Source organism: Coregonus lavaretus (assembly GCF_964263955.1).
Source record: "Coregonus lavaretus genome assembly, chromosome: 16".
In the NCBI taxonomy this organism is placed as follows: domain Eukaryota; kingdom Metazoa; phylum Chordata; class Actinopteri; order Salmoniformes; family Salmonidae; genus Coregonus; species Coregonus lavaretus.
This window is the reverse complement of record NC_140003.1, coordinates 23,827,061-23,955,412: the sequence shown is the minus strand read 5'-3', so window position 1 is coordinate 23,955,412 and position 128,352 is coordinate 23,827,061. Positions and strand designations below refer to the sequence as shown.

At 43.8% G+C, this 128,352-nt stretch overlaps 2 protein-coding genes across 2 annotated transcripts in view; one reads left to right on the top strand and one right to left on the bottom strand.

Moving 5' to 3' along the window:
* The first annotated feature begins 8,444 nt into the window (after positions 1–8,444).
* LOC311144067 (solute carrier family 49 member 4-like) lies at positions 8,445–69,896 on the top strand. Its single transcript, XM_084180019.1, has 9 exons — positions 8,445–8,864; positions 17,268–17,361; positions 31,404–31,687; positions 33,877–34,006; positions 41,991–42,099; positions 49,722–49,789; positions 56,712–56,839; positions 58,791–58,973; positions 67,198–69,896. The coding sequence occupies exons 1-9, from the start codon at positions 8,570–8,572 to the stop codon at positions 67,311–67,313; spliced, it is 1,407 nt and encodes a 468-aa protein (XP_084036145.1). The 5' UTR covers positions 8,445–8,569; the 3' UTR covers positions 67,314–69,896.
* Positions 69,897–92,703: 22,807 nt separating this feature from the next.
* The window catches only part of sema5ba (sema domain, seven thrombospondin repeats (type 1 and type 1-like), transmembrane domain (TM) and short cytoplasmic domain, (semaphorin) 5Ba), a 120,735-nt gene continuing 85,086 nt past the window's right edge, over positions 92,704–128,352 (bottom strand). Inside the window, exons 11-21 of the mRNA XM_084179907.1 lie at positions 117,952–118,069; positions 117,374–117,555; positions 116,309–116,452; positions 115,762–115,909; positions 106,097–106,322; positions 103,529–103,741; positions 102,059–102,229; positions 99,873–100,010; positions 98,741–98,785; positions 94,680–94,885; positions 92,704–92,966 (exon numbers count right to left, since the gene is read on the bottom strand). Coding sequence (XP_084036033.1) covers positions 92,796–92,966; positions 94,680–94,885; positions 98,741–98,785; positions 99,873–100,010; positions 102,059–102,229; positions 103,529–103,741; positions 106,097–106,322; positions 115,762–115,909; positions 116,309–116,452; positions 117,374–117,555; positions 117,952–118,069 — 1,762 coding nt within the window. The 3' untranslated portion in view covers positions 92,704–92,795. The remainder of the gene's footprint in view (positions 92,967–94,679; positions 94,886–98,740; positions 98,786–99,872; positions 100,011–102,058; positions 102,230–103,528; positions 103,742–106,096; positions 106,323–115,761; positions 115,910–116,308; positions 116,453–117,373; positions 117,556–117,951; positions 118,070–128,352) is intronic.

Below are 128,352 nucleotides of genomic sequence, written 5' to 3'. Positions count from 1 at the left end.
ACTACAACTCCCTACTACATCACATAGTTCAGGCTTAATCTGATTTGTCTCTACAGAAACTGCACATCCAGTTTACAGAAAAAAAATTTAATTCAAATAATTGAACCAAATTTAGGTTCATCTTTCAGCACCAAGCTACATGTACAGTGGGGAAAAAAAGTATTTAGTCAGCCACCAATTGTGCAAGTTCTCCCACTTAAAAAGATGAGAGAGGCCTGTAATTTTCATCATAGGTACACGTCAACTATGACAGACAAATTGAGAAAAAAAAATCCAGAAAATCCCATTGTAGGATTTTTTATGAATTTATTTGCAAATTATGGTGGAAAATAAGTATTTGGTCACCTACAAACAAGCAAGATTTCTGGCTCTCACAGACCTGTAACTTCTTCTTTAAGAGGCTCCTCTGTCCTCCACTCGTTACCTGTATTAATGGCACCTGTTTGAACTTGTTATCAGTATAAAAGACACCTGTCCACAACCTCAAACAGTCACGCTCCAAACTTCACAATGGCCAAGACCAAAGAGCTGTCAAAGGACACCAAAAACAAAATTGTAGACCTGCACCAGGCTGGGAAGACTGAATCTGCAATAGGTAAGCAGCTTGGTTTGAAGAAATCAACTGTGGGAGCAATTATTAGGAAATGGAAGACATACAAGACCACTGATAATCTCCCTCGATCTGGGGCTCCACGCAAGATCTCACCCCGTGGGGTCAAAATGATCACAAGAACAGTGAGCAAAAATCCCAGAACCACACGGGGGGACCTAGTGAATGACCTGCAGAGAGCTGGGACCAAAGTAACAAAGCCAACCATCAGTAACACACTACGCCGCCAGGGACTCAAATCCTGCAGTGCGAGACGTGTCCCCCTGCTTAAGCCAGTACATGTCCAGGCCCGTCTGAAGTACATTTGGATGATCCAGAAGAGGATTGGGAGAATGTCATATGGTCAGATGAAACCAAAATATAACTTTTTGGTAAAAACTCAACTCGTCAAGTTTGGAGGACAAAGAATGCTGAGTTGCATCCAAAGAACACCATACCTACTGTGAAGCATGGGGTTGGAAACATCATGCTTTGGGGCTGTTTTTCTGCAAAGGGACCAGGACGACTGATCCGTGTAAAGGAAAGAATGAATGGGGCCATGTATCGTGAGATTTTGAGTGAAACCCTCCTTCCATCAGCAAGGGCATTGAAGATGAAACGTGGCTGGGTCTTTCAGCATTACAATGATCCCAAACACACCGCCCGGGCAACGAAGGAGTGGCTTCGTAAGAAGCATTTCAAGGTCCTGGAGTGGCCTAGCCAGTCTCCAGATCTCAACCCCATAGAAAATCTTTGGAGGGAGTTGAAAGTCTGTGTTGCCCAGCGACAGCCCCAAAACATCACTGCTCTAGAGGAGATCTGCATGGAGGAATGGGCCAAAATACCAGCAACAGTGTGTGAAAACCTTGTGAAGACTTACAGAAAACGTTTGACCTGTGTCATTGCCAACAAAGGGTATATAACAAAGTATTGAGAAACTTTTGTTATTGACCAAATACTTATTTTCCACCATCATATGCCAATAAATTCATTAAAAATCCTACAATGTGATTTTCTGGATTTTGTTTTCTAATTTTGTCTGTCATAGTTGACGTGTACCTATGATGAAAATTACAGGCCTCTCTCATCTTTTTAAGTGGGAGAACTTGCACAATTGGTGGCTGACTAAATACTTTTTTTCCCCACTGTATATACTGGGAGTACTAGTACCAGATCAATGTGCAGAGGTACGAGGTATTTAATGTAGATATGAACATGAAGGTAGGGTATAATAATAAGAGTAAAATAAAGAACAGAGTAGCAGCAAATTATGAGTGTAAAAGTGTGTGTGCGTGTGTGTAATATGTGTGTTTGTGTTGTGTCTGTAGGCGTGGGTGGAAAAGGCTCAGCATGGTCAATCTGACGCCAGCCTCCGCAGATGTCAGGGCTTAAATACTTGCGCTTAGCAGAGCAGAGCTATTGTGAAGGAGGTTGTCAAGGAAGTGAGTTTGTGTTTATACAGGATGTACCGCCCCCACCTGCATATGTAGTGTGTGCGTCTGTAGTGTATGAATGAAAGGCAACATGAGGTAAGTATTGATTGTTTGTCATCTGCATCATAAGATCAAATGATCTAATAGGCAATCACAGAAACAGACAGTCAAACAAACACACACAGTACACCTCAATCGTGCTGACAACTGCATAGAAGACTATTGACAGTAAAATAATAAGGACACAACTCTAAACTCTTACTTCACGAAGAGTAGGTAGTTTGGCAAGAACAGCAATAATTTGGGTCTCACCTTTCTTTACACGTGCATGAACAAATCAGAGGAAATAAACAAAGCTCAAGTGCGGCGCCATTTCCCCCCCGCTGTGAAGCAGGCAAGAATAATTAATACCTTCTGTGTGTCATGAATCTTTGGAATCCTTCAGAATAAGTGTCCTGTCCTGTATACTTTGTAAATTAATAATTAGGGTGAAAATGTGCACAATTATCAATATATTTTACGTTGTGTCACAGTAAAAGGGTGGTAAATCTACTCTGTTAGATACCTGCAAGGACTGGGAAGGGATAAGAGAGTCGGGTGGTTGTGGGTGATTGGTGTAGGCATATGTGCTATATAGGTCCCGTGTAGCTCAGTTGGTAGAGCATGGCGCTTGCAACGCCAGGGTTGTGGGTTCGTTTCCCACAGGGGGGCCAATATGAAGAAAAAAAATGTATGCACTCACTAACTGTAAGTCGCTCTGGATAAGAGCGTCTGCTAAATGACTCAAATGTAAATGTCAATATAGCCTAGTTCAGAGTTGAATCTATTTGGTAAATGTTGATTGTTTTATTCTACATACTTTTTAGCTCGGCTACTTTGGGTTGTTTCCAATTATAAATAAAACGGTGCTTCCACACAACACTTTAACGTGTTTCTGACTTGCATTATGGTGCCTAATTCCAACCATCAACAAGATTATGCGTAACGACCAACCTTATTGAGATGCAAACTAACAGAAATATGGTTTGGTATTTGATGAAGAACTTAATTAAGCCTTGTTCACATTTGCAGCATATCCAACTCGAATCTGTTATTTTTCCTGTAGTCTGAACAGCCAAAAAGCACATGGAATCGGATATTTCAAGCAACATACAAATCTTATTCCTGGCCATGCAACGTGTGTCTGAACGATCAAATTTGATTGATTTGCCCTCAAGTGGTTTTTAGACTGTTATTTGGCATATCTTGTTGCTTGCTACAGTAGCTACTCTGTTGACAGTTTAACAAGAACATGTGGTAGCCAACTAGCTTGTTAATGGTTTACAAGCAAATGAGTGAATGTGCTATAAAGCTAAACAGTTACCTAGCTAGCTAGTTGACTTCTGTGGCTAGCCAAAAAGGACTTGTTTTCAAAGTTGGATCATTTTATCCTTTGAGGCTTTGAAAGTGTTCCTTTACTATGATTTTGAACATTCAAAGCAACTGGGAAGCATCCATGGTAGGCATTGTTGTCACTTTAGCTGGCTACATAACTTCTGAGTGATAGGAAGCATGAGCCCCAACACCAATCAGCCTATACCAATGCACACACATCTGTCGTTTCTATGATCACTGGAGTAGTAATGTCAGCAAATGAATGCTGTCTGATCACACACAAATCCGATTTGGTCACTTATAACTTGCGGTTTGGACAGTCAATATTCCAAAACCGATTTCAAAAACAAAACTGATTTGAGCATTAAGCCCTGCAGTGTGAACAAGGCTTTACATACACAAGGTGCAATTTCGAAATGTTGTGCATCAGCAGTTTTTTCTTTTGTTACAGTATGTCAGCCACTGATAGTCAGTCAATTAGCCCAAGTCAGCTAAAATGTTTTAGATTGCTAAGTTAGTTTAGCGGCCAGCTATATTAAACTTGTTATCCTGGTCGAATTACCAGCCGGGGTGCTCCCATTGATTTTGTTAGTCATCTCACTCAGATATCATATTAAAAACGGCAAACATTTCTCTCCACCCTATGGCAAAATGTGTAGAATTGCAGGAAATTAGTTATAATATTGCAAAATCTTCTCTCCGCCCAATGGCAAAATGTGTAGAATTGCAGTAAACTTGCTTTAAAACTGCAACATTTTCTCTACACCCCATGGCAAAATGTGTAGAAATGCACAAAATTTACTCTAAAATGTAAAAGAAATGCTCTCCGCTGTCAATAGTGGCACAGCGGCTCCTGAGTTGCGCAGCGGTCTAAGGCACTGCATCTCAGTGCTAGAGGTGTCACTACAGACCCTGGTTCGATTCCAGGCTGTATCATAATCCGGCCGTGATTGGGAGTCACATAGGGCGGTGCCCAATTGGCCCAGCGTCGTCTGGGTTTGGCCGGTGTAGGCCGTCATTGTAAATAAGAATTTGTTCTTAACTGACTTGCCTAGTTAAATAAAATAAAAATAGGGGGTCCACTAAAATGTTTTGCTCGCAATGTGGTGGGGTATTCTTTAAGGCCTGCAAAATGAGCAGCGACGCTGCAAACAACAGTACTTTGTCCCTATTTTCAACGCTTTTGTGTCAACCTTTTTTATCAAGACAAATTAAAAGTGATGGGGCATATGCCAGCTTGCCACACGTTTGCCGGTGGTGCTGCTGTGCTGATTTCTGCAACATGGATAGATGGAAATTGCCACACAATGCTACAAATGAAGAAACATATCCTATATGTATGAGGGGTTGGAACTGGTTCAGGGAACAGAACCAAAAACCAGAAAATAATGACATTTTTCGAGGAACAGAACCAGAACTGAGAACAAAAGTGATCTATACTGTTCTGGAACAGAAAAGTTATTTTAAAAGCATGGGAACCGGTTACATTCTTTTACACAAAGCGCCTATGCAAAGCCCTGACTGTCACTCAGAAACTTCTTCCACTGTCTGCCTGCTTGCCAGCTGAAAGGGAGAGAGAATTTTAATTAGAGAACAATGGATTCACTTTTGCAATGCTAGTTAAGGATACTATAGTGATCACGTTTCAGATTGGATTTATTAACTAGGTGGCATTATGTGTAATGTAATGGAACTAAGAGTCATGATCAAGGGCTAGCTCAGGTCCAACATTATTTAAGCCAAGTCTCTGAAGTTCAAAGACATTCAAAGTTCCTTCATAGAAGCCGCTCCTCCGTAGGTATAATTCTGTGAGCCTAGCTAATTCAGATAATGCATGTCATAACAACAAGATGCCCAGCGCTTCATTCCCAGTGCTCTCCTCACCCGCAAAATTTCAGGCACATGTCGCACCCTACACTACACTTGTTTGTCCAATGCATAGCTTTCCTGCTCCATAGAAAGCTTCTGTATCCATTGGTGAAGTAAGTGAATTTCGAGCTAAATGTTTAAAAAAATATATAGATTCCAGATGGTTAAAAAAGGAACAGAAAGGAACTATATACAGTGAGCTCCATAATTCATTGGACAGTGACAATTTTTTTGTTATTTTGGTTCTGTACTCTAGCACTGAGTTTGAAAGGATACAATGACAATGAGGGTGAAGTGCAGACTGTCAGCTTTAATTTGAGGGTATTTTCATACATATCGGATGAACCGTTTACGAATTATAGAAGCTTTTGTACATGGTCCCCCCCATTTTCGGGCATCAAAAATCATTGGACAGTTTAACATAATGTAGAATAAAGTAATCATTGTTAATATTTGGTCGCATATCCTTTGCATGCAATGACTGCTTGAAGTCTGCGATGCATTGACATCACCAGACGCTGGGTATCTTCCCTGGTGATGCTCTGCCAGGCCTGTACTGCAGCCATCTTCAGTTCCTGCTTATTTTGGGGACTTATTGCCTTCAGTCTCCTCTTCAGCATGTAAAATGCATGTTCAATTGGATTCAGATCCGGTGATTGACTCGGCCAGTCAAGGATTTTCCACTTTTTGGCCATCAAAAACCCCTTTGTTGCTCTAGCAGTATGTTTAGGGTCATTGTCTTGTTGCATGATGAAGTGCCGTCCAATGAGTTTGGAGGCATTTGGTTTTATCTGAGCAGATAAAATATTTCTATAGACTTCAGAATTCATTGTTCTACTTCTGTCTGCAGTCACATCATCGATGAAGACAAGTGAGCCTGTTCCACTGGCAGCCATACAGGCCCAAGCCATAACACCCCCTCCACCATGTTTCACGGATGAGGTGGTATGCTTTGGATCATGGGCATTTCTTTTTTTTCTCCACACTTTCCTCTTTCCATCACTCTGGTACATGTTAATCTTCGTCTCATCTGTCCACAATACTTTTTTCCAGAACTCTTGGGGCTCTTTTAGGTGCTTTTTAGCAAACTGTAATCTCGCCTTTCTGTTCTTCAGGCTTATCAGTGGTTTGCATCTTGTAGTGTACCCTCTGTAGTCCTGCTGGTGTAGTCTTCTACGTATGGTAGACTTTGACACATCTACACCTGCATCCAGGAGAGTGTTTTTGATCTGTTGGGCTGTTGTCAGGGGGGTTTTCTTCACCATAGAGAGTATTCTCCGGTCATCCACTACAGTGGTCTTCCTCGGTCTACCGGGTCTTTTGACATAATTGAGTTCACCGGTTGTTTTTTTCTTGTTAATGATGAACCAAACTGTTGACTTGGGCATGGCCAGGGTTTTTGCAATGTTCCTGATTGATTGATTTTCATTTCTGAGCCTTATGACGGCCAGCTTCATTTGCATCGACACTGCTGTCTTCCTCATGTTGTCACACCACAACAACAACCTCCAAAGGCAATAGCAAAGTCTAGAATCAATGCTATTCATCAACAGCTCTCCTGCATTCACTAACGACACAAATGAATACACCTGCCTAACAACACACATCTGTGAAGCCAATTTAACAAATACTTGTAGTACCTTAAAATGGGGGGACCATGTATAAAAGGTGCTATCATTTCTAAACAGTTCATCCGATATATATGAAAATACCCTCAAATTAAAGCTGACAGTCTGCACTTCACCCTCATTGTCATTGTATCCTTTCAAACTCAAAGTGCTAGAGTACAGAACCAAAATAACAAAAATATTGTCACTGTCCAATGAATTATGGAGCTCACTGTAAATCGTTATTTTTTTGGTTCGAACCAGTTCAGAACTTTATTTTGCTGGTCAGAACAGTGGAACAGGACCCCCCCCCAAAAAAATGGTTCTGTTCAGAACGAAACGATTGGATTTTTTTTTTGGTTCCAATCCCTGTCTAAACAATTAGTATCTCAACATTTTTAGATAGGCAAGTCAAAGTGTCTAAATACTATCTCGAAATTTCAAGGTAGTATCAACATTCTTATATTTTTTCGTGGCGGAAATGGGCTTCCATAATCAACTGTTTTCATTTTTTCATACTTTTAAAAAACAGTACGTCTGCTAACATGTCCTCCAAAAAAAAGAAGGAATTTCAACCATTGTTATTATTATTTTTAAACATCTTTATTGCGGGACTTTTATTTTGAAGGGAAATCGCGTAGGTCACAGCCTTATTCTCGCTAGGTCTTCCTTATTCTTGCTGGCTTCTCAGAGGTTATTTTTTCCCATTGAGAATGATAGAGGTCTCTAGTGGCAAAAAGGCTATTTTAGCGAGGGCAGCGCCATTGAGTGCTTCCACCATTTTAATGTCGTCAACTGAGTGGGACTTCCAACTTCATTGGCTGATCCCTCCTTGTGGCCCTGTCCAACAGGCCGATCAGCCAATCATGAAGAAGAAAATGGACTACTTCAAGATGGAGATTGCTTCAATGGCGCTGGCCATGCTGTCACGTGCGCCATAATGGCACTCATAAAAACATGAGTCCTTTATCTATCTCTATGCTTTTCTTTTTTTTCATGGATAAGGTAATGTTGAACTAAGGGGCCATTCCGACTCAACAAGGGATGAAAATCCAGTTAACATCTATTGAGTTAACATCTATTGAGGAAGGGACCAACATGGATGAGAACGGGGTTGTAGTCCCCTGTAGCTCAGTTGGTAGAGCATGGCGCTGACAACGCCAGGGTTTTGGGTTCGGGGGGCCAGTATGAAAATGTATGCACTCACTAATTGTAAATCGCTCTGGATAAGAGCGTCTGCTAAATGACGTAAATGTATTCATTAGTCGGATTCTGCTGGAAAACGTTTCATCTGTTGCAAAACGTTTTGCAACGGAAATCGTTTACCGTTTACTTTAGGAACCGAACAGAAGCAAAAATAGCAAAAGAAACCAAACGGGGAGGGACCTACATTTTTTTGTCGTTGCAAAAAGTTTTACGTTGGTGAAGTAACAGACGAAACGTTTTTTAACGTAATCCAAATAATAGTAATGCATACACCCCAGGTTTCGGTTTCAAAATTGTGACCATATCCGTGACTGTCCAGGCATGCGCAGTGAAGTTTGAATTGAAGCAATGACATCGATTGTTATTGTGTCTCTGGGCAACTGATATTGAAGTTAGATACCGGTACATTTGTTGCCATTATGTAATCGAAGATTGGACATCTCGCGCGGACTAAATCACTTCTGAACGAACGCTACATTGTATCAAATGCGATGGGTGCTGCATCGAGCACCGAGGGCGAAAGGGAACCTCTACTTGTTCATCCTAACCGCGAGACGAGCATTCAGCCAGTTTACAGCCAAGTCTACGGGAGAAGATGGCTGGTTCTGACTCTGTTTTCCTTGTTGGCGTTCATGCAAGGGATAGTATGGAACACTTGGGGCCCAATTCAGAACTCTGCCATGCACGCGTACGATTTTGCCAAATCTGATATCGCCGTTCTGGTTCTATGGGGGCCAGTGGGGTTCGCACCTTGGCTGCTATTTATGTGGCTAATGGACAAAAAGGGTGAGTTGTTTTGTTCCAAATGGCAGTTGACAATAATGTACTGGAACACAATGTACTTTCCTTCATGTATATTTTTACAATTGCATGTCTCCATTCCAAAATTATATTTCCCCAGAATTGTTTTATTGCAAAGTGCAGGAAGTTGTGGATTGTTGACACATAAATCCCAATAACATTTTCAAGAGAAGATATTGATGAGAAATCAAAGATCAAAGTTGATCAGCTAAGCCCCCCTCCCCCCCCAACCAAATCAACCACAAGAAAGGGAAACAAACAAACATTTAAATGTTTTCCCTCAGACATACCAAGTTTCCCTCAGACTGACCTAGTTTCAATGTTGTTGTTGGGCCAATAACTAGATAAGAATAGTTAAAATACCCTCGCTTTATCACCATTTCCTACTCAGTAGAATATCAGGACCCCAGACTACTGTAAATGATTAAACCATGAGAAAGTCATCATAGAGACACGTGTCACACCTACACGTAAGACAATGATGCTTGGCCCACAAAGGGTCTGAACAACAAGTAAACCATCACAATTATTCCCTATGTTTACATCTGTCATCATATAGGTTGGCCTCACAGTTTCTCTGACACACAGAAAGAACATAATGTTTCTGTCTTTTCAGTATGTTCTCTTCACCAAGTCTTTTGAGTAATCATTACAATCCAGCCACCATAGAATAACATGTACCTGTAATAAATGGTAACTGACTTACTGCCTCTGTGGAATTTTGGCTAGGGGCCACTTATGTCTTAGTCTGTGAAATCTGTTTCACCAAGCTCTCAAACAACACAGTCCAGTCAAAAGTGTCATTTACTGGCAGTTAAAGTAACACTTAGAAGGAGCCACGCATAAGTGTCTTGACGAGTGCTGCCATACCAAGTTTAACTGCCAGTCACCTTTTATTTATTTATTTCACCTTTATTTAACCAGGTAAGCCAGTTGAGAACAAGTTCTCATTTACAACTGCGACCTGGCCAAGATAAAGCAAAGCACTGCGATAAAAACAAAAACAACACAGAGTTACACATGGGATAAACAAAACGTACAGTCAAAAACACAATAGAAAATGAATGTATATACAGTGTGTGCAAATGTAGTAAGTAAGGCAATAAATAGGCCATAGTGCAAAATAATTACAATTTAGTATTAACACTGGAGTGATAGATGTGCAGAAGACGATGTGCAAATAGAGATACTGGGGTGCAAATGAGCAATATACAGTGGGGGAAAAAAGTATTTAGTCAGCCACCAATTGTGCAAGTTCTCCCACTTAAAAAGATGAGAGAGGCCTGTAATTTTCATCATAGGTACACGTCAACTATGACAGACAAAATGAGGAAAAAAAATCCAGAAAATCACATTGTAGGATTTTTAATGAATTTATTTGCAAATTATGGTGGAAAATAAGTATTTGGTCACCTACAAACAAGCAAGATTTCTGGCTCTCACAGACCTGTAACTTCTTCTTTAAGAGGCTCCTCTGTCCTCCACTCGTTACCTGTATTAATGGCACCTGTTTGAACTTGTTATCAGTTTAAAAGACACCTGTCCACAACCTCAAACAGTCACACTCCAAACACCACTATGGACAAGACCAAAGAGCTGTCAAAGGACACCAGAAACAAAATTGTAGACCTGCACCAGGCTGGGAAGACTGAATCTGCAATAGGTAAGCAGCTTGGTTTGAAGAAATCAACTGTGGGAGCAATTATTAGGAAATGGAAGACATACAAGACCACTGATAATCTCCCTCGATCTGGGGCTCCACGCAAGATCTCACCCCGTGGGGTCAAAATGATCACAAGAACAGTGAGCAAAAATCCCAGAACCACACGGGGGGACCTAGTGAATGACCTGCAGAGAGCTGGGACCAAAGTAACAAAGCCTACCATCAGTAACACACTACGCCGCCAGGGACTCAAATCCTGCAGTGCCAGACGTGTCCCCCTGCTTAAGCCAGTACATGTCCAGGACCGTCTGAAGTTTGCTAGAGTGCATTTGGATGATCCAGAAGAGGATTGGGAGAATGTCATATGGTCAGATGAAACCAAAATAGAACTTTTTGGTAAAAACTCAACTCGTCGTGTTTGGAGGACAAAGAATGCTGAGTTGCATCCAAAGAACACCATACCTACTGTGAAGCATGGGGGTGGAAACATCATGCTTTGGGGCTGTTTTTCTGCAAAGGGACCAGGACGACTGATCTGTGTAAAGGAAAGAATGAATGGGGCCATGTATCGTGAGATTTTGAGTGAAAACCTCCTTCCATCAGCAAGGGCATTGAAGATGAAACGTGGCTGGGTCTTTCAGCATGACAATGATCCCAAACACACCGCCCGGGCAACGAAGGAGTGGCTTCGTAAGAAGCATTTCAAGGTCCTGGAGTGGCCTAGCCAGTCTCCAGATCTCAACCTCATAGAAAATCTTTGGAGGGAGTTGAAAGTCTGTGTTGCCCAGCGATAGCCCAAAAACATCACTGCTCTAGAGGAGATCTGCATGGAGGAATGGGCCAAAGTACCAGCAACAGTGTGTGAAAACCTTGTGAAGACTTACAGAAAATGTTTGACCTGTGTCATTGCCAACAAAGGGTATATAACAAAGTATTGAGAAACTTTTGTTATTGACCAAATACTTATTTTCCACCATAATTTGCAAATAAATTCATAAAAAATCCTACAATGTGATTTTCTGGATTTTTATTTCTCAATTTGTCTATCATAGTTGACGTGTACCTATGATGAAAATTACAGGCCTCTCTCATCTTTTTAAGTGGGAGAACTTTCACAATTGGTGGCTGACTAAATACTTTTTTCCCCCACTGTAAATAGCAATATGGGGATGAGGTAGTTGGGTGGGCTAATTACAGATGGGCTGTGTACAGGTGCAGTGATCTGTAAGCTGCTCTGACAACTGATGCTTAAAGTTAGTGAGGGAGATAAGAGTCTCCAGCTTCAGAGATTCTTGCAGTTCGTTCCAGTCATTAGCAGCAGAGAACTGGAAGGAATGGCGGCCAAAGGAGGTGTTGGCTTTGGGGATGACCAGTGAGATATACCTGCTGGAGTGCATACTACGGGTGGGTGTTGCTATGGTGACCAATGAGCTAAGATAAGGTGGGGATTTGCCTAGCAGTGATTTATAGATGACCTGGTGCCAGTGGGTTTGGCGACGAATATGTAGTGAGGGCCAGCCAATGAGAGCGTACAGGTCACAATGGTGGGTAGTATATGGGGCTTTTGGTGACAAAACGGATGGCACTGTGATAGACTACATCCAATTTGCTGAGTAGAGTGTTGGAGGCTATTTTGTAAATGACATCGCCGAAGTCAAGGATTGGCAGGATAGTCAGTTTTAGGAGGGCATGTTTGGCAGCATGAATGAAGGAGGCTTTGTTGCGAAATAGGAAGCCGATTCTAGATTTAACTTTGGATTGGAGATGCTTAATGTGAGTCTTGAAGGAGAGTTTACGGTCTAACCAGACACCTAGGTATTTGTAGTTGTCCACATATTCTAAGTCAGACCCGCCGAGAGTAGTGATTCTAGTCGGGCAGGCGGGTGCAAGCAACGTTCGATTGAAGAGCATGCATTTAGTTTTACTAGCGTTTAAGAGCAGTTGGAGTCTACGGAAGGAGTGTTGTATGGCATTGAAGCTCATTTGGAGGTTTGTTAACACAGTGTCCAATGAAGGGCCAGATGTATACAAAATGGTGTCGTCTGCGTAGAGGTGGATCTGAGAGTCACCAGCAGCAAGAGCGACATCATTGATATACACAGAGAATAGAGTCGGCCCGAGAATTGAACCCTGTGGCACCCCCATAGAGACTGCCATAGGTCCAGACAACAGGCCCTCCGATTTGACACATTGAACTCTATCTGAGAAGTAGTTGGTGAACCAGGCGAGGCAGTCATTTGAGAAACCAAGGCTATTTAGTCTGCCAATAAGAATGCAGTGATTGACAGAGTTGAAAGCCTTGGCCAGGTCGATGAAGACGGCTGCACAGTACTGTCTTTTATCGATCGCTGTTATAATATCGTTTAGGAAACCAGATTGCATAGCGGAGAAGGTGGTCCTCTGTGGTCCTCTGTAGCTCAGCTGGTAGAGCACGGCGCTTGTAACGCCAGGGTAGTGGGTTCGATCCCCGGGACCACCCATACACAAAAATGTATGCACACATGACTGTAAGTCGCTTTGGATAAAAGCGTCTGCTAAATGGCATATTATTATTATTATTATAAGGTACGGTGGGATTCGAAATGGATGGTGATCTGTTTGTTAACTTGGCTTTCAAATACTTTCGAAAGGCAGGGCAGGATGGATATAGGTCTGTAACAGTTTGGATCTAGAGTTACACCCCCTTTGAAGAGGGGATGACCGCGGCAGCTTTCCAATCTCTGGGGTTCTCAGATGATACGAAAGAGAGGTTGAACAGGCTAGTAATAGGGGTTGGTACAATTTCTGTGGCTAATTTTAGAAAGAAAGGGTCCAGATTGTCTAGCCCAGCTGATTTGTAGAGGTCCAGATTTTGCAGCTCTTTCAGAACATCAGCTATCTGAATTTGGGTGAAGGAGAAGCGGGGGGGGCATAGGCAAGTTGTAGCGGGGGGGCAGAGCTGGTGGCCAGGGTAGGGGTAGCCAGGTGGAAAGCATGGCCAGCCGTAGCAAAATGCTTATTGAAATTCTCGATTATTGTTGATTTATCGGTGGTGACAGTATTTCCTAGCCTCAGTGCAGTGGGCAGCTGGGAGGAGGTGCTCTTATTCTCCATGGACTTTACAGTGTCCCAAAACTTTTTGGAGTTAATGCTACAGGATGCACATTTCTGTTCGAAAAAGCTAGCCTTTGCTTTCCTAAATGATTGTGTATATTGGTTCCTGACCTCCCTGAAAAGTTGCATATCGCAGGGGCTGTTCGGTGCTAATGCAGTACGCCATCTGATTTAAAATAGTTAGCTAACACCCAGAACACACTATCAGGTGACAAAAAGAGTTGGAAACATAAAAGCAAACAACATATAAAGCATATTAAAGCAAAGGGCATCTGTCATAAGTTTGTCAAGTGGTTAGTTAGTCATCTAGGAACATCCCATGACTGTCTCTCTAAAACAAACGTGACGTGGCTACGGGTGTTACATAATCAAAACACTTCATAACAGTGTAATACAACATTTAGAATGTCAGTGAAATCATGGCTGTAGTTTCCCAGAGCTGACTGTTAAATATGGCCCTAAAGAGGAAAGTGTTTGTAAAGTTTCCCCTCTGAGTCAGGGGTTTCTAGAATTCGAGAAGTACATAAACGGAGATCACTCCGTATGAGTTTTTGTTAGAGTTGTGTGCAGCGGTCCATCTGATTTCAACATTTTAAAGCACTAAAATTTTTAGAGACCCCTCAGGGATGTGCATGCAGGCAGGGGTTGTTACATGTTGCTGTTATTCCAAAGATGGTGTGCCTGACTCTCAAATGAAGGAGATTATTTCCTAATCGAGTTATAATCTGACATGACAAGTCACACTTCTCCTATTTCTACCTAGTACACTCTTATATCAAAGTTAGAAGTTTACGATTTTTTGCTACTGTAGTATTTAGGCCAAACCCGATGAAATGCAGCTCCAACGACTGCCTGGTATAGATTAGATTTTTGATGTATTTTGTACACAAAGGATCCACATACCAGGTGTTGCTATGGTGACCAATGAGCTAAGATAAGGTGGGAATTTGCCTAGCAGTGATTTATAGATGACCTGGTGCCAGTGGGTTTGGCGACGAATATGTAGTGAGGGCCAGCCAATGAGAGCGTACAGGTCACAATGGTGGGTAGTATATGGGGCTTTGGTGACAAAACGGATGGCACTGTGATAGACTACATCCAATTTGCTGAGTAGAGTGTTGGAGGCTATTTTGTAAATGACATCGCCGAAGTCAAGGATTGGTAGGATAGTCAGTGTTACGAGGGCATGTTTGGCAGCATGAATGAAGGAGGCTTTGTTGTGAAATAGGAAGCCGATTCTAGATTTAACTTTGGATTGGAGATGCTTAATGTGAGTCTTGAAGGAGAGTTTACGATCTAACCAGACACCTAGGTATTTGTCCACATATTCTAAGTCAGACCCGCCGAGAGTAGTGATTCTAGTCGGGCAGGCGGGTGCAAGCAGCGTTCGATTGAAGAGCATGCATTTAGTTTTACTAGCGTTTAAGAGCAGTTGGAGTCTACGGAAGGAGTGTTGTATGGCATTGAAGCTCGTTTGGAGGTTTGTTAACACAGTGTCCAATGAAGGGCCAGATGTATACAAAATGGTGTCGTCTGCGTAGAGGTGGATCTGAGAGTCACCAGCAGCAAGAGCGACATCATTGATATACACAGGGAATAGAGTCGGCCCGAGAATTGAACCCTGTGGCACCCCCATAGAGACTGCCAGAGGTCCAGACAACAGGCCCTCCGATTTGACACATTGAACTCTATCTGAGAAGTAGGAACCACAAAGGAACCACATACCAGCATCTGCCATTATTTAGTTGTGCCATCTTTAGTACATGGAGATCTAACAGACAGGAACAGAGAGTTCCTAAAGGGAACCCACAGAAACATTTGAAGATACAGAATGTAGGTTTCCCCAACATTTCTCAAAATGTCATATCTGATCAAAATAAGATTTTAGTTTATCTGATGATCGGATTAGGCCTATTTCTACTGTCAATTTGTCACCAATTGTGTACTTTCTCAGCTAGTGACTCACTCATCACTACCAAGAGGAAATTGGGAAACAGATGATGACTGTAGGGGAACAGAAGTTCTCTTAAATTATGGTCATGTGGTGGAACTGAAAATGTAGACTTAAGTCAGACAGGAAGCTGCATTTCTCTGGGTTTGTAAATGAGGAAGAGAACTGGGATGTTGTGGTTTGGGGGAAGTTGACTGGACACTAGTGATTCATATTTGGGATAATGTTTAGAATGAGGTCTCAAAAATTCTACAAAATACACTACATGACCAAAAGTATGTGGACACCTGCTTGTTGAACATCTCTCATTCCAAAATCATGGCCATTACCATGGAGTTGGTCCCCCTTTGCAGCTATAACAGCCTCCACTCTTTTGGGAAGGCTTGTTGGAACATTGCTGCGGGGACTTGCTTCCATTCAGCCACAAGAGCATTAGTGAGGTCGGGCACTGATGTTGGGCGATTAGGCCTGGCTCGCAGTCGGCTTTCTCATTCATCCCAAAGTGTTTGATGGGATTGAGGTCAGCACTCTGTGCAGGCCAGTCAAGTTCTTCCACACCGATCTCGACAAACCATTTCTGTATGGACCTCGCTTTGTGCACGGGGGCATTGTCATGCTGAAACAGAAAAGGGCCTTCCCCAAACTGTTGCCGCAAAGTTGTAAGCACAGAATCATCTTGAATGTCGTTGAATGCTGTAGCATTAACAATTCCCTTCATTGGAACTAACGGGCCTAACCCGAACCATGAAAAACAGCCCCAGACGATTATTCCTCCTCCGCCAAACTTTACAGTTGGCACTATGCATTCGGGCAGGTAGCGTTCTCCTGGCATCCGCCAAACCCAGATTCGTCCGTCGGACTGACAGATGTTGAAGCATAATTCATCACTCCAAAGAACACGTTTTCACTGCTCCAGAGTCCAATGGCGGCGAGCTTTACACCACTCCAGCTGACGCTTGGCATTGCGCATGGTGATCATAGGCTTGTGTGCGGCTGCTCGGCCATGGAAATTCATTTAATGAAGCTCCCGATGACAGTTCTTGTGCTGACGTTGCTTCCAGAGGCAGTTTGGAACTCGGTATTGAGTGTTGCAACCGAGGACAGACGATTTTTACGTGCTACGCTCTTCAGCACTCGGCGCTCCTGTTCTGTGAGCTTGTGTGGCCTACCACTTCGCGGCTGAGCCGTTGTTGCTACTAGGAGTTTCCACTTCAAAATAACAGCACTTACAGTTGACCGGGGCAGCTTTGGCAGGGCTGAAATCTGACAAACTGACTTGTTGGGAAGGTGGCATCCTATGACGGTGCCAAGTTGAAAGTCACTGAGCTCTTCAGTAAGGCCAAATTGTATGGCTGTTTGCTCGATTTTATACACCTGTCAGTAATGGGTGTGGCTGAAATAGCTGAATCCACTAATTTGAAGGGGTGTCCACATACTTTTGTATATATAGTATAGTCGTACTGTAACCTTTGGAAGAATAATACAGAATACAAAATAACCTCAAATGTTTCTCTCTCTACTCCCCAACCTAACCTACCTCAACTCCACCTCTCCCTATCTCTCTCTCCCCTCTTCTATTTCCTCTCTCTCCATCTCACCCCTCTTTCTCCACCTCTCCCCTCTCTCTCCATCTCTCCCCTCTTTTTCCACCTCTCTCCATCTCTCCCCTCCTGTGCTGCAGGTCTGCGCGCATCTCTTCTACTGTCAGCCTTCTTCATGGTGATTGGGGCAGCGCTGCGAAGTGTCCCTGTACCAGAACAACAACTAAGGCGATGGTAACAACACACACTCCCTCACACCCAGAGCCATGCTATATACTTTATATATAGTCCATACCAGCGGTCTCCAACCTTTTCTAGCATGAGAGCTACTCATCTTTTGAAAACTTTCAAATAGGAACATTCTTCTCTTCTCCTCTTGCCTGCAACTATTCCCCTGGTCCTTAGTGTACAAGAGAATGTAGTGCACTATGTTTTCTGTCAATATACCTGGTAAAATAATGGTTAATAAGCAACTCTTAAGGAGGGTCCTAAAAAATCAGTGATTTTTGTCTCCAAATTCTGTTAGATATTTTCCCAAATGATGTATCCTCAGTTAGATTTTTCCTTGTTTTAGATTATTTTAGTTTTTCACTCTCAAAATTACAATTGTTTATAGAGAAACAACGAAATTGGATGTTCAGAGTCCATGTCAATGCTTAAATCGCATCAGAATACCATTTTTGTGGGAGGTCTGGAAGAGAACAAACATAGATTTTGTTGTTTTTTTGTACGCATCTAGCGAGTGAGGAATGTGCCGTCTAATGTGCCTGTTTAGTGATGGTTCTGTACTGCTGCTGCTCATTTCATGGCAAAGTTAGCAAATAACAAATATTAGATACAAATGATACTGTACACTTCCTCATAATATACATCTACCAGGTAAGCCTACTTTGTAATTAACATTTAATTGAGAAGGTTTTGTTGAAAGTATTTCTGTCAACCCACCACGGTTATCACATCAACTGGCTTCACACGGAGTGATAGACAAACACGTGCACCACACAGACAGACAGCGGCAATATTGCTGGAAATTAATTGGCAGATATTGTCTTAGGTTTGGCTTTTTAAGCCAATACTGGCGGACCAGGGGTGAGATAATGTCAATGTTGTGTTGATTAGATAGTCGCTGGGAGGTTGTGGTGTTTGATACTTGTGAGGTGGAAGACATGAAAATTGCATGTATGTTCAGAATTGTTTGGCAAGCTACTCATAGGTGGCCTGCGAGCTACTGGTAGCTTGTTATCTACCTGTTGGAGACACCTGGTCCATACTGTATAATCAGGGGTGGGCAAATTACGGCCCGAGCCCATTCAATCTGGCCCACGGGAGGTTTGTTGTATGTAGAAATTATAATGGACCTATACACTACCAGTCAAAACTCTGAACACACCTACACATTCAAGTTTTATTTATTTTTTTGAAATATTTTTTACATTGTAGAATAATAGTGAAGACATCAAAACTATGAAATAACACATATGGAATTATGTAGTAACCAAAAAAGTGTTAAACAAATCAAAATATATTTTATATTTGAGATTCTTCAAATAGCCACCCTTTGCCTTGATGACAGCTTTGCACACTAATGGCATTCTCTCAACCAGCTTCATGAGGTAGTCACCTGGAATGCATTTCAATTAACAGGTGTGCCTTTTGTGGAATTTCTTTCCTTAATGAGTTTGAGCCAATCAGTTGTGTTGTGACAAGGTAGGGGTGGTATATAGAAGATAGCCCTATTTGGTAAAAGACCAAATGCATATTATGGCAAGAACAGCTCAAATAAGCAAAGAGAAATGACTCCATCATTACTTTAAGACATGAAGGTCAGTCAATCCGGAACATTTCAAGAACTTTGAAAGTGCTGTCGCAAAAACCATCAAGCGCTGGCTCTCATGAGGACTGCCACAGGAACGGAAGAACCAGAGTTACATCTACTGCGGAGGATAAGTTCAGTAGAGTTAACTGCACCTCAGATTGCAGCCCAAATAAATGCTTCACAGAGTTCAAGTAACAGACACATCTCAACATCAACTGTTCAGAGGAGACTGCGTGAATCAGGCCTTCATGGTCGAATTGCTGCAAAGAAACCACTACTAAAGGACACCAAGAAACACGAGCAATGGACATAGACCGGTGGAAATCTGTCCTTTGGTCTGATGAGTCCAAATCTATTTAGAATTCAAGGCACACTTAACCAGCATGGCTACCACAGCATTCTGCAGCCATACGCCATCCAATCTGGTTTGCGCTTATTGGGACTATAATTTGTTTTTCAACAGGACAATGACCCAAAACAAACCTCCAGGCTGTGTAAGGGCTATTTTATCAAGAAGGAGATTGATGGAGTGCTGCATCAGATGACCTGGCCTCCACAATCACCCGACCTCAACCCAATTGAAATGGTTTGGGATGAGTTGGACCGCAGAGTGAAGGAAAAGCAGCCAACAAGTGCTCAGCATATGTGGGAACTCCTTCAAGACTGTTGGAAAAGCATGCCTCATGAAGCTGGTTGAGAGAATGCCAAGAGTGTGCAAAGCTGTCATCAAGGCGAAGGGTGGCTAATTTGAAGAATTTAAAATCTAAAATTCTGATTTGTTTAACACTTTTGCTTACTACATGATTCCTTATGTGTTATTTCATAGTTTTGATGTCTTCACTATTATTCTACAATGTAGAAAATAGTAAGAAATAAAGAAAAACCCTTGAATGAGTACATGTCTAAACTTTTGACTGGTACTGTAGGTGTCAAAATTATTGGCACCCCTGTTTTCAAAAATGTTTTATGAGATTGGAGAACACATTGGGAGGGATCTTAGACCATTCCTCCATACATAATCTTTACAGATCCTTGATATCCTTCGGTCTGCACTTAAGGACTGCCCTCTTCAATTCAAACCACAGATTTACAATGAGGTTCAAGTCCGCAGACAAAGTTGGCCATTGCAAAATGTTGATTTTTGTTGTCAATGAACCATTTCTTTGTGGATGTTGTTGTGTGCTTGGGATTTTTGTCTTGTTGGAAGATCCACTTGCGGCCAAGTTTCAGTTTCCTGGCAGAGGCAACCAGGTTTTTGGCTAAAATGTCCTAGTACTTGATAAAATGTATAATCCTGTTGACCTTAACAAGGGCACCAGGACCAGTGGAAGCAAAACAGCCCCATAACATGAAATAGACACAACCATTCAGTAGGTATGAGGTTCCTTTCTGCATATGCATCCTTCTTTCGATGCCAAACCCACCACTGGTCTGCGTGGCCAAAGAGCTCTATTTTCGTGTCATCTGACCATAGCACCGGTTCCAATCCAAGAGCTAATGCCGTTTTAGCAAATTCCAGGCGTTTACATTTGTTGGTTGCTCTCAATGAAGGCTTCTTTTCTGGCAACCCTTCGAAAGAGCCTGTTGGCATGGAGGTGGTGTCTAATTGTAGATTTGGAGACTTGGTGACCCAAAGACGCGACCAAGTTCTATAATTCTCCAACTTTGGACCTTGTATTTTTCTTTGCCTCTCGAACCATCCTCCTCACTGAGCTTAGTACACCTGTGTCCAATACTGTTCCAGTGGTTTAAACTTCTTTAATTGTTGCCCTAACAGTGGTAAGTGATATACAGTTGAAGTCGGAAGTTTACATACACCTTAACCAAATACATTTAAACTCAGTTTTTCACAATTCCTGACATTTAAACCTAGTAAAAGTTCCCTGTCTTAGGTCAGTAAGGATCACCACTTTATTTTAAGAATGTGAAATGTCAGAATAATAGTAGAGAGAATTATTTATTTCAGCTTTTATTTCTTTCATCACATTCCCAGTGGGTCAGAAGTTTACATACACTCAATTAGTATTTGGTAGCTTTGGCTTTAAATTGTTTAACTTGGGTCAAACGTTTCAGGTAGCCTTCCACAAGCTTCCCACAATAAGTTGGGTGAATTTTGGCCCATTCCTCCTGACAGAGCTGGTGTAACTGAGTCCATTCCTCCTGACAGAGCTGGTGTAACTGAGTCAGGTTTGTAGGCCTCCTTGCTCGCACACACCTTTTCAGTTTTGCCCACACATTTTCTATAGGATTGAGGTCAGGGCTTTGTGATGGCCACTCCAATACCTTGACTTTGTTGTCCTTAAGCCATTTTGCCACAACTTTGGAAGTATGCTTGGGGTCATTGTCCATTTGGAAGACCCATTTGCGACCAAGCTTTAACTTCCTGACTGATGTCTTGAGATGTTGCTTCAATATATCCACATAATTTTCCTTCCTCATGATGCCATCTATGTTGTGAAGTGCACCAGTCCGTCCTGCAGCAAAGCACCCCTACAGCATGATGCTGCCACCCCCGTGCTTCACGGTTGGGATGGTGTTCTTCGGCTTGCAATCCTCCCCCTTTTCCTCCAAATATAACGATGGTCATTATGGCCAAACAGTTCTATTTTTGTTTCATCAGACCAGAGGACATTTCTCCAAAAAGTACGATATTTGTCCCCATGTGCAGTTGCAATCCGTAGTCTGGCTTTTTAATGGCGGTTTTGGAGCAGTGGCTTCTTCCTTGCTGAGATGCCTTTCAGATTATGTCGATATAGGACTTGTTTTACTGTGGATATAGATACTTTTGTACCTGTTTCCTCCAGCATCTTCACAAGGTCCTTTGCTGTTGTTCTGGGATTGAGTTGCACTTTTCGCACTAAAGTACGTTAATCTCTAAGAGAGAACGCGTCTCCTTCCTGAGCGGTATGACGGCTCGTGGTCCCATGGTGTTTATACTTACGTACTATTGTTTGTACAGATGAACGTGGTACCTTCAGGTGTTTGGAAATTGCTCCCAAGGATGAACCAGACTTGTGGAGGTCTACAATTGTTTTTCTGAGGTCTTGGCTGATTTCTTTTGATTTTTCCATGATGTCAAGCAAAGAGGCACTGTAGGCCTTGAAATGCATCCACAGGTACACCTCCAATTGACACAAATGATGTCAATTAGCCTATCAGAAGCTTCTAAAGCCATGACATCATTTTCTGGAATTTTCCAAGCTGTTTAAAGGCACAGTCAACTTAGTGTATGTAAACTTCTGACCCACTGGAATTGTAATACAGTGAATTATAAGTGAAATAATCTGTCTGTAAACAATTGTTTGAAAAATTACTTGTGTCATGCACAAAGTAGATGTCCTAACCGACTTGCCAAAACTATAGTTTGTTAACAAGAAATTTGTGGAGTGGTTGAAAAACAAGTTTTAATGACTCCAACCTAAGTGTATGTAAACTTCCGACTTCAACTGTATATATATAGAATGTTAATGCAGATTTAATTTAGTTAGAATGTTTCGGGTACCAATAATTTCGACAATTTATATAATTATATTGCTTGTTAAACAAAATCTCTTTCTCTGAGCAATTATATTAGAATAAAATAATATAATTATCCAATTTCTTTGAGCATACAATATAGCTCACTATTAGAATTATTTATACAGTCTTTTTTGCTCATCTTTATCAAAGGTGCCAATAATGTTGAACCTGACTGTATGCTCCACGCTGTATGATTCTGCTCAGACCTGGTCTACAGTGCATTCGGAAAGTTTTCAGACCTCTTTACTTTTTCCACATTTTGTTACGTTACAGCCTTATTCTAAAATTGATTAAAAAATGTTTTCCCCCTCATCAATCTACACACAATACCCCCTAATGATGAAGCAAAAACAGTTTTTAATTTTCTTTTGTGCAAATGTATTCAAAATAAAACACTGAAATATCACATTTACATAAGTACTCAGTACTTTGTTGAAGCACCTTAGGCAGCGATTACAGCCTCGAGTCTTCTTGGGTATGACGCTACAAGCTTGGCACACCTGTATTTGGGGAGTTTCTCCCATTCTTCTCTGCAGATCCTTTCAAACTCTGTCAGGTTGAATGGGGAGTGTTGTTGCACAGCTATTTTCAGGTCTCTCCAGAGATGTTCGATCGGGTTCAAGTCCGGGCTCTGGCTGGGTCACTCAAGGATATTCAGAGACTTGTCCCAAAGACACTCCTGCGTTGTCTTGGCTGTGTGCTTAGGGCCGTTGTCCTGTTGGTAGGTGAACCTTAACCCCACTCTGAGGTCCTGAGTGCACTGGAGCAGGTTTTCATCAAGGATCTCTTTTGTACTTTGCGCCGTTCATCTTTCCCTCAATCCTGGCTAGTCTCCCAGTCCCTGCCGCTGAAAAACATCCCCACAGCATGATGCTGCCACCACCATGCTTCACTGTAGGTTTGATGCGAGGTTTCCTCCTTGGCATTCAGGCCAAAGAGTTCAATCTTGGTTTCATCAGACCAGAGAATCTAGTTTCTCATGGTCTGAGAGTCCTTTAGGTGCCTTTTGGCAAACTCCTAGCAGGCTGTCATGTGTCTTTTACTGAGGAGTGGCTTCCGTCTGGCCACTCTACCATAAAGGCCTGATTGGTGGTGCTGCAGAGATTGTTGTTCTTCTGGAAGGTTCTCCCATCTCCACAGAGGAACTCTGGAGCTCTGTCAGAGTGACCATCTGGTCATCCCTGACCAAGGCCCTTCTCCCCCGATTGCTCAGTTTGGCTGAGTCTTGGTGGTTCCAAACTTCTTCCATTTAAGAACAATGGAGGCCACTGTGTTCTTGGGGATCTTCAATGCTGCAGAAATTTTTTAGTACCCTTCCCCAGATCTGTGTCTCGACACAATCCTGTCTCGGAGCTCAAAGGACAATTCCTTCGACCTCATGGCTTGCTTTTTGCTCTGACATGCACTGTCAACTGTGGGACCTTATATAGACAGGTGTGTGCCTTTCCAAATCATGTCCAATCAATTGAATTTACCACAGGTGGACTCCAATCAAGTTGTAGAAACATCTCAAGGATGATCAATGGAAACAAGATACACCTTAGCTCAATTTTGAGTCTCATAGCAAAGGGTCTGAATACCTATGTAAATAAGGTATTTCTGTTTTCTATTTGAAATACATTTGCAAAAAATTCTAAAACCTGTTTTCGCTTTGTCATTATGGGGTATTGTGTGTAGATTAAGGATTTTAAAAAAATATTCCCTTTTAGAATAAGGCTGTAACGTAACAAAATGTGGGAAAAGTCAAGGGGTCTGAATACTTTCCGACTGCATTGTACTCTGGCATGAGTTTCCATACAAGATCATTTCTCTAGAAAACTCAGATCAAAAGTAGGCTACACAGAATTGTATATTTATTACATTTACCAATAATTTGAATAGCTATGGTAATTTGCTGGTTTCAGGGTGCCTGGTTTCTGCTTTTAAATTGCGGATTTAGGGAGGAAAGAAATTACCCATCCAGTTGAACATAGATTTGATGAATGAAGGAATTCATGAATCGCTAGTTTTCCAGTCGTATTGATGTGTTGCAGTATTGAACTGTCGCATTGAAATAGTTCCTGCTCGTTTTGAAGGCCTCATAATAGCAGAGACCTGGAATGGGATTGAGACGCACCATTTCCTCCAAGAGATTAGTATTCTATTTTAATAGTTGAATTGTGTGGAGGCTTATTTTCTGTTCTTATTGACTACGGCTTTCATTCACATTCATTCATTTCTGTCATCCTTATTTCCACCAGCAGAATATATGTAGTCAATATTTCCTCCACTTTCTAAAAAAAGCACCTGTGCGTTTAAAGGAGTCCCAGGCAAAGTTATCTGGATTACTTTAGGTATAAAGGTACTTTTATTATCCTACCTTAATCTGCCACATATTTCTAATTAGGCTCCACGTTGAGTTCCATTCAGATGATACATTAAGGGTATTTCAATTGAGGAAGGAAATTGTATTCCCTTAATGAGGTGTATAGCACTTTCACCAACTTAATTTATTATGTTAGGTTTGTTAATTTCAGTCCCAAAGGGAAGGTAAAAAACGAATTGTATTCTAACTGCACATTTTCTCGGAGTCTGATTGGTTCTGTAAAATGAGACCATTAGTTCAGTTTATTGCAATATTAAAATACAGACTAAACATAAATTGGAAAGATTGGCTCTTGTTTTAGGAGGGATACTTAGGAAATGAGACTCATGATTGATTCCTTCGTTGTAGAAAATTAAAGGTGTTTGAAGAAAGTATAAACTTTTATATTACGCTTGCCCCAGGCTTTGTTAGTCTGGTCCCAAATCTGTTTGTGGTGCCAAACAGATCTGGGACCAGGCTAAGGCTATGTGCCTTTACTGCACTTAACTGACAACAACCTCTTCATGCCCCGTTAGTCTTCATTCTCCCTGTCACCTCTATGCTTCAGAGGGCAGCTGAGTATGGAACAACAGAATACATGTGTGTGTGTGAGTGAGTGTGTGTATGTATGTGTGTGTGCGTACTAGACTAGAGACCTGCATAAAGCTGACTTGACAGTATACATGTCCTTGACCTAGGGTCATCCATAAGCATGACATAATATATATGGCATTGGTGTGGACGTTTTTACAGTGACTAGGCCTGTATGGCTGGAGAGAGCATATGCTCTTGTACTCTGTCATGTGAGAAATACAGGGTCACATGATGAGGCATACGCCATCAAACAAGAGGAGGCGGTTCTAGTGGAGGAGCGTTACATTGCAGGCAGTAAGGATGCCAACACAACAGCACTCCGCAGAGTATTTCCTCTGTTGATGTAATAATATTACATCAACAGATTACATCAACAGAGGAAATACTCTGCGGAGTGCTGTTGTGAGATCTTATATTATAAGATCTCAGCATCCAACTGAGACCCAGACAGTGTTGCTATCGAGGTGATAGTGCCAATACGTAAAGGATTTACACCCATACTATGTAAAGCACTATCCCTGAGAAGGCTGCTCTGCTCTCACAGTTCCTGGGATTACATTATTAAACATCTAGCCTATTCGGGACAAACAATTGAAGACATGCTTACCAATCCTAACTCCTGTACTAATTCCTGTCAACCTACGTTTATAGTTGTAGTATTTAAGAGTAACTAACAGTTGTAATGCCAGTAAGTGATGATTTTATGATCAACTTTGTGCCTTTTATGAAAATGCATTAGTGATGTCAAAATGTACTCTTAGAGGGAAGATAGATCCTTATGCCATGCGAGTGGAATACCTCCCTCATACCATGGCAACCGTACTGTTCTGTGAGTTGTACAGTTCCTGAGCAAGCAGCTTCTGTGCGTTTAAACCATAAAGTGGATTTATGACATTTTTCAGAGGGCTTAAAATTGGTCTGACCTTTGGAAATCAGAATAGATAACCTGAGGTAACCTCTGACCCTTTCCCTCAGCCGTATATGATTCCTTAATATTTCCACTGAACAGTAAAGCCTTATTGAGCTGTGTATCTAACAGCCTATGATCCATCCATTAACAGTTCCCTAAATCACCAGCAGGTGTCAATCATTGCATTGTATGTGCTGCTGTTGCACATAGGTCTATGGCTACACAGTGAGCAGCACAGTTTGAGTTCTGAGACATGGGGTTTGTGTTATTTTTTATCCATGCTGCTGCCATATACTTGTCTCACACACACACATAAATATGCCATTTACATCTCTCTTGAAATATTAAGAGTGTGGATGCTTCTGGGGCTACGATGGTGATACGACCAATGGTAAGAGGCACTGCTGATCTGTTGAGGAGAGGACAGTGGGAATAAGAGGAGATGAAAGGGGAGTGGAGAAGACAGGATAGAAGAGAAGAGGGGAGAGGACAAGAAGGGAAAGAGGAGCGGTTAGGATAGGAGATGAGAGAGGAAAGGAAAGGAGGAGAAGAGGAGAAGAGGAGCAGAGCGAAGGGGAGAGGATGGAAGCTGATAGGAGAAGAGAGGAGGAGAACAGGTGAGGATAGAAAAGGAGAGAATCTGAAAGGAGCTGAGTGAGTTCAAGGGCATCGCAGGCAGCGATCAAATAGAGCCTTTGATTTTCACCACCTCCTAAAGCTTGATTTAGAAACAGCAGGGCTCCCCTGACAGCACACACTAGATCATTTTTTTAAAGAGGGAAAACAATCGTTTCATGTTCGATGGGCATATTTTCTTCACCATATGCTCTGGAGGGTAAACTTTGTTCAGTTCGGAGCTCATTTATTAGAATCAAAGGGAGTGGGTTGTGAGATTGAAACACCTTCCTGTTGTCAGAGCTGTGCTCTAGTGTAGTTCAAGTAAGGAAACGTACCTGAAGGCGATCTGTGTGTGAGTCAGAATATCTGAAAAGAGGCCATGGCAGGGGAGGAGGATAAAAGACAAGACACCATTATAATGGTCACTAATTTAACGAAGGTCAGAGCAGAGCAATACTATGATAACTCTTGAATTAAAGTAGGCAATGCTCAAATGTATGCAAATACAGAGAACACTGATGCAAAGGTCCCTCTCTCTTAGTAATATCTTCATGTCTCATTGATTGGCTACGCGCGCACACACACACACACACACACACACACACACACACACACACACACACACACACACACACACACACACACACACACACACACACACACACACACACACACACACACACACACACACACACACACACACACACACACACACACACACACACACACACACACACACACACACACACACAGCCATGTCGTGTCCCTGTACCAACTGCCAACTTTGCCACTGTGCCAATGATACTGCCATTGCCTCTCTGATTCGACCACCCTCTGATACATTAGATTGGAGCGGGTATCTGGAAGTGGCAGTGTTATCATTTCTGTCGCAATATGCCAGGTTCGAGACACGAGCATACCATATATCTAACTGACTGACTCTTTCGCATGCTGGGCTGACTTGGTCTCAGAGCAATGAGATTTTCTCTGACAGGGTTCATCAATATACATTAAGTGAATAATCTCACGCAGTACGACTGCCCTCCCTCATGTCCTCCCCTCTTCCACTCCTTCCTCTCCTTCCTCCACTCTTCCACACCCAGGGTTGGAGAGTAACTGATTACATGTAATCAGAACAACCCACTCCCTTACATGTAATCAGAACAACCCACTCCCTTACATGTAATCAGATCAACCCACTCCCTTACATGTAATCAGAACAACCCACTCCCTTACATGTAATCAGTTACATGTAATCTGATTACAAAAAAACTAACTTCAATCAGTTACGTTACCAGCAGATTACAGATACTTTTGAAAAACTAAATTACTTTTTGGATTACTTTTAAATTCAGAAAATATGTTTGTGAAAAAAATACTTTATGACACCTTTCTGTTTTCTCAATGACATTCAATTCAGCATTGAAAAAAGCCGCAAGTGTATTAAATCTGAAATCATATCTAATAAAAATTGAATGAGGATTTTGAATTATCCACAGGTCACTTTTAGGATGTGATGTCATCAAGTGTAGCAGGTGGAAGATAGATTTGTGGACAAGCGGGCGCCATAAATCATAAATTTCATTCTGTTTGACTTGAATAGAATGAGTGATCACAGCGTGAGAGGGAGAGAGAGGAGAGAAGTGAGGTATAGTTTTGTAGGAGATGGAGGGAGGGGGGAGTTAACCATCGTTTGAGAAGATCTCAGGAGGAGATATGGGATAGTGACACTTCCATCGATCTGTCTTGCCAGTGTTGACAGCTCTTTGTCTTATGCTATGAGCTTATCTGGTTTGAACTCAAGGCAGACAGCAGCGTTCGACTGGTTTACGAGTGCCAGGACTGTAGCAGAATGTCTGTCAATATTAGTGCTGTGTTCTTTTCCTCGAGATAAGACACAGGAAAGAGGATGCACAGGTTCTTAATAGTTATTTTTAGTCTCACCTTTGTTGCCTACCTTGTAATCTTTTAGAGTTGTAAGAGTTATAGTACATTTACCAAGCTGATTTGAATAAAATAAGCTTCTATCTGGAAAGATAACCATTTTATCATAAATCATACCCACATTAATGCTAATAATAAGAATCGTTAAAGGATTTACACCAGAGGTGGGCAATAATTTTGGCTCGAGGGCCACATCGGGCTTCAAAATTCTGCGGAGGGTCACGTAATCTTTTTGGGGGGACCGCTTTTTGTTGTTCTCAAAAGCAATTTGCTGGCCAGAAAAAGGGCAGTTATTTGAAAATATATAGGTCCACTATAATTTCTACATACTTTCTATCTAGTTTTACATGTTCAAGAGTGGCCTGGAGTGTTTTTTCTTAACCAAAATAATATATATTTTAAATATATATATTTTTAAAGTCAAACCTACCTCGGTTCCGATTGAATGGGTTCACGGGCCAGATCCGTAGTTTGCCATCCCCTTTTTAGACGATGTTCTCTATTGCCACTCAGACACACTGGGTTGGGAAGGGCTGGCTGGGCACAGGGGACGACTCAGATCTCACACTGCACCAACAGGACTCAGACTTTATGAGAGAATCCTGACTCAGACAGGAGTATATTATAGAAAGAAGAAGAAATATGGTCATAAGTAACCATACCCATAGAGATATATTTAATATATTGTTATAATGACATTTATTCATTTTTAAGCTCTCCTTTTCCCTATAGGTTAACACTGGAATTAAAATGACAGTGAGTTTCTCACATACAGTTGAAGTCGGAAGTTTACATACACTTAGGTTGGAGTCATTAAAACTCGTTTTTCAACCACTCCACAAATTTCTTGTTAACAAAATATAGTTTTGGCAAGTCGGTTAGGACATCTACTTTGTGCATGACAGAAGTAATTTTTCCAACAATTGTTTACAGACAGATTATTTCACTTATAATTCACTGTATCACAATTCCAGTGGGTCAGAAGTTTACATACACTAAGTTGACTGTGCCTTTAAACAGCTTGGAAAATTCCAGAAAATGATGTCATGGCTTTAGAAGCTCCATTGGAGTCAATTGGAGGTGTACCTGTGGATGTATTTCAAGGCCTACCCTCAAACTCAGTGCCTCTTTGCTTGACATCATGGGAAAATCTAAAGAAATCAGACAAGACCTCAGAAAACAAATTGTAGACCTCCACAAGTCTGGTTCATCCTTGGGAGCAATTTCCAAACGCCTGAAGGTACCACGTTCATCTGTACAAACAATAGTACGCAAGTATAAACACCATGGGACCACGCAGCCGTCATACCGCTCAGGAAGGAGACTCGTTCTGTCTCCTAGAGATGAACGTACTTTGTTGCGAAAAGTACAAATCAATCCCAGAACAACAGCAAAGGACCTTGTGAAGATGCTGGAGGAAACCGGTACAACAGTATCTATATCCACAGTAAAACGAGTCCTATATCGACATAACCTGAAAGGCCGCTCAGCAAGGAAGAAGCCACTGCTCCAAAACCACCATAAAAAAGCCAGACTACGGTTTGCAACTGCACATGGGGACAAAGATTGTACTTTTTGGAGAAATGTCCTCTGGTCTGATGAAACAAAAATAGAACTGTTTGGCCATAATGACCATTGTTATGTTTGGAAGAAAAGGGGGTAACTTGCAAGCCGAAGAACACCATCCCAACCGTGAAGCACTGGGGTGGCAGCATCATGCTGTGGGGGTGCTTTGCTGCAGGAGGGACTGGTGCACTTCACAAAATAGATGGTATCATGAGGAAGGAAAATTATGTGGACATATTGAAGCAACATCTCAAGACATCAGTCAGGAAGTTAAAGCTTGGTCGCAAATGGGTCTTCCAAATGGACAAAGACCCCAAGCATACTTCTAAAGTTGTGGCAAAATGGCTTAAGGACAACAAAGTCAAGGTATTGGAGTGGCCATCACAAAGCCCTGACCTCAATCATATAGAAAATCTGTGGGCAGAACTGAAAAAGCTTGTGTGAGCAAGGAGGCCTACAAACCTGACTCAGTTACACCAGCTCTGTCAGGAGGAATGGGACAAAATTCACCCAACTTATTGTGGGAAGCTTGTGGAAGGCTACGCTAAACGTTTGACCCAAGTTAAACAATTTAAAGGCAATGCTACCAAATAATAATTTAGTGTATGTAAACTTCTGACCCACTGGGAATGTGATGAAAGAAATAAAAGCTAAAATATATAATTCTCTCTACTATTATTCTGACATTTCACATTCTTAAAATAAAGTGGTGATCCTAACTGATCTAAGACAGGGAATTTGTACTAGGATTAAATGTCAGGAATTGTGAAGAACTGAGTTTAAATGTATTTGGCTAAGGTGTATGTAAACTTCCGGCTTCAACTGTAGGTTACATGCTGAGGGAAATGCATTATTTCTTGTTAATGGCATCTCTCTGGTTACACTGTCTGGCTACATTGCATCTGTTGTCTATATGCATAATGTGATATTAATGTTTAATGTTTCCCTCCCTATCCTCTCTGCAGGTTAATACACGGGGGTCAGCTGCTGAATGGTTTGGCTGGTCCAACCATAATGAGTGCCGGCCCCCTCCTCTCCACCACATGGTTCGCTCCGGACCAACGAGCCACAGCCACCGCTGTCGCCTCATTGATGAGCTACCTGGGGGCGGCGTGCTCCTTCATTGTCGGCCCGCTGCTTGTGCCCGCCCCCAACGACACCACCCATGCTATGGTGAACCGAGCGGTCGACTCAACAGAAATCCAGATAAACCACATACGAGACAGAATCCAACTGGTTTTGTATGCAGGTACTGATGTTATAATGTCTTATGTAGCTGTCAAGTATCCATTCATAAAGCTTTTATAAGGGGGCATACTGTAAAGTGTTATCCAGATACATAAGAGACAGGATCCAAGTGGTTATGTATGCAAGCAGGTACTGAGAAAAATAAATGCTGTCGCTACCTCACTTTGAAATACTGGAGTATACTGAAGATGAGAAGATATTCAGCAACTCTATAGCACAATTGTCCTACCAAGAGTTGCTGAATATCTTCTCATGTTATGTATGCAGGTAGGTACTGACAGCACCACAGGAATCAATAGCAGATCATCTCTGGATCATGTCTGCCCTTAGTCTAGGGAGAGAAATACAATCAGCTGAAGGTGATCTGACTGTCTCTGTCTCATCACTAAAATATCAGACTCAAACGTCTCAACAATGTTCTGCTTAACGGATTCAGAAAATCAGAAAATAAAAAAACATTATCCACAACAATAGTAGATTTGTGTTAACTATTAGTATTACATTTCAAAGGACAAAACAGACACATTTTCTGAACTGAGAGCTTTAGAGGTCATTAAGCATTTAGATGGAATTAAATTCATTGATGTTTTCCTCCTGTTCTTCTGAGGAAAATAAATTATACACTTCCACAGTCACACCTTCACTACAGAACAGCAGCAATCAACAGTTGTTTTGGTTTGAAAAATCAATGTGAGCTGGCATGCACCCTGTGCTGCGCCAGCCAGAGAGTAAAAATGAAGCTACTGTCCAATCAAACTTCACATTATGATAGGAAAAAGCATGATTTATGATTCTGGTGGTACTTTTTGGGAAATGGACAGACCAAAAATGCTGTGGCTTTTCAAAGAGAAATGGGTCCTGTTCTGTTGCCTATGCCAAGCCATGCCAGGCCATGCCAGGCCAGGCCAAGCCCAGTGAAAGGGGTTGGGGGATTTAGTAGCTTGTTTGGAAGGAAGGGCTGTTAGGGCACGCTGACAGAGAGAGTATCAGAGATCTCTGTGCCAGCTGATTGATGTAGTCCTAGGCCCAGCTCTCTGATAAGCCGCTGGGCTCTTAATTGACTAATCTGGGCATCTGCAACAGAGCAGGCGTGGAACTCTACAGTGCCTTCAGGAAGAATTCATACTCCTTGTCTTATTCCACATTTTGTTGTTACAGCCTGAATTCAAAATGGATTCAATATATTTTTCCCCCGAATATCTACACACAATACCCCATAATGACAAAGTGAAAACATGTTTTTAGAAATGTTTGCAAATTTATTGAAAATAAGATACTGAAATATTACTTTTACATAAGTATTCACACCCCTGAGTCAATACTTTGTAGAAGCACCTTTTAGCAGCGATTACAGCTGTGTGTCTTTCTGGGTAAGTCTGTAAGAGCTTTCCACACCTGGATTGTGCAACATTTGCCCATTATTATTTTCAAAATTCTTCAAGCTCTGTCAAATTGGTTGTTGATCATTGCTAGACAACCATTTTCAAGTATTGCCATAGATTTTCAAGTACATTTAAGTCAAAACTGTAACTCGGCCACTCAGGAACATTCACTATCTTCTTGGTAAGCAACTCAAGTGTAGATTTGGCCTTGTGTTATTATCCTGCTGAAAGGTCAGTTTGTTTCCCAGTGGTGGAAAGCAGACTGAACAAGGTTTTCCTCTAGGAATTTGCCTGTGCTTAGCTCCATTCCGTTTCTTTTTGATACTGAAAACTCCCCAGTCCTTAATGATTACAAGCATACACATAACATGATGCAGCCACCACTATGCTTGAAAATATGGAGAGTGGTACTCCGTAATGTGTTGTGTTGGATTTGCCCCAAGCATAACACACAGTTTTACTTTAGTGCCTTATTGCCAACAGGATGCATATTTTGGTATGTTTTTATTCTGTACAGGCTTCCTTATTTTCACTCTGTCATTTAGGTTAGTATTGTGGAGTAACTACAATGTTGTTGATCCATCCTCAGTTTTCTCCTATCACAGCCATTAAACTCTGTAACACCCTCTCAAAGTAGGGTGGAATCAGAAACATGTGACTCTGGGTGGAATGGTTTTGTTAGTGATACATTGACTGAGTTCAGGTAGGTTGTAAACTAATAATAATCCTTCTATTTGACTGTGTTAATAAGCTACTGATCTGTCTTTTCTGTCTTTTCCTGTGTCTCTGTGTCCCTCCTGACATATAGAGTTTGGTGTGGTGGCGGTGCTGTTTGCTGCGGTGGTGCTCTACTTCCCCTCCCGACCCCCCATGCCTCCCAGTGTGGCTGCTGCCAGCCAGAGACTCAGCTACAGGAACAGCATCTGCAAACTACTCAGGTATGTACTGTCTGGTCCTTTGCCATCATCACACACTTTAAGTGGTCATTTTTGATTAGACCTTAAAATGATTAGGCCTTTATCACAACAGTCACGAAAGGGCCTGGGGTGTCCTCTCTGTTGCCTCTCAACATGCCTTTTTTTTTTACTTTGAGATGAGGAGGGAATGAATGGGTCTGTTTGAGTAGTGGGGATAGAGAAACTTAATGAAAGGGTCTTGTTGCTCTGCCACTCACCGTCTGTTGGGGCTGCTAGTTAATGTGCATCAAAGACATATCCTCTCTCCCCCTAGATTAATTACACAGCCATAAGATGGCACTGGCATTTCCCTGGCCCTGCTTAATAAATAGATAATCATCCTCTTCTCCTCATCCACACATAGCCAGGGTTCTCTGGAGTCCATGGTCATGTAACATGCTCATACAGCCTGGGTTCTCTGGAGTCCATGGTCATGTAACATGCTCATACAGCCTGCATTCAGAATGCACTGTCCTCCAAGCAATGCATTGCATCGACACGCACGGACGCAGGCACACAAAAACTGACCGTTGGGGGCAATGGTGCTGTTTGTGGATGGGAGCTAGAGTGTTCATTGCGGTTCATCCACGGATTCCGTGCCCGCGGTGCATATCCTGTCTGGTTGTGGTGGAATGGGCCAAGGGCTGAGGGCTGTGGGCCGGGGATCAAGCGCTGGGCTGTGGACAGACAGCCAGTGAACAGGCGGGTTGAACTCCCTACAGTCAGCCCCTCGAGCCAGACCGAGCTCTCTCTCTCTCTTTCTTTCTCTCTCTCTTTCTCTCTCTCTCTCTCATTCTTTCTCTCATTCTTTCTCTCTCTCTCTCTCACTTGCTCCCTCTCTCTCTTTCTCTCTCCCTAGTTCTCACTGACTCTCTCTGATAAACAATAACAAACTCCCTGCAAAGCACACAGCTTCAAGAGAGGGATAATACCAGTCAAGCTGACATAAACCCAATGTCCATACTGTCTGACGCACGCATGCATACACGCACACATCTGGAGTCCCACTGATAGGCAGCCTTCCAGTGGCCAGTCTGAACTATATCACACTCAAGCAGCATCAGTAGCTGTCTGGCTGAGGATTGTGCAGAAGGATTGTAGGTGGGCCTTATGTGTGTAAGTTCCACTCTTCAAAGAAAGATAGACTTGGGTTAGCAGCAAAATTCTGTTTTCTAAAGTTAGGTCTGTTGTTGTGCCAGTGTTTCCCAGAGTTAGATAGGTCTTGAGCCATATCCTAAGCCACCACTTTTGCCCTTTCTTCCACTGCTATTGTTGAGAGAGTTTGAACCATAGTAAATGATCTGGAGCTTGATAAGTTACCCTATCTGTTCAGGTCTGATGCAGAGCCTCATCACAACACAGAGTAGTGTTGTGTTCCAAATGGCACCTTATTCCCTTTATAGTGCACTACTTTTGACCAGGGTCTAAATTTATTTTATTTATTTTTTATTTCACCTTTATTTAACCAGGTAAGCCAGTTGAGAACAAGTTCTCATTTACAACCCGCGACCTGGCCAAGATAAAGCAAAGCAGTGCGATAAAAACAACAACAGAGTTACATATGGGGTAAAAAAAACATAAAGTCAAAAAATACAACAGAAAATATATATACAGTGTGTGCAAATGTAGCAAGTTATGGAGGTAAGGCAATAAATAGGCTATAGTGCAAAATAATTACAATTAGTATTAACACTGGAATGCTAGATGTGCAAGAGATTATGTGCAAATAGAGATACTGGGGTGCAAAAGAGCAAAATAAATAACAATATAGGGATGAGGTAGTTGGGTGGGCTAATTTCAGATGGGCTGTGTACAGGTGCAGTGATCGGTAAGGTGCTCTGACAACTGATGCTACATTTTACATTTACATTTTAGTCATTTAGCAGACGCTCTTATCCAGAGCGACTTACAGTTAGTGAGTGCATACATTTATTTTTTTATTTTTTTCACACTGGCCCCCCGTGGGAATTGAACCCACAACCCTGGCGTTACAAATGCCATGCTCTACCAACTGAGCTACATCCCTGCCGGCCATTCCCTCCCCACACCCTGGACGACACTGGGCCAATTGTGCGCCGCCCCATTCTAGACCTCTGGTCAAAAGTAATACACTACATAGGGAACACAGTGCCGTTTGGACAGGTTGACGTTTATTGTCATGAGTCTTGGGATTTACGCACCTGCCAAGCTTCTGGGAGAGCGCAATGGTTCTCTTTTGATTTGTCATGAATCTTGCCCTGGAGGCAGAACTGAGCGATTTCTGCTAGATAAGCCAGCTGCAAAATCTAAATTGGTTATATTGTAAAAATTCATGAAAACAAAAATGAGCTTTTTGGTCTTCATTTAAGGGGAGAGTTAGGCATTAGGGATAGCAGTGTGGTTAGGTTTAGGGTTAGGCATTAGGGATAGCAGTGTGGTTAAGGTTAGGGTTAGGCATTAGGGTTAGCAGTGTGGTTAGGGTTAGGCATTAGGGTTAGCAGTGTGGTTAGGGTTAGGCATTAGGGTTAGGGTTAGGCATTAGGGTTAGCAGTGTGGTTAGGGTTAGGCATTAGGGTTAGCAGTGTGGTTAGGGTTAGGCATTAGGGTTAGCAGTGTGGTTAGGGTTAGGCATTAGGGTTAGCAGTGTGGTTAGGGTTAGGCATTAGGGTTAGCAGTGTGGTTAGGGTTAGGGTTAGGCATTAGGGTTAGCAGTGTGGTTAGGGTTAGGCATTAGGGTTAGCAGTGTGGTTAGGGTTAGGCATTAGGGTTAGCAGTGTGGTTAGGGTTAGGCATTAGGGTTAGCATTGGGGTTAGGGTTAGGCATTAGGGTTAGCAGTGTGGTTAGGGTTAGGCATTAGGGTTAGCAGTGTGGTTAGGGTTAGGCATTAGGGTTAGCAGTGTGGTTAGGGTTAGGCATTAGGGTTAGCAGTGTGGTTAGGGTTAGGCATTAGGGTTAGCAGTGGGGTTAGGGTTAGGCATTAGGGTTAGGCATTAGGGTTAGCAGTGTGGTTAGGGTTAGGGTTAGGCATTAGGGTTAGCAGTGTGGTTAGGGTTAGGCATTAGGGTTAGCAGTGTGGTTAGGGTTAGGGTTAGGCATTAGGGTTAGCAGTGTGGTTAGGCATTAGGGTTAGCAGTGTGGTTAGGGTTAGGCATTAGGGTTAGCAGTATGGTTAGGGTTAGGCATTAGGGTTAGCAGTGGGGTTAGGGTTAGGCATTAGGGTTAGCAGTGGGGTTAGGGTTAGGGTTAGGCATTAGGGTTAGCAGTGTGGTTAGGGTTAGCAGTGGGGTTAGGGTTAGGCATTAGGGTTAGCAGTGTGGTTAAGGTTAGGGTTAGCTGTGGGGTTAGGGTTAGGCATTAGGGTTAGCAGTGTGGTTAGGGTTAGGGTTAGGCATTAGGGTTAGCAGTGTGGTTAGGGTTAGGCATTAGGGTTAGCAGTGTGGTTAAGGTTAGGGTTAGGGTTAGCAGTGGGGTTAGGGTTAGGCATTATGGTTAGCAGTGTGGTTAGGCATTAGGGTTAGCAGTGGGGTTAAGGTTAGGCATTAGGGTTAGCAGTGTGGTTAGGGTTAGGGTTAGGCATTAGGGTTAGCAGTGTGGTTAAGGTTAAGGTTAGGGTTAGGGTTAGGTTTAAAATCAGATGTTATGACTTTGTGGCAGCTAGTGACCACTGCAGAGCTGCCTCTAATACATGAGTCATGACAATAAATGCCAACCTTCGTCATTTGGTATGCAGCGCAGCTCTCCACACATGTAGAAAGGTTATCAGTACAACCTGACCACTGCTCTGGGAATAGTAATGATGTTAGCTAGCAGCATTAGTATCGATGAAGGTCCCACTATCATTATTTTTTAAATGAGTTATTTACACAAGAAAATACAAAACAATATGATGAAGGTTTAAAAGGTAAACTTAAAGAATATGTGCAGGAGAGGTAAGAAACCCAGAGGGGCTTGTAGGCGCCTCCCCCTTTCAATGTTTATAAAACAAAACCATACAAAAATAAGTAGCAAAACAGATGGCGGATAAAGAAGAAAATATCTAATTAAAGTACAGTGCACAATCAAAATAAAAGGCTAATAGGCAGAGAAGTTATTGGGATGAGGCGTCAGTGGAATGTCCAGTAGATCATTTTTTGTTTTGAATTTGAAGGAGTTGAAGGTGTTGCAGTGCTTGAGGTGTTCTGGGAAACTGTTCCAAAAAACTGACCTCTGTAGGAGATGGAAAATTGGCCTAGTCTTGTACGGGAAAAAGGGGTGTGGAGATCGGTGATAGTTCTTGTGGAGTAGTGGTGGACCTGAGTATTAAATGTGAATAGCGATTTGAAAAGAAACAGGGAGTAGATTCGTTTTTAATTGAAATACAAACAGACAGACTTGAAGTTGGTTGATTTTGAAGGTGATGGAAAGGAACTGGCACGACTGTCTGAATGACTTATAAGAGTAATTTTGCCTAGGAAGGTTCTGTCCTGCTCATTCTGATGCATTGAACTCCAGCCAAGACCTGCCAAGGACAAATGGCACTTAGCTGATGATGCCGCTGGCTTCGTGGCTCCCCAAAATATTTAATCCTCCGCCGGGTGGCCCTGTGCTGTGCTTACTTAGTGTAAGTCCCAAATAGCACCATATTCCCTATATAGTGCACTACTTTTGACCAGGCCCTATGGGCTATAGTGTACTACATAGGGAATAGGGTGCCATTTTGGACAAATCCTTACTATACGGTGATCTAAATAAGCTGTGGGCCGGAAAAAGGTGTAAGCATATTGATTTCCCGCCGGCCGCCATCACAGCAAGGTTAATGAAACAGTAGTAGCTGGTAGCTGGAGAGAGAGAGAAAGAGGGTGAGTCACTTTTATGAGTCTATAACTCTCTCGCTCTCTCGCTCTCTCGCTCTCTCGCTCTCTCTCTTGCTCTCGCTCCCTGGAGTCTAGACTCCTCCAAGGCCAAGTACCACAGGTACTGGGGTACACACTCTTACAGTGGATAGGAGTAGGAGTGCCGATCTATTATCAGTTTTGCCTCATTGATTATAATGAATGGACAGGGGCGACCTGATCCTCAGAACTCCTACAGTTAATACATACATCCCCTAGTCTGCTTTCCTGTCTGTCTGTCTGTCTGTCTGTCTCCTTAGAGGTTGTTTATCCCAGTTTAATCTCAGCACAGACTAAGAGGTAATCAGCTGAGAGAAGGAAGAGTGGTGCCAGCCCATCATGCTTTATTAGAATTTATACGAGTGTCTCGCCAATCATCAGGCCAGTGCAGCCAGGAGTGTGTGTGTGTCTGTGTGTGTATCACCGAGAGAAGTCTCCCCCTAACAGAGGAGCCCCTCCGCCCCCCCCCCCCCCCCAGCCCTCCGTCTCAACTAGTCGCTGACACTGTCTGTCTGGCACCCATCCAATCACCCTCTGCCCAATTACAATCATCCATAACACCTTGTTCTCATCACTGCCGCCTCCGCCCCAAACCCTGTCCCTGCCATGTCGCTTATTTAATTTGAGGACCATCACTTCACCCCTCTCTAACAGCAGCATTAAATCTCCAGGCGTCTGGTCTGACAGTGACAGCAGCCGTCATAGAAGGGGAAAGCTCTTCTCTTCTCTTCTCTTCTCTCTCTCTCTCTCTCTCTCTCTCTCTCTCTCTCTCTCTCTCTCTCTCTCTTTCTCTCTCTTTCTCTCTCTCTATCCTCTCTCTCTCTCTCTCTCTCTCTCTCTCTCTCTCTCTCTCTCTCTCTCTCTCTCTCTCTCTCTCTCTCTCTCTCTATCCTCTCACTCTCTCTCTCTATCCTCTCACTCTCTCTCTATCCTCTCTCTCTCTCTCTCTCTCTCTCTCTCTCTCTCTCTCTCTCTCTCTCTCTCAGGACTGTTTTTGTTTTCCTAGCTTCCCTTCAGGATGGACGGCTGGCGTTTACTCATGCATTTGTTTGTTCATGACATCCATTGATATGCCGGCGGCGTCCTGAATGTATCTCGGAGGGACATCTGGCGAATGCTTAACACGTTCATCATCCTCAGGGAGGGAGGGGGGATCAAAAGCAACTCTGAGGAAAATCTAGTTCACAGCTACATAGACAGACTCAGACTTGAAAGTCTATTGTTTTGTTTCAAACTAAGTTGAGGAGGAAACTTGTCCCAAATTGCTGCATAGCACTATACAACGTCAATGTATTCCTCTGGCACTTTAGACAGCAATGTTGCAGTTTTATTCTCCTTGAAGAGAACCTCCACAGAGATACAGATTCATGGAGCACCCACCCAGGGCCTGTCATATGATACTTAGTATTCTCCCAAAGCTGCACCTGAAGTGCACACTTGCACACTCCTCAGGTGGGACATTTTCCTGGCTACTAACCATGGCCTGTTTTGATGGACAAACAACCAGCATCGTGGTCATGATTGTGATTAGCATCTTGTAAAATTAATGCTTGAGAATAACCCACCTCTTAGTGATTTGTCAGTGTTTACAAAGACTGACAGACCTGGCCAAAGTCACATTGATATGACAACTCTTCACAACAATTTATATTAGATTTACCCCTAATCTCTGTCTCTCATTTTAGACTGTTAGTTGGGCAGAGACCACACAATATTAGGTTCTGTTTCCATATTGTGGGTATCTCACTTAGTTCCCTTGTTTGAACAATGCCTTGGTTCTAACTGATACACTCTCATAATGTCTCAATGGCAGAGCATAAACCTAGAACGTTCTCACAACCATCAACACACTGTTTATAGCAGGTGGTAAATGTGTTGTTTGTAGACTCACAGAGAGGAATCAGGGCTGGGGAATTGATTTAAATGGGATTGGCTTAATCTACTTGAAAGCGATAATGCCACTATCTGGTCTGGGAAAGTATGGCTGTGGGGGACGTTAGATGTGGCATTAGATGGAGCTAAATAGTTTCTGACTTTGGAATGACCTTCCTTCCAGGGATCTTTGATTCACAGAACAATCAGAGGAAATCATTGTCTTGGATCATCATCTCAGATGTGGGAAATACATTACTTTGTTTGTTGACATGCTACTATTGCCAAACCCATTAATATAAATAAATAAATAAATGATTAAGTAGATCAGTTAATCCTATTGTTCTGAGTCTCGGCTCATTCATCAGTTTAGTGTGTCTGTGTGTGGTTGGTGTCCCCTCATCAAAGGATCCTGGTTCTTCATCTCAATCCCATTTCATAGCTGTTGTTCTCCCCTGTATTCAATCCTCATCATGGTGTCACCTCCGGCCTAGCACTGCCAGCCTGCCAGGCAGCTCTTCTCTTCCTGGTTCCTGACCAGGTGTTTATCTCTCTGTCACCACACTGTGAGGTGGGATCGATCCTCCCTGACAGTAAGAGATGTGGTGTGAGCTGACAGGATAGGAAAGCAAGAAGCTGTCTGGTGGCAGGTCTCCAGACACTGTCAACCAGAGAGAAGGACGTTTGCTAGGTAGGGATACTGTAGGACTTTGCTAGGTTGGGATACTGTAGGACTTTGCTAGGTGGGGATACTGTAGGACTTTGCTAGGTAGGGATACTGTAGGACTTTGCTAGGTGGGGATACTGTAGGACTTTGCTAGGTTGGGATACTGTAGGACTTTGCTAGGTAGGGATACTGTAGGACTTTGCTAGGTTGGGATACTGTAGGACTTTGCTAGGTTGGGATACTGTAGGACTTTGCTAGGTGGGGTACTGTAGGACTTTGCTAGGTTGGGATACTGTAGGACTTTGCTAGGTGGGGATACTGTAGGACTTTGCTAGGTGGGGATACTGTAGGACTTTGCTAGGTTGGGATACTGTAGGACTTTGCTAGGTGGGGATACTGTAGGACTTTGCTAGGTGGGGATACTGTAGGACTTTGCTAGGTCGGGATACTGTAGGACTTTGCTAGGTCGGGATACTGTAGGACTTTGCTAGGTGGGGATACTGTAGGACTTTGCTAGGTAGGGATACTGTAGGACTTGCTGCTAAAAAGCCTTTGTTTCTCTCTCTTTCCCTCCAGTAACTTCCGGTTCCTGATGATAGCATTGGCCTATGCGGTGCCTACAGGGGTGGTGGCAGGCTGGTCAGGAGTTCTGGACATGATCCTCACCCCTGCTAGAGTCAGCCAGGTAAGGAACACACACCTGACCCAAAACCCACAACATGTCTGCTGAGTTTAGAACAAACCAAAGATACAGATTGTCTGCAAAGTTGAGGAGTCTTTTCCCATTTATCCTAGCATTACTCACTTTATTCACTCTGAATGGTAGTACAGTAATAGCAGTTCTGGAAGACAATTTAGACATGTTCAAACTGATCGTTTCAAAGGGCACTTATTACAACAGTGTATTTACAACATCTGCTGCCAATTTCCCCCAAATGATCTGCGCTGGTACAACACACAATGAAAAACTCTGTGTTGGTGCTCACCTACTGAAGCACTGAAACGGGCCGGCTAGCCTTCCTGAAAACCATCATTCTAAGAGGGCCTGTGATGTGGCTCATTTTGTCGGAGGCTAGCACACAGAGTGTAATTTCCCTTGCTGAAATGAAAGTGTACATGCCACCATATTCCCTACATAGTGCACTATGGGCCCTGGTCAAAAGTAGTGCACTATCTAGGGAGTAGGGTGCCATTTGGGAATTAGACAATGTAATTTCCCAGACAGAAATGGATGTTGACTCATAATTAACCCAAGTGGCCAATGCCATACAGTATTGACATAACTTCAAGCCCAGCATGGCAACTCATATCTTCTTCACAAATTATTTTTTACTTTCCCATCCTGGACTCATTAAAAAGCAGCAGGCCCTTGTGAATACCACTTTGAACTTCAAAACCCACCCTCAAAAAAGACCTAATTACACGATTTTGAAACTCCTCCATTCCACACAGTCTTGTTTGGTTGGTTGGTCCATCCTCTTCTCTCTCCTATCGGTCCATCTACTTCTCTAAGTGTAGCTAACTTTTTAAGGGTCTAATCAAACGTGTGGAATCCACAGCACATTATTTGCATACGGGAAAATGTGGAGCATGTCAAGAAAGCGAGGCACTTAAAACTTGAGATTCTTAGCTTAATTAGACCGGCATCGTCTCAGACCCTTCAACGGTCCTGGATTAGCATCAGAGATCCAGGATGAGAGAGAACGAGAGGAGAGATGTTGGGACACAGAGCAGAGCACCCTCTACTTTTAGCACGATAGTAGTGGCTCAAAGGAGACAAAAGAGGCTTCTTTTCAAGGTTATCATCAGACAGGTATTTGAGAAGAAATCACTGAGCTGTGGGTTCACACACACGCATTCACTATCTTTCCTTTCTGTCAGAACCCACAGGGAGTATCATCAATTCTTTATAGTCTTTATGTCTTACGGTTTATTTTGTCGTCAAAAGGAAATGTTAAGGAACTTTTCTCCTCCAAGTTGCCTTTATCTGGCTGTCTAAAGATGGTGTCACAAATATGTTGCCTTAGCTAAACTCTGTACAGAGTTTTCCCCAGGCTCAAAACTTAGAAACAGAGTTGTTACAATACATCACTATGGCAGCATTCACTCCTCACAATGTAAGGAGTGTAAGTTTGACTTTCAGTATGTGTTATGTTTGCTCTTGATTTCAGAGTTTCACATTGCAAAACCACACACTACTACTGTAAAACACATTAGCCTACCTAACTTTCGATCCCATACAGCCTGAAAGGTGCCTTGGCACCAACAAACCATGACCATATTCTGATAAGACGCTATCAGCAGCAACATCCATTGAGGAATACAATGAGGGTAGATATGAGGTATGAAATGATAGCTCTATAGGTGACTGTCTGACACACATACTAAACCTATTTAGGGCAGGGATCCAGAGGAAAACAGTGCTGACAAAGTGGGTGATGTGATACACACACACACACACACTCTATCTCCCTCCTATGAATGCTGTAATCGCCAGTCTCCTCTAAACGCTGTGTGGTCCCACTGTCATCACAGACAGAGCTCTCTCTCTCTCTCTCTGCAGCGAGGCGATCAATACAGAGGCGCTGCTTTAGCCCGGGCCCTCGTCCCCCTTTGCTGCCTTCCAATCACCTCCCAGCTGCGCTCCACTTCTCCACTCAAATGCCACTTGCCAATCTTACTGTTGCCGTGTCACTCCAGCCATTGCAGGGGCTGTGCTGTTCTCTACGTTCCCATTAACAGGCTCTGTTCTGTAGATGTCAAACACTGGTTTCAGTCTGCCACCATGTAGCACATCCACCCACAGGGGAGGGGTGGTGTGTGTGTGTGTGTGTGTGTGTGTGTGTGTGTGTGTGTGTGTGTGTGTGTGTGTGTGTGTGCAGACAAAGCAGTCAGCATTTTTAGTTTTTCTAAATACATTTCTGTGAAGGTGACCACATTGTTTTTCACCTCTGCGTCATCCTGTCTTTCCCAGAACACACAAACCCCCACCTCCACCGTCCCCACCTTCCTGCCAGCCTTCTGAGATTGTTTCTGTTCATTTTGTTTTGTAGCTGTTCTACCTAAGGTGGTTCACCCACCAGTGGCAATAACAGTGTCAACCTCCACGCTCCCTAGCTGATGAGGAGTGGCCATTTGCAGTGTCTCTAAGGTGACCCTTTCTTCCTGCTGACAGAATGCATACTGTGACGTCCCATAGCGTCCCTCTCCACACGGTGTGTGCATCCCAAATGGCACCCTATTCCCTACATAGTGCACTACTTATAACCAGGGACCATAGGCCTCTGGTAAAAAAAAAGTAGTGCACTATGTACGGAATAGGGTGCTATTTGGGACACAACCGGTGTCTCCTCTCCACACGGAGGTCAGGGAATTGATCCTTTAAATAATACAATTTTGCAGAGACAAGTATGGGGCAGCAGCTGGTGATCTGTCATGAGAGAGTAGTATGCTAGGGCTGGGAACAGGTGGAGGGGATGGGAATGGGGCTTTGAATGGGGATGGGATGGTTGAAGGGGCTGGAGCTTGGGTCGTGAATGTGGATGGGTGGAGGAGATGAGGCTGAGGCTGAGATAAGCTTGGAGATGGGTGGACTATTGTCTGAACTCTGCAGGAGCCCTCCCTCCCTCCAGACACCCAGCCCAGTGCTAGACAAGACTGTGTCCTGAGCAGTGGCGGCTCCTGAAAAAATTCTCAGGGGGGGGCAATTTTTCTGATGATTTAGGTGACCTACACACATTTAAAAAAAGATATGTCCAGCAACAACATGAAGACAGGGGCAGCATATAAGTCAATACCAGAAGCATTTATTGACTGATCTCAAAAGTGTTGGCTTACCAGGGTTGGTGGAGCCCTCAGTTTCATCTTTGCCTCGCAAAGCTAACTCAAACACTCCGCAAAACTTCACACACTGGATTAGCCGGCTGAGGATGTGGCGGTTCTTGCTAATGTCGTAGTAAATATATTTGTTATAGTGAATATGGAATATGATATGTTGAGTAAAATGTTGTGCTAAGATCTATTTAGGTCAGGAGCTGGTTATAAGTTCTGTTCCTATCCAATAACAATGGACAAAAGGGTCCTATCTTGTCAGCCTTGTCAGCAGGTGGCCAAGGACAACACCCACGCCATAGGCCTCTCAGTTCTTCCAACTCACGAGTTCTTGCTCTGAGGACACACACACACACACACACAAACACACACACACATCATCACTGTTAAACACACACACACACACACACACACACACACACACACACACACACACACACACATCATCACTGTTAAACACACACACACACACACACACACACAAAAATCCCCTCTCTTAGGCTGAACATTTGAAGACAGAGAACCCGACTCAGAGCCATTGCAACAGTGACAGTAGCCTGGAGGGGACCTCGCCCAACTCATCAGGACCAATCAGAAGATCAGAACTACTAGATTCAACCTACTTCATTTATTGCATAAAATGTCTGCACACAATGTTTCGGGGCTCTCTTCAGATAATAATAATAATAATAATAATATGCCATTTAGCAGACGCTTTTATCCAAAGCGACTTACAGTCATGCGTGCATACATTTTTGTGTATGGGTGGTCCCGGGGATCGAACCCACTACCTTGGCGTTACAAGCGCCATGCTCTACCAGCTGAGCTACAGAAAGTGGATACTCATGGATGCGCATCGCAATTGTAAAATGTCAACACAATTGGAGACACCACGTCATTTTTGGAGACATGTTATTGACAGTAAACTATTGTAGATGCGACTGCTAACTAAATAAAACATTTTAGCTGGCTAGCTAATCATCTTAGCTAAATGTGGGGCAAACAATTCAGTTATTTACCGTTAATTTGAGGGATTGGGGTGAAAGAAATCGAGTTACATAGTGATACTTTACGATATACTGTATTGACAATATCGCAATATTTTAGCGCTAGTTGGCTGTACCTGCACCAAAACACCATTATTGTTCCTTCATAGCTTGTTCTCAATCTTTTCACATTGGGAGCCAATTTGTTTTCAGCACTTTTATTTCCATGACTGATCAAAACTCGTTCTCATGGCTTTCTGATCCCTCTGCAACAGACATATGGTGCGCAATAAAATCACAGTATCGAATCGCAATACGTATAGAATCATGAGACTCGCAATGCTGATGCATATATCTTATCGTGAGGTTCCTGGCAATTCCCAGCCCAAGTTCATTTGCCACAACAAATCTCTTCGCTAGCAAACGCGATGTCTTCTCCAAAACGGCAATGTGTCTCCAGCAATGTTTACTTTTTTGACGTTCTATGGCATCTCCACTTTCCAAGCATATATGACCACATGTAATATTTTGGTAAGTGATGCAAATAGTGAACTATGTAGGGCCAGGATGTAAAATATATGTAGCTGCAGCAATTTCTCTTATCTGATATGGTAAGTAATGGGGCTTAATTTATAGCTCCCTAAGAGTTTGACGAACGGGTCCGTGCACGCGATTCCAGATATCTTTACCTCTGAATAAACTGCCTTTATTATACCATATCCACCCTGTCCAAAGTCTCTACTTGGTCTCAGTTCTCCAGTAAACTTGTGATTATCAACACTAACCTCATCGTTGTGGCGGCGGACAGCTAGCCTGTATCCCTCATCAAGTTGAGTGGCAATGTTATTTTTCCGTTCGTACCAATTTTTGGAAAATCCTCGGGTGTAGGACTTTCCGCCTTTAGTAGAAACCTGTTGAATTATTAAATTTGGTCTGGGAGGTCCTAATTGTTTCGTTGCCAATTTATCTTCATTTGTTCGCCGACAAAAGGGAACTTCTTTCAAAGACACAATCCGCTCTTTTCTCAGTTACGTTCATGGTTACGTTACGTTACGTATGACGAAAGCGCGTAAGTGCAAGCCCTCAGACACCCATAGAGATTGTATTGAAGGCTCTGAAATTTGAAAAAAATAGATTTTACATTAGAGGCTATGAGAGACTTCTGGCCGATTTTCAACCTGACTGAAATCGCCCCAAAAGGGGGGGGAGCCATTTGAAGCACGACTTTAGCCTGATTCGACATTTAGTGGCAGTGTGGCACTGTGGCAGATCAGACGTATAGATTACAACACTGATAACTACTGTTGCCGTGATATAATTGATTAGAAAAAAATCCCTTCCTTTTCCCGTTTGGCAGTGCGTCGCCCATATCGCCCTATTGAACAGGCCGCCCCTGGTCCTGAGGCACATAGCTCTGTGTCGCTGTACGTAATTAGCATCGTTTTAAGAACAAGGTCCCACACTGCGTTAATCACTCATATGTAATTGCTCCGTTAATGGAGAGTGGCCATTAAGTCGCTATGCAGAAAAAACCCAAGGAAAGATGTTACTTCACCTGAAAGCACAGCAGCGGCTTCAGCTTTCTGATTACAGAGAGGCTTTTTTCACTGAGAAAGTCACTGTTGTGAACTCCTGGTACTTTTCCTGATCTAGAGTTATATCTAGCTGTGGTGGTTAATTCTGCTGCCTCCAGACAGACGGTGTACTGTAACCTTTGTGCATCACAGAGTAGGAGTGCTAAGCTAGGATTGATTTTCACTTTTAAATAATAATGTATAAGAGAGGAAACCTGATCCTAGATTAGCACTCCTACTCTTAAATGCTTTGTGGTGGTGGTTGGTTATGCCTCCAGACAGACAGACAGGCAGGCAGACAGTGTACCAACTAACTTCCATGGTGTCTTTTGATGCTATCTGTGGTTACCGCTGAATGAATTAGCATGGCAATGCCATCATGTCATGCTACACCCACGGGTAAGTGCTATGACTACTGGCTTAAAAGGCTCAGAAACAAGAGAAATTAAAGAAAAGCAAATAAATGAATGTGCCAGCAGCCTGAAGCCCTGGCTTCCACACCATACGTAACGTCAGCACGGAAACCATTTCCTGGTTATTGACACAGTAGTAACAACGTGCATGATTATTAAGCTGAGCATGGACAAATCAGGCCTGTACGGCTGCAGCTAGCACTGAGCATATTGCAGTTAATTAACCACACACACACACACAATAAATGCTATGATCTTTTCCCTGACACTCAAATAGCATGCAGAACGATTTGCATTCAGCTTCACAAGTTGATATGAACATCAACATGAAATTAAGAACCTGTGTACCTTTTCAAGAAAGTTTCAGAAATGGCCTCTAGACCACAGATCTCTTCTGTGCATGATGCTTTATTTACATTCTGGTCTTGTCTTGTTTATACTCACATCTGGCCTCTCTCAACGTGGCTCTTCTTTTTTTCTACCGGAGTTATAGCGTAAGGTAGATTGATGTGAACCGCACTCAGTCGTCTTCACCTGGGTGTCAGATGCTGATTTAGAGCCTACTTTATTTACCTGCTGCCTGCTTCCCCAGAGAGGTGTGTGTGTGTGTGTGTGTGTGTGTGTGGATGACACTCCGTCTGTGATGCAGTCAGGCTCTCATGTTGATGCTGCAGCAGTAGACCCTGGTTTTATTTATTTATTTATTTATTTATTTTTGTGATTTAGCAGACGCTCTTATCCAGAGCGACTTACAGTTAGTGAGTGCATACAAACCCACAACCCTGGCGTTGCAAGCGCCATGCTCTACCAACTGAGCTACATCCCTGCCGGCCATTCCCTCCCCTACCCTGGACGACGCTGGGCCAATTGTGCGCCGCCCCATGGGTCTCCCAGTCGCGGCCAGCTACGACAGAGCCTGGATTCGAACCAGGACCTCTAGTGGCACAGCTAGCACTGCGATGCAGTGCCTTAGACCACTGCGCCACTCGGGACTGCGCCACACTGGTTCTAGTTCACTAGGGAACACTGTAGCAAAACCTTTTGCAACACAAATCTAACATCTCTCTTCCTATTGGGCAAGTTGTGGTAGTCTCCCTGTCTTACTCTGTTTTCTCCCTGCTGAACACGACCATGGTCATAATGTCTGTCTTCTCTTCTCCGTCTCCATCTGTCAGAGCAGGCATTTGTCTGTGATTAATCATCACATTGACACCACCAGCCGTTTCCATTGACTCCCACCACTGTCAGAATACAGGGTTGCAATTTACCCTGGGCTTGATTGACAGGTTTCCCCAGTCTTCAGACACTGCCTACTCTCTGTCTAGCCTCGGCCCCCTGAGCCGTGTATGGCATGCTGAACATGGAATAATGCTCCTCTCTTTCTGTCTCTCGCTCTCACTACCACGCTCTCTTCCTTGCTCTCTCGTTCTCTGTCAATACCCTCATTCTCTCTCGATCGCCTTTTATTTATCTCTCTCTCTCTGTCTGTCTCTCCCTCTCAAGGTGGATGCTGGCTGGATCGGGTTCTGGTCCATCATGGGCGGCTGTGTGTTTGGAGTGGCCATGGCCAGGTAAGCAACAGCAACAGCAAGTCATTTCCATGTGGTTTAGCATTGTAGCGTGACTTGACCTGAATGTGCCCACAGGTCCCGTGTAGCTCAGTTGGTAGAGCATGGCGCTTGCAACGCCAGGGTTGTGGGTTCGATTCCCACGGGGGGCCAGTATGAAAAATGTATGCACTCACTAACTGTAAGTCGCTCTGGATAAGAGCATTTGCTAAATGACTAAAATGTAAATGTAATAACCCCTGATGGGGTGCCAGATATTTTATGTCCTAAAAGGCCCAGGACAGTTTTCTGACTTAAGATATGTGGGCTTAACTCAGATTTTCTCCTATTGACATCACTGAATTAATTATGTGAACGTCTGGGTTGAGTGTGCTTATCTCAACTGTGAATCCAGCCCCTAGTTAGAGGTTGTCTGGAGTAGGCCCAGTACAGTCTGAAGTTGGGCTTGGACTGAGCCTGAATACCAACAGCTAGCTGTGTCCAGCGATGTGTGAGGCCTGTCTCATAATTTCAGCCCTAAACCATCTTCTTGGACCAGGTGAGCGGTCAAATTAGAGGGTAAGCATTTATCGTGAACGCCATACACTCACTTAGTATCTTCAGATTAAGTATGCATGAAAATATACGGCCCATGTTTGGTCGTAATAGCTTTGGCTCTGCCTCCAAGGCCTGTCAACAAGATTAGCAACTAGAAACCCATTGCTAAGCATGTTCACAGGAATAAATGGGTCTATTACTCTCTGTCTGCTTGTGCTGCATTCCAGTCTGGTTCTCTCACTTTCTTGAAACATTACTGTGTTTAGTGATATTGGAGGGGGTAGGAGTCTCAGGCTGTGTCCTAAATGTCTATGCGCTCTGGTCAAAAGTTGTCCACTACTTAGTGAAAAGGGTGCAATTTGGGATGTACCCGCCATCTCAAACCCCTTAGCTCACCTCATCCACTCCATCTCTCTTAGTGTATTAAATCCATGGTTGTTGTGATAGACTGAGGTGAGTAAGTGAATGCTAATGCAATGGGCCATGTGTCTCTAGCTGATGTATAGACTGACGCACCGTAGGCCCCAAACTGTGTACTCTGCAAAAGGAAGGGATCCGTCGTCCAGCTGACATATATATGTTAATCGCCCGGCCCAATCAGCACTTCCAGGCAGGGCCAAAGTCTCACAATGCTGTAATTAGGAAAACTAGTCCATAACTCTAGCCTTGATTCATGGAACTGTTCTGTTCTTGGTATATGCTGGAGTGGACTGGAGGCATCTAGGCTGACAAACAAACTATTGTGTGTGTTTGTTTGTTAAGTTAAGTATAGATCCAGAGTTAATATGGGTGGGTAAGGTTTGCTTATGTTTGTAACCTCAGTAGATGTTGATGTCATGGCAGAGAAACAGAAACTAACTCATTAAAGAGTGTCAGTCCCCCAGTTGATTGGCTTCCTTCTCACGTCTGACTTAATTGGGTGTCTGTTGGCGGTTAGCTTGGGGAGCTGATCTGAGCAGAGCGGTGCTTCGGGTGGGGTTGCGTTCCGTGTGTGTGTTTGTTTGGGTTTTGCTGTGATTGGTGATGTGTGTGTTGTGTTTGGGAAGCGCAGTAGCAGATGTTTACCTCTCTATAGTACTGGGTCCTTTGTGGCACCATTAATGATAATTTGCCTGGCGGTTTAGTGTTGATGGAGCTGCTGAGTTACAGTACAGAGCGCACACACACACCCTCCCGTGCCTGAACCTGAGTTATTACACACCCCTGTCTCACCTTACGCCACACAAACATCAGAGAGCAGCTTGCCATGGCAGCAGAAAAATAGCCCCATTAAAATGTTTTGCTGCAGGTGTTATGGTTGCAAATACTAAGTGGTTTGCTTCCCGGGAAGGCTTTGTGATAGCCAAACAAACACTCACTCTGCAACACACACAAACATGCTCCCTAATATTTTTTCTCCCCGAGATGCGCCCACTACTAGATGGATGGCAGTATTTGTCACTGTTGGGGCATTTGGCGATGGGTGCTCAGAGGTGTGTGTGTGTGTGTGTGTCAGAGACACGTTTGACAAATATTTATTTGTCGGCCAGCAGCTTGTGGTCAGGGTGAAACTGCTGCTTTAAGACCAGACCTGGAACAGAACAGAGCTGGTGGAAATTAATTATAATAATAACCACCTCCCATTATCCTTCATCAACCATTATCCCCACCATTATAAGCCAAGTCCCATTATCAACCTGAGGAGAGGTTGGGGGGAAGGGAAGGACGGAGAGGGAGGGTGAGCGAGGGGGGAGGGAGGGAGAGAGAGAGAGGGGGAGGGAGTTAGAGAGAAAGATGGAAGAGTTTTTAACCACACTAACTGCCACTAGAGACCTGAGAGATGATCAGGTATTTATCTTTAGATAAATGAGAGATAAACAATTAATTTAAAATGAGAAATGGAAATAACTGAATTTGTTTTGACAGGGATGGCCGTTGTTTCTCAGTAATATCATTACAGCCATCTATCAGACCAGTTTGTTCATTCAGTACATGCCCTTGTCTTGGTACAGAATGGAGACAAATAGACCCAGTAGTGATAATATCAAATGGAATCAGAATTGAATTAATCCTGCAGTTAGCCAGAGGAGAATGCGCAAAATGAAATCTGATGCCAGAGAAGAGTTAAGCGTCACTATCTTCTAGACAATAAATCTGACACAACTGTTATTGATGTGCTTTTAATTTAGACATTACCTCACAACAAGCTAGGCCTACAGTATGCTCCAGTCTTGTCAGCTGACATTGTAGGGCATAAAGGAGTCTTGAAATATGCTACTTAGAGGCATGCTGCATTTATTGCAGGTTTCAGTAAACAAATTAGATGTGAGAGGGGTGATAATAATTATGATACTGGTGGTGGTGGTGGTGTAGGGTAGTCGTTCTCAAACTTCTCCTCGGGGACCCCAGACATTTCACAATTTTGTTGTAGCCCTGAACTAACTCACCTGGCTTACCTATTCAAGGGCTTGATGATGGTTGACAAGTTGAATCAGGTGTGCTAGCTCTGGAATAGATCAAATAAATGGAATGGCTGCGGGTCCCCGAGGAGAGGTTTCGGAACCACTGGTGTAGGGGACCATTACCTGTGCTCCTCTAACCAGTGAGACAAGGGTTTGGCTGGGTGGAGGTGGAGTATAGGATATGATACTGGTGCTGGTTGAGTAGAGGACTTACAGTGGGGGAAAAAAGTATTTCGTCAGCCACCAATTGTGCAAGTTCTCCCACTTAAAAAGATGAGAGAGGCCTGTAATTTTCATCATAGGTACATGTCAACTATGACAGACAAAATGAGAAAAAAAAATCCAGAAAATCACATTGTAGGATTTTTAATGAATTTATTTGCAAATTATGGTGGAAAATAAGTATTTGGTAAATAACAAAAGTTTCTCAATACTTTGTTATATACCCTTTGTTGGCAATGACACAGGTCAAACGTTTTCTGTAAGTCTTCACAAGGTTTTCACACACTGTTGCTGGTATTTTGGCCCATTCTTCCATGCAGATCTCCTCTAGAGCAGTGATGTTTTGGGGCTGTCGCTGGGCAACACGGACTTTCAACTCCCTCCAAAGATTTTCTATGGGGTTGAGATCTGGAGACTGGCTAGGCCACTCCAGGACCTTGAAATGCTTCTTACGAAGCCACTCCTTCGTTGCCCGGGCGGTGTGTTTGGGATCATTGTCATGCTGAAAGACCCAGCCACGTTTCATCTTCAATGCCCTTGCTGATGGAAGGAGGTTTTCACTCAAAATCTCACGATACATGGCCCCATTCATTCTTTCCTTTACACGGATCAGTCGTCCTGGTCCCTTTGCAGAAAAACAGCCCCAAAGCATGATGTTTCCACCCCCATGCTTCACAGTAGGTATGGTGTTATTTGGATGCAACTCAGCATTCTTTGTCCTCCAAACACGACGAGTTGAGTTTTTACCAAAAAGTTATATTTTGGTTTCATCTGACCATATGACATTCTCCCAATCCTCTTCTGGATCATCCAAATGCACTCTAGCAAACTTCAGACGGGCCTGGACATGTACTGGCTTAAGCAGGGGGACACGTCTGGCACTGCAGGATTTGAGTCCCTGGCGGCGTAGTGTGTTACTGATGGTAGGCTTTGTTACTTTGGTCCCAGCTCTCTGCAGGTCATTCACTAGGTCCCCCCGTGTGGTTCTGGGATTTTTGCTCACCGTTCTTGTGATCATTTTGACCCCACGGGGTGAGATCTTGCGTGGAGCCCCAGATCGAGGGAGATTATCAGTGGTCTTGTATGTCTTCCATTTCCTAATAATTGCTCCCACAGTTGATTTCTTCAAACCAAGCTGCTTACCTATTGCAGATTCAGTCTTCCCAGCCTGGTGCAGGTCTACAATTTTGTTTCTGGTGTCCTTTGACAGCTCTTTGGTCTTGGCCATAGTGGAGTTTGGAGTGTGACTGTTTGAGGTTGTGGACAGGTGTCTTTTATACTGATAACAAGTTCAAACAGGTGCCATTAATACAGGTAACGAGTGGAGGACAGAGGAGCCTCTTAAAGAAGAAGTTCCAGGTCTGTGAGAGCCAGAAATCTTGCTTGTTTGTAGGTGACCAAATACTTATTTTCCACCATAATTTGCAAATAAATTCATAAAAAATCCTACAATGTGATTTTCTGGATTTTTTTCTCCTCAATTTGTCTGTCATAGTTGACTTGTACCTATGATGAAAATTACAGGCCTCTCTCATCTTTTTAAGTGGGAGAACTTGCACAATTGGTGGCTGACTAAATACTTTTTTCCCCCACTGTAGCTGTGGTCCTCTACCCAGAGAGGAGAGTGGTTGGCTGGGTAGGTGCAGGGCTGTAGTCTCTGGCACAGCCAGAGGAGAGTTGGAGCTGAGGGGAGCTAGTGGCAGATGGGTAGGAGCAGACGGCTTTGACTGGGGAAAGAGAGAGCAGACTGGGCTGGGAAGTGCTTGCCTGTCCATGCCAAAGCACCTACTTCCATGGCCCAGCAGCCCTGTAGTGTATACTTCCAAAAGGTACATAATACTATGTTAGGCAGACTCTGCTCTGTCCGTTCATGAATAGAAAGTCGATCCTAGATGTATTCTTCACTCAGACAGAACACTATGGGGGTCATACTATCAGACAGTCTGAGTGACATATGATTCGTAGCCACACACAGACAGTGCATCTATGAATGTCTAATCTAAAATGAACACACTGAAAATAAATGGTTTGAAGCTTAATAGTTTTGTTGGCTGTGAGGCTGTCCAAAACAGATTTCCCTTATGTTCCCCTGCTACAGTTTTATTGAACTCTGAGAGACTGTTTGACAAATTAAACATTTTCGGCGGGTGTTTTTTCACAAATAGTTATTTGTCGGGTTGAACTATTTTTCTGAAGCATCTTGTCTGAGCACAACAAAACAAAGGCAATTCTTGTCTTTCCACTACGAGCTTCAATATGTGTGATGTCGGACAGTTAGCGTCGCTGTGCTGGCAAATATACCCAGAGTCCAGGAGTAAACCTTGTCAGTAGGGTTGGGCGGGGTCCATATTTTCATACCGTCATACGGTTTCTGTACCATACCGGGGAATACAGTAAGAGCATACAAGGGGCTAACACTATTTCTAAAACGTATTGACACTATAAAAATAAAATACAATAAAAAAAAACTTGGCAACAGGGATCTTGATCCAAGAGGGGATTAAATGTCTTTGTTGTAACCAAGAAGCTTGATCTTGACATCTTGTTCTCCCGAGTGGCGCAGTGGTCTAAGGCACTGCGTTCGAATCCAGGCTCTGTCGTAGCCGGCCGTGACCGGGAGACCCATGGGGCGGCGCACAATTGGCCCAGCGTCGTCCAGGGTAGGGGAGGGAATGGCCGGCAGGGATGTAGCTCAGTTGGTAGAGCATGGTGTTTGCAACGCCAGGGTTGTGGGTTCGATTCCCACAGGGGGCCAGTATGAAAAAATAAATAAATAATAATGTATGCACTCACTAACTGTAAGTCGCTCTGGATAAGAGCGTCTGCTAAATGACTAAAATGTAAATGTAAATGTAGCCACTTAGCTAGAAAGTTAGCAAATCAAATGCATAGCTGGAGCCCTGAGCTGGATATCATTTATTTGACACATCTTAGATTTCTTATAGTTATACTTAACTTATAGTTAAGCAGTGACGTAGCACGCACCCCCGCAGCTCTCGCGAGGTGGGGTTGCCCTCAACCCCAAAACTATTTACAAGAACAAAACATTTTTACGGTATTGAAAATCATACCGTTGGTATTTTGAAATACCCCTGTATATGGTATAAACGGTATATTGCCCAAACCTACTTGTCAGGAGGGATAATTCAACACATGGTGAGAGAGGAACGCTAAAACAGGCTTTGTCTGGACGCATAGGGTGCAGCACACATCAAATATCTGCCTGCTTGCTTCACAGTCACTGGTGATCTAAATGATATCAACTCATATCATGGTGTATCGCTGTAAGCTGTCACCAGTTGTAACCCAGGGATGGCTACATTCTCCTGACACCATGACTGCTTCCCTGTAATCGATGGTGACATGGAGGCACATAAGTCACGCTGAGACTTGTTTACACTCTTTGCTGTGGTTTGAAGCATGCCATGATTTGCATCATCATGATGATGTGGCGGGTGACACATTGCTTCTTGAAAGTCCAAAATCTTGAAAACTTCACTCCTGACATGCAAAACATTTTGGGACTGTATCAACAGTGGACTAATGGAAGAAAATACCAAAATATAGTTTTTGAGTAGTTTTCCTTTAAGCCATTTTTGAAGCATACCAAATTAGGCTATGTTGTAAGCATTTCAGTTGTTGTTTTGTTGTTGTTTCAATCAATCCTTTGATTGTTTCTATCTGTGTGCTCCAGGTTTACTACCTCCATCTCTGTCTCTCCCCAGGTTTGCAGACTCTATCCGGGGCATGCTGAAGCTCATCCTGATCCTGATGATGGCTGGGGCTTCCCTGGCCTCCACTTGGTTCACACTCACCTGCCTGACTAGGCTCACACACCTACCCTCCATTGCAGGTAGGCCTAGTAGAGCACAGTTTCAATGTGGGGAGGTGGGCATTTACATGAATGCAGTGCAACTGGCATACACCCAGAGCATCCTAGAGGCCACAATGGATACTTCAATAGCAGACTTGTCCTTTAGATTGAGGAAGAGACGCATGGACCAAGTAAAGTAAGTACATCTCCTGTTTCTGTAGCGTGAGGCAGGTTGATGTAGAAGTACACCACCTGGACAGGACGCTAGTCTATCGCAGGGCCAAGCAGAGTATGACTCGGCCGGGGATCGAACTCCCAACCATCCAATCTCAGGGCGGATATGGACTGAGTTGCAGAAGCACATTAGCAGTTTCCCTTGAAACAAACAAACATATTTAACTTCACATTCACCAGCTCTAGCATTCTCATCCATCATAATATTTGTGCTTGGCATCAGTATTTTTTAAAATCCTTTTGCTTCTGGCTGACAGTGCCAAGCTAACAGACTCCAGGATTGCCCATCCACCTGGTGTAGTGTACGTGGGAGGCATTAGACATAGCTCTGGTAGCAGCCTCTACCTCTTTGTTATCCTTTTTTGAAATCCTCAGCATGTGCACTTATTCAATCAATAATAATCTGTATTTTTTACACAACTTCTTCACTGGTTTTGTTCTTCAACAACGTCTATTATCATTAATGTAAAAGTGATTCGCTGACAGCCTTGGGTCTTCCCTTGGACACATTCTCCACGGCTCTACTGCCATACTTCATCTAATGAAAAGTCTAAAATATTGTGATGAAGCAGCACCAGCCCCTGGTGATCAACTAGCTGCAACCTGGGAGAGACTGAGACATATGTAGTGGGAGGAACAGAGCAGCCGTGGGACCGTGGGACACTAGAGGTTGTCTGTGTTTGATACCAGTTTGTCATTAGAGCAGGATGGGGGTGGTTGAACAAAGGGATGATGGAAGAGAAGAGAGGAAGAGGGGATATTCATTCAGGATTTGATGACTGTGTCGTCGGTGCAGTTGCATCGCCTCAGTTCCTCTGTGACAGCGGCAGGCAGGCAGGGTCCTCTGAGGCAGCAGTGTGATTTAGAGCGGTGCTGGCTAATGAGGAGTTGATTTGGCCCAATCTGCAGTGATAAAGGAGACGGAGGAGACCGAGCCATGCTCTGTCCCAAATGACACCCTATTCCTTATATAGTGCACTACCATAGGGCTCTGGTCAAAAGTAGTGCCCTAAATAGGGAATAGGGTGCCATTTGGGATGCTGCAATGCTCTGCTCCACAGTGATGGCTTAATCTCCTCACCCACACCTGGGCTCAGCCTCAGAGCATCTGAGACCTCGATCAGTGGTGGCCAAGGCACACACACACACACACAAGCACGGACACACGCACAGACACTGGGCGCACACACAAACACACGCACGCGTGCAAGCATATTGGGGACACATGCACGCACACAGGCACACACGGGAGCCCGCACGCACATAGAAACACACACACACACTGGGGGAATCGGCCAGCCGCATATGGCACTTACCAACACAATTTGCCTCTTGCATTTGAACAGAAACATCCCTCTGTACCCTGAGAATAACTAGATGTAGTCAATCTCATGAAAACACTAGCTGCACAGCAGGGGGTATTGCCTGTGTTTTTTTTCCCCAATCCACCACCCACTGTTAAACCACCATTGTCTTAGCTGGAATGACATTATGAGTAAGCTTTGATATGTAACAATGAGAACCTGGAGGCCTTCTCAGGGTGACACTGTTCTTATGGTCACACTAGACTAGTGTCATTTCACACTAGTTAAAGTGCCATATGTAAAATACTTTGACACCTATTGTTGTAAAATGGGCTTTATAAGTCAAATGTGATTGATTAAGCCCTGACTCCCTGTCCTCTGCTTTTTAAAATGTGATGATTGATTGATTGATTGATTGATTACCCCCCCGCCCCTCTCTGTCTTCCCCTCAGCCACCCTGTACACCTCCTGTATCCTGGTGGGCATCTTCATCAACAGTAGTGTGCCCATCTTCTTTGAGCTCTTCATCGAGACCGTGTACCCCGTGCCCGAGGGCATCACCTGTGGCGTGGTCACCTTCCTCGGTAACCTGGTCACCGGCTGCCTCCTCTTCTTCCTCACCTTCTACAGCACAGGTAAGACTGACAGGTAGAGCACAGCTACAACACAAAATAGAAAGAGATAGAAGTAGATAGGAGAGAGCTCTAGAGCCGTGGGTCAGATTCAAACCCAGTTGAAGAGGTCAGATGTGCCATCCATATCCACTGAGGATCATTTTCAATCTTAAGAAATAGATTCAAGAATTAGCTTCCCAGACTTATTAAGAAAAACGGTTTTATTTCTCACAGCCTGGTATTCATTATCTGGGTCTAGCGGAGGTTCATATACAGTGGGGAAAAAAAGTATTTAGTCAGCCACCAATTGTGCAAGTTCTCCCACTTTAAAAAGATGAGAGAGGCCTGTAATTTTCATCATAGGTACACGTCAACTATGACAGACAAAATGAGAAAAAAAAATCCAGAAAATCACATTGTAGGATTTTTAATGAATTTATTTGCAAAATATGGTGGAAAATAAGTATTTGGTAAATAACAAAAGTTTCTCAATACTTTGTTATATACCCTTTGTTGGCAATGACACAGGTCAAACGTTTTCTGTAAGTCTTCACAAGGTTTTCACACACTGTTGCTGGTATTTTGGCCCATTCCTCCATGCAGATCTCCTCTAGAGCAGTGATGTTTTGGGGCTGTCGCTGGGCAACACGGACTTTCAACTCCCTCCAAAGATTTTCTATGGGGTTGAGATCTGGAGACTGGCTAGGCCACTCCAGGACCTTGAAATGCTTCTTACGAAGCCACTCCTTCGTTGCCCGGGTGGTGTGTATGGGATCATTGTCATGCTGAAAGACCCAGTCACGTTTCATCTTCAATGCCCTTGCTGATGGAAGGAGGTTTTCACTCAAAATCTCACGATACATGGCCCCATTCATTCTTTCCTTTACACGGATCAGTCGTCCTGGTCCCTTTGCAGAAAAACAGCCCAAAAGCATGATGTTTCCACCCCCATGCTTCACAGTAGGTATGGTGTTCTTTGGATGCAACTCAGCATTCTTTGTCCTCCAAACACGACGAGTTGAGTTTTTACCAAAAAGTTATATTTTGGTTTCATCTGACCATATGACATTCTCCCAATCCTCTTCTGGATCATCCAAATGCACTCTAGCAAACTTCAGACGGGCCTGGACATGTACTGGCTTAAGCAGGGGGACACGTCTAGCACTGCAGGATTTGAGTCCCTGGCGGCGTAGTGTGTTACTGATGGTAGGCTTTGTTACTTTGGTCCCAGCTCTCTGCAGGTCATTCACTAGGTCCCCCCGTGTGGTTCTGGGATTTTTGCTCACCGTTCTTGTGATCATTTTGACCCCACGGGGTGAGATCTTGCGTGGAGCCCCAGATCGAGGGAGATTATCAGTGTTCTTGTATGTCTTCCATTTCCTAATAATTGCTCCCACAGTTGATTTCTTCAAACCAAGTTGCTTTCCTATTGCAGATTCAGTCTTCCCAGCCTGGTGCAGGTCTACAATTTTGTTTCTGGTGTCCTTTGACAGCTCTTTGGTCTTGGCCATAGTGGAGTTTGGAGTGTGACTGTTTGAGGTTGTGGACAGGTGTCTTTTACAACAAGTTCAAACAGGTGCCATTAATACAGGTAATGAGTGGAGGACAGAGGAGCCTCTTAAAGAAGAAGTTACAGGTCTGTGAGAGCCAGAAATCTTGCTTGTTTGTAGGTGACCAAATACTTATTTTCCACCATAATTTGCAAATAAATTCATTAAAAATCCTACAATGTGATTTTCTGGATTTTTTTTCCTCAATTTGTCTGTCATAGTTGACGTGTACCTATGATGAAAATTACAGGCCTCTTTCATCTTTTTAAGTGGGAGAACTTGCACAATTGGTGGCTGACTAAATACTTTTTCCCCCCACTGTATCATTTGTAAGCACAGCGTATTAAACAGAGGACAGACTATCTCTACCTCGCTTTCTCCATCATTTTCCTGGTTTGAACAGGAGCAGGTCTGGAGCCTGTAGAAATTAAAGTCAGTGGACCCAAAGCATTAGGCCTCCTCTCTGTGTGTGTGCATCCCAAATGGCACCCTATTTCCTATATAGTGCACTACTTTTGACCGGGCCCGGGTCAAAAGTAGTGCGCTATGAAGGGACTAGGGTGCCATTTGGGAAGAAACCCCTGTTTCTCTCCTCTGTTTGCTGAGCTCCATTCTGTTTGCAGAGCTCTTCTTTGTCTGATTAGCCTTAACTGGAAGGTTAGACAATCACAAAGTCACTAAGGTGGAATGATGAATAATGCTTCGAGAACTTGACAGGATTCCCCCCTCAAACACTTTTGAGTAAATAGATAGAAAATATTCATATTTCTGCGAACTGCATTACTATTCATGAGATTCACTGGGTCCCCCAGAGTACAGGTGGTGGATAGTCTGGCTGGTCCCCCAGAGTACAGGTGGTGGATAGTCTGGCTGGTCCCCCAGAGTACAGGTGGTGGATAGTCTGGCTGGTCCCCCAGAGTACAGGTGGTGGATAGTCTGGCTGGTCCCCCAGAGTACAGGTGGTGGATAGTCTGGCTGGTCCCCCAGAGTACAGGTGGTGGATAGTCTGGCTGGTCCCCCAGAGTACAGGAGGTGGATAAGTCTGGCTGGTCCCCCAGAGTACAGGTGGTGGATAGTCTGGCTGGTCCCCCAGAGTACAGGTGGTGGATAGTCTGGCTGGTCCCCCAAAGTCCCTATAGGAATGCAGAGACCATTGGTTTACATGTTGTTGAGACAGCTAATTAAAAGGCAACAGTAAACATGTCGTCCCCCCACGAATGATGCCATTTTGTAAATGGTGGCTCTCTATGGCAAGACGCGTCATTCACCCAAGTTTCGTCAAAATCGGGCCAGTGCTGTCTGAGATACCGCGTGTGACGAACGTACTAACGGATGGAGACTATGACTAAATCCAGTTCCTGTTGTCTGTGTCCTGTTTATCAATCAATGGGGATGAACTGAGGATAACATTCCACCACCACAAAACAGAGATTTGTAAGGAATATGACAGTATGATAGCACAGGAGGTTGGTCGCACCTTAATTGGGGAGGACGGGCTCATGGTAATGGCTGGAGCGGAATAGGTGGAATGGTATCGAATACATCAACCACATGGTTTGATGCCATTCCATTTGCTCCGTTCCAGACATTATTATGAGCCATCCTCCCCTCAGCAGCCTCCACTTTATGATTGGGCTCCAATATTTTATTTTCTACCTCTAATTCATCCTTCATTCATTTCAGCCTTATACAGTAATTGATGTGGCATATGTGGTGGTGTGGAATTAAAAACGGAAGAATTCCATATAAATCTTTGCCTTTTCAAAATCAACCCCACTCCCTCCTACATTTTAAATTGGCAATCTCAGCCTGAAAGATGTTCATTTATTTTTTGGTTACAGTTGATTTTAAATTTCCATTCGCTGCTCACTGCCAAAAGAACAAATTCTGAAGTATCAATCTTTTTTTTTTTTTGAACTTATACGTCTATTTTAATATTGAAGGGTTGCAAGGGTCTCTGCTCAGCGGATCCCAACTTCCTTCTATTCCAGCAGGGTATTTAAGGGTGCCTCCCAAATGGCACCCTTTTCCCTATATAGGACTGAGTCTGTCTGAAAACATGAATGGAGACGATTCTGGCTGTATGAATACATGCAGCTGTTGGTACTTTAGATTTCATCGTCTCTGTGTGATTTAGCTATGGAGTGGTGGGTGGAATACAAAGTAGGGAGCCGTATTGTGAAGCGTAGCGTCAAAGATTCCTCGTCTGTGGAGGAGTTAGGGGTTGTGTGGGATTGGCGGCAATATCGTTGGGTTTGTTGTCAAGACTTCTACAAGGAAACAGAGCTGAAATAATTGGCACTTTTCTTTTTTGTCTTAAACTTAGTTTTTGTCATAAACTTTGCTGTATTTGTCTGAAATACAAAACTATGAGATTAATCACATGTTCTTTGGCATATCTGGAATTTGTAACCTTTTGTGAATGTTATGGAGGCATCGGAGACTGTAGCTCCATGTTGATCCATAACAAGCCTTTTGTTATGCAGTTGCACTTTTATTTCTGGGATGTTTTTGAATAATCATTGTGGGAACAGTTGACACTATAATCAAACACGTCCTATTAGAAATACACACAGTCATATTAAAATGACGGAACAGTCTTAATGTCTACCCACCCGGTCTGAATATTCTGACAGTAATAGAAAATCATTATTCAAATTTTGTTTCATTGAACATTTTATGATTTCATGTAATTTATTTCTGGCTAATGTCAGCCAATCAGCCAGCTCCATTCCCCTAAAAAACAGCTCTGTAAAGTTAGAATGAGAAGACATTTAACCAGCTCTCAAACGCTACGTCCATTTTAAACGCAGCATCATCGGCCACAATTAGGAATGATTGCGGTATGATAAGTGGCTTTGGCTCCTGATCCAGCGTTCATCCACCAAGCCCCTGTGTGTCTGCGTGTCTGTGTGTGTGTGTGGTGCCCCAGGGTGATAGCCAGAGGAAGAAGTGAAAACATAATTTAAATTGTCCTTTCTAACTGTCAGTTGGGGATTATCACTGAGCTACTGAAGCTATGATAGCCTGTGAGGAATTGCATCAGCGTATCTCTCCCCAGAGGCTCTTTCATTATTAATGTACAGAAAGGGAAAGGGATTTATGTCCACTCCTATTCCCCTGTGTATTGCTGTTCAAGCAACTTTCTACACACTGCAGCCCCGCCACTCCTCACTGATGATGTCAGTGGGACCATGACCGCTCGAGTTGCTTAGCCAAAATACATGTTGTTAGGCATACATAGACACATTAGCATTCATTCAGACTCCACACCCATTCACATATCTCTCCTCCCTTCTGTTCTCTTAGTCTCCTATCTAAATGGGTGATTCTGGGGCAGGCGGGCTGTGGAGACAGAGCGGTCAGAGAAACACAACTCCATTAACCTGCTTCCACACCACTGCCACACCACCAGGCAACAGGTTACTGAGCTAACCTGATTAATGACGGTGCTACTGCAGGATGAAACATCCTTTTCACTTCTTCTTTCATCTTCCACTGTGCTCTGGACCCACATATGTTCTCTCTGTCCACTGTGCTCTGGATCCACAGATGTTCTCTCTTTCTGTCCACTGTGCTCTGGACCCACAGATGTTCTCGCTCTCTGTCCACTGTGCACTGGACCCACAGATGTTCTCGCTCTCTGTCCACTGTGCACTGGACCCACAGATGTTCTCGCTCTCTGTCCACTGTGCTCTGGACCCACATATGTTCTCGCTCTCTGTCCATGCTTATAGAGAAGGACATTCAACAAGCACAGCACTTACACAAATGACTGATGATTGGCTGAGAGAAATTGATGATAAAAAGATTGTGGGGCCTGTTTTGTTAGACTTCAGTGCGGCTTTTGACATTATCGATCATAGTCTGCTGCTGGAAAAACGTATGTGTTATGGCTTCACTCCACCTGCTATATTGTGGATACAGAGTTACCTGTCTAACAGAACACAGAGGGTGTTCTTTAATGGAAGCCTCTCCAACATAATCCAGGTAGAATCAGGAATTCCCCAGGGCAGCTGTCTAGGCCCATTACTTATTTCAATCTTTACTAATGACATGCCACTGGCTTTGAATAAAGCCAGAATGTCTATGTATGCGGATGACTCAACACTATACATGTCAGCTACTACAGCGACTGAAATGACTGCAACACTTAACAAAGAGTTGCAGTTAGTTTCAGAGTGGGTGGCAAGGAATAAGTTAGTCCAATAAGTAAGTATACAATAAGTATTGTATTTGGAACAAATCATTCACTAAACTCCAAACCTCGATTAAATCTTGTAATAAATAATTTGGAGATTGAGCAAGTTGAGGTGACTAAACTGCTTGGAGTAACCCTGGATTGTAAACTGTCATGGTCAAAACATATTGATACAACAGTAGCTAAGATGGGGAGAAGTCTGTCCATAATAAAGCGCTGCTCTACCTTCTTAACAGCACTATCAGCAAGGCAGGTCCTACAGGCTCTAGTTTTATCGCACCTGGACTACTGTTCAGTCGTGTGGTCAGGTGCCACAAAGAGGGACTTAGGAAAATTGCAATTTGCTCAACACAGGACAGCACGACTGGCCCTTGGATGTACACAGAGAGCAAACATTAATAATATGAATGTCAATCTCTCCTGGCTCAAAGTGGAGGAGAGATTGACTTCATCACTGCTTGTGTTTGTGAGAGGTGTTGACATGTTGAAAGCACATGTCTGTTTGAACGACTGGCACACAGCTCAGACACCCATGCATACCCCACAAGACATGCCACCAGAGGTCTCTTCAACAGTCCCCAAGTCCAGAACAGACTATGGGAGGCGCACAGTACTACATAGAGTCATGACTACATGGAACTCTATTCCACATCAGGTAACTGATGTAAGCAGTAGAATCAGATTTAAAAAAACAGATAAAAATACACTTTATGGAACAGCAGGGACTGTGAAGCAACACAAACATAGGCACAGACACATGCATACACACACATGATAACATACGCTCTATACACACACGTGCACATGGATTTTGTGTTGTAGATATGTGGTAGTGGAGTAGGGGCCTGAGGGCACACACTTTAATGTGTTGTGCAATCTGTTACGGATGTATTGTAATGTTTTTTTAAATGTATAACTGCCTTAATTTTGCTGGACCCCAGGAAGAGTAGCTGCTGCCTTGGCAAATAAAAATACCCACAGATGTTCTCACTCTCTGTGCTCTGGACCAATAGATGTTCTCTCTCTCTGGCTTCAGGAATAGGTTCTGATGTTCTTTAGTACGCTAGTGGAGACACCAATGAAAGGATAAGCAAGAAAAAGTCTACTCTCTATCTCACCCTTATGTCCCCTTCCCCTCTGGATACTATGAATGTTCTCTGTGTACCCCGTTGTAGGTATAGGCAGCAACAATAAGTGAAAGAATAAGCCAAAAAGGCAATGCACCCTTGTCTGCTTCACCTTACCCTGGTGGAGAGGTGGATCTATCCTGGCTGACTCACTCTGAGATGTGCCAGAGGGCCAAATCATATAATTTACCCAAACAGGCCAAATGGCTGACCTAGCCGGAGTCTCACTTCTCACCCATCGATTGAGCCGCTCACTTCAGGGGCAATTGATCAACTGCATTATAGGACCGGGCAACTGAAATTGAAATGCTCTGCAGGGGGAATTAAGATGCATGCTCCACTCAGTTCGGTGTGTTTTGACCTCATTTCTCTATATTTAGTCCTGCTGGTTCCTGCTGGTTCTTTATCAGGGCCCTGCCAGCTGCTAAAGGGCTGTCATCTTCTACCTTATCAGGCCGTATGGTTCCTGTTTTAGTGGTAGGGGTGCTGGGCACCCCGCTCAGTTTCTCTCTCTCTTTTAGTCTCTCTCTCTCTCTCTCTCTCTCTTTCTGTCTCTCTGTTTCTCTCTCACACTCTCTCTCTAGTGACTGTCTTTCTCTTTCTCTGTATTCTGTCTCTTTCTCTCTCGTTCTCTCTCTCCCCCCACGCACACCTCTGCATCATGTTGAGAGGGCATGCCTAGTGATGTGCAGCTGAAAGGAGACCTATCGATTTCTTCCTGGGGCAGTAACAGGAAGTAATGTGTGCGTCAAGGTGTATGTTGCTCTACGTGTGCGTGTTTGTGTGTGTGGGAGTTGATGTGTATAGGTGGAAATAGAACCATGGCTCACACCAATTAGTCCCACTCTCCACATGGCCTTCCATTACCTCTTCATTACATGACTGCTGAGCTTTTTAGCTAGGGCCACTGGAGCTTGAACAGCAAAACAGGAGGGAAAATAAAAACGTAGAGGTTCAAGTTTAGTTCAACGCTGAAGGGGAAAACAGGCCATTACTTACATTATTTAGATGCATGACACCAAGTTCAGCCAATTTCTGAACGATTTCACCCTCTAGGCTATACATTGCGTGATTAGGGCTTGTTTTGAGTTAACGGACATGAATAACTTCCACACATTATACTATTAGAACACATTATACTACTACTACTGCATGTCATCAGTTCGGTTTATACACAGTCATGAAGTCAATACTTTATCTATGTGATTGGTTATTCTTGACATCAGTTATAAAGGTCATTGTGATGTTGATGTACAGTAGTGTACCGATGATGACTTGCCTGCAGTGAGCATAGAGGTACAGATGTAATGAGTAACCTTCAATGATGAGTTACCTACATCTAATGAGCCTTTTCCATCTCTCCTCAGAGTTGTCGTGGCTGAACTGGTGTCTGACGGGCTCCTGTGCCTTCAGCCTTGTGCTCATCCTCTTCTTCAGGGAATCCTACGACCGCCTCTACCTAGACGTCTTTGTCTCAGTCTGACAGACAACACACAAAAAGACTGGAACAAGGAGGAGAACAAAGACTGGAACATTTGAAAAAAACACACTGCACAAAGAAGAAGAGGAAGAAAAAAGAGATATAGGAAGCCCAACATTGCGCTCTTTTACGTTTTATTCAGTATAACTGTAGTTGTAAACATGTAATATGACGGTGGTCGGTGATTCATTGTGATTTCCTTGTAGCCAATGAGAAGCGCCAGACAAGGGCCTCAGGCAGAGTCATTAATGTTAACTCTTTATAAGTGTCGGTTTGGCCTGTTGGTCCTCTGATGCAGCATCGGCTTGTCTTTTTTTATAATGTAAACTACAGTTGAACCTGGTCATGGCATGATGAGGGACTGTTGTTGTCTAAAGATGCACTCTGTGGCAGGTGGTTTCCCTGTGGCCTGGCTATCCTCTGATCTTCATGAGGAAAGAGAAGCCTGATTGGCTGAGTAGCTCTAGCAGCCGATCAGCAGGCCCCACCGTGCCAGTCTGTGCTAACAAGGGACCGCATAGCATTTTAGTCTGCTGGTTATGAATTGCAGGGGGGTAAAACTGTCAAACTAAGCTGTTCTGTAAATGACCTGTGATATTACGTGTCTTTTAATAGTGACATGTGGTCACCTTTTTTAACTTTATCTCCCTCTCTCAAGACTTATTATGCAAGACATTTTTTCTCCCTAAGGGATTTAATTGATTGGAAGCCGCGCTGGTGCCTGCCAGTGTCGTGAGCTATGATTGGACACCACCCTGGTGCACGCCAGAGTGTGTCTCTCTCGGCATGCAAAGTCAGCGCTTTTAACTCTCGTCTCTGTGTGTGTCGAGGCTCTACTGCGTGAGTCTCATGGTGTTACCACACAATCCGTTTTAATGAGCAGTTCAGAATAAGGAAGTAGGAAGTAAGTTTTAACATTAAATATTTCTACATTATTATAACAGATATTTATTTATTGAGGGATAAGAACACTAACACAGTTGATACAGAGACAAATACAAAGACTCTGTAATGAAATATGTGAATACCGCTGTTGCACAGCTGAGACTGTGGTTGATTCTGTATGGAAACCACAAACTATTAAGTCACTTGACCAGGATGCTGCTCTACATTTAATGCACAACGTTCACCAGCAGGAGTCACTGTGCTGAGGACACAGACAACAAGAGGCAGGTAGTGGTTCGGTAAGCAGCGCCTTCCCTTGCCTGGACGGTCAGGGATGGACTTGGAGGGGATGCTTACCTTCCCACAGAGAAAAAACACAGATATTGAACTGATGTCCAACTGACGTCCAACAGGAAAAAGAGGGGAACGGGAAGGAACCACCTCTGCTCAGATTGGGGAGTGACCGGTCCTGTAAGGCACTTCTCTACAAGGGACTGTAACTGGGAACTGACTTTTCAACATGAGTGGCATACCCCCTGCCCCTGTACAAGTGGGGCTAATCCCCAAAACCACTCACCAACTCCCATAACTCGGCTGTGCCACAGCCAACCACAGAAAAAATATGTTTTCCCTGGGGGATACTATATACAGTATGTATGTACTGAATGGCGCTTGGCTTTTCCTTTGTCCTTGTAAAACATGTTTTACTCTCCCTGTACAGAAAGGGTTTTTCTCTTTACCTAGTGGGGTCGTTCCACCAATTCGGTGCCTTTTGAGAACTGTAACTTGGTGTAAAACAATAACATGAATTTCACCTGATTTGAACATTCTGTCAGAGCACATGTTCAGCTTCATAAAAACAAATTTTCCCATCTCAAGAGGGTAAATAAAAAAAATACTATAGTAAGTGCCAAATAAAGTAACAGGGTTGACCGTAACTGGGTTGACCGTAGCAGGGTTGACGAGTTCATCTTAAATCAGCCAGGGGGAATGGAAGCTTGTTGTGTGCAAAACAGGGAGTGGCAATTGAATGCATACTTTTTTTTAAAACATTGTTAACACATTTCTAGCCTGTCTATCTATGGGTAACAGGGTTGACATGTTATGCTTGACCTGCTCAGAGTCGAACCATCTCACCTGCTTTTACACTATGATTTGGCTATTAGATAAAATAACTAGGGCTTTACAATGATGGTGAGAACCTTTTGGGGTTAAGTGGGTTAAAATCTTCCTAGAAGTCACAGAGGGTGCACGGAGGGACTTGTCAAAATGCTGAATTTTGGCACTTAATCCAGTCTTTATTTATTTATTTATTCCTTCAGATTGATTCAATGCTCCATGTTGTCTATGTTAAAGGGCACTTCATTTAATATAATTCGATATTGGTGCACAATTTCTACTTAAAATATCAACGGGACGCCAAAGGCACTCTTTTCGTGGAACGACCCAGTGATGGAACACTTTATCTTTATGCTCTTTACCTTCAATACCTTGTGACATGTTGCCTTAATTACCTGTGATCTGTGCATTCTGTCCTCTCCACCCAGTCTGTATATGTATGTGGACAGTAGTGAAACTCGTTCTATTACACTGCTTATCATGTGTTCCCGGGTTGGGGGTATAGATGTTCTTGTCCTGTGAAAACAAAAACAAATGTATGTGAGATTTTAAGCACCTTATTAAAAATACATTTTGAAATACCGTTTATCCACTCTTCTCTTCTCCTCTATCATCCACACTTATCTTCTCCTCCATCATCCACTCTTCTCTTCTCCTCCATCATCCACTCTTCTCTTCTCCTCTATCATCCACTCTTCTCTTCTCCTCTATCATCCACTCTTCTCTTCTCCTCTATCATCCACTCTTCTCTTCTCCTCCATCATCCACTCTTCTCTTCTCCTCTATCATCCACTCTTCTCTTCTCCTCCATCATCCACTCTTCTCTTCTCCTCCATCATCCACTCTTCTCTTCTCCTCTATCATCCACTCTTCTCTTCTCCTCCATCATCCACTCTTCTCTTCTCCTCTATCATCCACTCTTCTCTTCTCCTCTATCATCCACTCTTCTCTTCTCCTCCATCATCCACTCTTCTCTTCTCCTCTATCATCCACTCTTCTCTTCTCCTCTATCATCCACACTTCTCTTCTCCTCCATCATCCACTCTTATCCTCCCCTTCATTTTCCATTTCACAATGAATACAACTGTAGACCAAGCGTAAAAGTACAAAAAACTGCAGGACATTTCACCTTCTTTTCTTCCAGGAAATGTAAGCTCTCATTTCCCCATTTCCAGTTAATTAAACAAATCAAGATCAACATACATGACCACACTAGTGTAAAGTCCATGAAGACGCCTATTCCCTCTAGAAGACACACACACACACACTGCGTTGCATATACACACATATATGTGCACACACACACACACTCACACACAAGACCCTCTCCCAGCTGTGCATGAAGTCATTTGTAGGCTATCATCAGGGCTGAGTATTGGACTCTGGGGTCCCCATGCATGCAATGTGAGGTGGCCTGCTCCGGCTCATTCTGACTCACTGGCTCTCTGGATACACTAGATGCTATGATTGATTTTAGTTGCAGAGATTCTCTCTTTCTCTCTCGCTCTTGTTTCTCTCTCCTCGATGGAGAGATTTGTTCTCTGACCCATAGGCATGTGTTTGTCTGATTGATCTCTCTCCTAACCCCTCTTCTGTCAGGTGTTGGAGTTGAGTAAAGCACAGAGTGCAAGATGTTCTCAAAGACAAGAGAGAACAGCTACTAAGAAGCTATATGTCCCAGATCTGGATAGCCTGGTCCCAGATCTGTTTGTGCTGTCTTGCCAACTTCTTGTGACAAAGACCATACGAGTTAGCAAGACAGCACAAACAGATCTGGGACCAGGCTATGGTGCAGCACAGCATTGCATCATGACTCGTGGTTTGGATAAGCATTTGTTTGGGTGTGCCTCAGCCTGGATCAGAACACGCAATACACAGTGCTCATGACCCAGGGGGTGAACTGGAATGTAATAGTACTCTAATGTTAGTTCTCACACTGTCCTCTGTGGCAGTGGTTCCCAAACTGTGGCTCGTGGCAGGTGTCCAGGTGGGTTGCGGGATGACATTGCCCAAATGTTTTTAGGAATACATTTTAGGGATAGAAAAACGCTTTCAGTGTAAACTTAAATGACTAAAACCAGATAGAAAGTATGTAGAAAATATAATGGACCTATATATTTTTCAATAATAGCCTATAGTCTTTGAGAATTTAAAATAAACAAAATAAAAGGCCCCCATTGATTTTGTTATATTTGAGCATAAGAACATAGCATTAGCCATGTCAACATGCGTAGGATTGTAGGAAATTAGCTTAAAAACTGCAATATTTTCTCTCAAGTTCTATGGCAAAATGTGTAGAATTGCAGGAAATTGGCTTTAAAACTGCAACAGTTTAGCTTTGAACCTGCAAATATTTTTTACTTATTCTTTGGTCTGTGTATGTTTTTTCCACCGCTCAACCCTTATGGTGGGTCACGACTCAGACACTTCAATTGGTGGGTCATGAAGCAAGGAAGTTTGGGAACTCCTGCTCTATGGGAATAGAGAGGTCCTCAGTCAAACACACAAGTATTTAGCTTTTAGGGTAGTTGGATTGCAGTTCATTGCATCAGTGCAGAGAGCAAGAATAGTATTTATACTGTAGTGTAGTAAGCTTAGAAGCAGAAAGCGTAACGTCTTACTGCTAAGTGGAAAGTTGAAAAAAAGACAGCAACCATGTTTTCTTGTCAGAGAGAGAGATAGGGCAATGATGCATACAGTTTCAATTGTTCAGGAAAACAAAACACAACAATTTGCCTGTTTAACACACACACACAACACAAACACGTCTTTGTTGTTGACAGCAGGTCTGTTGGGAGCAGAGAAGCCTGTTGGAAACAATAGTTTTCATTCTCTGACAAGCAATTTGGTGATTTTCTTTTTGGCTTTGTTCTCTGTCTTTCTATTCCCCCGTTGTTGTTCCTGTCTGTCATAGACTTTGAGACCAAACGGCTGGCTGGTAGAAAATAGGCCTCCCTGTCTGTCCAGGTGACATTTTTATACCCCATAATTTGTGTTCCATTCCAACTGCCACTCTTCACATCTCTGTGTTGTGTTTCTTTTATGATATCGGTAGTTTTCCCCCCCTTATTTTCTATGAAAAGAATGCTTTGCTTCCCTCCATCCTTGGCAAGCATGCAAGTCTCCTGTGTCTCTGTCTCCTTGGCACTCCCTTAGCTACAGTATGTGTCTTAACTGAAAACCCTGGATTATGAAAAATGGGCTGCACTTTCAAGTGGCTCATTTAGCATAAATGCTATCATATTGGCTGTTACTTATCTTCTACATATTACTGGGCTGTAGTGTTGATGAGGATGGATGGGTTTATGGGCCGGAGCTACAAGCTGCATGACAGCTGGATCCTAATTGGAGTATCCATCATCAGTGACTGAGGTGTATACACATACACACACACACACACCATCATAAGTGACCTTGAGGTGTTCCCTGGCGTGTGTCTGGTACCCTCTATCCTTTGGGGACGTATCTTTAAATAAATCCCAACATGTATACAATTTTAACCAGAAGACTGTTGGATGGAGGGATAAGGGAGACATAGGAGGAGGAAACAGACGGCCTTGTAGGGATGTGTGTGAGGGGAATACTTGGAAGTAGATTAGCAGCTGGCAATATATAAAGAAATTCCAGGCCCCATATTCATAAAGTGTCTCAGAGTACCTCATCTAGGATAAAATCACCTAGTCTTATTCATTATGATCTAAAAGGCAAAACTGATCCCAGATCAGCACTCCTACTCTGATACGCGTTATGAATATGAGCCCAGATGATAGACATTTTAGATTTACATTTTATCCAGAGGGACTTACAATTACTGAATTCATCTTAAGATAGCTAGACAACCACATATCACAGCCTAATTTCGTCGGGGCATGGACTCTACAAGATGTCAAAAGTGTTCCACAGGGATGTTGGCCCATGTTGACTCATTTTTACATTTTACATTTTAGTCATTTAGCAGACGCTCTTATCCAGAGCGACTTACAGGAGCAATTAGGGTTAAGTGCCTTGCTCAAGGGCACATTTACGTCATTTAGCAGACGCTCTTATCCAGAGCGACTACAAATTGGTGCATTCACCCTATAGCCAGTGGGATAACCACTTTACAATTATACTTTTTTTTTTTTTTTTGGGGGGGGGGGGTAGAAGGATTACTTTATCCTATCCCAGGTGTTCCTTAAAGAGGTGGAGTTTCAAATGTCTCCGGAAGGTGGTGAGTGACTCCGCTGTCCTGGCGTCGTGAGGGAGCTTGTTCCACCATTGGGGTGCCAGAGCAGCGAACAGCTTTGACTGGGCTGAGCGGGAACTATGCTTCCGCAGAGGAAGGGGAGCCAGCAGGCCAGAGGTGGATGAACGCAATGCCCTCGCCTGGGTGTAGGGACTGATCAGAGCCTGAAGGTACGGAGGTGCCGTTCCCCTCACTGCTCCATAGGCAAGCACCATGGTCTTGTAACGGATGCGAGCTTCAACTGGAAGCCAGTGGAGTGTGCGGAGGAGGGGGGTGACGTGAGAGAACTTGGGAAGGTTGAACACCAGACGGGCTGCGGCATTCTGGATGAGTTGTAGGGGTTTAATGGCACAGGCAGGGAGCCCAGCCAACAGCGAGTTGCAGTAATCCAGACGGGAGATGACAAGTGCCTGGATTAGGACCTGTGCCGCTTCCTGTGTAAGGCAGGGTCGTACTCTCCGAATGTTGTAGAGCATGAACCTGCAGGATCGGGTCACCGCCTTGATGTTGGCGGAGAACGACAGGGTGTTGTCCAGGGTCACGCCAAGGCTCTTCGCACTCTGGGAGGAGGACACAACGGAGTTGTCAACCGTGATGGCGAGATCATGGAACGGGCAGTCCTTCCCCGGGAGGAAGAGCAGCTCCGTCTTGCCAGGGTTCAGCTTGAGGTGGTGATCCGTCATCCATACTGATATGTCGGCCAGACATGCAGAGATGCGATTCGCCACCTGGTTATCAGAAGGGGGAAAGGAGAAGATTAGTTGTGTGTCGTCTGCGTAGCAATGATAGGAGAGGCCATGTGAGGATATGACAGAGCCAAGTGACTTGGTGTATAGGGAGAAAAGGAGAGGGCCTAGAACTGAGCCCTGGGGGACACCAGTGGTGAGAGCACGTGGTGCGGAGACAGCTTCTCGCCACGCCACTTGGTAGGAGCGACCGGTCAGGTAGGACGCAATCCAGGAGTGAGCCGCGCCGGAGATGCCCAGCTCGGAGAGGGTGGAGAGGAGGATCTGATGGTTCACTGTATCAAAGGCAGCAGACAGGTCTAGAAGGACAAGAGCAGAGGAGAGAGAGTTAGCTTTAGCAGTGCGGAGAGCCTCCGTGACACAGAGAAGAGCAGTCTCAGTTGAATGACCAGTCCTGAAACCTGACTGGTTTGGATCAAGAAGGTCATTCTGAGAGAGATAGCAAGAGAGTTGGCTAAAGACGGCACGCTCAATAGTTTTGGAAAGAAAAGAAAGAAGGGATACTGGTCTGTAGTTGTTGACATCAGTGGGATCGAGTGTTGGTTTTTTGAGAAGGGGTGCAACTCTCGCTCTCTTGAAGACGGAAGGGACATGGCCAGCGGTCAAGGATGAGTTGATCAGCGAGGTGAGGTAGGGGAGAAGGTCACCGGAGATGGTCTGGAGAAGAGAGGAGGGGATGGGGTCAAGCGGGCAGGTTGTTGGGCGGCCTGCAGTCACTAGTCGCAAGATTTTATCTGGAGAGAGAGGGGAGAAAGAAGTCAAAGCATAGGGTAGGGCAGTGTGAGCAGGACCAGCAGTGTCATTAGACTTAACAAACGAGGATCGGATGTCGTCAACCTTCTTTTCAAAGTGGTTGACAAAGTCATCCACAGAGAGGGAGGAGGGGGGGAGAATGTGGCAAAGAGCTTCCTAGGGTTAGAGGCAGATGCTTGGAATTTAGAGTGGTAGAAAGTGGCCTTAGCAGCAGAAACAGATGAAGAAAATGTAGAGAGGAGGGAGTGAAAAGATGCCAGGTCGGCAGGGAGTTTAGTTTTCTTCCATTTCCGCTCAGCTGCCCGGAGCTCTGTTCTGTGAGCTCGCAATGAGTCATCAAGCCACAGAGCTGGAGGGGAGGACCGAGCCGGCCGACTCCAATGCTTTCCACAGTTGTGTCAAGTTGGCTGGATGTCCGTTGGTTGGTGGGCCATTCTTGATACACATGGGAAACTGTTCAGCAAAAAACCCAGCAGCATTGCGGTTCTTGACACAAACCGGTGCGCCTGGCACCTACTACCCTACCAGTTCAAAGACACTTAAATATTTTGTCTTGCCTATTCACCCTCTGAATGGCAAACATACACAATCCATGTCTCAATTGTCTCAAGGCTTAAATATCCTTCTTTAACCTGACTCCTCCCCTTCATCTACACTGATTACCTCGACTAACCTGTTCCCCCGCACATTGACTCTGTACCAGTACCCCCTGTACATAGCCTCGCTACTGTTATTTTACTGCTGCTCTTTAATTATTTGTTTTACTTATCTGTTTTTTACTTAACACTTATATTTCTTAAAACTGCATTGTTGGTTAAGGGCTTGTAAGTAAGCATTTCACTGTAAGGTCTACACTTGGCGCATGTGCCAAATACAATTTGATTTGATTGAAGTGGATTTAACAGGTGAAATCAATAAGAGATCATAGCTTTCACCTGGATTCACCTGGTCAGTCTGTCATGGAAAGATCTTATTGTTTTGTACACTCAGTGTACAGTGTCAACGTTTATGATCACTATGTTTGATGTATGGATGACATGGCATTATACCCTGTGTTTCCCTGAACAGAATTAGCCTATGTTTGTTGTATTGTGAAGACAATTTGCCATGGACCATGCTGCTGAATGCACTCATGACTCCACTCAAAAGGTCAATTCAGAAGTAATGTGCTAAGGTGAAAGATCTTTTGTGGATTAAGTTGTCAATGACAAACAACATTCTGTTTTTCCTGTCCACCCAAAAAAGAGCCACATCAATATTTTCAACACTTTCATTGTAAAGGGTTGAGAAGAAAAAGCAAGCAGACAGCCAGACTAGGGTTCAGTCTCCTAACTGTAATGTGGGGAGACAAGGCCTAACGGAATCAGCATGTACTCAGAGTTAAGGCAATTATGATAACCAGGCAGGCGGAAACGCTACGGCCAAGAGAACACTGGACTCTTTGATCCAGCAGGCTTCCTATTTAAATCACACACACACCTACAGAGAGATGCCTGCCTTCCTTAGCTAATGCAAACAGGCTCGCAGAAAGTCGCCCCAGAAGCCCAGCTATACCTCCGTGGATTACTGGGGAGCAGTCTCTTGCACGCACGCACATACAGATGCACTCACACACACACACACACATACAGACCTCCTCCTCCTCCCCTCCCTTCCCCTCATCAAAAATGAACATGTTTTTTTTTGTTTCATGTGGCTACCGGACAACATGATTTCCTTTGATTGCTGTGTTCAGACAATGTGACTCAGCACCCTGAACAAAGTGTAGGAGTGGGTACAGCCAGGGACTAACCTTCCTTTCTACCTCTGGATGAAAACGTGGCAGCCGGGGTTTGGCTGAGTAGGGAAAGTCTGAGAGCTGCAGAGGTGCAGTCAGCAGGCGACTGGACAACTGGGAGTTCATGGTGGGTCAGCAGGGGTTTGGGTGACTGATTGGTTGGGAGCTGCATGTTTTCTGTCAGTAGGCAACTGAGCCGCCATGGTGGATCAGGTACTTAGTTTCCTTTGTCCCTCTGGATGATAATGTGGCAGTCAGAGTTTTGGGTAGGGAATGTCTTGGGGGGATGTAAAGGTGCAGTTAGTAGGCGACTGGGGGTCCATGATGGATCCGCAGGGAATTGGGTGACTGACTGGGGAAGTGGCAGTCAGAGGTGTAGTCAGTGTGAAACTGGGCATCCATGGTGGATCACCAGGGGTTTGGGTGACTGAATAGCTGGGGGATGCAGAGGTGCAGTGGGCTACAGCTTCGCCCCTCTGGATAAAAACATGTCAGGGTTTAGGTAGTGAATGGCTGGGGGAGAGTCAGAGGTACATTCAAAGGTGCAATCAGCAGGCAACTGGGCGTCCATGGTGGGTCACTAGCTTCATTAACCTATAGTCCCCTGTCCCTGTGGCATGGCGGTGTGGCACTGAGACCTCTGCTGTGACCGGCTGCTGTCACAACAGCTGCTCCAGTCCAGACCATCACCAGCCTGACGCTGACGTCAAGGACTCTGAGTCAGACGGGCGCCAAGTATCTGTCACACACAAGAGGGATGTTTCTCTACTGCTGCTCTTTTAGAGGAGGGGACAGAAAGGGAGGGAGAGAAAGCAGGAGAGAGAGAGAAAGAGAGAGAGTGATGAATATTGAGGTAGAGTGCTTGAAGATGGAGGTAGCATGGCGCCAGGTAATCCTCTCTCTCTCTCTCTCTCTCTCTCTCTCTCTCTCTCTCTCTCTCTCTCTCTCTCTCTCTCTCTCTCTCTCTCTCTCTCTCTCTCTCTCTCTCTCTCTCTCTCTCTCTCTCTCTCTCTCTCTCTCTCTCTCTCTCTCTCTCTCTCTCTCTCTCTCTATATATATATATATATATATATATATATATATATATATATATATATTTATTTACACAGTGGGGGGAAAAAAGTATTTAGTCAGCCACCAATTGTGCAAGTTCTCCCACTTAAAAAGATGAGAGAGGCCTGTAATTTTCATCATAGGTACACGTCAACTATGACAGACAAATTGAGATTTTTTTTCTCCAGAAAATCACATTGTAGGATTTTTTATGAAATTATTTGCAAATTATGGTGGAAAATAAGTATTTGGTCACCTACAAACAAGCAAGATTTCTGGCTCTCACAGACCTGTAACTTCTTCTTTAAGAGGCTCCTCTGTCCTCCACTCGTTACCTGTATTAATGGCACCTGTTTGAACTTGTTATCAGTATAAAAGACACCTGTCCACAACCTCAAACAGTCACACTCCAAACTCCACTATGGCCAAGACCAAAGAGCTGTCAAAGGACACCAGAAACAAAATTGTAGACCTGCACCAGGCTGGGAAGACTGAATCTGCAATAGGTAAGCAGCTTGGTTTGAAGAAATCAACTGTGGGAGCAATTATTAGGAAATGGAAGACATACAAGACCACTGATTATCTCCCTCGATCTGGGGCTCCACGCAAGATCTCACCCCGTGGGGTCAAAATGATCACAAGAACGGTGAACAAAAATCCCAGAACCACACGGGGGGACCTAGTGAATGACCTGCAGAGAGCTGGGACCAAAGTAACAAAGCCTACTATCAGTAACACACTACGCCGCCAGGGACTCAAATCCTGCAGTGCCAGACGTGTCCCCCTGCTTAAGCCAGTACATGTCCAGGCCCGTCTGAAGTTTGCTAGAGTGCATTTGGATGATCCAGAAGAGGATTGGGAGAATGTCACATGGTCAGATGAAACCAAAATATAACTTTTTGGTAAAAACTCAACTCGTCGTGTTTGGAGGACAAAGAACACCATACCTACTGTGAAGCATGGGGGTGGAAACATCATGCTTTGGGGCTGTTTTTCTGCAAAGGGACCAGGAGGACTGATCCGTGTAAAGGAAAGAATGAATGGGGCCATGTATCGTGAGATTTTGAGTGAAAACCTCCTTCCATCAGCAAGGGCATTGAAGATGAAACGTGGCTGGGTCTTTCAGCATGACAATGATCCCAAACACACCGCCCGGGCAACGAAGGAGTGGCTTCGTAAGAAACATTTCAAGGTCCTGGAGTGGCCTAGCCAGTCTCCAGATCTCAACCCCATAGAAAATCTTTGGAGGGAGTTGAAAGTCCGTGTTGCCCAGCGACAGCCCCAAAACATCACTGCTCTAGAGGAGATCTGCATGGAGGAATGGGCCAAAATACCAGCAAAAGTGTGTGAAAACCTTGTGAAGACTTACAGAAAACGTTTGACCTGTATCATTGCCAACAAAGGGTATATAACAAAGTATTGAGAAACTTTTGTTATTTACCAAATACTTATTTTCCACCATAATTTGCAAATAAATTCATTAAAAATCCTACAATGTGATTTTCTGGATTTTTTTTACCCATTTTGTCTGTCATAGTTGACGTGTACCTATGATGAAAATTACAGGCCTCTCTCATCTTTTTAAGTGGGAGAACTTGCACAATTGGTGGCTGACTAAATACTTTTTTCCCCCACTGTATATATATATATATATATATATATATATATATATATATATATATATATATATATCTTGTGCTGCCGATGAAAGGGCCTGGACCCTGTCTGTTTAGTTCCCTTCTGTGAGGTGACTGCAGCCAGTACACTCACACTTGGACACTGGGATTGAAACATATTGCCTCGCAGTTGGAGTGACTCACGTTGCCAATGAATGAGTGGGTGTGAGGGGAGACACAGGTGAGTACAGGGCTGACCAAGTACATAACCAGTTACAGTGAAAGACAGCCCTGGCAATGTCTTTTTGTCATTGTCTTGCCACCTACTGTACATTGGTAGAGAACTACCACATTGGAAAGTGATTGGATTTCCCTGCAACCTACAACAAATCAGCCAACTGTTCTAATCTTTGAACAGATCGATTCAGATCTTTGAGCAGATAGTCTGCCCAACACCTCCCCCAAATAAAAGTCCCATCCTCCTTCATATCTCATGGGAGACAGTATCTATGTGAGCTTCATACAGTACATCCCTCTAGCTTGCTCTTTGCCAAAACCTCCTTTAAGGGAAAGAGGTATGTTGATCTCAATGGGACTTCCTGGTTAAATAAAGATTAAATAAAGAAACCTTGCTTATTCTTTGTCACAACACCACATCTCCATGCCTAAACCCACCCAAAGGAAAATACAGTAAACCACAGAGTCCTCCATGTCCTTCTCCTCCTCCACTGTGTGTGTGAGATTATGCAGCTCTCTCCTACGCTCAGTATAGAGGGTATATAGGCTGTGACAGAGAGAGCTAGCACGACTAGATAGATCCTCTCAGCAGCTTATGGCACTCTTCACAGCATGGGAGGAGAGGATAATACAGGCTAAAGAAAGGCAACTGCCAGGAGAGATCTGCTAACAATGAACCTGTTTGTCACCTTTAAGTTAAACACAGTGCAGCTCTGTCTCTGTTCACATGGGGCCCCTAAGGTGAGAAAAGACCCCTTTAAGAACCAGAGAACCAGAGATATGTGTCTCTTTTCATCAATTCTATCCCTGAACCTCAATGGGACCTCAATAAGACTTCCTGGTAAATAAAGATTTAATGAAAAATAAGTCTCAACAGGCCCAGTGGAGGTAAAGACCCAGAGTTAATATGGAACCCAAAACTGCTTGTTGAGTTCAAGCCTAGGCATTCGCTAGAGGAGCTAATGCAAGTCTTCCGGTCTCAGGCAAGGTTATAGATCACAAGAGTCACCGAAATATCTCTGCTACTTTTGCACACATTTAAACCAAGTAAAACCCAATATACTGTAGGATATCTAAACTTTCAAAACTTTTGCGACAGTTTCATCACCATTGAACAGAAACAAACGCAAAGACAGAAATACATTTCAGCACATATACATGACCCATTTGAAAAGATTAGAGTGGTGAACACTATAGACTGAGGTCAGTTGCGTTCCAAATGGCACCCTATTCCCTATATAGTGCGCTACTTTTGACCAGAGCCCAGGGCCCATTGGGTGCACTACTGTATATATGGAATAGGGTGCCATTTGGGACACAACCATTCTAGAAGAGGCCCTGTGTGTAGCTGCTCCAGCCCTCTCAGTCCTCTCAGACATAATGCTCTCCAGCTGAGAGGAAATAGGTCCTTTCCTCCTCTGAGAGGAAAGCTATGTGTGTGTGTGTGTGTGTGTGTGTGTGTGTGTGTGTGTCTGCGTGTGCGTAATTGCATGCGTGTGTCTCTGAGAGAAGTGGAAATCTATCCATTCCATTACCCTCCTCCCTATAAGGACCACTATGAATCCCCAAACAACATCTGACCTTCTCAGCCCTCTACTGTAGCTTTAAAGAAATACTGCATGTTGACTAGGAACATTATGATTATATGGTGGAAAAGCTCTGAAATGTTAACACATGCAGTTGGAAGTTCTGTACCTCTGTACATACACAGTACGTATGGCCTTTGCAGCACTGTAGCTTTATTTGAAAACTGTCTGTATGATGACTAGCAGCAGCATTATGCATAATATGTGGTTTAGCGGCTCTTAAATGTCAGTAAGGAGTTCTGTCACTCTGTAATGTAGATATACAGGTCACACAGTGTTGCTGAAAAACAGATGTTTATGTACAGTACCAGTCAAAAGTTTGGACACACCTACTCATTCAAGGGTTTTTTACATTTACATTTTAGTCATTTAGCAGACACTCTTATCCAGAGCGACTTACAGTTAGTGAGTGCATACATTTTCTCCAAGAAGGAGAGTGATGGAGTGCTGCATCAGATGACCTGGCCTCCACAATCCCCCGACCTCAACCCAATTGAGATGGTTTAGGATGAGTCGGACCGCAGAGTGAAGGAAAAGCAGCCAACAAGTGCTCAGCATATGTGAGATCTCCTTCAAGATTGTTGGAAAAGCATTCCAGGTGAAGCTGGTTGAGAGAATGCCAAGAGTGTGCAAAGCTGTCATCAAGGCAAAGGGTGGCTATTTGAAGAATCTCAAATATAAAATATATTTTGATTTGTTTAACACTTTTTTGGTTACTACATGATTCCATATGTGTTATTTCATAGTTTTGATGTCTTCACTATTATTCTACAATGTAAAACATTTTTAAAATAAAGAAAAATCCTTGAATAAGTAGATGTGTCCAAACTTTTGACTGGTGGTGTAGGTAATTGTGAACAATAAGAGATAGAAAGCACTTTTGATTGTATAGTTTTATTAGGCACTTTAGACTATAAGCGCCTGACCTTTTTCATTGTTTTTCACTGAATTCAGGTTTTTATTTTTGGTTGATGTTGGCTTATTCAACATGAAGCAAGATTGTTGTACACATCTGTTTGTCTCTACCTGTGTTTAGAAAAATTACATTGAAGTAGAAAGTGTTTTGAGGACGGAAATAAGTACACACTACTTCAAACAACACCTCAGCTTTGTTGGAACAAATTGATGGTTCATAGAGAGTGCGTTGTGTGTGTGTGTGTGTGTGTGTGTGTGTGTGTGTGTGTGTGTGTGTGTGTGTGTGTGTGTGTGTGTGTGTGTGTGTGTGTGTGTGTGTTTGCGACCGTTCGTGTGTGAACTTTTCATGGACACAGCAGCAAAGTGCTTCAAATAAACAGGGAATTTGCTTAAAAGCCTAGTGCAGCATGCCAAGAATACGACCTGACACACTGATATCAGTTACTTTCTGCCTCCCGCTTTCTTGTTTCTGAAAGTTTAGTGCACTACCACCGAGAGCCTTTTTTGTTGCCTAAGCACGTACTTGCACCCCTTTCAGAACTCTCAACTTCAGATGGATACAAGGGGACAGAAAAAGGCTTGCAGCTCTCTAAATAAATGATTCAGGTTTAGCTACTTGTTCTTAGCTACCCAGGTTGGGTTCAGTTTCAACGCATTAACTTCCCACAGGGAGCAGGGGAACAGGAAGCCTATTTGTCAACGCAAGGTGTGTCTATAGTGGAGAATAGCAACTAGTCTCTGTAGAAGAGAACAAACAATCTGAATCTCAGAGGTCCTGAAAAAAACTGTTTAGCAGCAACGCTAAGATGTAAGTATTCTTATCAGATGTGACAGGAGGGAGGAAACTATCAAGTATGGATCTGGATTTGGGCTTTAATCATCTATACCACGCCCCTCAGGTCCTAGGTGGGTTGTTGTGTTTGCTAACGTGGAAAAAGACCTTACTGATTTTAGGACAAAAGCCTTGTTCCTATAAAAGGCCAATAAACGATGACACAAGGATATAATGTTGGGGTAGCTCCCTGTGGTGCATTGGACTGTTATGTTTTACACTAGTACTCTCTGTATAGCCTTGCACTGCTAGATATCGCACCGTTACCCGACCTAGAACAGCTGGGATTGAGGCTACTCTGTGGCCCCCTGGTGTAGAGGCCTTCACGGGTCCAAAAAGTTGGACGTGTTCCAAAATGGACCTGGGGCTTTCAGATACGGACCCGATATGCATAAATTAATGTAGAAAATATAGAGACCCGTTCCGAACGGACCCGAGGACAACTAGACCCATTCCGTATAGACCTTATCGGATCCAGACCCGGTCCGATCCGAGTGAGGGAAGCAGCAGGAAAGTCCATTTTTAAACTACTTTATTAACCGGAGCTTATAAAGCGCGAGGGAGAGGAGGTAGAGAGAGGTGACGCTCTAGCAGGGGCCTAGCGGACTAAACTCCACTCCATGGTGAAGGATGTTTTTGATGAACATCGATTCGCCCAAGGTCAATACTTCAAAAAAGATACATTATGAAATGCCCACCTTTGTCCCCTATAGTTGCATGCTTTTCTTTTCAGTAGCAGCCTACCTGTTGGCTCTTGATCGTTGTAGCCTATACTCCTCCTAATGGCATCATTTAAATTCTGTCTTCCATTGATTAGATATCGTCTTCCATTGACTAGATATCCACACGGAGGCTATAACTGTAGCCTATTGCTGCTTTGATGACGTATTATTGGACAACAACAACAACAAGCTACACACGCCCATCTTGTGAAAAGAAAGAGCAGCAGCATAAATTATACAATCTCTCTCTCTCTCTCTCTCTCTCTCTCTCTCTCTCTCTCTCTCTCTCTCTCTCTCTCTCTCTCTCTCTCTCTCTCTCTCTCTCTCTCTCTCTCTCTCTCTCTCTCTCTCTCATGTGTAGAAAAAGGCCGCTTTCACAAGTCCCATGTTATGGAATAGGTGCAAACTTTATATCAGCAGAAAGAGGAGATTGAGCTGCAGCCACTACAACTAGTGTAACAACCTTTTACTGCAGTGGGCTAAATCAGGGTCACACAGAGTGTTTCTTGGTAGTCTTAAACAAATCTACTTTGAAACAAAAGTATACACCTCACACACATGGTTATGGGCTTAAAACAAAGAAGACACCTGTACCATGTCAGATATAGAGTTGAAATGTATTCAATTTTGAGTATTGAGAAAAGAACACACACACACGACACCCACATCAAACCACACCCCAAAACCAACTCACGTTTGAATTCAGTAATGACCGCTAGCCTTTCATAATGAACCAAATCTAAAACGAGGCCAAATCAGGAAGTGCAGTCACCCTTTATTTCAGATGGAATCAAGGCAAAATAGAGCTTGTTCTGCAATTTCTTTCCCCGGGGGAACCCCCCCAGCCCAGAACTCCCTGGCTGGCTACTTTTTCTATTTGGCTGGCTACTCCATGTACTTACCAAAAACACTGTACACATTCAGGTTGTACAACTAATGTACAGTACTACGCATTTGGCACAACGGTTCTGATACAACAGAGAGTTTTTCTATGCAAAAATAATTACATTTAGAAACACCGAACAATGGTTGTGTAAAAAATGTTGTGCAGACAAACTCTCTGTCATATCACAAAAATATCAGTTGTTACACAATAATTGTGTCAAATGTGTTGTATATCAGTCGACAACCTGAGTGTGTACGGGCCTCCATGATTCAGTAAGACCCTATTTCCTTTATTTAGGAATGGTGGAGTCCCTATTAATAGAAGCCAAGAGATACGGTACCTTTTTATACCATCTTTAGATGTGTGCATGTCCCCATCAACATTTCCGTGCCATCAGCAATTTCTTTTTAAGTTTTACGGCCAAGTCATCAATATCCCCACTCCTCAGAGTGCGCTTTAGCATTTACAACCCCTGGCAGGTGGTTAAGTAGATTAAATAAAAAACAAATGGATGGCTCCATCAATACCTTACAGCCTCGCAACGAACAACAACTATAAACTGGAGGTGCTCAAAATGAGTCCCTAATAAAATAAATATAAAAGTAAAACATTCTAGAATTGATTTTAGCGTGTGATTTGAGACTGGTACTATATTTATTTAATTTTTAAAGATGTGAGCATGGTGTTTTGACATCGTTTGGTTTCCTCTCTCTTTCATTAGAGAGGACTGGGGAGGGATGGTGTACAGGAGAAGACCCTACATCACTGCCCTTTCTCTGCCTCCCACTCATCACTCACCGTCAGGCTATGTTAACCTGGAACAACATTAACCCATCCTCCTGTGTTGGTCTGGCTAATGGAGGTTGGAGAAAACAAACAAGGCCATGGAGTTGTTAGATCCACTCTGACCTCTGATCCTCTATTGGTCGTTAGGGTTAGGGTTGGGGTTAGGGTTGTGGTTTAGGCTAGGGTTAGGGTTAGGGTTGTGGTTTAGGCTAGGGTTAGAGTTGGGGTTAGGGTTGTGGTTTAGGCTAGGGTTAGAGTTGAAGCAGGATCTGGACAGGGATGGGCAAAAATTACAAAATACGATTACAAAATACCATAAAGATCAATGTATCAAGATAAACTACAAAATACTTGTATTTTGAAATACAGAAATACATTTGTAAGTAGCCGACATGAACAGCAACAACATTCTCAGTAACGGTTATAGAAACGTTTTACTTGCTATGATTGTGATATGTGTTGTTTATCTACCTTAGTTGAATGAACTGACTGTAAATGACCAAAATGTAAATATATATGTGAAAATGAACATACCAAAATGAACTGCAAAGCACACAATTTATCATTGACCTTGTTTTAGGGTCATGTTTTGAATTTTAGGACCCCTGTAGGTAATAAAATAATATAAAAAAATGAATTTGGCCTTTAATACTATAGCCCATAGAAACACATTGAATAACACATTAATAAATGGCAAAAACAGACAGTAAACATTTGTATCATAAGGAATAAGGTTTTGAAGTGTCTGTCCTATATCTAGGAGATATAAGAAAGCATCAAATTAGTTTGTGGACCAAACCGTTCAGACGCTACAGACGTTTTCGTGAGAAGACTGATTTTCGGGATGTCTCATGGTCTGACAAACACTGGTGTAGCTCAGCCACCTTCCACTGCAGATACAGAAGGCCGCCATTGGCTGATGCGGTGGATTGAGACGCAGCCCATGCAAAAAAACAGATATCTCTAGCTTAAACTGATGGATTTTGATGTTTTTTTTTTATTATGTTACTTAGATTGATGCATGGGTGCATCAATAGACTCGTAGCCCTTTCATGCAGTCAATGACCAAAAGTGCCCTTTTTGGCCTCATGGGTTGAATGTTATTCATATTTTTCATAATTTCATCATTAATAAAGATTATTTATAAAAAAAACTGATGAAAATCCGATGTTTCTATGTCAAACAGTTTTGTTATATTTCAGTCTTCTGTGATGTATATAAAGTGTAATATTGGGATGCAAACTCAAAATTGAATAAATATCAACTCTATATCTGACATGGTACAGGTGTCTTATTTTTCTTAAGCCCATAACCATGTGTGAGGTGTATATTTTTGTTTCAAATTAGATTTGTATAAGATTACCAAGAATCACTCTGTGTGACCCTGATTTAGCCCACTGCAGTAAAATGTTAAGGATTAACCTTGTTCTCCTAACCTGCTACGTTAATTCTCCTAACCTGCTCCGTAAATTCTCCTGAACCTGCTACGAAAAGTCAATTTTGACAAAAGGTGTATCCCTTCTAGACAAAACCTTGTTTTGGGGCAGAGCTCATTGGAATAATACTCAGCATGCTTTGCAATTGTCAATTTTTACATACACATTTATATTTAGTTCATTTAGCAGATGCTCTTATCACACCATAGTGCCAACAGACTTATGATATCAATGTAGGGTGAAAGGGGGCCACAAAAATGTGAACCGCTATAAAAAATGAAAAATACAAATTACAGCTCTAACCATAGTTCCAGGGTTGTCCACTGGTCAACTGCTCCACAGCTTTACCTGATTCGACAAAGGTTGCTGTTGAACAAAAGATTAGCAGAGTAAACACTGAAACTTGCCTCTGATTCAAATGTGCATACTTTTTATAAAGACAGATCACTGAAATGGTCAGTTTGAAAGTGTCAAACCCAAATGTCTACAAATCTGTAGTGGGACCTTATAATTGTTGTTCAAGACACTGAAGACTCAGTAGAATCTAAACTTAATTAGATTTCAAATGCCACGGAGTCCCTTTCAGTCCCTTTGAGTTCATCTCAGGCGAAGTTCCATCGTACACTTCAGAGAATAATTAATTGTAAGCTGATGCGTCAAATCAAACAATTTCCCATTATTTCTCAGAGGACGGAGATCTGAGTTTTTGTGAGTGTGTTTGTGCGTGTGTGTGTGTGACTGACCACTGAACATGACGACACAATCCAGAACCCCCAGACGTTGAGATGAGAGCCATCGTCTGGCACAGAGATCTGTGGTTCTGTGTGATCTTCTCTGTCATGTAAACACACAAACACTTCTGTCTCTGCATCCCACTCTTGATCCTTCCTCCGGGGAAGAAATACTTCAAAACCATCAACAACGGCCCTCCACTTGGTAAACATCAACAGAGAGAACTAGAACATCTGAGATCCACTAGGCCCACTGGTGATATTGTAATGTACATCAGACGGACGCACTGATGCTAAGCTAATGGTAAAGCACTGGAGCCAATAACCAGGACAGTCCTTAAGATCCATGTTTCTCAAAAGCCACTGGTCATGGTGTAATGTACATCAGAGGGCCGTGGCGCACTTATGCTGACACTAATTTTAAAGCACTGGAGCCTGTGTTAGCAGCGGTGCATCTGAGGTAAAAAGGAGAACTGGGACACTTGGTACTAACTTGCAGCTCTGCAGCCCAGAGGACACTGAGAGGTACAGGAGGAAGATGGACTCCCATGGTGGAGAGAGAGGGTCACCTCCTTTGCAGCAGTGGTGTCTTGTCCTGTCTAGTCCTCCTCATTTCCACTCTGACTCTCATTACATCATCTGATGGATAGTTACCTCACACACCAGCCATCCCTATAGGACAATACTCAGCATTATTAGCCTATAGGATGAGACTACTATAGATGGATAGTGACCCCTGACTGTGAGCCAGCTTTCCCATCACACCATGATCACAATCCATCATGTCCATGCCAGTGGGTCAGCTCAGCAGATGAGGTGATTAATGCAATTGCTGTGTTCATCAATAAAGACACTCTCAGCTGCCCTAAGCTTCTCTGGGTAATGGAGAGGCACAGCCAGGGCAGCGCTCTAGCCAAATGAGGAGGAAGCACTGTACCTGAGTGGGGTGGGGGTTTCTGAGTTGTCCGATTAATTTCAGCCCTGCCATACACAGTACTGTAGGCTACATACAGTATATGGATACTTTCAGGGTGAGGGAAGTGTATATTTACTGTAGGTATAAAATGATAGGGAAGATGTGTTGTCAATTTCAGGTGATACCTGTACATACAGTATAGCGTCATCTGCGGAGGCATTGGACTGATGTGATGGAATGATGGAGTTCTTACACACACACACACACACACACACACACACACACACACACACACACACACACACACACACACGTCGTGTTGGCATCAAGGTTTATTATCCTTTATAATGTACAATATACAAAAATATAGAGTACCAAAAATTCACAGTGTCTAAAAGGCAGTGATTAAAGTCTACATCACATATCTAATAGTACCACCAGGTCAGTTGCATAGAAGGGCACCGAGCCAATCAGGGGACAGAGCTTCACAATGTGACATCCAGCTTGCCCAATCAAAAATTACTACAGGGCCAGGGTAAGCCAATCAGAGGGAGTCACCATTTAGGGGGAGCCAATCACAAACCAAGAAATGTGGGTCAGGCACGTGGGGAAAAGGAAAACCACTGGAGGGGTTGCTGTAAATCCTCTCAACAGCTTAATTACTTTGATCTAATTTGATCTAGCCAATGGACTATCGTAATACTTACTATACACTACTCAACATTTTCTGCGTCTTGTTCTTATTTGAAATTTTTAGGCAGGCCTTTAAATTTTTTTTAAACTGTTGTGGTGACATTGATTTTGTATTAAACTGGCATGAGTGCTTCTAAAAGAACAGGCTGTCTTTGTTACTCCAAAGCCTTGTTTATACCTGGTGAAATTTTTTGTGAAAAGAAAATATCAGAATTGGGCTGTCTGTCTAAACGCAGCCTTATTCGTCCACTGTGTCCGCACTGTGACCAGATTTCCTGGTCCCTCACTGTATGAAAATTATTTGATGGATTTCTTTCAAAATAATATTCATTAATTTATTTTAAGACACATATTGATGTCATAAGTTAATGGTGCCACCTGTCAATAATTTTAGAAGGCGGGATAATTATGATTGAAATGGTTTCACTGTCCAGACACAATGAGTCCCTGACTACCTCCGGAGGTGGTCAGTAAGATCTGATCACAATCAGATCATAATGTGTCTTTTGATCGTCTATACCTGTCTGCAAATGTGGGCACAATCAGGATGTGGACACAATCAGCACAAAGCATGCATGTTAGCACCAGGTATAAACAGGGATTAAGATACTACATAGGATGTAGCTAAACTGTACATCTGTAGAAAGTTACAAAACAGCTGGAGAAGTTGTCCAGGCCTTAGTCAACCAGTCACATTGGCAAGCTCTATCCCCTTACAAACCCCATGGTTCGTGAGTACATAGCTGCTGCACTTTTTTTACAACTAAGGCTTTTTTATTTTTTAAACAGTGTTAGCTATACAACAATATACATTGACATTATACTAACCTTTAGATGTCATTAATGCTCTGCAGATCGAAGGCTGTCTCTTATGTACAGATAGAGCTCTCGTGCATATAGCGGAACTATAGAATTAGAATGATAGAATAGAATCATTCTATTTCTATGAGCGGAACTGAAAGCATTGCTGCTAAATTAGCATTCATTTTAACAGCAGGCATAATAATAAAATATAGCTCAGTTCTGTTTCTGAAATGCCCTTTATGATCCAAGCTTCACTAGAAATAGTGTTTCCTTATGAGGACTGCGCAGCTCTCGTTAACTTACAATGATTAACATCTTATACATGGAACATATAGAAACCCAGTGGAACATTAGGAGTGACATCATCATAATGTGTGAAAAAAATGCACATACCCCTTTACAGATCCCATTATATACATTCATATGTAAGAAATAATTACATTTACATTGTACAAAATACATACAGAGTTGTCTGTTCCTCTCCTCCTTCACGCTCACAGGCATACACATACGAAGCAAGCAAACATACACACTCACACGCACATGCACACACCCACGCACACCCACACACACACGCACAAGCACACAAAAAAACATTAATCTCATACCAAAGCATTTCTAAGCATGATTTAGCATTGTAAAGAGAGGGACACATTGATATTCGCTACAGTCAGACTGTGAATATTTGCTTCTACATTATTTTATTTTATTTGTAAAATCTTAGTGTTTTTTACAACCAAATCTCTATTTTTTATGTACTGAAATGGTGTGTTATACAAGGGTCCAGACCCTTTCACTTTTTTATTTATTAAAACCTCTCAGTATAGTGATGCAGGTCTTTAGATGTTGTACACATGAAATTGTGTGATTCTGAACTTTATCCGCAACGTTATATTCCATTTTGTTGCGACTCGAACGATACAGCTTTGTCCATTTTAGCAGCAGGCTACTAGGAGAATGGAACAGCTAGATAGGGGAAACAGCTGGAGTCACACAAAATGGAATATAATGTTTCATGTGTACAACATCTAAAGACCTGCATCACTATACTGAAGGTTTTCAGTTTCTAAAAGGACGTATTTGAATGTTTCTGGAGCATTTGTTCATGTTTTTTCAGAGCTCCCGTACTGCACAACGAGGATGAGGTAGTGACTCGCTGGTTGGGGTATGTTTCTCAAAAACAAGTGAAATTGCAACAACAAAAAATGTCTGGACCCTTATATAACATACCATCAAAAATAGAGATGTGGTTGTAATAAAGCAAAATGATCCTTTAATATGTCAGACACGTATTGGCTACTAAGCTGCTGTGATTTCTTTTTATGTTGTGGTGTGAAACTGATGAGAAACTCAAAAGTGAATCAGCTATCCCTTATTTGTGAAATAAAACATTTCCTCCTATCCTACTGCTCTCTCGAGCATCAAACAAATAACCTCCCTCATAATAATAGCTTATTATCCCACCTTGTAAGATATCATATAAAATCAGTTGCAGTCCAGTTCTGCACACTGGCCATATTTAATATGACCACTGAGCGGTAGGTAGGTAGGTATAGTACTCAGTAGAATGCATCCATTCCATTCTAGAACCAAGGGAATTCCTTCCAGAAGTCTTTATATCATCATAAAAAGAAGTAATAGAAAGTCAAATCTGACCCCACATGATCCCTTCTATTGTATACCCAAAGCATCCCAAAGCTGTATCCCATCAACTGATTCCAACTCAGTCAGACACCTCATCGCTCTAGCCCATGTTCAGATCATTCCCTGGGAAACAATGCCTTTGTGAAAAACCGATACAGTACATAACACAGCCAGCCTGAGGTGTGGGCCTTGTTTGGACATTAGCAGATAGAGAGATTCTCTCCAGCAGTGAGTATGTCTGTATCTATGTGGTCTAGTGTAGGCAGTTTTCCCATAACAGATCACCCGCTGCTATTCCTGGATGTGCCTCTGTTCCTCTGTTCCCCTGGTCCCCTAGGACCACTCCGCCACAGCGGAGCTGAAGTCCCAGGTTCTTGTCCTCCTCGTGTCATGTGATGAGGCGAGGTGAGCTGAGTGCATCCATCCACCTCCAAACAAAATAGAACTGATATTGATCTCTTCATCTCTTGATTTAATTGAGTTCTTTTTTTTGTTCCCTCCTGATTCACATCCACCATACTAAAGGACAGACACAATGATATGCGCTGGTAGGGTTGTTCTGGGTAACTGCTTTTGTTGTTGGGAGAATTCGGTGTTTATCATGGGGATGGATGCTGCAGACCGAGGGGATGTTGGTGTCATTGAGACTCATTCATAGAGGTGACCAGACAGACCAGGGAGGAGAGGTGGCGGCCATTTAGAGTTTTCTCCTAAGGCCAACTCTAGCCTCTCGGGACAGCAACACCTACACCTACAGTAAGGCGCTCAGGTTGTCATGTTCCACAGGGATAATTAGTTCTCCAACTCCATACTGTAGCTTATAGTGTCTTATAGAGTTCATCATTTATCTCGCCACCGAAGCACTACGTTGACACTGTGATGTCCAGTACTCCCCCCCCCCCCCACCCCACCCCAAACTATGATCAAATTCCTGGCTGTACTTAGTGAGTCTACCCTTACACCCCCCCCCCCCCCCCCATGGGATAAAGGAGAGGGGAGCAAAAATGAGTTCCAGGTCAGAGGTTGTTTTCAGTCACCATGCCATCTGTCACCATGGTGATAGGGGTGGAGTTCAGTTCAGTCTGGGTGGGTGGGGCCTGGGCCATGGGGGAGGGGGGGTGTCTCAGCTGTTGTTATAGGTCCTGCAGGGGGAAGGGGAGGAGTCAGGCCTGTTGTAGTCATATTTGCCCAGCGCTGTGGGGTAGTAGGTGGTGGTGTACATGTTAGTCTGCTGCAGGGGCGTTGGGTAGAAGTTAGACCTCTCATCTGGGAGCAGGTTATTCTTGTTCAGGGTCTGGAGGAGGAGAGAAGAGTGTCATAACAGGTGACAGTGGCTACAAAATTAGACAAAAAACACTGATGGGTTGAAAAGGTACGTACTGTTCAGTAAAGTGTTTTTCTGGGTGAGGTGGGAAGAGTAGAGAAAACAGTCATAACAGTGTTATAACAGTGACATAAGAGTTTTATACCAGTGTTGTAACAGATGGGTTAGTTTACCAATGACTCAGACAGGAGCAATATCAATATATTAGACTCTTACAGGTTGAAAAGTGGGCAACAGTGCTGGGTACTGTAGGGTAGATTTCTAAGCAAGGTACAACACTTCAACAAATTTGATTTAGCAGTCAAACATCAAGCATAATCAATGAACAAATATGAGAGACATGAATAAATTACAGTAGGCACCTAAAAAACCTTTAGTCTGCATCCCAAATGGCACCTTATTCCCTTTATAGTGCACTACTTTTGATCAGAGCCCATAGGGAATGTACTGCAATATATAGGAAATTAGGTCCCATTTGGGACACACCCTTAATTTAATGCACTTGCACTTTAGAGGCAGGTCGTGGCGGCTAGAAGCCACAACACGCCGACGGAAGGAACACTTTACGGAGGCTGCTGAGTAATGTCATTTAGCTCTAGGCCAAACACTGCTCTGTAAATGAGTTACAGAATCAGTGAAATGCACAACAACGTCGGCCATCATGGATGAGGGTGGTGAGGGCCTGTGAAGAAACAACCGCATAATGTGATGGCTAGAGCAACAATAACAGCAGTAGTTCTCAGGTTGAGCCAGTGGCTCTAGCTAGATAGCCTGGTTTAACCAGACTGAATGCTGCGCTCAATGGTGAAACGTAGAGAAATCAGTTAGGATGCCAGGCTAATAGCTAGCTAGCTACCTGTCGTATGAAATATGCCTGGTCTGATCATTAACCTAATGAGACCCTGCTCTCACCATATGACTCTCATAATTAGGGCCCAGCATAAGGACCCAGCCTCAGCAACACGTTAGGATCCAGCCTCAATCAGCCACAAACACATCACTCAGCCAGCTGGTGGCTGACATCTTTAGAAAATAATCAGGTTTCCTTCTGAGAAGCAGCAACCGTCACCTGAGATAAAGAGCATCCTAGCATAATACTTGACTAATTATGGGGCAATAGAATATGCAACTGCAGTATGTATAGAAGGTGGATCATGATACAACGTTGGTCCTAGGGCTAACCCTGCCACATGCAGGGAGGGCAATGCCATGGTGGGACAGATCGATGAGATCGGACCATGGCTCACAGGAACACACAGATGTTAGGGCCAAGACGTAGGGAAGGTGGGGCAGGAGGGTGGCGCTTGATTTTACATGTATCAATATTGTTCAGCCAGCAACGATGTTTCGGCTGCTACCTTCCTCAAAAGATGCTGGTTCCAGCATTATAAACAGCAGTGGGAGTCCATGGCTACAACAGGCTAACGAGGGCCATTAATAAGGACTGAGACTGTGAAGAGAAAGTAGAGTAAGGAAACCAGATGAAGACAAATAAGACATACATGTTCTGAGCTCTCACCATAACTCATCCCCTGTACAGTAGTTCATGTAATGAAATAAACCTATGCATATGGAATCTCTACGTAGAAAATTGTGTTTCTTGGTGTGTGTATGCAAGCGCGTGTCTGCATGCGTGCATTTGTGTCTACGTGTGTGACAATCCTTGAATACCTGTGACAATACCTTGAACTCCATGGGCGTGTACTTCTCGTTCTTTGGTGTGGTGTTGCCCTTGTAGTTGAGGTGGTTGGGCGTGGTGGGGTGTATGACGGCGGACTCCTGCGAGGGCTTGTGGAAGCGCTGACTGTACATGTAGACCAGAAAGGACAGAAGGCCCGCCCCCAGGAAACAGGACACGCCTGTGGCTATCAGGTGCAGCGAGGTGAACGCTGGGAAGACACAACAAAGCAGACAGATGGGAGGAGGTCAGTCAGGATGTTTGGTTCACTTATCTGTGTCTGTAATCTGCCGTTTTCTCTCTTTCTGTCCTCCATCAGGTATTGTTTTGCAGTAAAATGGTGGTTCATTCAGGGGCAACAAGCTCTACCTCAGTAGTCTGGTTGATAATCTGTTTTTGGTGTCTTGCCAACTCCTATGGTCATTCAATAGCCACAGGAGTTGGCAAGACAGCACAAACAGATCGGGGACCAGGCTAGCAAAATGTTTGTTTATTCAAGAGCACCAAGCTCCTTCTTCTCAGTTCCCTTGGCGTCTTCCTGGAAACTGTCCAATGGTGTGGTGGCACAGCCTTTTCAAACCATTACCGTTCCCAGCAGGCTACCTACACCTCATTCTATAGGCCGTCCCCCCTAATATATATATTCCCCATCTGATGATTGGTTCAAAGGCTTGTGCCATCCTGATTTTCTCCAGCACAGTGCCTTCAGAAAGTATTCACACCCCTTGACTTTTTACACATTTTATTGTGCTACAGCCTGAATTTAAAATTGATTAAATTCCGATGTGTTGTCACTGGCCTAAACACGGTACCCCATAATGTTTTTTTTTATTAAACAAATTAATTAAAAATGAAAGGCTGAAATATCTTGAGTCAATAAGTATTCAACCCCTTTGTTATGGCAAGCCTAAATAAAAACATTTGCTTAAACAAGTCACATAATAAGTTGCATTGACTCACTCGGTGTGCAATAATAGTGTTTTACATGATTTTTGAATGACTACCCAACACATACAATCATCTGTAAGGTCCCTCAGTCAAGCAGTGAATTTCAAACACAGATTCAACCACAAAGACCAGGGAGGTTTTCCAATGCCTCACAAAGAAGGGCACCTATTGGTATATGGGTGAAAAATGTAATATCCCTTTGAGCATGGTGAAGTTATTAATTACACTTTGGATGGTGTATCAATACACCCAGTCACTACAAAGATACAGGCGTCCTTCCTAACTCAGTTGCTAGAGATTAAGGAAACCGCTCAGGGATTTCACCATGAGGCAAATGGTGACTTTAAAACAGTTACTGAGTTTGATGGCTGTGATAGGAGAAAACTGAAGATGGATCAACAACATTGTAGGTACTCCTCAATACTAACGTAATTGACAGAGTGAAAAGAAGGAAGCCTGTACAGAATAAAAATATTACAAAACATGCATCCTGTTTGCATAGTGGCGGGAAATAGGAGTGCTGAGGATGCTTTTTCACAAAAGTAGTGCACTGGGCCTTTACTAGTCCTGTATTAACAGACCGATATAGCCCTCTGTAGCATGGGCAAGTATTTTTTTCTTCACAAATGTAGTGCACTGGGCCTTTATGAGTCCTGTATTAGCGGACCAATAGCCGTCTCTTATTTCGCAGCTCCCCCACCCCCAAACATCTTCCCGCGGCTATGCCTGTTTTCAACAAGGCACTGAAGTAATACTGAAAAAATGTGGCAAAGAAAGTTAAACTTTGGTCCTGAATACAAAGTGTTATGTTTAGGGCAAATCCAATACAAGACATTACTGAGTACCACTCTCCATATTTTCAAGCATAGTGGTGGCTGCATCATGTTATGGATATGCTTGTAATCGTTAAACTCCCCCACCCCCAAACGGAATGGAGCTATAAGCACAGTCAAAATCCTATAGAAAAAGCTAGTTCAGTCTGCTTTCCACCAGACACTGGGAGATGTATTCACCTTCAGCAGGACAATAACCTAAAACACAAGGCCAAATCTACACTGGAGTTGCTTACCAAGAAGACAGTGAATGTTCCTGAGTGGCCAAGTTACAGTTTTGACTTAAATCTACTTGAAAATCTATGGCATGACCTGAAATTGGTTGTCTAGCAGTGACCAACAACCAATTTGACAGAACTTAAAGAATTTTGAAAAGAATAATGGGCAAATGTTGCACAATCCAGGTGTGGAAAGCTCTTACAGACTTTACTAAGGTTGAATAGCGGGAACCAGGTTACCGAGATTGACCACCAAAAACCACTCCCTTATTTATATGAACAGCATGGTGTGAAATGGAACTGTTAACTGATATGCGATGTCTAAATTTGGCTTCTCTACGGCCTCTGCATGATGAATCAATGCTCAGGGTGGGGACAGACAGCCCATCTCAGTATGGAGCGCAGTTCACAATGCATGTAGACCTATCATCTCATCATGGTAACTTTTTTTCTTGTGACAGGTAGGCCTACATTTGCTGCAGCATAGCCTATGCTACAGTAATATAAAGCCCGAATGAGCGTCTAATTTACCCATCTCCATCTGGCTTTCGGGGGTCACCCTGTTCTTTAATTGTAAAGATTATTTTTTAAATTGCAGCTGCAGAGTTTTAAAACTCTTTGGACGACATGGTTCCAGTAATGCCTGGCGAAAACCAAACTCTGCATTCCACAGTAAGAACATCATACCAAAGGTCAAGCATGGTGGTGGTGGTGTGATGGTTTGGGGATGCTTTGCTGCCTCAGGACCTGGACGACTTGCCTTAATAGAAGGAACCATGAATTCTGCTCTGTATCAGAGAATTCTACAGGAGAATGTCAGACCATCCGTCTGTGAGCTGAAGCTGTCAGACCATCCGTCTGTGAGCTGAAGCTGTCAGACCATCCGTCTGTGAGCTGAAGCTGAAGCGCAGCTGGGTCATGCAGCAAGACAATGATCCAAAACACACAATCAAGTCTACATGAAAATTGCTAAAAAGCAACAAATTGGAAGTTTTGGAATGGCCTAGTCAAAGTCCAGACCTAATCCCAATTGAGATGTTGTGGCAGGACTTGAAACGAGCAGTTCATGCTTGAAAACCCACATGTCACTGAGTTAAAGCAGTTCTGCATGGAAGAGTGGGCCAAAATTCCTCCACAGCGACGTGAGAGACTGATCAACAACTACAGGAAGCATTTGGTTGGAGTCATTGCAGCTAAAGGTGGCACAACCAGTTATTGAGTGTAAGGGGGCAATTACTTCTTCACACAGGGGAATAGGGTGTGCCTATACTTGTAACTTTGTAGGCCGCATGTGCTACACCAGAATCGTATGTTCTCTTCTGCTTTATCATGGTTTGAACGATGTGCGTAATTCCAGTCCATATAATACAGTATAATACAGTACAGTAATACAATTCACACTCAAAAAGATTAGCCTACTGGAGCTCGTTTCATTTATTTAACGAAGAGAGTATATAGGTAGCTACATCTATGGGCTTTTATGTTTTTCTGTCGTGCATAACGTGCAGTAGCCTATATCATATGTATTGGCTCATAACATTTATTTAATACTGTATATGGCTCATTAGGCATCAGGTTATACCAGACATATTTATATGCTTTATAATGCTTTTGAATGACACTTCTGGTTTTGGCAGGAAATACCAGGTTACCCGGGTGAAAAGTGATTTATTCTCGGGTTGGAACATTTGTAAAATACCGGCAATATATTAAACCCTAAGACTTACCCAGAAAGACTCACAGCTGTAATCGCTGCCAAAGCAGCTTCTACAAAATATTGACTCAGGGGTGTGAATACTTATGTAAATGAGTTATCAATTTGCTAACATTTCTAAAAACATGTTTTCACTTTGTCATTATGGGGTATTGTGTGTAGAGAAAAAAATCAATGTAATCCATTTTGAATTCAGGCTGTAGCACAACAAAATGTGGGGTAAGTCAAGGAGTACAACTAACTCTCGCTCTATCCCTACATCATCCCCCCCAGGTAGATTGTGTGTGTGTCCACGCACACAAACACACACGCACGATCACACATGCACACACGTAGATTGTTAATCCATTTACCTCCGCATTGCTGGTCCTTATCAAAGCCAGACGCAGGGAGAATCACTGCAACACAACACACAGACAGACAGACATGCAGAGATAGACACACAGTCAGCTACCAGCACATGCAGATTCTTACCACCCACAGACATAGCTGGAATCACCCCAAGACACCAAAGTAGACTTTGATTTTAACTGGTAGATGATATACTGTATACAGTACATACAGCACAAACAAACAAGCAAACATCATGAAACACAAATCAATGAATCATTTATCCAGTGGAATGTTGTAAATGTCGTGAATGTTGAATGTTGTGTAGCCTGAGCTTCTATGAAGTTTAACAGACATTCAAAGTAAAGCCAATCATTTATAGTTAAACGACGTCTGCCTTCCACTAATTCATCAGGATGGTAGTTTGAGGGAGAGCAATGGAGGGAAGGGTATGTTTTTAATTGAGACGCAACAATCCTATGATTATATTTGGGGCAAATTCCCCCCAGGCAGTGTCACACGTCATCCCAGTGACCTTACGATTTCCATCGCCTCGTCCAGAATTGCAATAAATTAGATGTGATTTGGCCTGCATCCCAAATGGCACCCCATTCCCTATATAGTGTACTACTTCTGATCAGGACACAGGGCTCTGGTCAAAAGTAGTGCACTATATAGGGAATAGGGGGCCATTCGTGATGCAGCCTTGGTGTTGTGACACATTAATATTAATTGCGAGAAGCCTTAATTTAATTCACTTGGTATTCTGGGCTAGTGAGTATGTCTTGTTTTGTCTCTGGCAGCCAGGCCCTGAAAGATCACTACGACTACGGCTAAAATAAAGGAAAAAACCTTAACAGACAGAGACATCAGAGGAGCAGTCTGAGAAGCCTGATTTACTGAGATTAGCGCTAATTAAGATAGAAGATAGGCAAGGCCTCTGTCTGGTGGGGATTGGAGGGGTTTTATATTATATGGGGCAGTTTCCAGAACACTGATGGGTTTAAAAGCACTTTCAATTTAACATGATTTTTAGACCAGGAAATGGCTTATTCTGAAAACTGGCCCTATGTGTGTGATGATACGGCTAATTTCAATGTGCGTCTATGTTACATAATGGTGATGATGCTGATGATAAAGGAGTGTCGGACTCACCTGGGATCTCATTGCAGTCCCTGTGCTCGGTGCTGTTTCCCACACAGGGGGCGGAGCCTTGAGCCCCACATACCCTGCTGCGTACCTGCAGCCCTGCATTGTCACACGCTGACCACAGAGACCAGGCCATCCAGCCGCCTGCACACACACACACACACAGTGACTGTCAGTACACAGACAAATGACCATGGACTCACCCTGAGTTGAAGTAACTGCTGCAGTCTTAAAATGCCTGGAACCCAACATGCCCACCCAAGAGCATGAGACAAACAAACAAACTAGCCCCACCACAGCACAGCCACAAACAACCCTAGCCATATACAAACAGACCCAAATGTTTGTGAGGTAATGAGAAAGCAAACCCATAGTTTGTTTAGTGCATAGCCGAGATGTTTGTGTCCAGAGCCAAGCTTAAGTCATGTTTCCTGGCCGGCAGGCGCTTGTATACAGTAGACAGAAAAGATCCTCTCCCAGTTTCCCAACAAATAATGACAGAACCCATTAATCCAAAGAAACTGTACATATATAAGGCTCTATGACAGCAGCCATTTTGTTTACCTCTCTTATCAGTCAGAGACTCAGTCACTGGCTGCTGAAGCTGCTCCGTCTGCTCTTTGATCTCCCACAACCCGTGTTGGTAGAACGACAGAATACAACCCCCATGGTAAGGTGTCCATATTAGGATGGTATCCATATTCGGACAGCCTCAGAGTCACAAGGAGTTGGTGGCCTTGTGACTCTGAGCCTGTCCTAATATGGACACTGTACTGTCGCATAATATCACATTTGTGTTTAATAACGCAGCAAACCAGCCCTCTTACTATAATTGCTTCATATATTTCATTCATTTATTTACGTCCCTCAACCAAACCAACGTGTCTGAGCTGTAGAATTGGATCAAGCTAGAAATAAAATCCTGAGGCACCTCTATTAGCATTCACTGTAATAACGGTCACACACGCATGCACGCACACACACACAAACAAACACACAAGCACACACACACACACCTGTCCTCCATTAGTTAGCACAATCTCTTTAGCCATCTCAGAAAGGGCCATCAGATAGGCTGGGGACTGACAGACACAAGGCCTTTTGGCTAATTGGAGGTGCACTGTATCTGTAGGGAAGTGAGCGAGGATCCATGCATAGATGACCAATGTCCTGCCTGTCAGTAAATGTACCATAGCCGGAGACAGATGAGATGGCCACGTCATTAGCATGGCAAACTGTGGACACAAGCACAGGCAGCTGTGCAGGCACACACACCCTTCTAACGGGAAGTGTTTGCCCTACGTCAAAAGAGAACATTAACCTGAGGAAACGGGCTGATATGCATCAAGACTGCATCCCAAATGGCACCCTATTCCCTATATAGTGCACTACGTTTGACCAGGGAATACTATTTAGGGAATAGGTTGCCATTTGGGATGCAGTCCAAGTAAAAGAAAGAAAACAATTCCCTTCCTTGTCTGTAATTACTGACTGACTGACCGACTGACTGACAGTTGGGCTAATTCAATATGAATGACCTTTTGGTCTTTAGGAAGAAGACTATTGATAAAAGCCCTTGTTCTTTCCTGACGCTGTGGTCAGTCTCAGTTTATAAAGAGCACAGTGCATGCACACACACAAGGCCACACGCCACAGCAGCAACAGAAGAAATATTGACACTGGCTAGCAAATTCCAGGAAATAAAGAATGGATTAGGATAGGAATCAGATAAAACAAAAAAGAAATTCTTTAGAAACGGTGTCTCGTCTCTCATTAGGGCTGTGGGCTTATTCAGAGAAACGTCTGAGAGTAACTTTCTACCCAGTCCAGGATTAGCCGGCTCAGAATCACACATATGACAGTGTCCTATTGGGAGCAGAGCCACTACACAGAGGAACACACAGAGCAGAGGGCCAAAAGGTACACCACCGGTCTGCACCCCCACAAGGCTGGCACTGAGGCTGCAAAAGAGAAGCAGCAGACAGGCTTGGAACTCCATTTCAAAGCCCTCTCTGGAGCGACATAACAAGGTGTTGATTGGCACAGTATTGATCAGTGAGTAATTATCATGATAGACTAATTGTAATGTATTGATTAGAGCTAATGATCGTCCTGATGTAAAGGAAGCGTGTGACTCTGATGGATGTGTTGGGGTGGTGTTGGGTGTGATGTGTGATGTGTGTGTGCCTTACCGTCACAGGTGTGTGTGTTGCACAGCGCTTCCTCAGTGTGTAGCCCAATACAGATATCTCCTCCGTTGCCAGGGCTGGGGTTGTTACAGGAGCGGGTACGCTGGTAGTGCCCTCCACCACAGGGCACTGAACACTGAGACCAGGACGACCAACATGACCAGGCTCCACTCACTGGACAGGAACACACACACACACACACACACAAAGACAAACACACACAAGACATAAACATACAAGCAAGGCCAGATATCTCTCTCATCACTAACTAGGCAAAAATAAACATATGAAATGCTATCCTCTTGTAGCTGCAATAAACAAAACCAAAGTCTACCCAGAGGACCAGATAGATTATCTACTTAAAAAACTACACTGCTGTCCATTGTCCCTACACAGCACCTTCCATGCCTAAGAATAACTCTGCTATGCTTAACCCCTCTATAAAGGCTTGCTATATTAAGTTTGTTGTCATTCCACTCACATTGAACAGGTACAGTCAGTCAGTATGCCCTTCTGAATGAGAGTGTTTGAGCTGAGAGAGTGAATGGTGAGGGGAGCGAGACAGTAAATAATGGATTTGACAGAGAGAGATGAAGGTGAGTGTTGAGTGGGTAGTGGAGGTGGGGCTGTAATGCCGTCCTCACCCCCCTCACCTCGTGCTCTAGAAAACTCAATTTACTTCAGTGGATTAGATAGTAGGGAGAGCGAACTGGGACGTGACTGCTTTGGTTGCCTCACACCCCTCTGGCTGTCTGTCTGGCCCCTGTGAATGCTGCATGGTGATGGGACTGGGGAGGACATTTTGGGGAAAGTGGAATATAAAGAGAGAGCCTCTCAAGAAAACCAGCAAACTTGTAAAATAAAGATAGATACATCAGGACCAGAGAAGTCTCCTTATAGCCATTTCTGTCTCACACTCTTCACCTCCATCTCAATCTTGTCAAATCTATTTTCTTCAACTATCTCCCTTGCCTCTCTCTCTCTCTCTCTCTCTCTCTCCCTCCCTCCCATAATATCCAACTATCAGACAGACAGACAGACAGACAGAGAGAGAGATGACAGACTCAAGGGATGATCATCAGTGATGCACCAACCATACAACATGAATACAGTCATTCCACATCCCAGTGTTAAGAGCAGTTGTTATGAGCAGGGCTGGGTGGAGTTACCACTGGTTAAAGCAGGCCAACTGCATGATTAGGGGATGATGAGGTGCTTTAATTTAAACACTAGAATGACTCAGCTACTGTAACCAAGGACTCCTCGATTCTATTTTATTAGCTAATGGAACCAATGATCCCCTCAGCATAACTTTACAGGACTAGCATTAGCATACAGCTCTCTCGCTGGTGGTGTGTTAATGTGTGTATTATGCTAACCACAACTGGAGTTCATTGATGTATAGTTATGGAAGTAGTTTGTGTATGTGTGTGTATGTGTGTGTATGTGTGTGCATGTTCTCTTCCCCTTTACCTTGGCAGGCCTGAGAGTTGCAGTCCTGGTACTCCACCGGTGAGCCCCTGCAGGCTGGCGGGGCAGCCTTGCCCTCTGGGGTGGTACAGGTGCGCTTGCGGGTGCGGTACCCCTTGGCACAGTCCTGGGAGCAGGCGGACCACGTCTCCCATGACGACCAGTCGGAGCCTGCTACTCGTAACACAGGGGTCCTTAGGAGTTCCTCCACTAGAGCTACCAGTACAGGAAAGGGTTAATACACAGGTTACTGGTCTACTCAATACACTGAATCCTTTCTACATTACACAGGTCATAGAGATAGAGTAGTATGATACCAGTGTATATCATATACGTGTATGGAATAGCTCACACATACAGGGGACAGATCACTGAGACCAGGGGATCAATAGGACCAGCCTCTCTTTATACTGAAACACACTCACACACCCATTCTAGTCCATTCCCAAGCTATTCAGGTTCTTCAATCCTGCCTCCATGGTGAGTCATACAACTGAAAAATAATCTCCTCTCTGTACTGAGGAAGTATTCTTACTTTATTCATATCTGTGCCATTACTCAAGTCAGCTCTGGTCTTATTCTGGGTAAGTCTGGCTAGACTGTGACACGTTGGGCAGTGCTTAAGTGTTTTACAGTGACCTCACTGACTGAATATATATACAGCAGGCAGATCCACCTGGCCAGACAGAGAGAGGGAGAGAGAGAGAGAGAGAGAGAGAGAGAGAGAGAGAGAGAGAGAGAGAGAGAGAGAGAGAGAGAGAGAGAGAGAGAGAGAGAGACAGAGAGACAGAGAGACAGAGAGACAGAGAGAGATACAGAGACAGACAGAGAGAGAGAGAGAGAGAGAGAGAGAGAGAGAGAGAGACAGAGAGAGACAGAGAGACAGAGAAAGAGTGAGAGAGACAGAGACAGAGAGAGACAGAGAGACAGAGAGAGAGAGCCCAGCCTTCCCTTCAGTCCTGTCCAGTCTAGACTGTATTTCCCGTTCAGAAGCAGTTAATCAGCTGCTCTCTGTGTCTGTCCTCCTGTCTGCCCACCCTACCTACCCAGCCCACCCTGGCCAGCCTGGCCACTGTCAGCCAGCTACAGTTAATCGATACAGTGGGCGGAGGGTGTAAAGCTGCCACCAGGAGAGGAGCATTGGACTGTGACCAGCAGCACTGCCTGCCTGCTGGGAGACCTACACACTAACACACTAACAGACACTAACACCCTAACAGACACTAATACACTAACAGACACTAACAGACACTAACACACTAACAGACACTAACACACTAACAGACTAACAGACACTAACACACTAACAGACACTAACACACTAACAGACACTAACACACTAACAGACACGAACACACTAACAGACACTAACAGACTAACAGACACTAACACACTAACACACTAACAGACTAACAGACACTAACAGACTAACAGACACTAACAGACACTAACAGACACTAACACACTAACAGACACGAACACACTAACAGACACTAACAGACTAACAGACACTAACACACTAACAGACACTAACAGACTAACAGACACTAACACACTAACAGACACGAACACACTAACAGACACTAACACACTAACACACTAACAGACTAACAGACACTAACACACTAACAGACACTAACAGACTAACAGACACTAACACACTAACAGACACGAACACACTAACAGACACTAACAGACTAACAGACACTAACAGACTAACAGACACTAACAGACTAACAGACACTAACACACTAACAGACACTAACACACTAACAGACACTAACACACTAACAGACACTAACACACTAACAGACACTAACACACTAACAGACACTAACAGACACTAACAGACTAACAGACACTAACACACTAACACACTAACAGACACTAACAGACACTAACACACTAACAGACTAACAGACACTAACACACTAACATACACTAACAGACACTAACACACTAACAGACACTAACACACTAACAGACACTAACACACTAACAGACAGTAACACACTAACAGACACTAACACACACTAACAGACACTAACACACTAACAGACAGTAACACACTAACAGACACTAACACACACTAACAGACACTAACACACTAACAGACACTAACACACTAACAGGAGGATTCCTTCAACATGCTCTACATCACTGTACCACCCAGGGGGAGGATACTGCTGATGGGAGGACGGCTTATAATAATGGAACAGAGCAAATGGAATGGCATCAAACACCTGGAAACCATGTAATTGATACCACTCCACCTATTCTGCTCCAGTCATTACCACTAGCCCATCCTCCGCAATTAAGGTGCCACCAACCTCCTGTATACATACAGTACAGTAACTATTCAAGGGCAGTATTCCCACAATGGTCTGAGAGCCGTCTATAATATAGATTGAGAGTGGGTGGGTTTAACAGAGTGAAAATTATATTTAAAATTATATTTAAACCTGGGCATGAACTCCTAACCCTCTGCACACCAACACAATACATGTCACTTGCTCAATGGTTGCTACTAGCACATCACAACTAACTACCGATTCCACATCGGACACTCACTGTCGGTTTCGCAGGCAACCGTGCCGTCGTTGGGGCAGAAGCGGGTCTCTACTTTGCGTCGTCCGATCTGCAGCTCGTGGGGGTCTGCTAGCTGGGCGCGGCACATGTAGCGCATTCTCTGCTCCTGGCGTGCCCCACCCTGGGTCACGTTGATGGGCATCCACGGGGTCCAGGGGGTGTTCCTCTTCACCTCTGGACACGCCTCCAGGTTACATGCCTTGTACTCCTGTAGGGGGGAGGGGGGATGGGAAGGGAGAAGAATGAGAGAGACAGAGAGAAAGAGAGGTCATTATTATAAAAGCATAGCCGCGGGAAGTAGGGGTGCTGAGGGTGCTGCAGCACATCCTGAAACATCGGAATAAAAAAAGTATATTAATACAAAAATATATATATATTTTTTGAATTTTTATTTTTTTCACAAAGTAGTACACTGGGCCTTTACTAGTATTAGCGGACGATGTAGACATCTGTAGTGCAGGCAAACATTTATTTTCAGCATCTCAGCTTTGGCAAAAAAGGTAGTTGTTTGCAGGATTCAATAGTTGGAATTGTAAGAGTTGTTGCCCTGTCCCTTTCTCTGCAATTGTCATTCTAATGGCATCCAGAAAGAACAAAAGCCTGTCCTCAAACATTTACATCAAAAGGTGTAAAGTTATTGGAAAAGACACAAAACATCCACATCAAATTAAATATTCTTCTTTATCAAATAACATGGAAAACAACCACTTTTTGTGCAGTATTAATCTACCATCCTTACAAACCACTAAATGTGAATGTACATTACTGTATTGTACATAGGCTGGTCATCTAGGTTTGTCCCTGTAGACTTTCCATCACCATGAAGAAAAACAATGCACAATACAGTAATTGAGTACATTGAGACATCAAGTACTCGACCCAGAGCATATCAGATTTTCTGCCGGAATCACTGAATCACTGGACCTTAACACCGGACCATCGCAACTAGCTAGCTGCAACCGAATGGCTGTTGTTGGCTAATCACCACTTCCCAATGTACCAGTTAGCCTTGAGCTAGCCTTGAGCCAGGCCCATCTCCCGGCTATCTACCTCTCTGTCAACCGGATGGGACCTCCTAGTGTCGACACGGAGCCCCGACGATCCATCACGACTGGTCTGCCGACGTAATCGTCTGATGTGGTTTCAACAGGCTTCCCGTTACGACGACCACGAAAATCCATCTGCTAGCCCCGGCCCGCTAGCACGCGCAATCAACAGCTGTGCCTCCTGCTCGCCTGTGATTTAGCAGCCTACGATCTGCTCCCGGACTTACTTAGTGCTGTTCACTGGACCTTATGATCACTCAGCTACACAGCTAATGCCTGCTGGACTGTTCCTTTACACGGTACCCGTATACTGTTTATCTGTTTAGTCTCAGCCCAAACTTTCGTCGCCATTACCAGTTGTTGTCTTAGCCCTCTCGAATAACACCTGTGATTGCGTTATGCCTCTCTCCCATGTCAATATGCCTAGCCATTTGCTGTTTGGGTTAGTTCTTATTATACAATTTTACTGTAGAGCCCCAAGTTCAGCTCAACCAGCCTCAGAGAGCTCCTTTGTCCCACCCCCCATACACGCGGAGACCGGCTCAATCGGTACCTCCAGTGATGCTATCTCCTTCATAGTTACCCAATATCATTCCATATCCTTGTCTGTACATAATGCCGTAAATCAATTCTACAACGCCCGGAAATCTTCTCTGTACCCAATGCACTAGAAGACCAGTTCTTAAAGCCTTTAGCCGTATCCTTATTCTATTTCTCCTCTGTTCCTCTGGTGATGTAGAGGTTAACCCAGGCCCTGTAGTCCCCAGTATCACTCCTACCCCCCAGGCGCTATCATTTGTTGATTTCTGTAACCGTAAAAGCCTTGGTTTCTTGCATGTTAACATCAGAAGTCTCCTCCCCAAGTTTGAGTTATTCACTGCGTTAGCACACTCTGCCAACCCTGATGTTCTAGCAGTGCCTGAAGCAAAAATTCCGAAATGTCCATTCCGAACTACAACATTTTTCGTCTTGATAGAACTGCCAAAGGGGGCGGAGTTGCAATCTACTGTAGAGATAGCCTGCAGAGCTCTATCATACTATCCAGGTCTGTGCCCAAACAGTTTGAGCTTCTACTTCTAAAAATCCACCTTTCCAGAAATAAGTCTCTCACTGTTGCCGCTTGCTACAGACCCCCGTCAGCCCCCAGTTGTGCCCTGGACACCATATGTGAATTGCTTGCCCCCCATCTATCCTCAGAGTTCGTATTGCTTGGTGACCTAAACTGGGATATGCTTAACACCCCGGCCGTCCTACAATCTAAACTAGATGCCCTCAATCTCACACAAATTATCAAGGAACCTACCAGGTACAACCCTAAATCCATAAACATGGGCACCCTCATAGATATCATCCAGACTAATTTACCTTCTAAATACACCTCCGCCGTCTTCAACCAGGATCTCAGCGATCACTGCCTCATTTCCTGCATCTGTAATGGGTCCGCAGTCAAACGACCATCCCTCATCACTGTCAAAACGCTCCCTAAAACACTTCAGCGAGCAGGTCTTTCTAATTGACCTGGCCCGGGTATCCTGGATGGATATTGACCTCATTCCGTCAGTAGAGGATGCCTGGATGTTCTTCAAAAGTGCTTTCTTCTCCATCTTAAATAAGCATGCCCCATTCAAAAAATTCAGAACTAAGAACAGATATAGCCCCTGGTTCACCCCAGACTTGACTGCCCTTGACCAGCACAAAAACATCCTGTGGCGTACAGCATTAGCATCGAACAGCCAGGAACCAATATACACAAGCAGTTAGGAAAGCAAAGGCTAGCTTCTTCAAACAGAAATTTGCACCCTGTAGCACTAACTCCAAAACGTTTTGGGACACTGTAATGTCCATGGAGAATAAGAGCACCTCCTCCCAGCTACCCACTGCACTGAGGCTAGGAAACACTGTCACCACCGATAAATCTACGATAATCGAGAATTTCAATAAGCATTTTTCTATGGCTGGCCATGCTTTCCACCTGGCTACCCCTACCCCGGCCACCAGCTCTGCACCCTCCGCTGCAACTTGCCCATGCCCCACCCCCCTTCTCCTTCACCCAAATTCAGATAGCTGATGTCCTGAAAGAGCTGCTAAATCTGGACCCCTACAAATAAGCTGGGCTAGACAAGCTGGACCCTTTCTTTCTAAAATTAGCCGCCGAAATTGTCGCAACCCCTATTACTAGCCTGTTCAACCTCTCTTTCGTATCGTCTGAGATCCCCAGAGATTGGAAAGCTTCCGCGGTCATCCCCCTCTTCAAAGGGGGTGACACTCTAGATCCAAACTGTTACAGACCTATATACATCCTGCCCTGCCTTTCGAAAGTATTTGAAAGCCAAGTTAACAAACAGATCACCAACCATTTCGAATCCCACGGTACCTTCTCCGCTATGCAATCTGGTTTCCGAGCTGGTCATGGGTGCACCTCAGCCACGCTCAAGGTCCTAAACGATATAATAACCGCAATCGATAAAAGACAGTACTGTGCAGCCGTCTTCATCGACCTGGCCAAGGCTTTCGACTCTGTCAATCACCGCATTCTTATTGGCAGACTAAATAGCCTTGGTTTCTCAAATGACTGCCTCGCCTGGTTCACCAACTACTTCTCAGATAGAGTTCAATGTGTCAAATCGGAGGGCCTGTTGTCTGGACCTCTGGCAGTCTCTATGGGGGTGCCACAGGGTTCAATTCTCGGGCCGACTCTATTCTCTGTGTATATCAATGATGTCGCTCTTGCTGCTGGTGACTCTCAGATCCACCTCTACGCAAACGACACCATTTTGTATACATCTGGCCCTTCATTGGACACTGTGTTAACAAACCTCCAAACGAGCTTCAATGCCATACAACACTCCTTCCGTGGCCTCCAACTTCTCTTAAACGCTAGTAAAACTAAATGCATGCTCTTCAATCGAACACTGCTTGCACCCGCCCACCCGTATCGGCACTACTCTCGGCGGGTCTGACTTAGAATATGTGGACAACTACAAATACCTAGGTGTCTAGTTAGACCGTAAACTCTCCGTTCAGACTCATATTAAGCATCTCCAATCCAAAGTTAAATCTAGAATCTGCTTCCTATTTCGCAACAAAGCCTCCTTCACTCATGCTGCTAAACATGCCTTCGTAAAACGGACTATCCTACTGATCCTTGACTTCAGCGATGTCATTTACAAAATATCTTCCAACACTATACTCAGCAAATTGGATGTAGTCTATCACAGTGCAATCCGTTTTGTCACCAAAGCCCCATATACTACCCACCATTGTGACTTGTACGCTCTCGTTGGCTGGCCCTCACTACATATTCGTCGCCAAACCCAGTGGCTCCAGGTCATCTATAAATCACTTCTAGGCAAATCCCCGCCTTATCTTAGATCATTGGTCACCATAGCAACACCCACCCGTAGTATGCATTCCAGCAGGTATATCTCACTGGTCATCCCCAAAGCCAACACCTCCTTTGGCCGCCATTCCTTCCAGTTCTCTGCTGCAAATGACTGGAACGAACTGCAAAAATCTCTGAAGCTGGAGACACTTATCTCTCTCACTAACTTTAAGCATCAGTTGTCAGAGCAGCTTACCGATCACTGCACCTGTACACAGCCCATCTGTAATTAGCCCACCCAACTACCTCATCCCCATATTTGCACCCCAGTATCTCTATTTGCACATCATCTTCTGCACATCTATCACTCCAGTGTTAATACTAAATTAAAGTAGTGCACTGGGCCTTTACTAGTCCGATATATTCAGCGCAGGCAAAACATTTTTGGGTGGGAATAAATGCTGCACTTATTAACAATAACTAACACAATTCCAGTCAAAATAGAAGATTGTAAGAAATACTGTAGCCTACCATTACTACAGTTGTGGTCAAAAGTTTTGAGAAGTATTGGTCTTCACAAAGTTTGCTGCTTCAGTGTTTTTAAATATTTCTGTCAGATGTTACAATGGTATACTGAAGTATAATTACAAGCACTCCATAAGTGTCAAAGGCTTTTATTGACAATTACATTAAGTTTATGCAAAGAGTCAATATTTGCAGTGTTGACCCTTCTTTTTCAAGACCTCTGCAATCCGCCCTGGCATGCTGTCAATTAACTTCTGGGCCACATCCTGACTGATGGCAGCCCATTCTTGCATAATCAATGCTTAGAGTTTGTCAGAATTTGTGGGTTTTTGTTTGTCCACCAGCCTCTTGAGGATTGACCACAAGTTTTCAATGGGATTAAGGTCTGGGGAGTTTCCTGGCAATGGACCCAAAATGTCGATGTTTTGTTCCCCGAGCCACTTAGTTATCACTTGTGCCTTATGGCAAGTTGCTCCATCATGCTGGAAAGGCATTGTTCGTCACCAAACTGTTCTTGGATGGTTGGGAGAAGTTGCTCTCGGAGGATGTGTTGGTACCATTCTTTATTCATGGCTGTGTTCTTAGGCAAAATTGTGAGTGAGCCCACTCCCTTGGCTGAGAAGCAACCCCACACACGAATGGTCTCAGGATGCTTTACTGTTGGCATGACACAGGACTGATGGTAGCGCTCACCTTGTCTTCTCTGGACAAGCTTTTTTCCAGATGCCCCAAACAATCGGAAAGGGGATTCATCAGAGAAAATGACTTTACCCCAGTCCAATCCCTGTATCTTTTGCAGAATATCAGTCTTCAGTCTGTCGCTGATGTTTTTCCTGGAGAGAAGTGGCTTCCTCGCTGCCCTTCTTGACACCAGGCCATCCTCCAAAAGTCTTCGCCTCACTGTGCGTGCAGATGCACTCACACCTGCCTGCTGCAATTCCTGAGCAAGCTCTGCACTGGTGGTGCCCCGATCCCGCAGCTGAATTAACTTTAGGAGACGGTCCTGGCGCTTGCTGGACTTTCTTGGGCGCCCTGAAGCCTTCTTCACAACAATTGAACCTCTCTCCTTGAAGTTCTTGATGATCCGATAAATGGTTGATTTAGGTGCAATCTTACCAGCAGCAATATCCTTGCCTGTGAAGCCCTTTTTGTGCAAAGCAATGATGACGGCATGTGTTTCCTTGCAGGTAACCATGGTTAACAGAGGAAGAACAATGATTTCAAGCACCACCCTCCTTTTGAAGCTTCCAGTCTGTTATTCTAACTCAATCAGCATGACAGAGTAATCTCCAGCCTTGTCCTCATCAACACTCTCACTTGTGTTAACGAGAGAATCACTGACATGATGTCAGCTGGTCCTTTTGTGGCAGGGCTGAAATGCAGTGGAAATGTTTTTTGGGGATTAAGTGCATTTTTATGGCAAATAGGGACTTTGCAATTAATTGCAATTCATCTGATCACTCTTCATAACATTCTGGATTATATGCAAATTGCCATCATAAAAACTGAGACAGGAGACTTTGTGAAAATTAATATTTGTGTCATTCTCAACTCCATTTGTTGCCAGTATCATGTATCCCAGGTTTTTTTTCTTATTTTTGACCCGCGACTCCCAAAAAGGAGTAGTACAAAACTTACGACCACCGCTCATGCACATGTACGTGTGCACACGCGAACATGCGCACACAATCGTTGCACAAATGTAGCCTGTCATTACAGCCATAAACGGTGATGTATTTTCAACACGCAAGATAGGCTTCAGAAATAAATTGCCTTTTACACCTGCATTTGGTGTTGAAAGTCATTCATGTTAGCAGCCAATATCAACTAGAGATATATCATGTCACTTCTAAGGAGTCCAGAGCAGGGCCATAGCTTCCAATATATTTTAAGAAAGTTGAAGCTAATTTACTGCATTTCTATACAATTTAAAAACTCTAAAATACTATTTTGAGAACATCAAAAACAAGCAAAAATGAGCCCAGCCATTATCACATTGGTTTCTGTAGCTTCATTCACCTCAGTCGATCTACAAACACATAGCCTATTAGCTATACAATTAGCCTTTACACATTAACTCACATTAATTCAGCACCGGGATTAAAAACTATAATTTAATATAAAAGGTCAACAAATTTTGGTCAGCAGTTTTTTCACACTTTTTGCCATGGGGTGGGGAGAAAGATTTTCAGTTTTAAAGGTTTTTTACTGCATTTCTACACATTTTGCCATGGCTTATGCCATGTTAATTTGATATCTGAGTGAGAGTGACTAACAAAATCAATGGAGGCCCAGTCGGTAATTTGGCCTTGATTACTACAAGTTTAGATAGCTGGCTAGACTAACTAGACTCATTTACCAATCTACATTATTTTTTTACTGACATGGGCTAATGCAGTGACTATAATAGGAGGAAAACTGCTGATGCACAACCAAGTTTAGAAATTGCACCTTATGTATTCTACTATTCTAACTCTCAACAGTAAGTTGAGTGCCCGACTGAGTTCCCAATATATATATATATATATATATATATATATATATATATATACATACACATATTATTATTAATTCAAAAAAATTCCTTATATGTAGTTACAGTGAGGGAAAAAAGTATTTGATCCCCTGCTGATTTTGTACGTTTGCCCACTGACAAAGAAATGATCAGTCTATACTTTTAATGGTAGGTTTATTTGAACAGTGAGAGACAGAATAACAACAAAAAAATCCAGAAAAACGCATGTCAAAAATGTTATCAATTGATTTGCATTTTAATGAGGGAAATAAGTATTTGACCCCTCTGCAAAACATGACTTAGTACTTGGTGGCAAAACCCTTGTTGGCAATCACAGAGGTCAGACGTCTCTTGTAGTTGGCCACCAGGTTTGCACACATCTCAGGAGGGATTTTGTCCCACTCCTCTTTGCAGATCTTCTCCAAGTCATTAAGGTTTCGAGGCTGACGTTTGGCAGATTTTCTATGGGATTAAGGTCTGGAGACTGGCTAGGCCACTTCAGGACCTTAATGTGCTTCTTCTTGAGCCACTCCTTTGTTGCCTTGACTGTGTGTTTTGGGTCATTGTCATGCTGGAATACCCATCCACGACCGATTTTCAATGCCCTGGCTGAGGGAAGGAGGTTCTCACTCAAGATTTGACGGTACATGGCCCCGTCCATCGTCCCTTTGATGCGGTGAAGTTGTCCTGTCCCCTTAGCAGAAAAACACCCCCAAAGCATAATGTTTCCACCTCCATGTTTGACGGTGGGGATGGTGTTCTTGGGGTCATAGGCAGCATTCCTCCTCCTCCAAACACAGCGAGTTGAGTTGATGCCAAAGAGCTCCATTTTGGTCTCATCTGACCACAACACTTTCACCCAGTTCTCCTCTGAATCATTCAGATGTTCATTGGCAAACTTCAGACGGGCATGTATATGTACTTTCTTGAACAGGGCGACCTTGCGGGCGCTGCAAGATTTCAGTCCTTCACGGCGTAGTGTGTTACCAATTGTTTTCTTGGTGACTATGGTCCCAGCTGCCTTGAGATCATTGACAAGATCCTCCCGTGTAGTTCTGGGCTGATTCCTCAACGTTCTCATGATCATTGCAACTCCACGAGGTGAGATCTTGCATGGAACCACAGGCTGAGGGAGATTTACAGTTATTTTGTGTTTCTTCATTTTGCGAATAATCGCACCAACTGTTGTCACCTTCTCACCAAGCTGCTTGGCGATGGTCTTGTAGCCCATTCCAGCCTTGTGTAGGTCTACAATCTTGTCCCTGACATCCTTGGAGAGCTCTTTGGTCTTGGCCATGGTGGAGAGTTTGGAATCTGATTGATTGATTGCTTCTGTGGACAGGTGTATTTTATACAGGTAACAAGCTGAGATTAGGAGCACTCCCTTTAAGAGTGTGCTCCTAATCTCAGCTCGTTACCTGTATAAAAGACACCTGGGAGCCAGAAATCTTTCTGATTGAGAGGGCGTCAAATACTTATTTCCCACATTAAAATGCAAATCAATTTATAAAATTTTTGACATGCGTTTTTCTGGATTTTTGTTTTGTTATTCTGTCTCTCACTGTTCAAATAAACCTACCATTAAAATTATAGACTGATCATTTCTTTGTCAGTGGGCAAACGTACAAAATCAGCAGGGGATCAAATACTTTTTTAATCTCACTGTAAGTGTATGTAAACTTCCGACTTCAACTGTATGTGTATATATATATATATATATATATATATATATATATATATATTGCGAGAAAAAACATATGGGGGATTGGAAGTGATGCAGACAATTACATTGATGGAAGTTACAATCTATCTGCAATATTAAAGCTGATCTACCCCCTAAAAAAATATATAAAAAAATTCAAGACACACAACCTTTTGGTTCTGAAACATAGATGAGAATTTAACGACGACATGTGGGAAGTAGGTTCAGAACAACAACAACAGACAATTAGTAAAAAAAACTATTATACCACCACCAAAAAGTGCACTTTGGAGACCGGAAGGGCAAAGGAGCGTGTGCTCTGCACAGGTAGAGCCCTATCTGTGCACGTGCCAGATTTCTTGTGAGAGAGACCTAAGGCCATCTCTCAGGCTCACATACAGGTCCACAGCAGCTCTGTGAGCCAAGAGGTGTGTGTGTGTGTGTGTGTGTGTGTGTGTGTGTGTGTGTGTGTGTGTGCGCGCGCGCGCGCGTGTGTGTGCGTGCGTCCGTCCGTCCGTCTGTCCATTCATATCGTACCAGTGCGCAGCCTGGGCAGCTGTTCCCGTTCTCACAGCTCCTGACCCTGGAGTGGACCCCTCCTCCACACTCAGCACTGCACTTAGTCCAGGAACCCCACGGGGACCAGAAGATAGGCTGGGGACACGACACACCCTCATTACAGAACCTAGAGAGGGGAGGAGAGGAGACGGGAGGGGAGGGGAGGATAGAAACTGATGTCCATTTGGGAAGAAATGTAAATGTGTCTTCTGCATTACACGGTGAGAGGCACTGGCGTGTGTAAGAGGGCTGACATTTACCTAAGACCATCATCCCCAAAAAGATACTGAGGACCAATACTGTTACTGAAAAGTGCAAAACATGTCTCATAAATTAATCATAAATGTCCTTCCTTTGTAATGGCACCCATAAATGTTTGAGAGTTTTGCTCTTTTGAGTCAAGCGAACACTTTAATTATTCAGCAAAAAAATTACATTTGATAAAAGTATGACTAAACCAACATATGTTCACATAGCTCTCTCACAAATAGACCTTCCATCTCCCCCTCTCCCCCTCTCCTCTCACCTTTCGTCCCTGACAGGGCCCACACACACGCGTCCACCGTGACGAGGCGACGGGTTGTTGCAGGAGCGCTGGCGCATCTCAAACCCCGTTCCACAGGTGGTGCTGCACTGTCCCCATGACGACCAGGGGGTCCAGCCTCCGTTTCTACGGCAACAGAAATGTGATGTTAAAGGAGGTTCAAAGAATCCTGTAGCGCCGTGGGAAAACCAGTTTCAAGATTGAGACATACATCCAATAAATCCAATAGAAAGTCCAATGTGTCCAACCGGATATGATGGCATGATGAATACAACATAAAATGTTTATTTGTATATTCTAAAATGAAAAGTTTGAGGTAAAAAAACTATTCCAATATTCCAGGTAAAAAAAGATCAAGGTAAAACATGCTGATACACCATTACAGAATTGTTTTGTACCAAAACATTAAAGATATTTTCCATAAAAGATGCATTATAAAGGTTTTGTATAATTTCAGCCAGTAGTTTTGAAAGTAGTGCTCACGAGACAAAACGGGTCCCTGAAACTGAAAATATATTTTTTTAATAAATCAAATTTGTAGAATATGTTACGAATTTGTAAGTGTTTAAGATCCATTTCAATCTCTTTAAGCACTCAACAAACGTATGATTATGGACCAAATGTGTGATTCTGAGAGGGACGCAAAACCACTTGCTCAGAAGCTGAACGTGACACCAGAAACACATTCTTCAATCTGCTTAAGTGCTTTGCTCCTCTGTAGCATTTCTCATTATTCAATAGCCACTTCCAGACAGACAGACAGACATATCTGAGGCTACGTCTAAAATGGCACCCTATCCCCTATTTAGCGCACTACTTTTGACCAGAGCTCATAAGTAGTACAGTATGTAGGGAATGGGTTGTTACTTCACACCCTAAATGAGATGGTGTTTGTTGGTTAGGGTGGAAACATTCCTATAACTTTCCCAAAATTACCAGGTTTTCCTGAAATCCCGCTGGGAAGTTTCCCGGAATCAGGAGGGAATAAGCAGGAAATCCGCAATCCTCCAATCAGGATCTATGGAAATCCCTATTGATTCTACATACCTGGAACAGTTGGAGACTTCGATGGTGGGCCCCTCACAGTTCCTCCCACCACAGCGAGCTGGGGGGTTGTCACAGTCCCTGGAGCGACAGAGACAGGTGCTGGTGCTGTCGCCGTCGTCGTTGCTGCATTGTTGCCATGCCGCCCAGGGTCCAAAGCCGCCATTGGTGGTCTGGTTCCTCAGCTGAAAATCCACACAGGGCAGAGAGAGAGACAAGAGTGTCAGGGAATTTACTGGATATCATTAATCATGTGACAATAACCTTGACACAGGAAAACTGTTATTTTACCTTCATTTAATCAGGAAAGACACTTGAGGCTAAAAACCGTTTCCTAGGGCGACCTGGACAAATTGAGTCCCCAAGGCAAAACAAACTGTCACAATGTTAAACTGTCAGACTACTACTGTACATGGCCAGAGTCCCTAGGAGAGACCAGGCAGAGTGAAGGTATTCCAGGTTGTCAGCCAGCCAGCAGTGTCGCAGGCAGCCCCAGGGGGTTACCAGTGACAATAGTGACACCTGAGGAAATAACAAAACGGGTGGGGTAGGGGAAACTGGGGGTCCCTGTTGGCACTTACAGGACACACAGTGATGTTCTGACTCCACTGGCTCATGTTAGAGCTGTCCTCCAGGGTGGTGCATCGCCTCTGTTTCCTGTCCCAGCCACAGTATGGGTCACGGGCCTCCAGGCATAGCCTACAGGGGGCAAGAGAGATAGAGGAGATGGGGAGGGAGAGGGAGAGAGAGAAGTCAGTCAAAGCAATAAACACAAGCAAAGAACACCCCACCAGCGCTGTCAGTCCGGCCCACTAAACCATGTACAAAGCAACTCACACTCCCTCCAGGCACACAGCCTGCACCCCTGTGATTCCTAAACTAAGGAGAATCTGACTAGAGGTAAACAAATCAGTGCCTAATTCTCCCCCCCCCCACACACACACAGCCGTGCAGCAACCAAACAGCGATTAAATGGGTTGCAAGCTCCCAGTAAAACAGGGGCTTAATGACGGGTAATTAAATCAAAACCTGTTAATGATGAAGTTAGGCCGTGGGAGACGGGGAGTGAGAGAGAGATAGATGGGGAGAGAGAGAGAGATGGAGAGAGAGGGAGAGAGGGGGAAGAGAGAGAGTGAGAGTGCAACGAGAGAGAGAGAGAGAGAGAGAGAGAGAGAGAGAGAGAGAGAGAGAGAGAGAGAGAGAGAGAGAGAGAGAGAGAGAAAGAGAAAAGAGACTTGTTATAATAAACCCATCAACCCTTACTGCCGACAATCAGCCCTTACTGCCCTGTACCAACTGCCTCCCTAGCAGATCTGGGTTCAATAGTATTTGAAATCATTTCAAACACTTGATTGAGCTTGCCTTTTGAATTAGAACCAATAGAAAAGTGAAAAGTCACAACAAGTTCAAGGCAGGCTAAAGCAAACGCTCAAAGTATTTTTGAAAGATTTCAGATACTATTTGAACCCATGTCTGTTCCCTACTGCCTCCCTGTACTGCCTCCCTACAGCCCGGTTAGCTAGCAGGGAGAAAGGAAGAGCATTGTATTCTTGGCACCAGCCCCCTTGGTTTATTTGAGTGGGGCCTCTTGTGTTTCAGCTACGAGGTTGAGGCAACACTTTGTGTTGTTACAGAACACACAGCCAAGCCCAAGCCAAGTCCTACAGTGAGGAAGGTGTTTTAGGAGCTAGTGCTGAGCTGACTGACATATTGTATCAAACTGTATCAGAGATGGCCTGACACGGAGCTACACGGAGAGAGAGGCTATGGGAAGGGATCCGTGTTGTTGTGGTGACCTCCATCAGAAAGAGGGGAACCCTTCTGCTACACCATAGCTTTAAATGAGAGGGCGAAGACCTGGCAAGCATAACATGTTGATAACGTTTAGCTGCCTCACCAAGCACTGTTAGTGTGTACTCTGTTTACCCAGACACATAATGCTGCTTACAGACAGACAGTCTAAACACTCACAATTAAGAAGCCAGGTGGTTGTGCATAGTAATTAATAGTAAAGCAGATCTCTTTCTTAGAGGAGGATAATATATAAGGACATGGTGCAGATCTGAGGTCCAATTACTCTCCATTACAGTAAGCCAGAAGTCAGGCCCAAGCATGCACACACACACGCACACATACACACCCTCAGGGCGCAGACCTCAAAGCTAAAATGCCTTTAGCTGAAAGAGTTTACCCTGGACCCGGGTCTCATTAATTACAGTGGAGAAATCTCACACACGCAGCGATGAAATCCAGCCATCCATGTAAACTCTTAAGACTATGAAAATGCGTCAGCTTGAAAATAATGCTGAGTTGACGGTTTTTGACGAGCGCAGCGAGCGAGAGGGGCAGTGGAGGACGGGTTTACCAGAGAGAAGAGGAGAGCCGCCCTGCAGTACAAATAGCACTGCAGGGCAGGGCATGCCAACCGTCCCGTCTGCTCTCCTTACCCATGACAGCTTCCTGTAACAATGGGCCGCATAGGAATACTTTAGATAAAGAGATTGGGGGTAATCTCTCTCTCACACACACACACACACACACACACACACACACACACACACACACACACACACACACACACACACACACACACACACACACAAACACAGTGTGGACATTAAGCTAAACCCACTAGTCTGCACTGTAAATCCTACAAAAAAGGTGCTATCTAGGACCTAAAATGGTTATTTGGCTGTCCCCATAGGAGAACCCTTTTCCCACCCCTCAGTGGAAAGGGTCCTTCATGGAACCCAAAAGGTTTCTACCTGGAACCAAAAAGGGTTCTTCAAAGGGTTCTCCTATGGGGACATCCGAATAACCATTTTAGGTTCTAGATAGCACCTTTTTTGTAGGATTTACAGTGCAGACTAGTGAGTTTAGCTTCGATCCCATCTGACCTTTCTCCAGCTGCATCAACTGCTGGGCAGCCAAAGCTCTCAACATTTATGAAACAAAACAGGGCGTTGTAAAAGTAAAGGAGATCAGCCAGCCAGATACAGACAAGGCTCTGATGTAGGCTCTGTAAGGCGATGATGTGGGAGCAGGTACACTCAGAAAAAAAAGGTGCTAAGTAGAACCATGTACAGTTCTTCGGTTTGTCCCCATAAGGGAACCCTTTTTGGTGCTAGGTAGAACCCTTTGCAGAGTCACATTATGCTGGCTTGAAAAGTGATGTTTTACTCCTGCTTATCAGGCCACATCAGGCCTGCAAGTCACATTATGCTGGCTTGCAAAGTGTTTAATTCCTATTGGAATCCAGACAGAGTTAGGATAGCCAACAAGTGGAATTTTTTATCACCCGCAACCTGCATTCAGAATGACTGAGACTACCTCAATCATCTAAACTGGAACAACCATCTCAGTAACAGGTGCAATAAGTCAAATTATTAACATATTGGATCAACCAATCAATGTACATGCATAAACACAGATATTAAAACAAACAATTCTGAAAATCACCATGCAATAGAGCATGCTAGGAAATATGATATATGGCTTTATGTAGAACCCTTCTTACCTTCCAAAGAACCCTTCTTGCTTTCCAAAGAATCCTGCTTGCCTTCCAAAGAATCATCAAATAACCCTTTCTTCCAAAAACGGTTCTTAGGATGTTAAAGGTTCTAGGTAGAACCCTTTGCCTTACAAAGAACACTTTTGGAACCCTTTTTTCTAAGAGTCTACAGGTGATGGAGTCTGCTGATAGAGAGGAATGTGGGTTTTGCACAGTGTTGGGGAGTAGTGAACTACATGTTGTCAAATGAAATCAAATACAATTGTATTTGTCACATGCCAAACACAACAAATACAACCTTACAGTGAAATGCTTACTTACGGGCTCTTAACCAACAATGCAGTTTTTAAAAGTAAGTAAGAAAAAATAGCTAAATTAACTAAAGGAAAAATAGTAACACAATACAAAATAACAACAACGGGGATATATACACAATGGGTACCGGTACCGAGTCAATGTGCTGGGGTACTGGGTAGTCAAGGTTATTGAGGTAATATGTACATGTAGGTAGGGGTAAAGTGACTATGCATAGATAATAAACAGAGAGTAGCAGCAGTGTGTGTGAAGAGTGTGAAGGAATATGCATGTGTATGTGTTTTGTGTGTGTGTCCATGTGTGTGTGTGTTGGAGTGTAGGTGTAGTGTGTGTGGGTGTGTGGTTAGAGTCCAGCGAGTGTACATCGAGCCTGTGCCACACTGTCAGGTCTCTGACCTACTCCCTATAGGCTGTCTCATCGTCGTCGGGGATTAGGCCTATCACCATTGTGTCGTCGGCAAACTTAATGATGGTGTTGGAGTCGTGCGTGGCCACGCAGTCGTGGGTGAACAGGGAGTACAGGAGGGGACTAAGCACACACCCCTGAGGGGCCCCCATGTTGAGGGTCAGCGTGGCAGATGTGTTGTTGCCTACCCCCACCACCTGGGGGCGTCCCGTCAGGAAGTCCAGGATCCAGTTGCAGAGGAAGCTGTTCAGTTCCAGGGTCCTTAGCTTAGTGATGAGCTTGGAGGACACTATGGTGTTGAACGCTGAGCTGTAGTCAATGAACAGCATTCTCACGTAGGTGTTCCTTTTGTCCAGGTGGGAAATGGCAGTGTGGAGTGCAATAGAGATTGTGTCATCTGTGGATCTGTTGGGGCAGTATGTGAGTTGGAGTGGGTCCAGGGTTTCTGGGATGATGGCGTTGATGTGAGCCATGACTAGCCTTTCAGAGCATTATGGCTACAGATGTGAGTAATACGGGCCGTAGTTATTTAGGCAGGTTAACTTGCCGTTCTTGGGCACATGGACTATGGTGGTCTGCGTGAAACATGTAGGTATTACAGACTGGGTCAGGGAGAGGTTGAAAATGTCAGTGAAGACACTTGCCAGCTGGTCAGCGCATGCTCTGAGTACGTGTCCTGGTATTCCGTCTGGCCCTGCAGCCTTGTGAATGTTAACCTGTTTAAAGGTCTTACTCACATCGTCTACGGAGAGCGTGATCACACAGTCATCCGGAACAGCTGGTGCTCTCATGCACAGTTCAGTGTTGCTTGCCTCAAAGCGAGCATAGAAGGCATTTAGCTCGACTGGTATGCTCGCGTCACTGGGCAGCTCGTGGCTGGCTTTCCATTTGTAATCCATGATAGTTTGCAAGACCTGCCACATCCGACGAGCGTCTGAGCCGGTGTAGTAGGATTTGATCTTAGTCCTGTATTGACGCTTTGCCTGTTTGATGTTTCGTCGTAGGGCGTAGCAGGATTTCTTATTAGTGTCCCAATCCTTGAAAGCGACAGCTCTAGCCTTTAGCTCAGTGCGGATGTTGCCTGTAATCCACTGTAGGGACGACGTCGTTGATGCACTTATTAATGAAGCCGGTGACTGATGTGGTATACTCCTCAATGCCATCGGATGAATCCTGGAACATATTCCAGTCTGTGCTAGCGAAACAATCCTGTAGCTTAGGATCCGCTTCATTGGACCACTTCCGTATTGAGCGCGTCACTGGTACTTCCTGTTTGAGTTTTTGCTTGTAAGCAGGAATCAGGAGGATAGAGTGATGGTCAGATTTGCCAAATGGAGGGCGAGGGAGAGCTTTGTACGCATCTCTGTGTGTGGAGTAAAGGTGATCTAGAGGTTTTTTCCCCCTAGTTGCACATGTGACATGCTGGTAGAAATGAGGTAAAAACTGATTTCAGTTTTCCTGCATTAAAGTCCCCGGCCACTAGGAGCGCCACCTCTGGATGAGCATTTTCTTGTTTGCTTATGGCCTTATACAGCTCTTTGGGTGCGGTCTTAGTGCCAGCATCGGTTTTTTTGGTAGTAACTAGGCAGCTATGAAGAATATAGATTAAAAAACTATTGGTAAATAGTGTGGTCTACAGCTTATCATAAGGTACTCTAACTCAGGCAAGCAAAACATTGAGACTTCCTTAATATTAGAAATCATTAGTTAATTATTTTGCCATGTAGCGGTGTAGCTAACTACTGGAACTACACACTACTTTTTTGCAAAAAAAAAGAAAATATGGGTGAAGTAGGAAAGAATTTCCTTTCTTTTTCGGCAATACACCTGCACAATTCTCACTTGAAACATAGTTTTTGTGTTTAATGGGCCAAATTACACATTATGTTAACATCTGCTCCAAAAGGAATCTGTTCTTGCAGTTTGTAGTCTATGACATTTCAGATTTAGATATGATAATTTATCACAAATTATACCTTTTCAAAGTAACTTTAGTTAAGTAAAGTACAATTTTCTTAAGGGTAGCTGTAGTGTAGATTCACTTACGTAATTGGTAGCTTGGTAAACTACATTTTCTATGTCTATGTTTGTGAGAGAGAGAGAAGACTAAGAAAGGGCGATAGAGAAATTTATATAAAGATAAAAGGAAATAGAGGAGCGAGAGCTTCTGCATTGTTTTGACACCACACTGATATTTAATTCACCAGCCTCTTTTAGCGGCGACATAGCACACTATATAAAAACAGCGAAGCCACAAAACATGGGCTGTTAAATTTTAAACAGACTGACCGGCAAAAATAAACCAAACTATAAAACAATGTGGCTTGGCTGTCGACAGACAGTGTGTGATAAATCTCAAGTGTTCGCCACGGGCTTAATGGACATTTTAAAAGGGATTGTGAGAGCTGTAAACCTGCTGTCCTTTACTAGGCCTTTTAATAGAACGTCATAAAGAAAGCAGTTATCACTTTCCATTTTACTGCAAATCATGACCTCATAATTGTAAACAAGACAGAGACAGACAGGTTGTGTAAATATTTTGATTAGAAATGTAAGCTGTGATAGCCAATAGGCATGTTGGGGACGTCTGGAATGCAAATGGGCAGCGGCTGCCTGAATGGCTGTACAGTACAGTATAGTGGTCCAGATTACTACCCCCCCCCCCCCCCCCCCCCCCCGCTTTTCTCCAGAGGCTGACAGCCAAGGCCAACCTCGAGGCTTCCTCATCCCAGAAGAGAGGCTCTGTCCCTGGGGCTTCCCTTCAGCCTGCGCTGGGCTGCTGCTATGACGTGGTTCATCAAAATCTTTGGCCAGATAAATCCCCCAGGCTAGCGTAGCGTTACATGCTAATCGCAGCTTAGGATCCAATTAGCCTCATAGCACCGTGCTAGAGGGCTGGGCTGAGGAGGGCGATGGCTGCCTACTGAGTTATCCTCCAATATTACTACTGAACTGTCCTTCCTCTATCCTCCCTCTATCCCTCTTCTACTGTACTGTCCCTTCCTCTATCCTCCCTCTATCCCTCTTCTACTGAACTGTCCTTCCTCTATCCTCCCTCTATCCCTCTTCTACTGAACTGTCCTTCCTCTATCCTCCCTCTATCCCTATTCTACTGAACTGTCCTTCCTCTATCCTCCCTCTATCCCTCTTCTACTGTACTGTCCCTTCCTCTGTCCTCCCTCTATCCCTCTTCTACTGAACTGTCCTTCCTCTATCCTCCCTCTATCCCTCTTCTACTGAACTGTCCTTCCTCTATCCTCCCTCTATCCCTCTTCTACTGTACTGTCCCTTCCTCTATCCTCCCTCTATCCCTCTTCTACTGAACTGTCCCTCCTCTATCCTCCCTCTATCCCTCTTCTACTGAACTGTCCTTCCTCTATCCTCCCTCTATCCCTCTTCTACTGTACTGTCCCTCCTCTATCCTCCCTCTATCCCTCTTCTACTGAACTGTCCTTCCTCTATCCTCCCTCTATCCCTCTTCTACTGAACTGTCCTTCCTCTATCCTCCCTCTATCCCTCTTCTACTGTACTGTCCCTTCCTCTATCCTCCCTCTATCCCTCTTCTACTGAACTGTCCTTCCTCTATCCTCCCTCTATCCCTCTTCTACTGTACTGTCCCTCCTCTGTCCTCCCTCTATCCCTCTTCTACTGAACTGTCCTTCCTCTATCCTCCCTCTATCCCTCTTCTACTGAACTGTCCCTCCTCTATCCTCCCTCTATCCCTCTTCTACTGAACTGTCCTTCCTCTATCCTCCCTCTAACCCTCTTCTACTGGACTGTCCTTCCTCTATCCTCCCTCTATCCCTCTTCTACTGAACTGTCCCTCCTCTATCCTCCCTCTATCCCTCTTCTACTGAACTGTCCTTCCTCTATCCTCCCTCTATCCCTCTTCTACTGTACTGTCCCTCCTCTATCCTCCCTCTATCCCTCTTCTACTGAACTGTCCCTCCTCTATCCTCCCTCTATCCCTCTTCTACTGAACTGTCCTTCCTCTATCCTCCCTCTATCCCTCTTCTACTGTACTGTCCCTCCTCTATCCTCCCTCTATCCCTCTTCTACTGAACTGTCCTTCCTCTATCCTCCCTCTATCCCTCTTCTACTGAACTGTCCCTCCTCTATCCTCCCTCTATCCCTCTTCTACTGAACTGTCCTTCCTCTATCCTCCCCCTATCCCTCTTCTACTGAACTGTCCTTCCTCTATCCTCCCTCTATCCCTCTTCTACTGAACTGTCCTTCCTCTATCCTCCCTCTATCCCTCTTCTACTGTACTGTCCCTTCCTCTATCCTCCCTCTATCCCTCTTCTACTGAACTGTCCTTCCTCTATCCTCCCTCTATCCCTATTCTACTGAACTGTCCTTCCTCTATCCTCCCTCTATCCCTCTTCTACTGTACTGTCCCTTCCTCTATCCTCCCTCTATCCCTCTTCTACTGTACTGTCCCTCCTCTATCCTCCCTCTATCCCTCTTCTACTGAACTGTCCTTCCTCTATCCTCCCTCTATCCCTCTTCTACTGTACTGTCCTTCCTCTATCCTCCCTCTATCCCTCTTCTACTGTACTGTCCCTCCTCTATCCTCCCTCTATCCCTCTTCTACTGTACTGTCCCTTCCTCTATCCTCCCTCTATCCCTCTTCTACTGTACTGTGGGGAAGGGGGGATGGATGGTCACCTCACTGACACTAAACTACAGTGCCCACATAGTAGCAGGAGACAGAGAGAGGTGAGAGAGTGGGGGGGAGGGAGAAAGAGAGTGAGAGAGATACACTGCTCAAAAAAAATAAAGGGAACACTTAAACAACACAATGTAACTCCAAGTCAATCACACTTCTGTGAAATCAAACTGTCCACTTAGGAAGCAACACTGATTGACAATAAATTTCACATGCTGTTGTGCAAATGGAATAGACAACAGGTGGAAATTATAGGCAATTAGCAAGACACCCCCAATAAAGAAGTAGTTCTGCAGGTGGTGACCACAGACCACTTCTCAGTTCCTATGCTTCCTGGCTGATGTTTTGGTCACTTTAGAATGCTGGCGGTGCTTTCACTCTAGTGGTAGCATGAGACGGAGTCTACAACCCACACAAGTGGCTCAGGTAGTGCAGTTCATCCAGGATGGCACATCAATGCGAGCTGTGGCAAGAAAGTTTGCTGTGTCTGTCAGCGGAGTGTCCAGAACATGGAGGCGCTACCAGGAGACAGGCCAGTACATCAGGAGACATGGAGGAGGCCGTAGGAGGGCAACAACCCAGCAGCAGGACCACTACCTCCGCCTTGGTGCAAGGAGGAGCAGGAGGAGCACTGCCAGAGCCCTGCAAAATGACCTCCAGCAGGCCACAAATGTGCATGTGTCTGCTCAAATGGTCAGAAACAGACTCCATGAGGGTGGTATGAGGGCCCGATGTTCACAGGTGGGGGTTGTGCTTACAGCCCAACACCGTGCAGGACGTTTGGCATTTGCCAGAGAACACCAAGATTGGCAAATTCGCCACTGGTGCCCTGTGCTCTTCACAGATGAAAGCAGGTTCACACTGAGCACATGTGACAGACGTGACAGAGTCTGGAGACGCCGTGGAGAACGTTCTGTTGCCTGCAACATCCTCCAGCATGACCGGTTTGGTGGTGGGTCAGTCACGGTGTGGGATGGCATTTCTTTGGGGGGCCGCACAGCCCTCCATGTGCTCGCCAGAGGTAGCCTGACTGCCATTAGGTACCGAGATGAGACCATATGCTGGTGCGGTTGGCCCTGGGTTCCTCCTAATGCAAGACAATGCTAGACCTCATGTGGCTGGAGTGTGTCAGCAGTTCCTGCAAGAGGAAGGCATTGATGCTATGGACCGCCCGTTCCCCAGACCTGAATCCAATTGAGCACATCTGGGACATCATGTCTCGCTCCATCCACCAACGCCACGTTGCACCACAGACTGTCCAGGAGTTGGCGGATGCTTTAGTCCAGGTCTGGGAGGAGATCCCTCAGGAGACCATCCGCCACCTCATCAGGAGCATGCCCAGGCGTTGTAGGGAGGTCATACAGGCACGTGGAGGCCACACATACTACTGAGCCTCATTTTGACTTGTTTCAAGGACATTACATCAAAGTTGGATCAGCCTGTAGTGTAGTTTTCCACTTTAATTTTGAGGGTGACTCCAAATCCAGACCTCCATGGGTTGATAAATTTGATTTCCATTGATAATATTTTTGTGATTTTGTTGTCAGCACATTCAACTATGTAAAGAAATAAGTATTTAATAATATTATTTCATTCATTCAGATCTAGGATGTGTTGTTTAAGTGTTCCCTTTATTTTTTTGAGCAGTGTATAAAGAGAGAGAAAAGGGAGAGTGAAAGTGAGGGAGAGAGAGAGAGACTGAGGGAGAGGAGAAGAGAGGGGAAGGGGAAGGGAGAGCAGTTTGTACACCCTCACTGAAAAAGGAGGAAGGTTTGTCAGCATCTGGGGAGCTGGGAGTGGGAAGGCAGGTTAAGACAAACTGCCTGCCCAAATCAAGGCTGAAGGAGGAAGGAGGAGAAAGAGTGAGAGAGGGAGAAAGAGGGAGAGAGGGAAAGAATGTGTGTGAAAGAGAGAGAGGGATAGAGAGGTAGAGAGAGAACGAGAGAGAGGGAGAGAGAGAGAAATATAAATGGTTTTAATATTGGGGGTTTGCCAGAGAGGAGAGCCCGTTAAAAGCAAAAACATTCTGCACCAGTGATAAATACTTACACTTTGTGATTACTTTCCCCCCTCTCCCCCTA

Coding starts and splice junctions, on each gene's coding strand:
- LOC311144067 (XM_084180019.1), top strand. CDS start 8,570: ATGGGTGCTGCATCGAGCACCGAGGGCGAAAGGGAACCTCTACTTGTT. Junction 34,007..41,990: donor AGCATCTGCAAACTACTCAG/GTATGTACTGTC, acceptor CTTTCCCTCCAG/TAACTTCCGGTTCCTGATGA. Junction 58,974..67,197: donor CCTCACCTTCTACAGCACAG/GTAAGACTGACA, acceptor ATCTCTCCTCAG/AGTTGTCGTGGCTGAACTGG.